Source organism: Mytilus trossulus, chromosome 8, assembly GCF_036588685.1.
Source record: "Mytilus trossulus isolate FHL-02 chromosome 8, PNRI_Mtr1.1.1.hap1, whole genome shotgun sequence".
NCBI classification, from domain to species: domain Eukaryota; kingdom Metazoa; phylum Mollusca; class Bivalvia; order Mytilida; family Mytilidae; genus Mytilus; species Mytilus trossulus.
This window is the reverse complement of record NC_086380.1, coordinates 3,861,952-3,984,989: the sequence shown is the minus strand read 5'-3', so window position 1 is coordinate 3,984,989 and position 123,038 is coordinate 3,861,952. Positions and strand designations below refer to the sequence as shown.

Below are 123,038 nucleotides of genomic sequence, written 5' to 3'. Positions count from 1 at the left end.
GTCACTATTGGTTTTTCTCAAAGATTTTCTTACTAGATCCATTATTGTTGTTCTTTATGTTGTATGCCCAGTTTTATATTACCAAAGAACCCTGTATGGCAGGACTGTTGCAACACAGATAACTAGACACTGTGGAAGGTCCCACCCTAGCCTAGCTATACTGTGTCAACGGTACCTGTGGAAGGTCCCACCCTGACCGCTAGCCAACAGCCTACCAACAGTCGTTCTTGACTTTATGTGCTATTTTCCTGAGCCAAACTCGAGCTAGATTGATATCTGGGTGGATCCCGTCTTTGTAAAGACTGAAGTTGTACTGATCAACTGCCTTCCGGCTTGATTCTTTTTTTGAGGTATTGACAGGGTGAAATAAATCAATTGAGAATCCTGGAGTTCTTGTTTCCAATGTGTTGTTTATATATCTGATGTGATCATTAATCTGAAGGATATGTTTAACAAGAGTGATGTCCTGATCAATAAATTGTTTAATGTCCGGATGTGAACGACGAGAGTTCCATTCATATATTGAGTAGGGTGATATTTCAAAAAAAGTTAATTTACAAGCTGGGTAATTCTTGAGAATTTCCGCAATTTTCTGGAAATTATTTATCACAGATTGAACAATTTCTTCAGGTTCTTGTCTCAGCTTTATATAAGGATGATTGTATTCAGTGAGGTCGCAAGTGCCAACCCAAATATAGAGTGAAATATTGCCTATTAGTGCAATTTCTGTTTCTAAATTATCACGTAACCACTTTAGACCTTGTTTTGAGTTACGGCCAGATTTGTCCCACCATCTGATACTGTTTTCAATGGGTAAACTACACTGTGCTTGTAGATATTTCCCCTTACTATCAGTGAGAACCACTGGGGTGAGTATTTGTTCGCCGTTGGGTGGCTCAAAGCTTTTTTTCAAATATTTAAGAAGCTTTTTATCCGTCATTAGCAATTGATAACACAGGTATAAAAGTATATATATGGAAAACTCAAATGCAGACAGCAAGTTAGGTTTAAGTAAATGTCAAGCGTAAGCGCAAACACACACAGATAAAAGTATATTTGATGATGATGAAACTAAAATGCAGCTATATGCAAATGATAAAATGTTTCTTGATGGAAAGGGTCATACACTGATGCAGGATCACAATTTCCGAAGCTTGAGTATTTCTTCACAATAAAAATTTCTGGATTTAGGAATTTTCTATTAAAATGTCAATTATTATATTTACTTTGGAATAGATTATTTATTAAAATCTAAAAGTAGTGTGTGGACTGCAAAAACTTCTTTTTCAGCCAAGGGCCGCCATGTTTTCTCGCTTTTTGATTTTGGCGGGTCACATGTAAAATGTTTTTCTGTCTAAAATTCGTAGGAATACTTTTTTAAAAGGTAAAATGTATCACGCCAGTGTTATTATGCAATGTTATGATATGTTCCTGATACAAATAAACGCCAACAGTACAAGTAATTCTTCAAATTGAAGCACAATATAAAAAGACGTCCGTCACCATCCACCACCACACTATCCTGTGTTCATCTAAATATTACTCAAATTCGTATTTCTGTCGTATCCTTGCCAAAGATCACCCTAAATTTAGATATCAAGTTTCGCTTTCCGTTTGACGTTTGTGATTTTTGTGAACGAAAATAAGTAGCAAACATTGCAATGACAACATTTTTTACAAAAGTTAAACAGTTTCCCGATGTTCCTGAGGATGAAAAGATAACACTTGATCCCTTCTTAGAGGCAGCTGAGGGTGCCACTACAATTTTTGGTAAATATTCATAAAGTCATGACGTGTCCCATATCTTTTCCAAGCTAGCTAATTTAGGGTTTATTACTATTGAACTTAATCGGACATAATATTTATATTTCTGTAAAAAAGATAAGGAATACAAAAATTAAAGAATTGAAAAAGTCATGATGATCCCTTCTTCTCTGAGCTAGATAATAACATGCGTACATGAATGATCATGAATAATATGAGGCAGGAATTACCTATGAATGGGGACGAAGTCTATGATTTTTTTTTAAATCAACAATGTTAAAAAGAGAAACAGAAATACCTTAACGTTTCCGATTTCGGTTCTGTTGTTAGGGATTTTAGTTGTGACGTTACTTAAGTTATGACGTCATATTCAATTGTTCTATTACTGTGGATTCATTATTATTCGTTGGATACCAATTTTCGCAGATTTCGTGGGCATAGTCAAACGACGAAATTAAATATTCAACGAATGATAATTTTTCCTTAGGTTTGTATGCAGATTTCAGCAAAACCATGAAATTAAATATCCACGAATATGCAAGTTCTTCTCAATCCACGAGAATTGGTACCCACGAAAATAAATGAATCCACAGTATTCAAAAACAGAAGATGTGGTATGCAAATGGTATGCTTGCCAATAAGACAACTCTTAACAAGATACCAAATGACACAAAAATTAACAGCTTTAGGTCACTTATAGGCTTTCAACAATGAACTATAACAATGAGCATAGCTCATGTTCCAAGTTTATTTATAGAATTAATAAGTTAACTGGATTGTATCTTAATTTCTATGCACCTTAAACAACATCTCCTTAAATTGAGGATGTGCTATCTGTGTTTCATGTGTATCCAGAAATGATTAAGATATGGAGACTAACAATTTCATGGTTTTTAAATTCAACTGTGTTAAATGTATTGAAGTGAGTTGTAATACAAGCTCATCATGCTCATTCAGTCCTGTAACATGTAACAAAAGAAGTCTGTTTTTGTTTCAGATTTACTTGGAGTTGCCTTCAAACCTGTAAAAAGTGACATAACAGGCAATATATCAGTAAGTTTGTTGATTTCTGCCAATCTATATGTATAGATATATATATATGTGATATCATTCTGAAGTATGTGTTACTAGCTGACTATGATAGCTGTAGATTAAACTTATGCAGGTGTAATTTCATTAAAAACATGTTAGGGGGGATAAAAACACATCAATATCTGGAATTTTAAAACTTAGCAAGTGCAAGAACCATTAATTGTACTTTTCCTAAATTAAACCCTTTATAGGGAAAATGCAACCAATTTTCATGATAATAACCTATAGTTATGCATACAAAATTCCAATACTTCAGTTTTTCAGAGATTTTCGACCGTCAAATCAAAATTGAAGGTGGCAACTATTCAACTACAGTACTGTTATTCCAATTTTAATGCATTACAAAAAGAAAAAAATCCGATAAAACTTGAAATATGTCTAAATTTGACAAAAAGAAAAAAATCCGTGAAACTTCATGAATGATTTTGGCACAAAGGCGTAATGGCTAAACGTGACGTCATACAAATGAAATCTTACAAACTGGAGTTTATTACATTACCTGTACGCTTCAAATTCAGATAAAATTACAATACAATGGCGAATTCGAGGTAGGTGTTGTTTTCATTACGATTATATAGTAGTAATCGACCATTCGTTGATTCAATCAATTCGAAATGGCCGGTCCCTCCTCAGTTACGCCTGGTCAACTGTGGATTTGACGGCAACTTTTAGCCAATGAAAAAATTTGTTACATCCAAATTGCATTAGAAACATGTATAGCAGTTTGGCAAACACCAATTTTGATCAGTTGAGGAGCTTAATTTTCCTTTTACAACACAACATAACATAATAACATTTAGCTGACTGTACAGAGTTATCTCCCTGTAGTGTTAGGTACCACCTTAAGATTGAGAAAACCCTGAATGGAAGGACTAGGGTGTTAGTACTTAAATGTGTACAGCTAAATTGTAAAGAAAAAGTAATGGTGTTTTATTAATCACACGTACGTCTGCATTAAATAATTATGCATATTTTTTTATCATTCCTGAATTTTTATTTTATCATGTTCTCATTTGCCTGTGCTGGGTCATGGTTAACAGTTATTTTTAGCATGCTATTTCAAATCTTTTTTTGTATAGAAATTAAGGAAAAGACAAGCTGAGGACAAAGACAAATTTCCAACATTAAACGCTATTCTACAAGATGAAAAAGACAACAAAACTTCAAAAGAAGGTCAGATTGGTGCACTGTGGCTTAATAGGTACAGTATATTAAAATCTTTCCTGATGATAGCACTAATGTTTATCTACATTAAACAAAATAACTTCTGTAAGATGAAATCAACTGAGTGCCTTTTTACCACTCATCTAGTTACAATTCTGTGCAAAAGTCTTTTGCATTTTGAACTTTTCCTGAATTTAAAGCATATACACTTATACATTGTGGTTTGTTAAAAATTACTTAAAACAATAGAAATTTAACCAATTGCCATTGTTGTTGTTTTAAATTTTTGTGTGATTTGAACAGTAAAATTATCCACAGTTATGTAGATTCTATAAAGGAAAATTATGAAAGCTTAGAACATATTGAATGGTAAACTTTTGAACCAAGAAATAGCTTAATAAAACATATAAGTACACTTTGATTTTTTTATTTTCGTAGGTTCCAAATTATGTGGATTAAGGAAAAAATATAATTTTCATGTAAATTTGATTTCCTGGTTTACCAAAGTTGTTTATATAAAGGTGGTACCTAACACTACAGGGAGATAATATAATGTAACTCTGTAAAATCAGCTAAATGTTTTAATTACATTGTGCTGTCAAGGGAATATTAAGCTTCTCAATGATCAAAATAAGTGTTTGTCAAACTGCTATATAACCAGTGTAATTTTTCTGATAAAACGGTTGGTTCAAATTTTTTCAAATTTTTATATTTTTGTCAAAGGGTCAAAGTAAATACTTTGTCAAAATTTTAAGAAAATTAAACGAGCCAAATTAATTTTAGTTGAAGTGTTGGGTACCACCTTAAGTTTGTTTCTTTTTTTGCTTAGTAAAGAAAAAAAATTGAAAGTTATTTATATTGTGTTTCAGGGCCTTGTTTTTTATACAACAGCTCCTGGTACATTTGATTGACAGTTTGAGAAAGGAACCAGATGAGACAAAGTTCCGTCCTATTATTTTGAAAGCTTATGAAGAAACACTTAAACCATTCCATGGCATGATTGTAAAAGCAGTCTTTTCTGTAAGTTAATAAAATAAAAATAAGAAGATGTGGTATGATTGCAAATGAGGCAACTCTCCACCAGAGACATCATGATGTATAAATAAACAGATTGTGTAATCATACGTTTTTTTATTGAGTTAAGTCTGCCAATTGATATTTTATCGTGACTTTTTCTATGTTGTGATGTTATGCTATTGTTTCAGAAAAAGGGAGAAGGTTTGGATCCATTAAAACGTTAAATCCCGCTGCAAATGTTTGCACCTGTCCTAAGTCAGGAATCTGATGTACAGTAGTTGTTGTTTGTTTATGTAATATATATGTGTTTCTCATTTCTCGTTTTGTTTATATAGATTAGTTCATTGGTTTTACACTAGTAATTTGGGGGCCCTTTATAGCTTTTTGTTTGGTGTGAGCCAAGGCTCTGTGTTGAAGGCGGTACTTTAACCTATAATGGTTTACTTTTTAAATTGTTATTTGGATGGAGAGTTGTCTCTTTGGCACTCACACCACATCTTCCTATATCTAGATATAGGTAACTATACAACCTTCAACATTGAGTTAAGTCAAAACCGCATAGTAAGCTGTATAAATATATGTTGGACAACTTGTATAGAAAATTAGGAAGTCTCATTATCTTGAGAGGTCTTGGTAAATGGTTTACAACTACTTTGGGTTCATTTTATTATTATGTTGGTATAAGTCTTCATGGATGCAGAAAAAATTGTCAATTTCCTGTTTTACATTATTTGACACAGTGAAAGTAACTAAATTATTTTATTTTGACTAGTATTTAATTACTTGAAATCATCATTAATGGGTATCTCATGAATACCAATGAATCCACAATATACATGAATACATCACTAAATTTTTCATAGTTATGATGACTTTAAGAATCTCTTGTCATGGAACTAATTATTTACAGGAATATTGATTTTTCCTCAATCCACAAAAAAAGTATCAACAAAAACAAAATTGAGCAAATATTAAAGAGAGCAACAACAAAAAATTAAGCACAAAAGAAAACAGTGCTAAAAAAAAATTAAGCAACTAAAAATTGAGCTTGAAAGAAAGCAACCAAAAATTGAGCATGAAAGTAAACAACCAACAATTGAGAATGCAAGAAAGAAAGCAACCAGAATTTGAGCATGAAAGTAAGCCACCAGAAATTGAGCATGAAAGTAAGTAACCAGAAATTGAGCATGAAAGTAAGCCACCAGAAATTGAGCATGAAAGAAAGCAACCAACGATTAAGTATGCATGAAAGAAAGCAACCAGAAATTGAGCATGAAAGTAAGCAACCAAATATTCAGCATGAAAGTAAGAAACCAACAATTAAGTATGCATGAAAAAAAGTAACCAGAAATTGAGCATGAAAGTAAGCAACCAACAATTAAGCATGACAGAAAGCAACCAGAAATTGAGCATGAAAGCAAGCAACCAAAAATTTAGCATGAAAGTAAGCAACCAACAATTAGGTAAGCATGAAAGCAAGCAACCAGAATTTGAGCATGAAAGTAAGTGACCAACAATTGAGCATGCATGAAAGAAAACAACCAAAAATTTAAATATAAAGTTTAAATAGAATGTTATCAATGGTAATATCATTTACATGATTCTTTAATATTTTAGACTGTTTCAAGAGCAGCACCCTACAGACCTGATTTGATGAAATTACTAGCTCTCAATGAAGAAGGGAAAGATGAACAAGTGAGTTGTCTCCCCCTCATCTATATAAAATCTTTAGTTTAAGATTACAGAAGTCTCCCCCTAATCTATATCTGTCTGTTTAATGTATCAAATTACAGTTGTCTAAGTTTTCATGGATTTTTTTAGTACACATGTACCAAAAAGTTAAAATTTCAACTAATTATGAATTATCTATGAAAATACATGCACACTTTGGCAAAACCACAAAATTAAACATACACAATAATGCAAATTTTCCTCAATCCACGAAAATTGATTGATCCTCATTATTTGGAAAGTGTTTTTCTACTAAGTTTAGCTCTTTATCAGATCTGAAGGCAAAATGCATGTAAGACTTTAAAATTTTAGTTTTTATAAGCCTGTAAAAATTTTGACAGTACGTATTATGGTATACAAATGTCCCGTGTCTGTCTGTCCGGCTCAAACATGTCGCACTGTAACTTGAGAATGACTTATCAAAATTTCATGAAACTTTATATAGTTGTTTCTTATGATGGTCAAATGATCTGTATATTTTTTTATGAAAATAAGACTAAAATTTTTTGAGTTACTGCACTTTGTAACTTAAACAGGTTTTTTTTTCACATGTCGCACTGTATCTCAAAAACGATTTTTTATTATTGCTTAAAACTTTACACACTTCTTAGTTATATTAATCTTAAGATTTGTTTACTTTTTGGTAATGATTCAAAATTTAATTTTTAAGTTATCGAATATTTTGTAAAAAAACAAAGATGGGGTGTTTCACATGTCCCGTCGTATCTCAAAAACAATTTATGGTTATTGCTTTAAACTGTCATAGAAACTTTTTGTGATTATTGTATAAAACTTCCACATAAGGCGAAGGGAGTATCATGCACTCATGGCACAGCTGTTAATTAAAAAAATACCTTACATTTATAAATAGTACCAAAGGAACCAGAATTATAATTTAGTAGATTCTTCAATAGAAAATAAATCTTGTATTTTTGTTAATGTTTTAAATATATTGCTGTAGTACATGTAGTACATGTAAATATATACATTATTCTTTTTTTATTTAATGGGATATTTTGAATGTCCTGGCAATTTAGTCTTTTTGTGCTGATGCAGTGTTTGTATAGCACAAGGGGCCTTGTTGGCTGAGCGGTCTAAATAGTCAAACTACTGTATCACTAGCCAGTCACCACTGAGGTTGTGAGTTAGAATTCCACACTTGGCAGGTGCACTCCACTCCAATCTGAATTTACTTGGATTTCCTACCAAAAGTTGGTGGTTCCCTCTAAACAAGAAGTACGCAAAAGTTTAGAAAGTAGCATTAAACACTAATCAATCAATCAGTTATAGAACACTTCAATCAATCAATTATTCTTTGAAGATGACATTAAGCCATTTTTTATCCAATTTCAGGTAATTGCAGATATGGAATCCTACTTAATAAATTTGAAGAAAAATAATGATGCAGTTATTAAAATAATTAAAGATCTTGGACTCTATGCAGATGTAAAAGTGTAGAAGAGACATGGCTTGGTTAGTGGAAGACTCAGTGAATTTTGGACACGACAAGATTTTAAAGATTGTAATTCACCAGTCTGTTAGAACTATCTATGGATGGGAATGGGAAACAGATTTAATAGGGCTATTCTGATTCTAATTCAAAAACAAAATGTATTCAGGGGATTGAAAGGCATTTTTATCAGCATCATTACCCACTCAATTGTAATTGAGAATCATAGTGCAATAAAGTGTGAAAAGTCATGGAGTATTTGTTAATGATAGAAAAATGCTAAACTTCAGGGATGCATTCAACTTCAGGATGTTACTTGGGGGCCACTTCAATACTTAAATGATAGGGGTGACGCTGAGTTTCTGTTAACTCACCCTTTTCATAAAATCTAGATTTTGAAAATGTATACTGGTACCTTTTAATATTGCCTAGGTATAAATGTTACCTTTTCCCGTATTGTTTGGGTTATGTATTAAAAGTGGATACATTTATTGATAAAATCACAGCCAGATTGAAAAACATCAACAAAGATGATAGAAGAAAAAAAGTTTTTTGAACTTTTTTGACCTTTCTGATAGTTTTCTCGACCTTTTCACATATTTTCAAGCTTGAAAAGGTGACCTATTCCAGCGGCACATCCTATCACCTTGTATATAGGAAGTAGACCCCTGAGGGATGTTATCTACCGGTATTTGGGGATAACCAATTTGTATGGATTTCTGTGATTGAAGAAACTGTGAACTAAAATTCTATGTAAATCACTTATTTCAAATAACTATGAAAGGGAAGAAAAGGTTAATTGATCTCAGAAAGTAATTGTTGACCTATGTCACAAATTATTTTTTTCATGTGAAAAGGATTTTTAACTTTCTTGTCTCTATTATATTTATCTTTTTGTAATTTATATTTATATACATATTTAAAAATGTTTTAACCAAATATTTTCCATGAATAATTCATAAAGTTAGATCTATTAGTAAGACCTATTTTGTTTGAAATATGAACGACCAGCACATTCTTGTTTTTTCTTTGTTTGGTCTGACTATATAAGATTGTTATATATAGTCCAGTCAATCTAGCATAAATTTGACCCCAACCCGAAAGTAATTGCAACAGAAGTTTTTTAAGTTTTAATCTTTAGTATTATACCCCAAATATACACAGAAAAAAGTCCCATAAAATCTAACTTCAGGAAGATTAAAAAAAATCACCATTTAAAATTCCTATGGAGATTTGCATTGAAAAGGGAGATAACTCTTGCAAAAAAGGCAGAACTATCAATAAAAATTGATACAAAATTATTACTCTACTGCTTCTATTCATCAGAATGTATTGATTCTTGATACTTTAGCTGTCTTTAGAGTATATCAAACAACTGGAAAGGTGTTTTCTTATCTTTTATCAAGCTATAATCTAGATTTTGTAATTCATTAGTTAACCATTTGTTGAATTTTTCAACATGTTAAGGTAAAGAATCTCAAATTTAGTTAAAATAATTAAGCATATGTTGTTCTTTTTGTGGTTAAAAGTTTCTTTAGATAAGTAAGTTGCTGCAAAAATATAATATACAGATATAAACAATACCAAATTTTCACATTGTTTTTTTCTAAATGGTCACAAACCTTCAAATTTGCAATTTCTTTAATGGAAAATGCACGAAAAAAATAAAACTACCCATAACACTTCCGTTTTGTACATTTCATGAGCAGAAGATTTTATAGTTAAGTCAAATACTTACTCATAACCCCATCAAAGTATCATACTTTACATAAATTTCAAGAAAAACAACCAAAAACTGACCAAAAAAGACTCATTTTTGCAAGAGTTATCTCCCCTTCCAATGTTAATTTCCATAGGAAATTAAAAATGCTGAATTTTTACTTTTCCTCAAGTTAGATTTTATGGGACTTTTTTCTGTGTATATAAAGGGCATAAAGCTATAGATTAGAACTAAAACATTTTCTGTTGCAATTAGTTTGAGGTTAAATCTTAGATTGACTGGACTAATACTGGGGTATGTTTATTCTAGTGCTCCCTAAAAGGTATTCTTATAGATATTCCAAAAAGATTTTTTAAATAGAGCTTAAACAGTTGTATGGGTGATACCATTAACATCAGATAATATATTTTAATAAGATGATAAAAATTGAATTAAAAAGGATATACTGTGCAATATAAAATGTTGTGATATTTTACCTGCATTTAAAGAGCTGTCCCTGCCAAAATAACCAAAATATTAATACTATTGCATAAAGTTTAATTTTCATTTAGAAATTCCACTAACTCATGACTATATGCCAAATGACTCAAGTCAAGCACAATTGCTCTTAGTTTTGATAATAACAGTGATAATTCCAAAGTTATTTTTTACCTCAAGCACTTTGGTTTGTTTCATTTAAATGAAAAACATATCAAATACTCATGAGTTATCAGAATGAAAATTCTGCTTTTCAGGACTTTTGTACATTCCATGGTAATCATGTCCATCTTCTCATTATTTATTTAGATCTGTTAGTGCTTTTAGATCTCACTATTTATAGTCATATTTTATTGTTTAAAATGGCATAATTGTGAAAAGGGATGTTTCAAAATGACATTTAAGGACAAAGACTCAACTTAAAATATATTTAAAAAAATGCTTTTTATTTCTACAAAATAAATGCAAGAGTATAACCACAAATTTGGTAGTTATAGTTGGTGTAATATTTGTTTATTACTGCTTAAATTCTGAAAATCTGTGAACAATTTCAAAATGTGAAAGTTAATGTTACACAGAATAAGTATGACCATTAATCATAATACTGCTGTACTATATTTTGAAAATGCTTTAACATGTTTTTTTTTGAATAATATATTATAGCTCTATAGCTGTTTGGGAGGTAAAAAATGTACAAAAAAAATCATGGTATTTTTTTTTATAGAAATTTCTTTGTGTGGTGTTTATGCATATTATGTATAGACGTGTAAACCTATTGTTTTTTACATACTAAGCTTTATTTTATATCATTTACAACATAATTTATATGATCAGATAATGATATAAGATGTGTATCAGTGGCAGATCCAGACATTTAAAAAAGGGGGGGGGGGTTCCAACTATATGTCCCCATTCAAATGCATTGATTGTCCAAAAAAGGGGGCAGTTCCAACCCCGGAACCCTCCACCTGAATCTGCTTAAGAAATAATTCTTTCATGCCATGCTCTTTGCTCATTTTAACATGGGTAGGCATTATATTTGTTAATATCTTAATACCGAGCGTTAGCGAGGTATTAAATGTTTACAAATAGATAGAATTATTTCGATTCTAATAGGAATATTTTGAACTTTGTTCTTCGAAGCGGACCTATAGTAGACGCTCGAAACGTCGCCATTTTGATTGATGAACAAAAATGTTATAGAAAAATCAACAGTTTATTAATAAAAAAAGAACAGAAAAATTGTAACTTACTTTTAGAATGTTTTTATTTAATTTTCTAGCGAGCAACACCAACAAAAATGTCCATTTGTATCTCTGATGTTGTTTAAAAATTCATCCGACGTTGCAATTTCAATTGTGACGTCAATCACGTGCAGCCCATGTTCTATTCGATTTAGAACATGGCTTTGTACCCAAAGCTAAAGTAGCACGTCATATTAGAATACTGTATATTTGTATAAGGTCTAACAAATATCATGATTTTAATCCTTTAACATTCTCTACCATTCCAATATTGAATATTTTATTAAAAACTGTATGGTTGGATTTTGTATGATATAGCCATAAACAAATATATATATTTTTGTATGTTAATTTCCTGTTTCAGAATCAAATGCATTGTGGGTAATATTTTTTAAAGCATACACTAAATCATTGTGTTTCACCAAGGATTTGTATAGTTCTAACTATACAAATCCTTGGTTTCACTGACAACCTCCTTAACAATAGAAGTATGATTTGATTTTACTTGTGTCTAATCCATTTTGGTTTAATTCAGCAAATACAATATTTTTTAACTAAATTAAACAATAGAAATACAACTATTTATGTGACTTGATTAGTTTCATATTGTGACATGAACAATAGAATAACCCATAGTTCTATAGATTCTGAAACTGGAGAAATGATACATGTAATAATATGTGGGTACTGGGTAGTGGTATAAGGTGTTTTCTTGCACGGGTTTAAAGTTGTTATATTGCTTTTCTGTTATTGTTGAATTTTATTTTTAACCTGTCAAACACAGTATGTATTATGGTATACAAATGTCTGTCAGTTCCTCTGTTTCTCCATATGTCTTTCTGTCAACACTCCCTAAAAATTCTCAGATTTGTTTTAACCATTTTTCATGTAATATTTACACACTATTATTATAAAGGGATGAGTTCTCCCTTTTGATTTTGTTGTTATGGGACCTGAACCAATTGAATTTTTCATATACCACACACTGACTCCAATGTACCTGAATTGATTTCCTCAAAACTTTATTACTGTAGAGATTGATAAAAAGAAGCTCAATTTTATATTTTTAATCTAAAAACAGTAATGGAATTTTCTAAAGTCATATTTGACAAAATATTTATACACCTTTGAGTATCAGATTCTTGTGCATCATTTTCACACAGAGTCATTTTATTTTCTTCTGATTAAATAGCTTCTAAATATCCGATTCTATTTTTGCATTAATTTCCATTTGCACAGGACATAGGTATTGTGTGCTCTTTGGGCTTTGCTTGCTATCTTGCATTATGACTCTTTGAAATGTCTCTCACCAAGACAACTTAAATTTAAATCTTTTTATACCATTTGTTGATTTAACTGTTATTAAGTACTTTGGATGTTGAGGGAGTATGTGTAGCACCACAACAGATGCATTCATGTTGATTTTATTTCATAATCCTATCAATAAAATTGACGGTACTAATTTTCTTGCACCAAGTGATACTATAGCTAAATTTAATAATATGCAATCTGAATAAATTAACTTAGTTATTATTGATGATCTAAATTTTTTCTGATGATGTTACACAAATATAAAAATGTTTGTTTCTTAATATATACAAAACAAGGCAGCTAAAAATAAACCTGCTGGAAATTGTAGGACTGAAATAATTTGATATTTGGATACGTATTTTTTATGCAGAAATGCACTTATACCTAGTAATTGTATTAGAAAACTGTTATTACTTCTGTGGATTTATTTATTTTCGTGGATACCAATTTTCTTGAATAAGGGAAAAGTTGAATTTTCGTGGATATTTGATTCCTTGGTTTTGAAAAAGTCTGTATCAATGACAATAGAAGATTTGAAGGCATAAAACTTTGCTCAGTGCTCAGAGCACAAAAACCATGCTCAAAACTTGAAATCCAGCAATTTGATTGGTTGATTTTCGAGTCTGAGTACATAAATCATGCTCGAAAGTTTTATGACCGTGAGGCCAGTTATTTGTTGAGCTTTTAATTTTAACCAAGGAAATCCACAAAAATTGGTATCCAACAACTGATGAATTCACAGTTTTTTTATTTAAAATTGTTTACACCAGTAGATTAATCATGTTATCATATTAAACTTATTTGTTATCATGTAGAATACACTGCTGTTTCTGTGCCTTGCTTATATTATTGATTTAGTATATGTTAAATAAAAATTCTTACACTGATTCAGTATTTTACTTCTGAACATGCATGAAATAGTTGCTACTGAATGTTAAGCCACCAACAGTCAATCAATCAAACCTACAAGTTATTCAAATTAAATGATATCTATACTATTAAACGAGAAGACCTCATTTTTGGTGTCGCTTCTCTTCTTTCCACAATAAATTAATCAACACGCCTATGTGTCCTATAGGTACAGTGCATAGTCGCATTTGTCATCCATTCATATGATTATTCAGATTGAGTTATTTTGGGAGGAAAACGAGAAAAAAGGCATCCGGATATTGTCACGTCATTGGACGAAATTTTAAGTCCGATTAGACTTCCAGTTTGCGTTTTTCTGTATATTGTATTTTAGGAATTCTATCTGTTATCATTTTCAAGTTTACTATCCACGGCGGTCACATAGTTTATTAAATAGAGAGGGTCTGTATACTATATCAATGACCACCATGGATCGATTAGTAAACTTAAAATTGAAAGTAAATACACTATATTTATATAGTAATGAATGTTCATAATATACAGATAAGCGCTACAATTATTCAAGTGAACTTTTGATACCTTTTCTAAAATTCTCCAGTTATTAAATCTTTTACAAAATTCATTGATTACAAAAAAAGAAGATGTGGTATGATAGCCATGTTGAGACAACTCTCCACAAGAGACCAAAATGACACAGAAATTAACAACTATAGGTCACCGTACGACCTTCAACAAGGAGCAAAGTCCATACCGCATACTTAGCTTTAGGGTGCCACCATTTGATTTTTTTTTAAAAAAAAAACAGGATGAGACACTTGCTAAAAAAAAAAGTCAGAACGACAATTTAGGTAAAAATAGTCAGGATAAACTAATAAAAAAAAGGCAGAGCCGAACAGAGTGAAAAATAAAAAGGCAGGACAGAGATTAGAGCTGAAAAAGCTAGAACAAAATTTTTCATCCTAGCCCCCCCCCCCCTTTCCCCCCTAAAAATCAAACTATAGCTCCCTTAAAAGGCCCCGAACTGACAATTAAGGTAACAAAATCCAAACCAGTAAACTAGCGACCTTATTCATGTACAAAAAATGAACGAAAAACAAATATGTAACACATAAACAAACGACAACCACTGAATTACTGAGGCTCGTTACTTAAATGTTCATAACATACTCAATGTATTATGTTCATATTGAAATTGATAGAAAACCAAAAATTGGGAATTTTGGAAATAAAGGAGGAGGGATATAAAAAAACATTTTCCTGTCCTCAATAACCTATGACTTATGATACTTTTGCTCAAATTCCCCACTAAATGTATAATGTTCATATTGAAATTGATAGAAAACCAAAATTGGGAATTTTGGTAATAAAAAAAAAACACATTCTCCTGTCCCCAATAACCTTTGACTTATGATACTTTTGCTGAAATTATCCAGTCATTCAATATTTTACATAATTCTTCCAACAACACTTTACATAATTTCAATGACGCTCTGAATTCCCGCGATTTCGCGGGTGTGTTCTAGTAAGGAGTAAAATCTGTTGACTCAAGTGAGCCTTTGGGTCTTAAAATTATCCATAAGCATTTTAGTTGAGTTTATACTACAGTGTTAGGGACCTCTGTGACAGAGCGGTCTAAGTAGTCTAAATGTTGTATCACTAGCCAGTCAACACTGAGGTTGTTGAGATACAACCCCACACTTAGCAGGTGTGTTTTGAATCCAATCTTGATTGACTAGGATTGTCAGTTTTTCTACCAAAGGTTTGTGGTTCTCTCCTTGCACTCCAGTTTCCTCTACCAATTAAAGATGACTGCCATGAAACAGCACAATAGAGCTGAAAGTGTTGTTAAACAATATAACTTACAGTATTTATTCAAATTTTCTCTGTATAACTAAATTTGTTCAAAATTATTTTACAGAAGTATATAGCCCCACGAAGGCTAAAACAACTATAAACCAGGTGCTCCCCAGGGTGCAGCTTTATAACACCCCAGTGGTCTAACCCTGTACATTTGGGGCAAATTTTGTCACAATATTCAAGCTTGTTCGTGTCTGAATTTGGATTGAGATCAAATTTTTGACATAATATAGTTTTTTGTCACAAAATTAATGTGGTCTGACAATTCGAAATTTGAAAAATATTTAAAAAAAAAGGAATCCCTTAAAAAATGGTATCCCCCCAACTTTTTGAAACCCCCTTGGAGCAATAACTCTTGAAGTCAGTCCCATGCTTTTAGTAGTTTGTAGTATTGAACCTTGTAGTATAACTTCAGCAAGATCCATACACTTAAACACAAGCTATTGTCATGATTGTTTGGAAATTAAATGCATGCTTCTTTTTGGTCCCTAATTCCTACATATTTTGGGCAATTAACCCAAAACTTAACCCTACCATTCCCTTTGTTATATGGTACGTTGTGGTACAATTTCAGAGAGTTCCATACAATTACTCCCAATATATTGTGTGGAAACTACAAAAGTGCTTGTTTTGGCACCTTTTTGGCCCTTAATTCCTAAACTTTGGCCCTAGAATCCCGAATCAAAACCTTCTGCTTGTGGTTTTAAACATAACAATATAATTTCAGAGCAATTGAAATACTTGTACATTATGCTATTATCCTGACACTAGAAAAATGCTTGTTTTGGGCCCCTAATTTTTAGCTCACCTGGCCCGAAGGGCCAAGTGACCTTTTCTCATCACTTGGCGTCCGTCGTCCGTCGTCCGTCGTCGTCGTCGTTAACTTTTACAAAAATCTTCTTCTCTGAAACTACTGGGCCAAATTAAACCAAACTTGGCTACAATCATCATTGGTGTATCTAGTTTAAAAAATGTGTGGCGTGACCCGCCAAACCAACCAAGGTGGCCGCCATGGCTAAAAATAGATCATAGGGGTAAAATGCAGTTTTTGGCTTGTAACTCAAAAACCAAAGCATTTAGAGCAAATCTGACATGGGGTAATATTGTTTATCAGGTCAAGATCTAACTGCCCTGAAACTTTCAGATGAATTAGACAACCCGTTGTTGGGTTGCTGCCCCTGAATTGGTAATTTTAGGAATTTTTTTCTGTTTTTGGTTATTATCTTGAATATAATTATAGATAGAGATAAACTGTAAACAGCAATAAGGTTCAGCAAAGTAAGATTTACAAATAAGTCAACATGACCAAAATGGTCAATTGACCCCAAGGAGTTATTGTCCTTTATTGTCAATTTTAAACAATTTTCATAAAATTTGTAAATTTTTACTACAGGTAACATTTTCCACAGAAACTACTGGGCCAAGTTCATTATAGATAGTGATAATTGTAAGCAGCAAGAATGTTCAATAAAGTAAGATGTACAACATATAACCATCACCAACACATGATTTTGTCATGAATCCATCTGCTTCCTTTGTTTAATATCCACATAGACCAAGGTGAGCGACACAGGCTCTTTAGAGCCTCTAGTTAAACAGTTGTGACCATCATCCCTAAAATCACTCCCAACCTTCCTTTTGTGGTATTGAACCTTCTGAAAAAATTGACTATTGAACCATGAAAATGAGGTCAAAGTCGGATTAAATCTGTCAGACTGACAATTGTACACCTTACAATATTTCACAACACAACATATATAGTTGTTCTACAGCTTACAGTATTGAGAGAAGGACCTACTCATGCAAGTTTAATATTGACCACTGAGAAGTATACACGTTGCAAGGAATCATATACCAATTATATGTAAATTTATCATATTTCTCATAGCAAGTGAGAACTTCACATGACATAGAAAAAAATGTTACCAAGTAGTTGCTGAACCATGAAAATGATGTCAAGGACAATACAAACATGAATTCTGGAAACCTTCTATCATAGCTTTATACAATTGGTTTATGCCGCCTCCAGATAGTACTCCCCATGTTTAGCCTACTTAAATGTTTGTTGAAGACAAGACACAAACTAACTTGTTTTAAAGTTAAAAAAAAGTATCTTTGTTTTACTAGTGAAGCTCTTAATCATGATAATGACATTGCAAAAGTTATTGAGAGAAAGATTCCAAACTTGAAACAAATGTTAATGCACAGAAAATATTGTTTCAACATATGGATAAAGTTAAAATCAGAAAAACACCACACTAAACATACAACAGCAAATATTTTGTCATCATACAAATTAGGTGAAAGACAAAATATATCTAGATTCTTCCAAAAGAACATATATCAATTTCCTCTTATTATACTAATAGAAAATTCAAATCCTACCGATGATAAAAAGTTTGTTTTTTATCTGGGTCAACTGAAGTCCATGTCATCTATTAATAAGTATTTACTGATTAGGTGAATCAGGATCATATATATATCTATTTTAGATTAGATATTCTTATCACCAGGGGGTGTACCTGGACATTTGATATTGAAGAAGCAACACAAGAGAACTAAAATTTAGTCATAACAACACTTGAAGGTATTTATTTAAGATATATTAAATATTGTATTTAATGACTTGTTAGGTATAAACTGCAAAGAGGTGTATAATGGACCCAATAGATCCAGTACTACATTTAGTTAGCATACCAAGAATAGAGACCCTTCACCACAATGAAATCTATCACACAGTGTAGAATGGTAACAAACTTAACAGATGGTTTGTAACGTTTCAGACAGTATTTAAGATATTTTTGATTCTGTATACTGTTCCAATATGTATTTTGCAGGAATGAATAATTAGTATATAATCTTATCTACTGTGTATTTTAAAATGGAAACTACACCATTGGTTTCTTATTGCTTGGCCGGTTGTCCAGTTATTTAAGAGTGAAGCTGTTTGAAAAAGCCATTAGTGGAACCAAAGAATAAAATGCTTGCCGAGTACAGCCTGTAACCTCAGTAGGTGTAGAGGTCAAACCCTGAACAGTTGGTGCAAGTTTGGACACAATATTCAAGCTTGATACTGATACAAATTTTGACATAATATAGGTTTCTAACACAAAATAAATCTGGTGAAACATCTTAAAATTTTTGAATGGGTTAAAATATTTGTATGTATTTTCAATTGGATTCCTTGCTATTGGGCAATAATGTGCTATTGCACAATACTGTGATATTGTGCAATATTGTGCTCCTGCCCAATGCTGTACTATTGGGCAATACTATGCAATTGAAGATTTCTTTCTATTGTGCATGTCTTGCGATTGGATAGTTTATGCTATTTCATAAAACTATGCAATCGATGATGTCTTCTTATTGGGCAGTATTGTGCTATTGCGCAATACTGTACATTTGGATATTTCTTGCTATTGCAAAATACTGCACAATTAAAGATGTCTTGCTATTGCACAATAATATGCAATTGATGATTTCTTGCTATTATGCAATACTGTACATTTGGATATTTCTTGCTATTGCAAAATACTGCACAATTAAAGATGTCTTGCTATTGCACAATAATATGCAATTGATGATTTCTTGCTATTATGCAATACTGTGCAATTGAAGATTTCTGGATATTGGGCCGTATTGTGCTATTGGGCAATACTGTACATTTGGATATTTTTTGCTATTGCAAAAGACTACGCAATTAAAGATTTCTTGCTATTGTACAATACTGTACTATTGATGATTTCTTGCTATTATGCAATACTGTGCAATTTGAGATTTCTGGATAATGGGCTGTATTGTACTATTGAGCAATACTGTATATTTGGATATTTCTTGCTATTGCAAAATACGGTGCAATTAAAGATTTCTTGCTATTGTACAATACTGTGCAATTGAAAAATTCGTGCTATTGTGCAATACTGTACAAAAGACTCACGAAATACTGTGCTATAGAACAATACTATATGCAATTGAAGATTTCCTGCTATTGCACAATACTTCATATACTAATTTACACATCATGTCATATCAGTATGTTTTGCTTCTATATATAAATCAGAAATAATCGATGTAAAAGAGGAAAATTTTAAGAAAAAAAAAAGAAAAAAAATATGAAATAAAAGTCTCCCCTCCAACAAATATTTGTTCATCCCCCCTTTAAGTAATTGCCCACAATTGTCTGGAAACTATAAAATTGCATGTTTTTTTTCCCTTATTCCTGAACCGTTAGGGCAATAACCCTTAACACCTATATCAGCCTTACCCTTGTGACATGGAACCTTGTGGTACAATTTAAGACAGATCCATATATACACTTGCACACAAGTTATTTCCTGAAAACTAGAAAAATGCTTATTTTGGCCCCTTTTCAGTCCTTTATTTTTATCTGTTTGGACCATTACCCCTAAAATCAATCTCAAACTTTCTTTTGTAGTGTCAAACTTTGTGTTTAAATTACATGGATTTTAATTCACTTAACCTAATGTTATTATCATGAAATCAATTCTGAGTATGCTGAAGCCAATGCCGCGAAAACGAGGACGAAGTGTTACCAATATATGAATGCAAATAATAGGTTAAATGCATGGTAAACAAATACACTATACCGCATCAAAAGACAATCAATAAGCATTCAACATGCCCCTGACCCAAGCCTAATATTCAGTGGTTGTAGTTTGCTGTACATTATATTTCTTTTACCCTCATTGTTTTGTGCATAAATCATATAATTCAGGGCGTTAGTTTTATTCTTTGAATTGTTTCCATTTGTCGTTTCGGAGCCATATATCACCATCCATTTACAATTAACTATTTGGACCTCGACAAGAATACAATATAACTTTTATCTTGGATATTTTTAGAAAATGGCATCCAGTAAACATATTCCATGTGGACCTTGTATAGAAGGAAAAGTGACCACTAAATCTGTCATCTGGTGTTACAACTGTGATGAAGGGTTGTGTTCAACATGTTCTGGTCATCACAAAAGATATAAATTGTCACGAGTTCACAAAACAATTGATATTAAAAGTTATAAACCATCTGTTCGAACTATCAAAACAGAATGTGACAAACATGGTAAACAACTCAACTTGTACTGTCCCAGTCATTTAATGCCTGGCTGTGATGAATGTATTTCTGATAGCCATTCAAAGTGTATGGGAATAAAAAGTTTAGCTAGCGTTGTTGAGAAAACCAAGATTGAAAAATCTAAAGAATTTGTAGAAAAAGAAATTAACTCCATCTTACACCTCTTAGGAAAAATTGTAAATGAAAAATCACAAAACATTAAAGCGGGAGAAGAAGAATATAAAAGCATAAAGGAATTCATTGTGAAACTTCGTAGTGAAATAGATAAACATTTAACCCACCTAGAGAATAAAATATACCAAGAAGCAGAAACCATCTTGAATCAGGAAAAATCAAAAGCCACAGATTTAAGATCTGAAATTGAAGAAAAACAGAAAAACTTAGAAACAATGCAAGACCAGTTACATACAGTCTTACCACGCACTTCAAAACTCCAGTCATTTCTAAGTGTTCATCAGATTGAACAAAAAGTACATCTATGTCAACGATACATAGATGATCTGGAAAGAGACGACAGGGCAAAAGAATTTACCATCAAAATGGAGGAAAACAATGAAGTAAAAAAGTTAATAAAAAAGTTAGGATCCTTAGGAGAATTAACTGTTGTGAAAACAGATATGGATTTGAAGAAAGAAACAAGTGTGAGTAGGGAAGCACAAGTAGAATCACAAGAACAATCAAACATAAACAAGATGACTATGACCATTGACAAAAAGATAGAGATCAACATGGAGAGGGTGAGTGACATGATTTGTCTGATGGATGGAAGACTTATAGTAGTGGAAGGGAATGGGGTCCGCTCGACAGTCCGACGGTTCGATAGTCCGACAGTTCAATAGTCCGACGGTTCGATAGTCCGACAGTTCGATAGTCCGACGGTTCTATAGTCCGACGGTTCGATAGTCCGACATATCACACCGGATATGATATAAATAGGTTACACTACAGACCTGAAAATGGTCCCTTCACTAAACTAAAATTTTTAGGAAATCCATTGAAGAATTAAAAAGTTATTTTAGTTTTAATATATCGACACATATACGGGCCCAGGTCATTTCATGTCCACTTTCAGATCGTTGGTGTATCCCGATATGGACTACATAGCCCCCAAGAAAGACCGTATACTATAAAGATCGACTTGTTTTGGAAGAGAAAGTCGCTGAATTACACCACATTCGCCAATTAGTTGAAGCGTTAAATAAAGAAAGATGCTTATTAAACACAGGGTACATTTTATATTTCAAAAACCTTTACAGCTAGGTATATTGAGGGTGGGTAAGACCTTCATCGGGACCCCGGGATCGGCTGTTTTAAGCTCAGGATTTCGGGATTGACCCTTTCGGGATCCGGGAATTCTTTATTCAAATTTCGGGACCTCGGGATTTCGTGTTTTTAAGTCCGGGATTTCGGGATTTCATTTTTTTAAGCCCGGGATTTCGGGATCAGGACCCATCCTATCCCCCCTCTATATTCGACGTTCCAAATCCTCTAGTCCTATTATATAAACTTTCATAGCTAGGTATATATCGTCTTCATTCGACGTTTTTAATCGGATCTTTTTTACTATCAATTCTGAACCACGAGACTTTTGACTGTTAAAAAAAAATTCCCGATAAAAAACGTCGTATAAAGACGATATAAACCTACAAAGTCTTACATTATAGGACTAAGAATTGTCAGGCGTTAGCCCTATGTGCATTGTGCAATTTTTAAACTATGATAAAAAATTAACTGATAAAGATTAATGGTTGGATTTTAACTTCATATACTTGCTTTAATACATCAAAAATGCGTTGAATATGTTTTTTAAAGATATAACTTGTTTAAAAAAAACGAATATTGATACTTAGATTATCATAAAAGCGATTGTTATTGCAGACACGTGTGCCGCTGATTCCCCCTTTTTTATTTATTTTTTATAAGAAAATATTCTTTCATATTTCAACGTATTTTAAGCTATTCAAGAATTTCTCACTTTGCACGTGTTTAATAACGGTGATGCGCGTCTTCACGTTGATGATGCAAGCACAGGAAGTGTCAAAATATGGCACTGCATTGGCTCCTATTCCTTATATAGAAATGTCAATTTTGTTTTGAAATTGACATCTTTGAGTAAATTGAAAGTTCCCATGAAAAGATGGTATATAAAGGACTCTGCTGCCCTTTACCATTACATCTCTAAAATGGCTGCTAGGGTCATTGCTGGAAATCGCGGAGGAAAAGTGTTAATATACAACGGTTTCAAATACCAGAAAAACCGACAGAGGATTCATGCTATATACTGGCGATGTTGGAGGCAAGAGTGCAGGGCCAATCTTCAAACAAATATATTCAACTTAGATGACCAAGCAGAGAGGCGAAAGATACTAGAGGGACATTCAAACTCATAAGTCAAAAATAAACTGACAACGCCACGGCTACAAAATACAACAACATACAAATAGACAAACAATAGTACACAAAGCACAACATAGAAAACTGAAGACTTGAGAAACACGAACGCCGCCAAAAACTGGAGTGTTTCTATGTGCTCCGGAAGGGTAAGCACCTGCATATACATTAATCAACTTGAACCAAATAGAATGATCATAATCAATACGTCTTGCACAGGTTTATACTTAATTATCATAGCTAAGCTAAATTTGGGTTGTACTAATAAAATTGATTAATAAACAATAAATTTCCATCAAATGTAGGAGCTTTTATAAGCTCCCGCAGGAAGCTATTTTGGTAGAATTGTCGATTTGTGCCATTGTGCTTATAGTAAGATGATTTCTTCAATTAGAAGTAGAAATCTAACTTCCGGTTTTGTGTTAAGATACAGAAGGCTTAAAGTTGTTCGTTCGGACCTTAGTCCGTCTTTTCGTCACTGGGTCCGTTCACAGCTGTAGTTAACTGTCCGATATTTCGTTGAATCATTTTTCATGGAAGATATGGATACACATTTCCAAATAACATTTTTTTTTAAATCTCCGAGTAGTGTGAACACGTGAAAAACAGTCATTTGAGACCGACCTCCGATAGATAAGTAGGATCACTTTTCATTTGGTTTGAACTATTTTCAGCGGACTACTGTTTTTTTGGTTCGTCTCAACAGACGATTCAAATGAACCGAACTTACAGTTCGTCTTCCACTTCCGGTTCGTGTTCCACTTCCGGTTCGACTGCGAAGTCGGTACGAGCCTCATAATGAAAAGCAGTCTTCCAAATCAATTCCTGTCTTGCAACTTTCATCACATATGCACAGTACCCTCATTCCACACGAGACTTCCGATTCAAATATAGAAGCAGAAATACACTGAACTGTCGGACTACCGAACTGTCGGACTATTGAACTGTCGGACCATTGAACCGTCGGACCATCGAGCTGTCGGACCATCGAACAGTCGGACTATTGAGCTGTCGGACTATCACTACGGCCCCGTAGTGGAATGGTTGAACAAAGTTATCCTTCTTGCTCCTGATGGCAAGCTTGAGAAACAGTTATCTATACCTGGTGAAGCCTTCAGTGTCACACAGATAAATCAGAACACTATTGCCATTACTTATCCCTGGGAGAGAGCCATTAAGATTTTCAATATGGAGAATGAAACAGTAACCAAAGTTATCACATTAGAAAAACAATGCCTAGGATTATCATCATCAGATAATTCTCTTGTTGTAGGTTTGAATAGAGATGAAATCCGTATTATAGACTTAGAAGGAAATACACTGAAGTCAATACAGGTTGAGGGTGCATCATACCTGAATTACATTGTTTACTGTAATGAGATAGTAATATATTGTGACTATGTTGGTGGTACAGTATACTGTGTTGATCAATCAGGTAAACAGAATTGGCAATATACACAGGATTTATCAGAACCAATGGGACTTTGTACAGATACTTATGGTAACATTATTGTAGCAGACTGGGGATTTCATAGAATAATAGTAATATCAAAAGATGGAAAGGATAGTAAAGTACTGCTTAGTGATGGACTGGAGAATCCTAGATATATTTGCTTGAAACAAAATGAGTCTTCCGGTTTAATATGTAATGGCTATGGCAAAGACTTGACAAAATTCAATTTATCTTCTGGATAAAATATACACTAAGGAGTCAAATGATATCACCTGACTTTGATACATGTACTACAACTAACAATGTGTTATGTTTATTTATTACATATCATACAGAATCAGTCAACTTAGTTGAGTCTCAGTAATTTTGGAACATATCCTGTGTTAGATCTCTCCATCATGTAATTCATGTTCATAATTTTCTTCATCTTTACTAACATATTGAGGTCCAATTTGATAGCTGGTATGCTCACATTTGCCCCCTGGTTTGAAAACTGACCTGGGTTCAAATTTTAGGGAGTTCAATTTTCTATATGTCACATGATGTTTTCAGTTGTAGTAAGAAAACCAGGATGGATTCAAACAGAAATAGTTTGAAAACATAGAAAACTGTGCACCTTATAATTGCCTTTAGGACTAAATCAGATAATAATACGAATACATACAAATCTGGGCTAAAACACACTAGTACTTCTGGTTCTCAAGGCTTAAACAAGTTTGCACGCCCTGAAATGTTTAATATAAAAATAAGGTCAAATGAAACCTGCCATACAGACATACCTTACAAACATTCCATTTAACAAATGTACTTGACCTATTGCTTAATGTACCAGGAAAAATAACAAAACCAATAAAATAACAGATGCTCTGCAGGGCACAGTTTTATACGACCGCAGAGTTGGAACCCTGAACATTTGAGGCAAGTATGGACACAACATTCAAGCTTGATACAGCTCTGAATTTGGATTGTGATTAAAAAGTTGACACAACATAGGTTTCTGACACAAAATGAATGTGGTCTAAGAACTTGATAACCCGGCCCAAATATTAAAAATCTAAATACCTGGTTAGATTCAGCATATTGACGAACCCTATATATTCAATTTTTGTTGAAATCAAACAAAGTTCTATATTGGACCCCGAATTGGACCAACTTGAAAACTGGGACCATAACCAAAAATCTAAGTACATGTTTAGATTCAGCATATCAAAGAACCCTAAGGATTCATGTTTTGCTAAAATCAAACTAAGTTTAATTTTGGACCTTTGGACCTTAATGTAGACCAATTTGAAAACAGGACCAAAAATTACACGGTAAGATTTGGCATATCAAAGAACCCCAATAATTCATTTTTTTATGAAATCAAACAAAGTTTAATGTTGGACCCTAATTGCCCCTAATTCCTAAACACTTTGGACCGAAACTCCCAAAATCAATCCTTACCTTCCTTTTGTGATCATAAACCTTGTGTTAAAAGTTCATAGATTTCTATTTACTTATACTAAATTATGGTGCAAAAACCGGGAAAAATGCTTATCTGGGCCTCTTTTTGACCCGTTATTCCTAAACTATTGGAACCAAAACTCCCAAAACCAATCCCAACCTTCCTTACGTGTTCATAAACCTTGTGTTTAAATTTCATAGATTTCTATTTACTTATACTAAAGATATGGTGCAAAAACCAGGAAAAATGCTTATTTGGGCCCCTTTTTGACCCGTAATTCCTAAACTATTGTAAACCAAAACTCCCAAAACCAATCCCAACCTTCCTTATCTGTTCATAAACCTTGTGTAAAAATTTCATAGATATCTGTTTACTTAAACTAAAGTTATAGTGCGAGAACCAATGTGTCTTCGGACGACAACAATGCCAACGTCAAACTAATATACCACCGCCAACATTTTTTGTGGTCGTATAAAAAGACCAATATCCAAGGGTCAATCAGAATTCATTAGCTGAAGAGACAGGGACAAAACTGGCAAAACAGAGATAGAAAATACTAAAGGGACAATCAATTTTGATAAGTCTATAAGAGAAAGACAAAACCATAGAAAAAACAAATAAACTGTTGTGACAGAGATATGTCTCACACTTTTGTCATTTTGATTATGTAAATGTGGAAATTAAAATAGCTATACTAAACATTTTACATAAGTTATCCAAAAATTCAAAGTCAATGAACCATGACTGAGGTACATGGCTAAACAATCTCCATGTAAATGAGATGTGTCAGTTTCAATACAACTGCTTACCAATTACCATTGAATTATTATTAGTCGTTCCCTTTAAACAAACCAAAACACAAACATTAACTTGTAAACTATGTAAAAGTTTCAAAGTCAATAAACTATGAATGGTGAGTTGTGAAGTATAATCTCCATACAAATTGATACTTTCAAATGCCAATAAATTTGAATACCTAATCATGTTCACTTAACATAAGCAGTTCATCTTAAACTGATCTTATCACAAACTAGTACATGTAAACTAAGCATAAGTCGATAAATCATGACTGAGAGAGAAGGGCCAAATATTCTACATGGAAATGAGATGTGTTAATGCTTATACAACTGAATACCAATTAATATTGGCCTACCACTAATGGTTCCCCTTCAACTGACCTAATCACAAACTTATACATGTTAACTTAGAATTTTTTTTATAGTCAATAGACCATGACTAAGGGGACGAAATTAAATAATCTCCATGGAAATGAGATACATGTATGTCAATGCTTAGACAACTGCATACCAAATATAATTGACCTAGAGCTAGTTGTCCCCTATCAACTGACCTAATCACAAACTAATACATTGTTGAAGCCCTCCTCGCCAGAAACAGCATACCTCTCTTGCTTTTTGTATGTCAAGCGAGACAAAAATGAAAGGATTAAACAAGTCTACAAAAAAAGTAAAATTCTGGGATTATATCAGTGAATAGTTATCAAAGGTACCAGGATTATAGTTTTATATGCCAGAGGCACGTTTCATCTACATAAGAGTAATTTAGAAGTGCATGCAGATTGTGCTCTATATGAAGCACCTGTCATGTTTTTTCATGGTAAGTACAAATTGGGTGAAAAGTGCTGGCATTATTGTCAATTCTAAAAGATATCTAAAAATGATCAGGCACATTTAAAACAAATCATGGAAAATTTTGTATCATATATTTCTTTTCTAATAACAAATGAATGATATAATATACTTATAATATACGGAATGATCTATTAATAGCACATTTATACGGTATAACAAATAAAAATTTCATAACAAGCTTATCAGCAGTACAAAACCGAAAGCAATCTACAATACAAATACATTGTATTTGAACCTAACTATTGTGGATTCACTTATTTTCATGGATATCAATTTTTGTGGATTGCTGAAAACTTGCATATTCGTGGACATTTGATTTCATGCTTTTGCCAATCTCTGTATACAAAGCCTATTGAAAATATGTTATCCATTGAACATTTGAAATTGTGGTTCAACTGTATCCATAAAACCCTCGAAAATTGGTATCCAATGAATAATAATAAATCCACAGTATAATATTGCACTAATATACAGTGTACATCACAGGAAATCTCATTTATTTTCTTGATTATCAGATTATTTCTCCTAAACAATCCCTAGACAACCATTAGATTGTCCTTTCTCAGTCTACAAGAAAGCAACCACAAGATTGTCCTTTCTCAGGCTATAAGAAAGCAACCATAAGATTCTCCTTTCTCAGTCTATAAGAAAGCAACCATAAGATTGTCCTTTCTCAGGCTATAAGAAAGCAACACTTATATCTACAAGAAAGCAACTGTAATTGGTTATACTTTTACAGATTTAAAAAATCTCAATTTATTTTTTTATCTTTGAAGTCAGTCCCCTTCAAGTTTATACTGTAAATGTGGCAGAATAAATTTTGTAACTAAAAAAAACCAACAAATTTATATTATAAACAAGAATGTGTCCAAAGTACATGGATGCCCCATTTGCAGTATCATTTTCTATGTTCAGTGGACCTTGAAATTGGGGTCAGAACTCTTATTTGGCATTAAAATTAGAAAGATCATATCATAATTAGGAACATGTGTACTAAGTTTCAAGTTGATTGGACTTAAACTTCATCAAAAACTGCCTAGACCAAAAACTTTAACCTGAAGCGGGGCTAAGAACGCACAGACTAAGGAAGTGACGAATGAACAGACAGACAGACAGATGAAAGGACATACAGACGAGATAACATAATGTCCCTCTACTATCGTAGGTGGGGCATAAAAAAACTATGTACGTAGAATATTGTAAAAAATAATTTTGCCACTATAAAATATTCAGTTTATGTATTAGATCACACAAACAACCTTTTATTAAAAAACAAAAATAAGTTTAAGAAAAGTTAAGGTAATAAGGTACAGGTATATGCACCAATAACAGAAAATAAACAAATATAGGAGAAGAAATCAAATAAGAATTGATTATTCCTCTCTTCACTCTCAAATGTCAGTTATCTTAACAAAATGGTAGTGTTAATTATAGGTTTACAGTATTAGTTCAGACATTCTTACAACTCTACATGTTCATCTTATTTAAAACATCAACCACTTTTGTACAATAAAATATGAATCAATTACACCATAATTTGTTCACCCTTTTTTGTAAGAGGTCAAGGCTGTTTAGACATAGAAAATACTTCATGATTTTTTATTTCTGAAACAAATTGAGCTTAAAAAAATATCAATTTTATCTAGCTTTAAATAACTTAGTCCATCTTACATAGTGAACTGGTTCATTTAACATAATTCTGACAAGCATATGATGGTATTATGTACAGGTATAGAAATACACAGAATATTGCACATGTTAAATGCTACACTGACTATCTATGTAAAAAACTATAAAAAAAAACTTTAAAAAAAATTCTAAGCAACAGCTTTTATTCTCTTTTTTCTATGACACTATTTTGGCACATCTCTATAAAGCACATGCATTAATTGAAGCTCATCCAAGCACTAATACAGGATTTATAATTAGTGTGGCAATAGTCGATACAATTTTGACAAAAAATATGTTTATCCCTGATTTTATGATGTATCCTTCACTAGAATCCACTCCTGCCACCAGTTTGTTTAAGGGACAATATTAATCAACATCTGTATGCAAAAAATTATGGTGCATACAAAAAAGATTCAAAGTTATCTGTCAGATTTTTAACTAAATTTACACAAAAACAAAAACAATACAACAAACACATCTAACACAAATGTTAACAAAAACCTCAAAGCCTTCTGAATAAAAACGAGAAAGCTGAATTCTGTAAAATTTTCATACTGTTTGTTCACCATGCTCAATAAATGTTTTGATCAAATGCTGCCCTGTGTTGGTTATTCTCATTATTTATGGTGAAAAATTGATACTTAACCTTTATCGAAAAAGATATTATATCGGGGTTTTTTTATTTGATCTATATTTAAGATTTTTAATCATGTAATCTTTTTTAGTTATGAAATTACCACATACTTTTCCATCTACTTTCTCTTTATATTTCTTAAAACAACTGATGCAGTTCAACATTATCCAGCATTCAAGATCAAAGGTACATCTAGACAACCTATTACTAACTTGCTTTTTCACTCTGTAATCTAAATGCACAAAATATGAACATGTACACATGAAACTGACCATTTCATATCATATCACAAACATTTAAGGTTAACATTGCAATGTAAGGTGGTACAATGAAACAACATTGTTATGACATTAAAATACACCGCCTAAACTTAGCACATCAAAACAAACATCACAAACACGAACAGGTTTTTGTTGATTATATTTCACAATTGGCATGTCTTTAGATGAACACTTGGCACAAAGAAGTCTTCCACAGTGACGACTGAAAGAAAAAAATAAATTCATTAATCAGTGAAATTGAAAAAAATATGCAGTCCATATTTCAAAGCCCTTTTTTCTTTTTTATCCAAATAAATAATGGTTTTTGCTCATTGCCATTGATGAAGGTAACACAGTGGTCTACATTTGCTTACTTGTATGTAATTTGGTCTCTGTTTGAGAGCTGTCTCATTGGCTATCAAACCACATCTTCCTATGTTTATAAACCTATATCATAAGAGGACAACCTACAGGCCACAAGTAACTTCCTTTATTTTCGATTTATGAGCTTGACTGTCCCTCTGGTATCTTTCGTCCCTCCTTTAAATGATAGGTGATTTATGAATCCAGGTTCAAAATGCATAGGTTGGACAAAAAAGAGGATATTCATTATTCTATCATTTTCAATAATAGCCTCATCAGCAAACCATATTAAGTCATGTCTTACCAATGATGTTTTCTTGTTTTGATTCCAAATTTAACACAACATTCTAAACAAATCTCTCCTTCTGACCAAGCTGGTTCTTTAGATAACATATCTATAATAAAAGAAATATTTATATGACAAAATACAGAACATCACAATTGAAATTGTCTGACACCACAAACTAAACTGAATAATGTATGATGACAATAGCTTAAGTGTCACAAAATCTCAAGTGAAATGTCACTAAATCTCATGGCAATTGTCTTGAATCCCAAAAACTATTATGGCAATTGTCTTGAATCCCAAAAACTTAAAAGAGATCCGACATATAGTGAGGACAAAATTTATCAGACTTACTTTGAATAGGACAACTAATCCTAAAAGTTGCACACAAAAAATGACTAGAATTTGTTGATACATTATTTGTATTGTGTATTTCAATATTGTTAAATATAAGACACTGTAACAATTATGACTTGTAGCTGGTATTCAATGATATTACTGTGGAGAAAGCATAACAATATATAGATATAAAGACAAAGGTCATATTTATTAGTTAAACCAGTGTTCTTAATAAAGCTTTAGAAATGCGATGACTGACAATTTGAAACTTCCTAACAACTTTAAATAAACACAGAACTAAAAACATGAATTTAAAAATCTTTTATTCCTGATAAAAAAAAAGGTTAAAAGTCCTATGGAAATAGAAAGGATTTTTTACTTACCTAATAATTTGAAAAGTAATTGTTTGGTAGCAACAGGTGCATTAAATATATTTAATCCCTGTCTGTTCATTGTTCCTAGCTTAGCTCCAGCTCTGACCAATGCTCTACATAAGTTACCATTGCCATTCACATAGGCTAGTAATAAACCTGAAATAAAAATTGAACATAATGTACACACTTGTAAGATCCCACATCATTCTGTATATGCCCATTTCTGATTTTTTTTTCATGTATGGTCTTTTATAGCTTGCAACACAGTAAGTGTTTTTTTTCTTCATGTTGAAAGCTATATGGTTCCTATAATTCCATACACTCACATCTTTTGAGCTTGGATAGTTGTCTCTTTGGCATTCATAATACTTTTCCTCATTTTTGAGAGCTTGTCATTAGCTTTATGGCAACATGGTGATCATTCAGATTATTTGGGTGACCTATATATATATATAAATTGTGTTGTTAGGCGTCTACTCTTCCTCCAGTTTTGCCTTACCTGTATTTGCCTCACTGTCAACAGCATCTATTGGGTAATCAGGCATACTCTCTTTAAACAATTCAAAGATGGCTGCTGCATTATCTCTCCCATACTGACATAGTACATGGATAGGCATCTGTCCTCTGTGGCAAAAAGTTATATAAGTATCAAAAATATGTCCATGTTGTTTTTTTTCTGATTAGATCAATTCTCATTCAATTTTTGTAACAATTTAAAAAAAAAATCATTATATGAAAAATACAGTTGAAAAACTAATGTCATGTCTTCCTGTACAACAGGGAATTTTTGTGGAGGGTTTTATTCTAGCTCCTTTGGCAATTAATATAAAATAGCAAATAGGTACGTTCCAGTAAATTGTCAAAAAGAAAAACATGAAAATAAAACTTAGCTTACAAGTTTTGTCCAAGATATTTTAAAATTCAAATTCTCGAAAAATTAAACATGGTGTAGTATTTTACAGAGTATAAGATATAGCCTTTTCAATAGTCGTCTGGCGCGAAAAGGACGATAACTCAATTTTAGAATTTAATATTTTTGGAAACAGTCAATTTCCGGAATTCCATGCTTGATCATCACGATTTTTTCTTGGGCCGTTGACGGCATAACTATTGCTGTATTCTTTGACAATAAGGTATATTTAACAAGGCAGAATTATCAATGTATTATCGTGGTAAAAATATATGTTAGAAATGTTAGATACCTGAATTATTTGTAATTTTGGCAAGGACAGTTCATCACGTCCTCTGAAAACATGATTTTGTAAAATATCACTTATCGGCATCTCCGGGCGGCAAACCAGATTATTTCCTGATGATCTTTACTACAGCATTCTGATTGTTATTAATTGCTACATATTACCGTGTTTTGTAAATCGATGTTTGTTTACATTATCAACAAATGTGAGTAACGTTCTAGGTCGAGTTGTCGTTCGTAGTGATATAGTTTGTTCCAAACCATTGTTTGTTTCTGGGTACATGACACTATTCAGTACATATTTGTTAAATTGAATAGATATTATTGTTTTTAATTCATTTTTTAAAGAGACTTATTTATGTTCTAAAATTCAATTTTTGCATCGTTGCTTATTATTTATAACCCTTGTTGAAAGACTTCATCATTTTATATAAGTTGTTTGGAAATGTAGTTGATTGAAATCCGACCTTGCAAGGGCTGTATAGCCAGTCAAGGTCGTTAAAAACTTCCATTTGTTATTGATTGAAAGCAGTCAATGGCGCTAATTTGCCTAAGCTAAAACTGTATATGGTTGTTGGCAACATCCAATGATTGAAATGTTTGTGGCCTGACGTTCACCATGGGAAGCTCATATTGGAGTCATTCAAATATCTCTGTTTTAACAACATTTTTCTCGCGATTAAAATCACCCTGCACAATGGCGCGCACCCATTAACAACCCGTCATTCATCAAATTATATTATACAACCTGATTTGTCTACTATATGCAAAAATTACGAGTCAGGTTCTTTTGCTTTAATGTGAATGGCCATTTTTTTTCACACATCTCGTTTTTTAACTCCCATGCGTATTTGCTATTATCAACTATATGGCATCAAAATCAAATCAAGATTATTTGTTTGATGATTTTTAATTGAGTAACAATACTTTAATAAAGGAAAAGGATAATACTTTCAATTTCGGGGTCTCACAAAGACTTTTTCACCTTCTTTTTAATTTTACATCAAAAACCTAAATTTAGATGAAAAGGCTATAAGATACATACTTAGCATTAACAGCTTCAGCATTTATTTGTGATTCTGTTAACAACACTCTAGTAGCTTGTAGATGGCCTTGTTGAACAGCTATGTGCAATGCTGAAAATTTAAATCATTTACTGAGTCAAAAATAATTTCAACATAAGTACAAACAAGAATGTGTCCAAAGAACACTGATGTCCCACTCGCACTATCATTTTCTTTGTTCAGTGGACTGTGAAATTGGGGTCAAAACTCTTATTTGGCATTAAATTTAGGAAGCTCATATAATAGGGAACATGTGAACTAAGTTACAAGTTGATTGGACTTCAACTTCACCAAAAGCTACCCTGACCAAAAACTTTAACCTGAAGCAGCACAGAGTAAACGGACGGAAGGACAAACAGACACACTGACCAGAAAACATAATGCCCCTCTACTATCATACTGTTATAGGACTATAAAGTATTTCTTTTTTTCATTGGCTAAAAGCATAGGTTTGTATAAGATTTGAAACAGCTAACCTGTACCATGATATAGATTTTCCTAGATGCAATGTCAATGACATAGGTAAATGACTTCATGCAAATGTTTTGATTTTATAATTTTTTTTTCTGTGTTTTCCTTTAAGTTGGCCTCCATGAATATTTTTTCTTTGAGGTTGATAAATTATTGTATCAACCTCATCTAAAGTCAATAGTTGTTTATTATTGTACTTACCATTGTTATTGTTCTCATCTAAGGCATCAAACTCTATCCTGTTGTCTAACAATACAGAACATATACTGGCGTGGTTATCTGCTGCTGCTAAGTGCAGGCAGGTCATTTTTTGTTTGTTTTTGGCATTGACATCTGCTCCTGCTAACAACTGTAATAATCAAATAGTATTACATGAAATATTATGACATGACAATTTCATAAAGGCTGGTTATCAGAAAAGTGCCAATACAAGAAGAAGTCCAGCCTTGTTGTCAATTGTTTGTGTGTTACAGATTTGTTTTTCATTCATTTTTTACATAAATAAGGCCGTTTGTTTTCTCGTTTGAATTGTTTTACATTGTCTTATTTAGGCCTTTTATATCTGACTATGCGGTATGGGCTTTGCTCATTGTTGAAGGCCGTACGGTGACCTATAGATGTTAATGTTTGTGTCATTTTGGTCTTTTGTGGATAGTTGTCTCATTGGCAATCACACCACATCTTCTTTTTTATATATTGTATTTAGGATGTGTCAAAAAGGTTTGTTTTGAGTCATGATCTAGAAATACTCCGACTCTATATCAGTGGATTCATTTCATTCAATGAATTATATTGTGGTATTTGATTTATTGATTTTGTCAAAGTCTGCATTCAAGTTATACAATTTTTTTTATTAGTTAAATATTTTAATTGGTGGTTTTCCATTACCTACTATGAAAGTCGGTAACCCAACATATAATTGTGAACAACAAGTAGTCAAACTTCAATATAACATGTATGACACTTACCAAATTCCTGACAATAATCTCAGATCCATGCATGACAGCTAGATGTAATGGCATTAGTTGTTTCGAGTCTTGTACAGGAGAATTAACATTAACATTTATACTGATGAGAAACAACACACTTTCTATGTCAGTCTTCTGTATGGCTATGTGAAGGAAGTTTCTACCTCGGTTATCAACCTATAAAAAATATAATAGAGATTCTATTACTTAATCAAGTTAGATATGATATGTCTCCAATCTAGACTGATGAATTTCGCTTGTAAAGCATATAATGAAAAAAATAACTTTACAAAGAAAAGAATTGAAACTCACAACCTCAGCGTTGAGAAGCTTGTGATACAGTTGATGAACAACTAGCTTGGAACACTCCGCCGCCAAAGACCTCTCAAACACCAGAAGTAAAATCTATATATTTCTTCAATGAATTTCAAATGGAAGCCAGCAATTTGATATGTTTCAATATGTAAGAAAGTGCTTTCCTATATAGATGAGACCGTTGGTTTTCCCGTTTGAATGGTTTCACACTAGTAATTTTTGGGTCCTTTATAGCTTGCTGTTCCGTGTAAGCCGAGCCTCCTTGTTGAAGACTGTACTTTGATGCATAATAGTCAACTTTTATAAATTGTGAACTGGATGGAGAGCTGTCTCATTGGCACTATTACCACATCTTCTTATATCAACTTATTTAAACTATATAATAAATATAGATTCTTACATTGATACCAGTGGATTATCAGATTTATCCAATCGAGATAGTTAAATCATCAATTATAAAGTTCAAGCCCCCTCGGCGAAGACTTTAAAATTTATAATTTAACTATTGAGATTGGATAAATCCAATAATCCATGAGTAACTATGTAAGAATCGGTTTCTCAAATAATTAAAAAATACATTTTATTTTTTTGTTGACCGAAAATCCCCTTCAAGTGCCTTTCACATTGCACTAAGTTGTCAATTTCATTAACACCTGTTAGCATATTTTGATTCATCCAGTTAGCTATAAAGGTCATGACCCTTAAAATCATCCAATGATCTTTTGAGATCACCAGCAACCACACGTTGATTAAATTTTAAAATTATACAATGGGTTCGGAAAGGGATAAATTTCCATAAAATTAGAGAAATAAATTTATTACAATGGTTGCAATGAGTTACTGTGAAAGTACTTTAATTCGTGGGTATCAATTTTCGTGGTTTGAGCAATATTTACATGTTTGTGGGTTTTTTAATTTTTCTAAAAAAAATATTTAAAAAATAGGAGCCTTTAGAAACGAAAGTTACAAATAGTCTGGATTGTAAATGTAAATCGTAGTGATAACACTAATTATCCCATTTTAAAGTGATTTTAAAGACCTTCAAAGGTGTTAATTAGGCCATAAACATGTCAAAAGAAAACAGTAACATAAACAAATGCTATAAATGTATCTTGAATTGTCAAATAATTCTTATCAAAATCTAGACCAGCATGAAATAACTATTTCTTATATCTACGAGAACTATGGGGATATAAAATGAACACTTTATCATACTGGCATATCAATACCGGAAATCTGACTTTCATCGATCAAAAACAAAAGTTGTACATTTTAGGTTATTAAAGATAAAATGGGTATAATCCTGCATGCGGTTGTAATTCTCTGACTGCTATTGAAGTATTCTCAGATTTGGCGCTCTTCAATATGTTCTCATAGACTAGATCATATCAGTAGTAAAACCTTCCGATGGGGATCTTTCCATGTCTTGATGTGGACAATGGTTGTTATATTTCGTTGGACACTTAAATTCGTGGATAAAGTGATCCACGAAAACCATGAAAATTGGTACCCCACGAATTAAAGCACTTTCACAGTACATTAATTTCCAGTTAAATAAAAACTGATAATTTCACATGTGAAATAAACTTGGTTATTTCACTCTCTGATTTTATCAACAATAGATTTGTTAAGACGTTGATAACAGCTGATCAAAACAAATTGTGAATGCGTAGAAAAAAGATATAGTTCCTTACATGTTTTGCATTAATTTCTTTAAAAAAAGCCATTTGCCAATGTAATATAAAGAATAACTAATTACAGAATTCAAATATCAAATTATATTCAACTGGTGACCATTAATTCATGCGCTATGCGCATTCCTGAATTAATGCGTTGTTCGGTCACTCATTGGATATTTTTCTCTATTTGAATTCTTTGATAAGTTATTCTATAAATACCTGTTCAGCTGCAGTTGGTTCTCTATTTAATATGGCCTGTGCTGCTTTGTTATTTTTAGTTGTCATGGCAGCAGCAAACGGAGTGAATCCATTTTTGTCACGTACAGTCAGATCTAATGAAGGGTGGGCTAAAAGAAGGGAGATAATCACAGTATGCTGATTTTCTATGGCAACATGAACTGGGCGCTTGGAATCGGCATCCTGTAAAACATTCATTACATATCATTTTACTTCAATAAATCTTTATATAATGCCATTATTAATTTCAAGAAAACAACATTTCCAATATATAAAGAAGTAGGTTTAGTAAGACCCCTTTTTGGCCTAAAAAAATATAGCAGTTTTAGAAAATTGTGAAATTGTAATCTTTTAGCTATTTATTAGAAAGTAGAATACTTCTGTTACATAAATATAGGCTGTTTTTGACAATACAATGCACATATATTGGGTACTAGCATCATTAAGTCATGCTAAATAACTGAAATCTTAACAATTTTAGATGGTTTTTGTCCTAAATGAAAGTGGTAGCATTCGTGTTCATTCATAATATTGAAACATAAGTTGTATTTAATTAATACATAACATATATAAAGGTTGAAGATGAACACAGATACATTTGTTAAGTTTGTGTAATGTTCATCCAGTTCCATTTTTCATATTAAAAAAAAAATTGCATGAAGTTCTCAATTTTGTAATTGATGAAGTGCACTCATCAAGTCTTCATATATTTATATGATCTTTAATAATTCATAATTTTGTGTTGAAACATAACTGTCTCTTAGAAGCAATAATGTGAATTCTGAAATTATTGTGTGCATTCATTATTGCGATTTTGAACATTTTAGACTTAAATGCAAATTTTTGTTTTGCGATATTAGAAGAATCCTGTGTTATTCAAATAAAAATATCATAATGTGAGTTTAAATTATTGCTATTATAACTTGCAAATATAAAAAAAAAAATCAATAATTTCTGAATTTTCAGTAATAAATAAATAAATTAATAGATTAAACCTATTTTACCTTGACATTAACTTCAGCATCATGCTCTATCAAACACTGTACAACAGTCTCTAGTCCCCAACAACAGGCCAGGTGTAAAGGGGAAGATAACTCTCTGAAAGAAAATAGGAGGAATGTGAACATCATGGGAAGTACATCACTTAACATAAGGTATTTAACAAACTGATTAAGGAATTCATTTAATGACATAAACTTTAGAAGCTTGTGCTGACACAAATTTTTATATTTTCTCTGGTTAACAGTATATGTCAATATCAAATCATGCCTTAATTTTCAATAGATGCAAATTCTTTAGCATCACTGATAATCTGTAAGCATAAACTATGAAGATGAAGAACAGCAATTATAGCATATTAGGGTTATATCTTGTACATCATGTAAATATGATTCCTCATTTACATCTCCACCATTCTCTCTTATACCAATTTTAAAAGCTTTTTATAAAGGCTAAAATTTAGGCAAACAACTTACTTAGCGTCTTCTTCCCCTTCACCATTTGGTCCTGGTTTTCGTGGACTATTCTTATCACAACCACTGTAAAAGCAAAACAAAACCATTGTCATTAATTATGAAATCTTGAAAGTTAAGAACTAACATGTTTTATCTGTATTTAATACTTTGACGTAAAAAAGCACACACACAAACAGAAAATAAAATTTAGGAGAATCAAAATACTACAAGATCATCATAAAGGCTTTTTCATAACTTTATGGGGGTTTGTACAACACTATTCTCTTTACCCATCCACCACTAATATTTGTTTCATTCGTAAATGAATGGTATTTGGTTCTCACTGTATTTTCCACAGATGAAATATCATGTGGTGGTTAAACCTGATATTCCCCCCTTAGATACCGCTAATGATGAAATGTATAAATGGTGTTTAGAGTAGAGTTCTTCATTTATATATAAAAAAAAAATCTACAAACCTTTTGATGAGAAAACAGGCTACGGATTCATTATTCTCATCTAATGCTCTGTGTAATAATGTTTGTCTACAACCACCAGGTCCTGCTGACCACAGGTCAAGGTCACATCCATGTTTTACCTAGGATGAGATTAAATAACTTCTGACTTAAAAAATAACATGTTCAACTAATCCAGATAGTATGGACAGTACTTCAGAGAACACTATTAAATACAATGCACACCAAAAATACATTTCAGATAATAGTCTGAGCAGGTTTATAATCACTAGTTATTTTTCCACTGGAAAAAAATAAATGGTCAGCATGATTCCAACAATTTTTTACCCATCAAACTTTTTTCAATATTAACTTACAAGTATCTGTGCTATATCATGTTGTCCTGAATCCAAGGCATTCCATAGTGGGCAGTTATCTTCCTTGTCAGGTAGATTCATATTAGCTCCCCTTTTACACAGAATATCAACCACGACAGGTAGATGGCGCTTTATAGCATGTTGTAAGGGAATCTCACCATCTGGTGTGCTGAAAAAAGATTGAAAATTATTCTGTTTTATGTATTCTTAAGCGCTTTACTCCCTTTCATTTCATTTCGAAGCTATGCACATTTTAAGAGGGAAGCATTCTAACTCCATATTGAAGTTGCATCAATTTCAAGTCTTCAAAGGAAGCTATTTAAATGGTGTAATTTCCAAACCTAACAACTTTTATTTTTGAAGTCAATAACATCTATTTAGGGGTTTGTTAACATGTAGAAAGCACAGCAATGAAACTATACGAAGCATTAAATATAACATGCCCAAGTTGTCCAGCATAGCAAAATGGTTGCCAACTTTAGCAAGGATTTTACTGTCAGTCAGTAGTAATCCAGGAATGACAATATCATCATACCCAAATCAACATTTGGGTAATGTGATTTGCAAGTTAGCAAAATCTTACTGCAAAATTATTTTTAAAATCAAAAGTTGTTTTTCTATGAAATTTTCTTAATTTGAATGAAATCTAACTTCAACGAAAATGAAACAGCTATATAGACAAGTTAACTGACTGCTTTATACAGGAATTCTCTTAAAGCTACATCTAATGCTCACTACTTACACTACACCAAGGTCTGCCTGGTGTTCTATTAAGAACAGAGCACTGGCTGTATCCTGTTTCTCTATAGCTTGGTGTAATAATGTCAATCCATCGGAATTCTTCTCATTGATGTTGGCTCCTGCTCCTAACAATCTAGCTGCCTCAGAATGAAGGTTGCTCCATAGAGCCAGACCTAATACTGTCTGACCATCGGAATCTTTAAGATTGAAGTTGGGTAGTATCTTAATCCCATCCTCACTGTGTGCTGCTTTAACTATAATAAGTAACAAAAAGTTTATGTTGTTTATGAAAAATCTGATGAAATATATTTCATTAAAGTTTCTGTCAAATAACATACCATAAAATTGGCTGAAACTAGGTCTTCCAAAACTGTTGTAGTGTACAGTTTTGTCCTTTGAAATACATTTTTAGACTTGATGTACAAAGTCTGAACAGGACATATAACGTGGGCTGGCCATCTTACTGTAATCTAAGACAAAATTGGATATATGTTATCTTTTTGACCTGACCTTTTGCTTTAAACAGCCAACTTTTTTCAGTCAATAAAGTGACATGTTTATGACAAATTTCTTGAAGCAATGATGAGGAAAAGCACAATCATATATGCATGAAATAATTTCTGAATTTACAGAACTTAAAGTTCTGAAAACTGAAGATATATAACACTTACCTTTATGCTGTAGAAATATCTCTACGATATCACTATGTCTATGGACTAGAGCTAGATGGAGAGGTGTCTGTTGAGAAACAGGAGGCTGTTCTCCATCAAATGTTAATTGTTCTGTGGCTGAGTGGGATGGTTTTAATGTTTGAGAATTTGGGTTAGCTCCCTTGTCTAATAATATTTCTGTCAGTTTTAAGAGTCCCTTTTCACATGCTAAATGAAGGGCTGTCTCTCCCTGTAACAAAGAAATATGACATACAGCCTTTTAGTTTTTAAACTTTAAAAAGTTCAAAAATCAAATGATAGCATTTTATAAATAGGACAAATGAATGTTAAGGGGTATTCCATAAATGTATACATGGGACCCCGGAATGGCACTATGAAATCCAACCTATGGGTTGATGTCAAATTGACTAAATATAAAAAAAAAAAAATTTGCATCTATTGTTGGTTTCCCCATTCTAAGATAAATGATTGAAATATCCTTCCTAATTTGATATATTGTTTTAAATACAGTTCAATAAAGATAAAATACTTATCTTGCTCATTACTTTTATCATAACTAAATTCATGATTAATTAATCTAAAAGTTCATATTGTCTTTTATAAAAGGTCATCGTTGTACCTTATTGTTTGTGAGATTCAATTTTGCACCATTCTTAGCCAGAAATATTCCAGCTCTCTCATTTCCACATCTAGTGGCTAAATGCAACAAAACATCACCTGTAATTAGGAAATTAAAATATTTAATCACAAATAGTTTTTTAGCTTAATTATTTTCAAAATGAAATTTCTAAATATTCTATGGTTTAATATAATCTTAAAATGTATGTATCAATGTTAATATATGACACTGCATTGTAAGACAAACTTGAAATGCATATACAAATGTTAATAATTTTAAATCATCTGTATTCAGCGATAGTTTTGAAAATTAAAATCAAATTAAAATTAAATTAAAATACTGTTTTGGCTTTTAGTGAATTGCTTGTGTTCACAGATAAGAGAAACATAAATATAAGACATTATGAAGCTTTTGTTATCATTATTGATGAATTGTTGTTTCCCAAATGTCAAATGACAAATAGTTCATAGTTATTTCCATCAATAACTCATAATAAAGAGTAAAGTTCACTCAGACATGCTGTGGTCTGCTCTATGGTCGAGTTGTTGTCGCTTTGACAGTACACACATTCCCAATTTCCTTTCTCAATTTTTTTAAATCATGCTTTTTGACAAATAACTTAATCAAATGTAATCCAGATTTTATAAAAGCCATCGATCTTTCTGTTAATTAGTTTGAATGCAAGTCCAAAATCTACACATAAAAAGACATCTAAGGGAATGTGATGGTGTCCTTCTGACCAACATTTATTACAAGAATTGTTTTCAAATTGGATATTTTTACAAAACTTTCATTAGGCGGTGATGTGTTTAAAAAGAGGTGCAAATATAAAGTTAAATGTACAAACATCCCAATACAGTACATGTACAAGTAAAGCAATTAGGACCTCAAAATCATGTTTTGGAAGCAGTAATTATTCAAAACTGACCGATTACAGGAAATAATAAATTGTGAGAGGTTTTAGAGAATGAGAAATTATTACCTCAAATTTATGTTTTGGTAACAGTAATTATTTCTAAACTGACCTGTTTCAGAGAAGGAGAAATTATGACCTCCAATTTATGTTTTGGAAGCAGTAATTATTTCTAAACTGACCAACTTCAGAGAAGGAGAAATTGGTAGCACTAATTATTTCCAAACTGACCAATTACAGGAAAGGAGAAATTATGACCTCAAATTTATGTTTTGGTAGCAGTAATTGTTTCTTAACTGCTTAATTTCAGAGAAGGAGAAATTATGACCTCAAATTCATGTTTTGGTAGCAGTAATTGTTTCTAAACTGACCGATTTCAGAGAAGGAGAAATTATGACCTCCAAATTATATTTTGGTAGCAGTTATTTTTTCTAAACTGACCGATTTCAGAGAAGGAGAAATTATGACCTCAAATTCATGTTTTGGTAGCAGTAATTGTTTCTAAACTGACAGATTTCAGAGAAGGAGAAATTATGACCTCCAAATTATGTTTCAGTAGCAGTAATTATTTCTAAACTGACCGGTTTCAGAGAAGGAGAAATTATGACCTCAAATTTATGTTTTGGTAGCAGTAATTGTTTCTAAACTGACCGATTTCAGAGAAAGAGAAATTATGACCTCCAAATTATGTTTTGGTAGCAGTAATTATTTCTAAACTGACCGGTTTCAGAGAAAGAGAAATTATGACCTCAAAATGATGTTTTGGTAGCAGTAATTATTTCTAAACTGACCGGTTTCAGGCTCCACAGCATCAGCAGAACTTCCTTTCCTTAACAACTGAGCTGCTATACTACTCTCTCCGTATACTTCCTCAACATCACCTTCTTTTTCTGCTACCTACAAACAGAAACACATCAATAGGAGATCATTATCAAATGTCTGCAAATATTTGATATATCAATACAAAGAATTCCGACAGTGAACCTATTTATATTAGCATGCAATTTATTTTCACAACTTTTGCAAGCAATGAATAATACCAATTAAAATCAGTTGTGAATAAGTGAAACTTGTTTCTTCTCTTATAGGAATACATTTAACAAAGGTTAAAATACACTATGCATATCAATGCAAATAGGCTGAAAAATGCTGAGGGCTAAATATAGAAAAAAGTATCAGCTGAAATGAATTATCTCCCATGTAGCCAGGAGTATTTTATTATCTCCCTTGTTTTCAGGAGTAATTTATGGACAGGTATATCATGTTAATGAGTGGTATTTCCAAAAAATACCAGTCGAGAGAATAGTGAAAAATACACTGTCTATCAACCAATCAAAATCCAGTATTTTTAATAAATAAGGTGTAATTATAGCCAAAATTGTATGTTTTCTTCCGTAGCACTAAGAAAAAGTGACTTGTTATGATTGTCTCTTTCAAATTAAATATTGCTTTATTTCCCCTTGTAAGTACATTTTGAGAGAAACTTGTTTTTCAAGGATTTCGTGTAAATTATCCCTACTCACAAAATCAAAGTTCTCATACTTTGCCAACCCTGGAAAAATCCTCAGTATACATGTATGTGACCAGATAAATTTATGAGGTACATATCATTTTCCTTCTCGAAAAGGAAAAAAAAAGATTGATAATATTTAAAATATATAGTAATATATAAGTGACATCCATTATTCCCTTGTCAATGCTTTCACCAATGTTTATATATATTTTCCATATAAGCTTTATGTACTTGGTAATATTCTATCATGCATAATCATGCATCTACACGGAGATGATATTTGTCATGCAGCAAGTGTGTACTATTTAATTTAATATCTATATTTGAATGTTTTTGCTCTTTTGGGAGACTTTGGTGAAATCGGTAGATTTTTAATAGTTTTAATCTGTATATCCATATTTTCAGTAAATCTTTTAATCAAATGTTTTATAGAATTTATGGTTGATTTAACCAAAGGATCTATCTTATGTGATGTGGCCAAGTTTCTCATATAAAACATCAATGCATTTGAAAATATAAGAATAACTAATTTTAACTTTGAATATGATTGACAAAATGGTTTATAGAGGATTTTTTTTTATACTAAACAGAGAGAGAAATAGTAAGATGACAGACACTAATAGACTAAAAGGTCTCTTTGAGAACGTTCTAAAAAAATTTAACAATTCAATGCCTTTTTTAAAAAATATCTATTTTGTTATTATAACATTAAAAGGATTAAATATATATTGATTCTATTTCTATATATTAATTTAGAAATAGATATAGCCCACTAACCTATCCAGCTAATTTTGTGAGTTTTCTACATAAGAATTAGTAGTGTGTTCACTCCTCTACACTCAATGTGCAAATAAGGCACATCACAGAGTTTATATAAGGATGGGAAATATGCTTCATAAAACCCAAATAATTCCTAAATATTTTGTACATAAAAAGCTTAGGTGTAACTTTTGATAAATTACTGCTTGATTTGACAATGTTGTCAGATGTAACATGTATACACTGTAAATATTTGTGGTAAAGTTTGTAAAATCTCTAAACAGTTTAAAAGCAAACCAAAAATTAAAAGCTTAAATCGCATTCAAAAATTCAAAAGATGAGCAAAATAATATCAAGCATATTTAACATACCATATCAAAAGGAAAAAAATATATATATTTGAGATCATATCATTACCATTTGTGAGCGATTTAACTGAACACTGTCCTGTGAAAATAATTACTTAATATTTCAATAAAAAACTAAATAAACTACAAAATTCCAATCATTCTACATCACCTGTTTAAGTAATAAAAATAAGGAATAAAACTATTTGTGCTATTACAATCTTATATTACAGTAGTCCTCTCTAATAAGATCATCTAATCAGCAGAAAGAACTATGGCGTGTAATAAAGGTGACCTCTGATTGGAGATCAAAGAAGAAAGAAAATGCTGTTTTATTGACAGCATAGAAGGTCTTATAAACTAGAGGCTCCAAAGAGCCTGTGTCGCTCACCTTGGTCTATGTGAATATTAAACAAAGGAAGCAGATGGATTCATGACAAAATTGTGTTTTGGTGATGGTGATGTGTTTGTAAATCTTACTTTACTAGTCTTGCTGCTTACATTTATCTCTATCTATAATGAACTTGGCCCAGTAGTTTCAGTGGAAAATGTTAATAAAAATTTACAAATTTTATGAAAATTGTTAAAAATTGACTATAAAGGACAATAACTCCTTAGGGGGTCAATTGACAATTTCGGTTATGTTGACTTATTTGTAAATCTTACTTTGCTGAACATAATTGCTGTTTACAGTTTATCTCTATCTATAATAAAATTTAAGATAATAACCAAAAACAGCAAAATTTCCTTAAAATTACCGATTCAGGGGCAGCAACCCAACAATGGGTTGTCAGATTCATCTGAAAATTATAAGGCAGATAGATCTTGATCTGATTAATAATTTTACCCCGTGTTGGATTTGCTCTAAATGCTTTGGTTTTTGAGTTATAAGCCAAAAACTGCATTTTACCCCTATGTTCTATTTTTAGCCGTGGCGGCCATCTTGGTTGGTTGACCGGGTCACGCCACACATTTTTTCAACTAGATACCCCAATGATGATTGTGGCCAAGTTTGGTTCAATTTGGCCCAGTAGTTTCAGAGGAGAAGATTTTTGGAAAAGATAACTAAGATTTACGAAAAATGGTTAAAAATTGACTATAAAGGGCAATAACTCCTAAACGGGTCAACTGACCATTTCGGTCATGTTGACTTATTTGTAAATCCTACTTTACTAAACATTATTGCTGTTTACAGTTTATCTCTATCTATAATAATATTCAAGATAATAACCAAAAACTGCAAAATTTCCACAAAATTACCAATTCAGGGGCAGCAACCCAACAACGGGTTGACTGATTCATCTGAAAATTTCAGGGCAGATAGATCTTGACCTGATAAACATTTTTACCCAATGTCAGATTTCCTCTAAATGCTTTGGTTTTTGAGTTATAAGCCAAAAACTGCAGTTTACCCCTATGTTCTATTTTTAGCCGTGGCGGCCATCTTGGTTGGTTGACCGGGTCACGCCACACATTTTTTAAACTAGATACCCCAATGATGATTGTGGCCAAGTTTGGTTCTATTTGGCCCAGCAGTTTCAGAGGAGAAGATTTTTGTAAAAGACAACTAAGATTTACGAAAAATGGTTAAAAATTGACTATAAAGGGCAATAACTCCTAAACGGGTCAACTGACCATTTTGGTCATGTTGACTTATTTGTAAATCCTACTTTACTAAACATTATTGCTGTTTACAGTTTATCTCTATCTATAATAATATTCAAGATAATAACCAAAAACTGCAAAATTTCCACAAAATTACCAATTCAGGGGCAGCAACCCAACAACGGGTTGACCGATTCATCTGAAAATTTCAGGGCAGATAGATCTTGACCTGATAAACATTTTTACCCCATGTCAGATTTCCTCTAAATCCTTTGGTTTTTGAGTTATAAGCCAAAAACTGCATTTTACCCCTATGTTCTATTTTTAGCCGTGGCGGCCATCTTGGTTGGTTGACCGGGTCACGCCACACATTTTTTAAACTAGATACCCCAATGATGATTGTGGCCAAGTTTGGTTCAATTTAGCCCAGTAGTTTCAGAGGAGAAGATTTTTGTAAAAGTTAACAACGACGACGGACGACGGACGACGGACGACAGACGACGGACGACGGACGACGGACGCCGGACGCAAAGTGATGGGAAAAGCTCACTTGGCCCTTCGGGCCAGGTGAGCTAAAAAGGAATTACTGTATATATAAAGCATCCAATTCAAAATACAAAAATTTTGACAACAAATAAATACTTTATAACTGCACATACTCTCTTCTACAAAATAAAACAAATCTGACCGTCAGTTCTACAACTTCAATTCACTTGCATTGTATTTCTACAAATTTTTTAAAAAGTATACTATTTTAACTTTTTGAAACACAAGATATCATATCTCGACATTAAATATAGGTTTACGAGTCTTCCTTTATCCTAAAATTACATACTATTTGTGTAAAAAAATAATCTGTAAAGTGTGTATCAAATGAACAACTACTGTGGATTTATTATTATTCTTCCGATACAAATTTTGTGGATTTCTTGGTTTAATTCCCAGGGTGGTAAAGATGTGCAAAAGAATGAATGTGTTAGGAATTTATGCAAACTTTGGCACAACCAAGAAATAGAATATCCAAAAAAATGCAAGCTTTCCTCAATCCACAAAAATTGTTACCCTTGAAAATAAATAAATCCAAAGTAAACATAAATTGTAATGAAACTTTTGATTTCATAAATGAAAATTCTGCCAACCTGTTGTATAGCTAGCCATAGAGCTGTATGTCCCTCGAGGTTCTTCAGTTCCAGGTTGGTTTTACTACTGTTTAATAAGACCTGCATCACTGCCTCATTCTTACAGAACACAGAACAATGTAATGGAGTACTGAAAATACAAATGATAGAGTGATGTGGAGTACATCAATGATAGAGTAATGTGGAGTACATCAATGATAATGATGATAGAGTAATGTGGAGTACATCAATGATAATGATGATAGATGACTGTTTAGCGTCCAGTGGCAAATTAATTGCATATTCAGGGTGAGAACATGTAAAATAATACATATATTAACCCTGCTTTGCACAAGATGGACAAGCTGAGCCGGATCTTTGTATGTGCTAGTTCATAAGATAACAGTCCACAGAAAGACATGTCATCCTACCATGACACATTATTCTAACTCTCAGTCTTTTCTCTTAATTTCCTGATCTTATATAATTAGCGTAGCAGCAATTAATACCCTGTTCTGATTTGACCAATCTGTATTTGGAACCTCAAGGTTTTGATTGGGTTTGTGTTGGTCAATCTTTGGTTTTGTATAAAATGGAGAATGGAAATGGGGAATGTGTTAAAGAGACAACAACCCGACCATAGAAAAAACAACAGCAGAAGGTCACCAACAGGTCAATGTAGCGAGAAATTCCCATACCCAAAGGTGTCCTTCAGCTGGCCCCTAAACAAATATATACTAGTTCAGTGGTAATGAACGCCATACTAATTTCCAAATTGTACACATGAAACTAAAATTAAAATAATACAAGACTAACAAAGGTCAGAGGCTCCTGACTTGGGACAGGCGCAAAAATGCAGCAGGGTTAAACATTTTTATGAGATCTCAACCCTCCCCTATACCTTAAGCCAATGTAGAAAAGTAGAAAAAATGTTGTTTTGTATACTATTGTTAGTCTGTTTGTTTTGGTTTTTTTTCTTTTTTAGCTATGGTGTTGTCAGTTTATTTTCAACTTATGAGTTTGAATGCCTCTGTAGTATCCTTCACCTCTCTTTTTGTATGACCCTTTTTTATACTCCATACCTGCCAGCAGTATCCTGTTGGTTGGGATCACTACCATGCTCTAACAGTTTCTGTGCTATCCTTGCCATCCCTTTTATGACATCTGGACTTGATACATCAGGGTTAAATGATGCTACCATGTGTAGGGGTGTTTCTTTGTCTAAATGTGTTGTCATGTTAACATCAGCTTTGTTTGTGATCAAAAACTCTGCAGAAAACTCATCTCCTGAAGTGAAGAGAATAAAAATCTTTGTTTTGATTGGATATAAAAATATCATTGAAACTATGTATATTCTTTTACTACCAAGTACATGCTATTCTGACAGGTAACTACCTTCCTTTCATAAACTTTGTATGAATGAAATGCTCATAACAGCAGACCATTTGTTTCAATCTTTTAATTTCTTTTTTATAACTTACATAAATAGGATAAATATAAATAACACAATTTATCCTATGGAACTTTAATTAGGAACAACCACTGTTGTATGCTGCTGTGCAAATTTCGGGGTATAGAAAACGTCCCTTCATTTTCCTCTTGCAATAAAATTTTATAACCATTAGAAGTATATCAGGTTTTTTTCATGTACTGCATGTATTTTTAAAACAAACAAGTCATACCTCTTTTAATTGCTTTGTGTAAGAGACATTTTCCAGAGTTATCTCTCCTGTTTACATCAACTCTGTGTTTAATCAGTGTATGTGCAATGCTTTCTTGTCTAGAATGTAGGGCAAGGTCAAGAGGAAGGTCACCTTTACCATCAACCTCGTTCAACTTATTTGATAACTAAAAAAAAATACAATTAAATGTATTGGCACATCTATAAATATTAACTTAATTACTATGTATGATGGGTAAGGATGTGCTCTTAAGAAAATTTCAACTCTTCATTTGCTGACTGAGATTATCAATTTTATAGCCTATGAATGGTTTTATAAACTCATCTTTTGAATGCATCACAACCATCAGTAAAATTTAATCTTCTTCACCATTTAAAACAGCCAGGTAATTACATAATCACTGATTTCACCTTTGTTATTTCTATATGATCATTTTCCATCTCGTACTAGAGTAATATTGGTTTTTATCAGCAGAAAGAAAATGCAAGATGTTTGTCATTAGCCTACATCAGTGACATGCGGTATGGGCTTTGCTCATTGTTGAAGGCCATACGGTGACCTATAGTTGTTAATGTTTGTGTCATTTTGGTCTTTTGTGGATAGTTGTCTCATTGGCAATCATACCACATCTTCTTTTTTATATTGCTTATGAAAATAGTGACAAAACAATGAGTCCATTGCACACAATACCTCACTTGCACTAGTTCATTGCCATGTTCAGTGAACTATGAAATCTAGGTCACAACCCTAATTTGGCATACAGTTGAACATTTTAAAAAGATTCACATCTTATGATCATGCATGCTAATACTCAGGTAGATTTGACCTTACCAATAACTTTTTACAAAAACTTAATGCCCCCTACTATTGAAGGTAGACCACAATTAAACATAAAACTTCAATTCATTGTCAATGTACAACAAAGTTTACCTGAGAGTCAAATTCCATGAGATATAAGAAAACAACATCTTCCCTCTTGGCTCTTATCGCAGTGTGTAGAGGAAATTCTGTCTTAGCCTTAAACATACTGTACAGTAAAGGTGCTGGCATCGTCTCAAAATCATCACTCGTAAAATCATTCTGAAAACATATGTCACCTTAATAAGTCATTTGATTAACTGCTAATTACAGGTAAGAATATAGTACAAATACTATCAATAATTTATTTCCTACGCTATGGGTATTAGCAATATAGGTAAAAGGTAATATTCAGCACTGCTCCTGTGATAACTGTTTTTTTGGACAGCAACATTTTTTTATGATAAAAACACCATATTAACCTATGGAAAACATCCTTTTCAGGTTATGCTGCACTTGCCCCTTTCTAAATTGTGTAAATTACACTGCTAAATAAAAATTACATAATTGTTTCTTATGATTAGGGCATTATGGTGATATTAGATTGTTAAACTAATACAATCAGATCTATGCTTCGTAAAAAGATCTTCTTTCAAAATAGTTGCTTAGAATTAGGTCAACCTTCCATTAGATAATTAGCATCCAAAATATTATACCTACCCAATGATAAGATTTCAGTTCAAAACAACATACTGTGAAAGTACTTTAATTCGTTGGTATCAATGTTCATGGTTTGAGCAATATTTATTTGTTCGTGGGTTTTTAAATTCATGGATTTTAGTTTTCCAAAAAAAGAAAAAGGAAAATTTAAGCCTTTAGATAGGAAGGTTACAAATGGTCTGGATTGAAGGAAATTGCAAAGTAAACATTGACCGATGTAAATCGTAGTGACAACACTGATTAACCCAAGCTGAGACTACCAAGATAAAGTGATCAACAGATTAAGAACCATCAAAGGTGTAAATTAGGCCATAAATATGTCACCTTAAGAAATCAGTATCATAAATGTACGTATCTTTAATTGTCAAATAATTCTTATAAAAATGAAGCACAGCATGAAATTATTATTTCCCATATGTACGAGAACTATATATGAGGATATAAAATGAACACTTTATCATACTAGCGTATTAATACCGGAAATATGACTTTCATCGAATACACATATTTTGATGAGAATTAAGAGATCAAAAGTTGTACAGTTTAGGTTATTAAAGATTAACTGGGTATACTCTTGCATGCAGTTGTACTGCTGTGACTGTTATTAAAGTATTCTCAGATTCGAGGTTATTCAATATATTCTCTAGATCATATCAGTTTTCAAACCTTCATGGGGATCTTTCCATGTCTTGATTTGGACAATGGTTGTCTTATTTCATTGGACACTTAAATTCATGGATAAAGTCATCCACGAAAACCATGAAAATTGGTACCCCACGAATAAAAGTACTTTCACAGTATATAATCAGAACTATGCTCCATAAAAAAGATTTTCTTTCAAAATGGTCGCTTAGAATTAGGTCAACCTTCCAATAGATAATTAGCATCCAACTAATCATACCTACCCAGTGGTTAGATATCAGTTCAGAACAATGTTGCTTCAGTAGTTCAGCAGATATTTCTTCGGCTGTCTGATAAAATCTGATACAATTCTTCATATTAACAAAGGACATCAAGCCATTCTCACATCTATAGAAATAAAATGAATATACAGTGTAACCTGTCTAATCCAACACCTGAATATTAGAACATCCTGCTTTGACTGACACATTATACTGGTCCCAAAATATGCCTATCCTTGCATCGGAGTATTCCTACACCCTGCTTAATCCGACCTTTATTTTCTGCCCCCTCCCCCTGTGTGTCAGATTACACAGGTTACACTGTATATATCTTAAATAAGAGTGCACATACTGTAATGTCTCGTCTGCTTTACTGACCATTGATTTTATGTTGTAAGTGACTTGGGATTAAGGTTTTACTATATCATATATATCTTTAAATTTATAAATATCCATGACAATGAGGTCAAGGTCAGAAAAATCCTGTCAGACAGACACGTGTACAGCATACAATTATTCTAGATCTATAGACTAAACAAAGTTGATCTATTACTTCTGGTAATTGAACAACAGACCAAAAAACAAGAACTTAACAATGACTAAAGAATCATGAAAATGAGGACAAGGTGGTATGAAACCTGCTAAACAGACATTTTTACCTTACAATCAATTTCATTCACCCTCTATAACGAATTTATTGCATGTGTTACTTTTTGTGCTGCAATTTGTAGACAAATAAACAATAAAACACAACAACATTAATAGATGACGTCACCAATAACAATAGACGTGACTTCATGTACCCACTTTTTACTAACACCCTACGGATTCATAGGGGGTCATCATGTGACATCATTTAACCAATCACAATGTGATAATTAACCTGCGGTACATCTATGTGTTTTGGTTTGTAATTCTGTCGTTTAATATGAGAAGGAAATAACTGTCAACAACTGCAGTTATGTCCTGGTTAGGCAGCAACCAGTTGATTTTCTGAGGGGGGGGAGGGCTATGTTTTTTTTTTTGGAAAAAAAAGTTTGTTTTCTGTTTTTGGAAAAAAAATAATTTGACCCTGATAAAAAAAAAATGTTTGTTTCAGCTGCCACTATATGTAATGCTAAAATGGAAAGAAGAAAAATGTGTTTGACTTGTCCCCCCAAAAAAAGATTGTCTTTCGCCAAAGGCGAAAAAAAGAGTATGTCCAGAAAAAAAATCCATAGCCTCCCCCAGAAAATCAAATGGTTGCTGCCTTATTAATAAAAAGTTACATTATGCACTATATCTACTATATTCCATCAAGTCTGTATATAGCTTTTGAAAATTTTCTGATTTTAAATATGTTGTCAATTTTTTTCTTCATAAAAAATTACAAGCAGCTGTATCAAATTTTACAACACTTTCATTTTTGGTTATTTTTTGTTTGGAGAATTTTTATTTTTTAAATTCTATTATAAAATGAAATGGTACTGATTTCATGAAATAGTATTCAAAAATTTGTTTCAATAATGATTTCAAAAGAAACATGCATTTGAATATGTTTTATCCCACTTAAATTAAAAGTGTTTGCACATTTTTTCCTGTTACTGAGATTAAGGTAACAAGCTGTCTTGTTTAAAATATTGCCTGTGAATGTAATCCTATCATATTACATTTTAATAAATGTCATTTTAACATGATACTTGTAATATCTGGCATGATATTGATATAAAAGAATAACAGCAGCACCAGACTGGTATTCAGCATTTTTTACTATCATAACTACAACAAACATTTAAGATGAGCATGAAGTGTGTATGCAATATTCTCATGCTTATCGCTATGATGATAATCAGCAATGTACAAGCCTCTTGCAAAAAGGGTAAGTTTATTAACATTATGCACTTTTAACATTCTTTGAATGTCACACATATTTTTTCTTCCATGTCAATTACCAAACAATTCACTATTAAGTGACAAGATTCTTGTGCCTCCAAATTGTATTGTCTTATAACACTATAATAACAAGAATTATCAAAAATATTGGAAAGTAAAACAGACAACATCAACCAAAATCACCCAACTGTAGTCCATCTGACTAAATAATTCATTTGAGTGTACCAGTTTTAAATATTTTTTTTACAAAGAAATATCAAGGGTCTGATGAAATTTCATCATATCTTATATGTACAGCAAGTGATGTCCCTAATCTAATAAAATTGTGCAATGGCTTGCAAATTTACTAAAATTGTAAATCACTTACAAGTTCACTTAAATTGAGTAAGATTTAAAATTTTATTTAAATAGTGCAAGGCTAACAAATTCACTAAAATTGTGGAAGACTTTTAAAAACCTTTATTTTTACAGAAAGTAGACTATCAGAAGATTTAATGGATATGATGTGCAAAATCAGAAAACCAAGAATTGATAATGGTGAGTTGAAGTAATTATGTTTACTTCTAATGAACCAGATTTATATATAATATTAAGTAAATAAAATTAATGTGTGTTGCATTCAATTTCTGTCTCCATTTAGAGGAGAACATTGAGTCTCATAAGCATATTCAAAGATCAACTATTACAAATACAATAAACCTGAACTATTAAAGGGGTTTAGATGTTTTGTTGTATAAGAATACTCAAGAAACAAAACTTTGTAGCTCCTATAAACTATATTTGCAACTACTGTTGCTTACAACCATTTAATTTTAGACAGATAGTTAATTGTCAATCATACCATATGTGATAATTCTTATATTATAATTATTTTTTGTTTCTATTACAACATTTCACTAGAACTAATTTTTCAACTCAACCTATTTTCTTACTTCAAAATTTCCTTTATTTTTAGAACCCCATGCTGGCAAGCGTGATGCATTTACGGTATCACTTACTAAAGGTACAAACTTAGCAGCAAATGAAGTGATCAAATTTGACAAGGTTTGGTTAAATACAGGAAAAATTTATGATTCTTCAACTGGTGTATTTACTGTGAAAAAGACTGGTTTATATCTTGTATCAGGTTCAGTAATGTCCTTCAGAGGAAAACAACTGCATTGCCATCTATGGAAGAATAATGAAAGCACTGTTGGAACATATGGACATAACTACTCCCAAGGTTCTTTGAATGCTGTGATGGAACTAAAGAGGGGAGATAAGTTAACAATCCGTCATGATGGTCATGCTGGTACTGAGGGATTGTATGGTATGCACTGGTCTATGTTTTCTGCTTACATTATTTCTGAATAAAGTATACTCAATTATATCAGATTTAGTTCTATAAGCCCTTATAATAGGTTTTGTTTGAAGTCTCATATTTCATCAAAGATTGTCAATATCTACTTTACTGAAGAGTTTTTTCCACTGCATTTGATAATTTGGTGTTTATATAATTAGAGCTTGTAAGCTATTAAAAGCCTTTCATAACTTCTTGATATGAATTTTGTGTAAAATCTTTTATTTGTGCATGGTTGTCCTGCAACTGTTTTGATCAAACTCACACCAATTAATTATCGTGGAACATAAATTTATCACAATAAAGCTATATATTAAAATAAAATTGTGGACACAGAGATATGTTTCTTTTTTGTAATTTTGGATTTATAGATAATGGCTATAATGCAAATGTTGACTTTTTCTACAAAGGTATAGAACCAATAATGTTGGCCCAGTCAGAAAGAACATACAAGAAAGTTGTATATATTTTAAACAAAATAGTTCCTACACATAGCTTAATATTTGTCAATAGGTAAAATCATTGGGAAGTTTAGGTATCAAATGAAAAGTTTTAGGACTTGGTTGGAAGATTCTTTTGAATAATAAAAATATATATATATAATTATAGTAGGAGGATATTTACTCTGTTGTTCAGATCAGAAGTACCTGTTTTTGAAGTATCTTACTTCCAGTAAACAGTACGCTCATTCATGTTTATGCAATTAAAGTGTACTGAATTTTTCAGCAAAAGTCAGGATAAGATATAGTTTTGACATGAAATGACTGCCAGTTTATTTGAATGCATGACAAAGTAGCCATTAATGTTTGAAATTGCAAAATTTATCACAGAAAGAAATGGGGCTATGAATTAGTACGTAGTTAAGGCTAACATTTAAAATGTCAGTGAACCATGGAATTGGGAAACGCCAATGCATATATTGAACTGATTACAAAATACCACTGATTAATAATAAGTGGTTCCCTTTTAATCTAACCTAACTTAAAACTGATTGTTCACAAACTTTACCTGTTATCTATGCGTAACATTCAAAATCAATAGATGATGACAGAGAAAGTGGAGCAAAATAATATATGGAAATGACATGAACCATTTTTTATAAAACTGCTTTCCAAATATCATTTACCTATACTTCTAGAGGTTTCCTGTAAAATAACTTTATCAGAAATCTATATTTAATGTATTGTTGACACTGCTGCCCGAAACAGCTAACAATATTTATCACTATAAAGTACCTTTCTTGTAGCACCTTAAGTTTAAACCTGGTGGCCACTCTGAGTAACTCTAACAGGAAGACATCATCTGTTTTTATATCTATTTCATCTGTGTATACCCACTTCATCAATGCATTGGCTACCTCATACTTTATATCTGAAATGTTTTTAGAAGTACTGTAAGTCTCAACTATCAGAGTTTAACAAAAAGTATATTCTTGTTATTGAAAGACTAAATAACTAAAAAAAAATACTTTTCATGTTGAATGGTTACAAGAAAAGCTGGTTTATTTTTACAAAAAAGAAATATATATAAAGTGCAATATATTAAATCACTACCCTGCATTCTATTAAAGTTTAATATGACTTTTCTAAAATTCTGTGATATTTTCTAATCATGCTAATTGTCAATTATAGTAATTTTGACATTCATAAATTAGGATTTTTCTGCAGCAGTTATATTTTTATTTTAAATGCAAATTTCCAACATGCAAAAAAGCATTAATCAAAAAGATAAATGCAAGATTTGCCAAACCAAAATACTGGTAATTCAAAAATTAATTCTACTTGTAACACACAATTCCTTAAGCAGGAATCTTAGAATAATACTTTGCCTCCTTACCAGTTAAATCCAGTTCTTTGACAGAAGATAGATCAGGCAGACCCCAGTAGTCACTTCTAGCAGCTAGGACAAACCTGTGACCATATATCTGTTGTGAACCTTGCAAGTGAATGGTTATGTCACTGTAAAAGAAATATAGACTTTGGTCAGTCTGTACTAAAATCTTTTTTGAATGCAAGTATGAAGATTAATATTCAATATTTTTATTAAGTGTTTAAACAAACTTTAGCAAAAAATTACTAGTCCGAATAAATTTTTAAGCAGAAAATTAGTGGTTTATTGTGCATACTATTTGAATTCTGTGAATTAAACTTGCCATTACAAATATAACAGACAAAAAATGGACCAGTGGTTGTCATTGATGTGGTCTGTCATATTTTTTTTAGTTTAAATTTTCATTATCTTAAATCAGGCTGTTGGTTTTCTTTTTCTTATCCACATACAGACTTCATTACATACAGATATATAGCTTGTCAATTGTTTACATGCATTTAAAAAAATGTATACTCCTATACTACCCACTAGTCTTGTCCAGTCCCTATGTTTCTAATAGACTTGCACTAAGTAATCTCTTATAGAAAGATTAAGGAAGATGTGGTGTTAGTGCCAATGAGACAACTCTCCATCCAAATAACAATTTAAAAAAGTAAACCATTATAGGTCAATGTACGGCCTTCAACACGGAGCCTTGGTTCACACTGAACAACAAGATATAGAACAGTTATACTTACTGTTATGTTCAAACTTTTTATTTCATATTAATGCCTCATACTCTTATTTTGCAAACATAGCACGGACAGAAGTGTAAATAATACTGGCAGTTACACAATTAGTTATAATAAGGATAAATATGTACTACCAGTAATTCTTTTATCAATACATTTTATGGTAAAATTCTAAATTAATTCTTTATACAATTTGAAACTGTAAGCATTTTGGTTAGGAATATCAATAACAAACATTGTGTTGTCATGATTGCATACCTGTAGAGTTCTTTATTGAACAGTTCAGCAACTGTTTTTAATAATCTAGCTACAAAATTGTCATCTGATCCTGACTGACCAGAACTAGCAACAGCAATCTGGTATTTCTTCTCTACCTGAGCCAATCGATTTTGTAGCTTAACATATTCCTCTCGAAGTAAACTCAGATGATTCTGTAGTTTTACTACCTCTCCTACAAATAAACAAAAAAATTAACATTATAAATATACACATCATGATATGTAACAGTTCCAGACCAGAAATCATTTTAGTTGTTTCTCACATTAATTTCAATCAAATCTTGGTAACAGTACCTACATGTGCATGTTATAAAATATAGCATTGAATATGTGACCATGAAACTGGCAACAATCCAAATCCAGGATGTTCATGTAAGTTAAAAAACTAGAGGCTCTAAAGAGCCTGTGTCGCTCACCTTGGTATATGTGAATAATAAACAAAGGAAGCAGATTGAAAATTGACTACAAAGGTCAATAATTCCTACAGGGGTCAATTGACCATTTCGGTCATGTTGACTTATTTGTAGATCTTACTTTGCTGAACATTATTGCTGTTTACAGTTTACCTATATCTATAATAATATTCAATATAATAACCAAAATCAGCAAAATTTCCTTAAAATTACCAATTCAGGGGCAGCAACCCAAAAACAGGTTGTCCAATTCATCTGAAAATTTCAGGGCAGATAGATCTTCACCTGATAAACAATTTTACAACCTGTCAGATTTGCTCTAAATGCTTTGGTTTTTGAGTTATAAGCCAAAAACTGCATTTTACCCCTATGTTGTGTTTTTAGACATGGTAGCCATCTTGGTTGGTGTGCGGGGTCACCGGACACAATTTTTAAACTAGATACCCCAATGATGATTGTGGCAAAGTTTCAAATAATTTGGCCCAGCAGTTTCAGAGGAGAAGATTTTTCTAAAAGATTACTAAGATTTACGAAAAATGGTTAAAAATTGACTATAAAGGGCAATAACTCCTAAAGTGGTTTACTGACCATTTTGGTCATGTTGACTTATTTGTAGATCTTACTTTGCTGAACATTATTGCTGTTTACAGTTTATCTCTTTCTAAAATAATATTCAAGATAATAACCAAAAACAACAGAATTTCCTTAAAATTACCAATCCAGGGGCAGCAACCTAACAACGGAATGTCAGATTCATCTGAAAATTTCAGGGCAGATAGATCTTAACCTGATTAACAATATTACCCTGTCATATTTGCTCTAAATGCTTTGGTTTTTGAGTTATAAGCCAAAAACTGCATTTTACCCCTATGTTCTATTTATAGCCATGGCGGCCATCTTGGTTAGTTGGCGGGGTCACCGGACACAACTTTTAAACTAGATACCCCAATGCTGACTGTGGCCAAGTTTGGTTAAATTTGGCCTAGTAGTTTCAGAGGAGAAGATTTTTGTAAAAGTTAACGCTGGACGCAGGACGACGACGGACATCGGACGCCGAACGCCGGACGCCAAGTGATGAGAAAAGCTCACTTGGCCCTTTGGGCCAGGTGAGCTAAAAACTAGAGGCTCTAAAGAGCCTGTGTCGCTCACCTTGGTATATGTGAATTAAACAAAGGAAGCAGGCAGTTTATGATAAAATTGTGTTTTAATAGGTGATTGTGATGTGTTTGTACATCTTACTTTACTGAACATTCTTGCTGCTTAAAATTATCCCTATCTATAATGAACTTGTCCGTGTAGTTTCAGTGGAAAATGTTTGTAAAAATTTACAAATTTTAAGAAAATTGTTAAAAATTGATTATAAAGGACAATAACTTCATAGGGAGTCAATTGACCATTTTGGCCATTTTGACCTATTTTTGAGTCTTAAATTGATGTACATTATTGCTGTTTACAGTTCATCTCTATCTATAATAATATTCAAAATAATAACCAAAAACAGCAAATTTCCTTAAAATTACTAATTTAGGGGCAGCAACCTAACAACGAGTTGTCAGATTCATCTGAAAATTGCAGGGCAGATAGATCTTGACCAGTTAAACAATTTTACCCCTTGAGAGATTTGCTCTTCATGCTTTGGTTTTTAAGTTAAAAGCCAAAAACTGCATTTTACTCCTATAATCTATTTTTAGCTGTAGCGGCCATCTTGGTAGGTTTGCCTGGTCACAAAACACAATTTTTAAACTAGATACCCCAATGATGATTGTGGCCAAGTTTGGATTAATTTGGCCCGGTAGTTTCAGAGGAGAAGATTTTTGTAAAAGATCATGGATATTTACGAAAAATGGTTAAAAATTGACTATAAAGGGCAATAACTCCTAAAGGGGTCAACTGACTATTTTGGTCATGTTGACTTATTTGTAAATCTTACTTTGCTGAACATTATTGCTGTTTACAGTTTATCTCTATCCATAATAATATTTAAGATAATATCCAAAAACAGCAAAATTTCCTTAAAATTACCAATTCAGGGGCAGCAACCCAACAACTGGTTGTCCCATTCATCTTTAAATTTCAGGGCAGATAGATCTTGACCTGATTAACAATTTATCCCCATGTCAGATTTGCTCTAAATGCTTTTGTTTTTGAGTTATAAGCCAAAAACTGCATTTTACTCCTATGTTCTATTTTTAGCCATGGCGGCCATGTTTTTTGATGAAATGGGAATTAAAACACAAACTTTATTCCAGATACCCTAGGAATCAATCAGATGAAGTTTGGATTGAATTGGTTCAGTAGTTTCAGAGGAGAAGATTTTGTGGTAAAAGATCATGGAGATTTACGAAAAATTGTTAAAAATTGACTATAAAGGGCAATAACTCCTGAAGGGGTCAACTGACCATTTTGGTCATGTTGACTTATTTGTAAATCTTACTTTGCTGAACATTATTGCTGTTTACAGTTTATCTCCATCTATAATAATATTCAAGATAATAACCAAAAACAGTAAAATTTCCTTAAAATTACCAATTTAGGGGCAGCAACCCAACAATGTGTTGTCTGATTCATCTGAAAATTTCAGGGCAGATAGATCTTGACCAGTTAATCAATTTTACCCCTTGAGAGATTTGCTCTTCATGCTTTGGTTTTTTAGTTAAAAGCCAAGAACTGCATTTTACCCCTATGTTCTATTTTTAGCCGTAGCGGCCATCTTGGTAGGTTTGCCCGGTCACAAAACACAATTTTTAAACTAGATACCCCAATGATGATTGTGGCCAAGTTTGGATTAATTTGGCCCGGTAGTTTCAGAGGAGAAGATTTTTGTAAAAGATCATGAATATTTACGAAAAATGGTTAAAAATTGACTATAAAGGGCAATAACTCCTAAAGGGGTCAACTGACTATTTTGGTCATGTTGACTTATTTGTAAATCTTACTTTGCTGAACATTATTGCTGTTTACAGTTTATCTCTATCCATAATAATATTCAAGATAATATCCAAAAACAGCAAAATTTCCTTAAAATTACCAATTCAGGGGCAGCAACCCAACAACTGGTTGTCCCATTCATATTTAAATTTCAGGGCAGATAGATCTTGAATTAATTAACAATTTAACCCCATGTCAGATTTGCTCTAAATGCTTTGGTTTTTGAGTTATAAGCCAAAAACTGCATTTTACTCCTATGTTCTATTTTTAGCCATGGCGGCCATGTTTTTTGATGAAATGGGAATTAAAACACAAACTTTATTCCAGATACCCTAGGAATCAATCAGATGAAGTTTGGATTGAATTGGTTCAGTAGTTTCAGAGGAGAAGATTTTGGAAAAAGATCATGGAGATTTACGAAAAATTGTTAAAAATTGACTATAAAGGGCAATAACTCCTGAAGGGGTCAACTGACCATTTTGGTCATGTTGACTTATTTGTAAATCTTACTTTGCTGAACATTATTGCTGTTTACAGTTTATCTCCATCTATAATTATATTCAAGATAATAACCAAAAACAGTAAAATTTCCTTAAAATTACCAATTTAGGGGCAGCAACCCAACAATGTGTTGTCTGATTCATCTGAAAATCTGATAGATCTTGACCTGAAAAACAATTTTACCCCCATGTCAGATTTGCTCTAAATGCTTTGGTTTTTGAGTTATAAGCCAAAAACTGTATTTTACCCCTATGTTCTAATTTTAGCCTAGGCGGCCATCTTGGTTGGTTGGCCTGGTAAAAAAACACAAACTTTAACTTAGATACATCAATGATGATTGTGGCCAAGTTTGGTTTAATTTGGCCCAGTAGTTTCAGAGGAGAAGATTTTTGTAAAAGTTAACGACGACGAACGACAGATGACGACGGACGCCAAGTGATGGGAAAAGCTCACTTGGCCTTTTAGGCCAGGTGAGCTAAAAAACAGTGCTCAAACTTTTAAATAACAATTTGAAGTCAAATGGGTTATTGTAAAAATCACTACATCCTTATTTTTAAACTAAACATGCTAAAGGGACAAAACTTGTTTTTATTGTTAGATACATGTAACACAATATTGAAAGAAAGTGTATATTGTCAAGACTAATCGCAGGCTCAACAAAAACAAGGAAAAAGAATAATTAAAATACTCCTCTCAATACTGTTTTTTTATTGTAAGAAGCTTCTGTCCAAGTTTAGTAAAATTCAAGGATAATTTATGAATCTAATAACTGTTTTTAAAAATTTTAACTGCAGACAGTATGTAACTGGAAGAAAAACTAGGTCAATTTATGAATAAAATATGTAAAGACAAGAACAAAATATGAACAACAATACTAGATACTACATGTACATGTAGCTTTTGATCCTAAACAACCTTCTGTCCAAGTTTGGTACAAATCCAGGATAGTTTTAGAAAGTTATTAAAATTTTTAAAACTTTAGCCAGAGTGAATGTAATGTTTCCTGGTAGAAAAAAACTAAGTTCATTTATAAGTAAAATATCGGAAAAATGGTCTCTTGGGGAGTTGTCTCATTGGCAATCATACCACATCTTCTTTTTTAAACTATATAGCATATTTTTTTTTTTTCAAAGATCAGCTGTTTAGCATTTAAGCCTATTGAGTAGTCAATTACAAGACTACCTTTGTCTTAATTTGTGAAGATGGGGTTTTTTTTAGTTTTTTTTAGTTTTTTTTTTTTTATACTTTTCATGACAAAATGTATACCGTATATATATCTTAGAATTGGTAAAACATGATTCATAAACTCATGGTCAGTATTACAACGAGATTAACTGTTATTATCTATGATTATCTTTTTATCAGATCGTCAATAATTATCACATGTAATCAAAGTGTTAAACATAATTGATAGATCTAACTAAGTGAAGGTTTTTGTATATGGATTATAAACCTTTTTCATAATTCATAAATCAATATTAAACATGTTGGATTTTTGAGCTACAGACATGACAGAGTCATTTTATGTGAAACCAGCTAAATAGTAAATGTTGTCAGAGTACATGTTTTGACTAGAGGGCACAATCTGAAGATGTAGTATGCAGTACACTCTGTTTAACTTATGTCTCATCCACATATAGTGATGTATAACCGTGGTCTCCGACCTGTAGCCGTAGGTGAAATTTCAAATTATATGGGAGTGGAAATTTTGTTGTAATTTTTCAATGCATTGTACGTAAGCAATACAAAGTGCTCATTGTGGGAATTAAAATTGTAATCTATCGCAGCTAACATGATTGAGAAATTCAATTTTCTAAGAAACGGTAAACTTTGCATTAATTAAGATACTTTTGATTAAAAATAAAATTTATGCACCTTCTGCCATTTTGTCCAAAAGATCATGTGACCTAAGCACGCCTCTTATATTTTCCATATCTTCGGAGAAAAGCTCCAAATGTTTCGAATGCTAAGAGGTAAATCTAAAATAAGTCATTATATTTCCGACCCAAATATTTTTATTGTGAAGTTTTTTTGTTTTTTTTCATAATAAATTATTAATTAAAAAAATAAAATAATAACCAAGGGAAGGAAGATTTTATATTTTCAACCGTATTTGGAACAACTTTTTGGAATTTTGAATCCTCAATGCTCTTCAAGTCAACTTTGTACTTGTTTGGCTTTATAAATATTTTGATATGAGAGTCACTGATGAGTCTTATGTAGACGAAACGCGCGTCTGACGTACTAAATTATAATCCTGGTACCTTTGATAACTATTTTATAAAAACATCTAAAACTACATATAGTCACGTTGCGCACGATATTGGTGTCACTTTGGAAATATGGGTTAGATGGCGGGTTATTCAAATTCAAGCTCCGTTATCCTATACAATTAATAGCCATGTTATGCATATCATTCGAAAGGAAATAAACCATAGAAATCAATAACATAGATGAATTTGTGCTTTGTCCATTTTTAAATGAAAAAAATGCGTATTTCGATGCCTATAACGTCATTTTAAGGTTGTCCCGCTGTTACAATTTTGTTTTGTGTGCGCCTGTCTTTGAATTCCCAGTGCGGATTCATTAGTAAGTAGAATGGTTTAAAATTTTACAAATTTATTGTAAACAATTAAAGTTAAATGATGTAATAGACGTTTTTTAACTATGAGAGTAGGAAGATCGTCAGAAAAGTTTAAACAAAAAAGGGTGAAAATGTCCCAATTTGCTGCTCAACCCGTAAAAAAACTTTCTGTCTTCAATTTCATAACATATAACATACGAAAATGGATTTTAATAATATAAGAAAAATTATACATGTTCCGAAGAAGCTATCTGAAGTCATCATTATGTAACTGCGGTCTTATTTTAAAAACATCGTCATTTTTCCCGTGTCCAATTAAAGGTCCCGGAGGACAAAATAACACAAAGAATAATTCAGAGGCTTTTTATCAAACGAAATTCTACTATATCCCAATTTTTTATCACCTGTTAACTGATATTTATGGAAGATACATTTAATTTCCTTTAAAATGATATGATATGTACTTTTGTTTGAGTTGCAGGTAGAAAATCCCCCCGTAAGCATAATTTGACGTCCGCGTTATAATAACGTTAAACTGGTATACGACTTTTCTTGCATATTTGGCATAACATAATTTCAGAAAATGGTCTGATCTATATAAAATAAAGTTCTCGTTTAATATGCATTAAAATGTAGATCTGCATTGTATTAAGGATATAAGATGTCGAAATATTTAACTGGGATGCTCCATAAAGACAAGGCCCCGGACCTATAACAAAGAGAAAACTTACTAATGACCACACCCCCACTTTATAAAAGCAAGATACATTGAAAAAGGGAATGCAACCAAAAGTGAGATCTTCTTTTAGATATCCTCCTCAGCCAGATAGTATCTGTAATTCCTAGCGTTGCTATTAAAAAAATCGAAGCTATACACATGAATGAAAATTCTCACAACAAATCTCATGAGAAAAAGTACTCCTTAGTCGTGAACATTTCAGTAAAACGTGCAATCGTTTTTTGTTGTTGCATCGACTCATTTAACAAAAAGTTTTAGAGAGAAATACTCGTATGCCATAAAATTTCAGTATAGCTAAAGATAATTTTTATTAATCTACTGTTAGTACATCTACCTAGCAATGTGTATGAAAAATAGGGTTATTACATGTAGAAGTAGTGTGACAGAATGTTTATTTTCTCGAATCTCCAACAGAAATGCCTTGTAAATAGGCATGTATGAAAGTTAAAACTGTTCTTTTACAATAATTTCAGAAAGAACAAGAGAGAGAGAGAGAGAGAGAGAGAGAGTAGTTGTCCGACATATATGATGGATGGCACACAAACATGTAGCAGCTAGCTCTAAGGTGTTAATTTACAGACACTCCAAACTCTTTCGAGAAAGAAAAAATAACAAATCAATCTGTTGTGTGCAAATGTCTTTTGTTGTTGTGTAAAGTAGATCTTTTTTATCTTCACAAAACGCCACAAAACATAACATGAATATTGATTCTTACATCGCGATGACCGTGAGGGGATTAATTCCGATGTATTGTATAGAGATTTGACTTTCGGTTTTGACTGGTAACCGATCGTATAAATACGCGGATATCATCGAGTGCAAAATAACCTATCTTATCGCTTCTTATAAATTCATTTCTTTAATGAATACTCATTAGAACGGAAATGAAAAATACAAACATATTGTGTCGTTAGAAATATTTAAATGCATTAAAATCTATGCACACGTACATAAGAAATGAGTTAACGCATGCGGAAGAATATCACAAGAAAGTTTTGTGGGAAATTATGAATGTCTACTCAAATCCAATCTATTGGAAAAATCGAACTGTTATTGAAGAGTGTCCACCATCCATGCACGTGTAATGCACTTTTATTAGAATCGTAGAATAGAGTGATATACAATTGGATGAAAATTATACATACATGTAACTGCTACATACAAATATTAATATAATATATAACAACACATCATAGTATACTGATTTGTATCACCACAATATAATAGATATTAAAGCAGTGAGATTGAATTCCCTGTCATTTATTCATCATCTACGCACGAACTTTTCTCAGAAAAAAATATATCTCTGTACATAAATCTCAGTTTCAGTCATAGAAATGTGATTTTTTTCTGAGACAAGTGCTTGTGACCATCCACAAGAACTTGCGGTCATCCGATGTTCAGTACTTCAGTACGTTGATTATACTTGTAAAACAATGTCGTAAACTCGAAACCAAAAATGTAAACTCGAAACCAAAAAGATTGAAACCGAAAACATAAAAATAATCAGTTTGGAAACTTTTTTTTTTAAAGTCAAAGAAAATTTAGCGTAACCCGATATACTCTGTTATATGTTGAAAATGAAAGTGCTGAACCAAAAATGACCAATAGTATATAAAAAGTGCATGGAATCTGTTCCTGGTCCATAGTTGTTCGCTTGAGAAAAAAACAGTTATCCATGTGAACATGCACATATAGGAATTACTTAAAAATACACATCTAGTAAATGAAAATAATTGTATCATTCAAAATCGGATTTCGACCTGCTGGTAATCTGTGAGGTAGGTATTGGTCTGTGTAAGAATTTTCTATACTTTGCCAAATTCTACAATTTCAAAATTGATAAAAAAAAAATATTGATCGCCGACCCTTTTTTGAAGCTTGAATTTGTGAAAAAATATCAGATGAAAGGATAGCTCGTAAAATTTGTTTCCGAAAGCAAAAACACAACAATACGGAATCACCGTTCTCATAATAAAGTAAGAAGATGCGACCGTATGATTGCCAACGAGACAAACTTCAATTAAAGACCAATTAATAATTTCTATAGGTTACTCTATTGCAATCAACAATGAGCAAAACCCGTACCGTATAGTCAGCTATAAAAGACCCTTAAATGACAAATGTAAAACAATTCAAACGTGAAAAACTAACGGCTGATTTATGTACAAAATGTGTAAATTCCTACATAACATGAATTTTCTTAATCATTTGGTAAACCAATCCTGATTTAAAAATTGTAATCAATGAAAACATTAAATATTTTCTTTTTAAAAAATAGTTTAGACCCCGACCATCTTTAAATCATTGAAGTTGGCAACGGCAGCATAAGAGCACGTATTTTTTTTTGAAATTTGAGTTAGTTTTCTCGTATTTATTGTTTTACGTTGTCATTTCGGGGCCTTTTATAGCAGACTATGTGGTATGGGGTTTGCTTTTGAAGGCCGTACAGTGACCTATAGTTGTGAATTTCTGTGTCATTTTGGTCTCTTGGAGAGAGTTGTCTCATTGGCAATCATACCACATCTTCTTTTTAGCTCACCTTGTCCGCTTTTATCATCACTTGGCGTCCGGCGTCCGTCGTCCGGCGTCGTTAACTTCTACAAAAATCTTCTCCTCTGAAACTACTTGGCCAAATAAAATCAAACTTGGCCACAATCATCATTGGGGTATCTAGTTTAAAAATTATGTCCGATGACCCGGTCATCCAACCAAGATGGCCGCCATGGCTAAAATTAGAACATAGGGGTAAAACGCAGTTTTTGGCTTATAACTCAAAAACCAAAGCATTTAGAGCAAATCTGAAATGGGGTAAAATTGTTTATCAGGTGAAGATGTATGTGCCTTGAAATTTTCAGATAAATCAGACAACCCGTTGTTTGGTTGCTGCCCCTGAATTGGTAATTTTAAGGAAATTTTGCTGTTTTTTTGTTATTATCTTGAATGTTATTATAGATAGAGATAAACTGTAAACAGCAATAATGTTAACCAAAGTAAGATCTACAAATAAGTCAACATGATCGAAATGGTCAGTTGATCCCTTTAGGAGTTATTGCCCTTTATAGTCAATTTTTAACCATTTTTCGTAAATCTTAGTAATCTTTTACAAAAATCTTCTCCTCTGAAACTACCGGGCCAAATACCAAACTTGGCCACAATCATCATTAGGGTATTTAGTTTAAAATTTGTGTGGCCTGACCCGGCCAATCAATCAAGATGGCCGCCACAGCTAAAAATAGAAGATATGGATAAAATGCAGTTTTTGGCTTATAACTCAAAAACAAAAGCTTTAAGGTGGTACCTAACACTACAGGGAGATAACTCTGTAAAATCAGCTAAACGTTTTAATTACGTTGTGTTGTAATGGAAATACTAAGCTTCTCAGTGATCAAAATTGGTGTTTGTCAAACTGCTATATAACCAGTGTAATTTTTCTGATAAAACGGTTGGTTCAAATTTTGTCAAATTTTTATATTTTTGTCAAAGGGTCAAAGTAAATACTTTGTCAAAATTTAAAGAAAATTAAACGAGCCAAATTAATTTTAGTTGAAGTGTTGGGTACCACCTTAAGAGCAAATCTGACGGAAAAAAAAATTGATTATCAGGTTAAGATCTATCTGTCCTGAAATTTTCAAATGAATCGTACAACCTGTTGTTGGGTTGCTGCCCCTGAATTGGTAATTTTAAGGAAATTTTGCTGTTTTTGATTATTATCTTGAATATTATTATAGATAGAGATATACTGTAAACAGCAATAATGTTTAGCAAAGTAAGATCTACAAATAAGTCAAATGACCGAAATAGTCAGTTGATCCCTTTAGGAGTTATTGCCCTTTATAGTCAATTTTTAACAATTTTTCGTAAATCATAGTTATCTTTTACAAAAATCTTCTCCTCTGAAACTACAGGGCCAAATTAAACCAAACTTAGCCACAATCATCATTGGGGTAACTTGCTTCAAAAATGTGTGGATTGACCCCGTCAACCAACCAAGATGGCCACCACAGCTAAAAATAGAACATAGGGATAAAATGCAGTTTTTGGCTTATAACTCAAAAACCAAAGCATTAAGAGCAAATCTGACATGAAGTCAAATTGATTATCAGGTCAAGATCTGTCTGCCCTGAAATTTTCAGATGAATCGTACAACCTGTTGTTGGGTTGCTGCCCCTGAATTGGTAATTTTAAAGAAATTTGCTGTTTTTTTGTTATGATCTTGAATATTATTACTATACTATATATAAAAATATTAATTTTCGCGAACCATTTAGGTCACGGAAATTCCAAATATGGCATCAGTAAGGAGAGTTGTGCAAATAATGTGAATACACAGAACCCCCATCCAAATTATCTTTAGCTAAAAGTAATCATCATTTTCTATTTTATATGTACTAACAACATTCCATTTTTCTATAATTTCGATTGAAATATTCCAAAATCTGAGTTAAAATCGATCGAATGCCCCAAATAAACATTGTCTGATTGGCTGAAGTACTGTGGCGTCGATGATTAGCATAATAAGCCTCGATGTAAAGCACACGCTTCACATGAATAAGGAGAATTTTACAAATAATGTGAGTACACAGATCCTCCATCCTATTTATATTTTGCTGGAAATGTTGCAGTGTTCATCATTTCTGTTTTGATTCTGCTCACAACATTCCATTTTTTCTATAATTCCGATTTAAATATGTGGAACCCGCAATAAAAAAAGATGGCCTCAATGATCTTATAGCAACGCAAAAAATTCCGTTACCTGCGTGAGTTTTACGATGTTACATTAGCCTGGGATCCGGCCCAATCTAGCTGCGCGCCGCAAGGTCAAGATTAGCCAGGATCCCAGTCTAAATTATAAATGTTACATAACTTTATATATTTCTTCTTTTTTTTGGGCTGATAAATTCATATTCTCATTTGAATAGATTTTTCAAATGAAACAGCCATTATGTGAAGAAGTCACACTATTACATGGTCATATATATGTAACCTCTGCTAGGTATAAAAGTTCGCCTTTTTTATTTTATTTTATTCATTTTTATTTTTAGTTTTCACATTTGAATCATACTTTTGATCTTGAATTAACCCAGGATATCAGGTTATTCAACCCAAATCAGTTTAATAGTTATTCAGTTAAAAGAGGATACATAGAAAAGAAATTATCTGTCATTATATCATAGACTATTTGTATTTAGAAAACCATTGTAAAAACTATCCTCTAAATAAATCTACTTATTTCAAATATTTACATTTCTGAATATTTTCCTTGTTATAGATAGAGATAAATTGTAAAAAGCAATAAATGTCCGCAAAGTAAGATCTACAAATAAGTCAACATGACTGAAATGGTCAGTTGCCCCCTTTAGGAGTTATTGCCCTTTATAGTCAATTTTTAACCATTTTTCGTAAATCTTAGTAATCTTTGACAAAAATCTTCTCCTCTGAAACTACTGGGCCAAGTTCATTATAGATATAGATAATTGTAAGCAGCAAGAATGTTCAGTAAAGTAAGATGTACAAACACATAACCATCACCAAAACACAATTTTGTCATGAATCCATCTGCGTCCTTTGTTTAATATTCACATATACCAAGGTGAGCGACACAGTCTCTTTAGAGCCTCTAGTTATATATAATATTTCAATCATTTAACAAGACTGTCACATCAAATTGTTATTTTGTGTTATTGTTGCATCTATAATTCTTCGCAAAAATTAAAAATTGTTCATGTATTTAAAATTTTGTTCAAATTCAAAGGAATTTTGTATTTGCACCGTCTTAAAAAAATAAAACCATATAAGGAAGCAACTTAGAAGATCTCTGTACTTTGAGCGGCATTTCACATGAGTAGAATATAAGGTCAACGTTTGAAACTTTCCATAGAACAACGTCAAAATCGTCGTTTAATTTGGAACGTCGTGTAACGCTAAGTGGCACCAATACCGTGCGTAACGTCTAAGTGATTTTCGGTACGCTGAAACATTGGAGATACATTTGAACATGGAGCACTGTCAACATAAATACCCGTTTTGATGATGAATTTTCAGAGAGACGTGTTACTCAATGTGAAAGTTATGAAATCATTAATATTTCGTCCTGAAATGGTAAGGCATTATATTCCAACTGAAACAATGAATCTTCTGCTAGAAAGTGTCCAATAGTTTAGCTGCATAAAATCACATGAACGTGCAACCACCGATATTAGAGAAAACATGAGCAAGGTTAAGTACGAAAAATTGTAGTCGAAGGTATAGATACGATTTATCTTGGTGTCTTCAATTGTTTACTTTTTTTGTTTGTTAAAATAGTATTATTTATGTTCATTAGAAATGTTGTTTTGACGGACCTTTTTAGAGTCCCTTATGATTATTTCCATCAGTTCGTAGACTGCCAACAAAATCGACTGCAATATGGTATATGCCCTCTTTAGTTGTTGGATATCATTTGTTGGCTGATAATATATCTTTTTGGTTTATGCTTTCAGCTTTGTGAAAGTTTCTACACGAGTAATGTGACCATAGGACTTGCATTTAAAAAAACCTAACTATGTAGCAATATAAAGGGACATGAGATGAGGAACAGAATCAAACGAATTAACGTCCTGGAATGTCCGAGGCCTTTTCAGTTCTGCTGAAAAATGTTGATCTACAATATAATTTTAGTTTAAGTAGTTAATTAAACGGATACTCGGGTGATTCTCACTATTTGTTCTTCCAAGTATTTTTGTCGTATTACTTTTTCGTTAATTGTTTGTTTTTGTATATCAAACTGCGGGATTCTCTTTTGAGATTTTCCCATATTTTGTCATGCTTTTGTAGCTGGTATAGGTTTTGCTCATTGTTGAAGGTCGATGACCTCCTCGTTCTCTGGTCACCAGGAATTAGTTGTCTCATTCTTTTTATGTGTTATTTTTAATCAATAATGAACAGCTAGCAGTTTAAATCATTGGTATCAGTGTCTAAAGCTTCTTTTTTTTCAGAATGAGTTGGTTTTGGAGTGTATGATGTGTTCGGTCCTTTTCGATGATTATTTTAATGTTATTTTCTAAAATAACACGTGGCAAATAGAACATTAAATTTGAAGATGAGAACTTATTTACAATGACAGTACAATGTCAGTAGGTGCTTGGAAAAGTAAAATAACCAAAAAAAATCGAATTCATAGGAAAATTCTAAGCGGAAAGCCCTCTAAGCCAAAATCAAAAGCTCAAACGCATCAAACGAATGGATAACAAGAGAAACATATTCCTATATTGGTACAGACACTTTCTTTAATCTTAGTCAGGATTAAACCTGGTTTTATAGCTAGCAAACCTCTCACTTGTATGTTAGGCACACAAAATTCCATTATATTGACAACGATGCCTGATGTCACGTGTGAACAAAACAGACAGACATAATAGATTGAAATGCAAAATAAGATAGAACATCAGTCAACATTGTGTTTAAATTGGAGCATCGACTAAGATGGAAAGCGAAAAAAATTTGGGCTACCTCAAGCAATTGATTCAGGGCATGTTTGATAGCGACTATTGAAATGCCATGAGGGGAATGTCACGCTTTTGTGATGTGAGATATACAGGGTAAAAAAGGGGGGGGGGGGGCTGTAGAATACATGGATTAGAAGTGGGAAGTGCCTTCAAGTGGGAGAAATTCAAATAGCGGGATTTGTTCGTGTCCCCTCCCTCTGGTATATTTTTTACGATAACACATCAACGGTGTATAACTAAACTTCCTTGAATTATTAAAAAAAAATAAGCTCCATTCTAAAATGTTTTAATCGCAGTGGATCACAAGTGTAAAAGTCGTGTTTGTTTTGGGTATCCAGGCTTTAATCTATAAAGCTGTACATCATAACATTATAAAAGCCATGAAAATGCAAAACTGTTCATTAGAAAATCATTTTGTCCACATATTTCATTTCAGTCCGAAGACACTCAATGATAATCGACAATATGTCATATATATAACTTGTCACAAGCACTAAAACACAGCATAGGAACTTGTTTCGTCAATGTCACCAAAACCGATTGCTTTCATGAACTTGGTTCATCGTCTGAAGAATCGGGCGGACCTGGACTGAATCTAACTGATTTAATCAGCGTTTCTTTCACGTTATTTATAGGGAGACTACATAGTATTTTTCCATCAACGATTTGTGTGACGTTCTCTGATCCCTCGATCACATTATCGAGTTCATCTCCATCCAAGTCGACTTCACGCAATTTCCTCTGAACTTTCCTAATATTCTTCTTTTCTGCCCATGTTAATGGCTTTGTTCCTCGAGATCCTTGGTACGAATCTTCATATACAATAGGTAGACTAAGGGAATGTGAACTATCGAATTCCTTCGGTAGATCTTTAGCGTTTGGGTCTTTTGCTTCGACAAGGAGTTCTGGAAACTGTTCTTGGTATTTGTCCAAATGTTCGTTAGAATGATCAATTTTAAGAGCATCAAGTTCAACGAAAACGCCAGAATTTGAGTCTAGATTGGAATCTTTTATATTAACTGGACTAAGCTTTTTAAGTGAACTTGCTTTAATATCTTTCCCAGAGCAATCTTGCTTTTGACAGTCATGTTTGCTCTCTTGTTGTTTTTCAGGGCTACCCATCTGCTTCAGTGTTTCTATTATGTCTTGTTCGTCTGAAGAGACGTTCCTAGAAACTGTGTTTTCTACATCGTTAGATAACGAACAAATATAGTTAAGTGTCATATTTGCTACCATCTTTGAAGTGCATGTCAAACTTTCGGAAATTTGGTGGACAGCCTCCGCTTCGCAATTGGCTTTTTCAGCCAACGACGTACAATACCTTGCTCGAAGTTCAGCATCATTGGCTTGAATGCGTGCATAATGTGCTAACGAGGTTATGTTCAAAACCTCATCAAAGAGCACTTTCACGTAATCGTCTGTATTATTCGCGTTGCCAGATTTCGCCATGACTGTCAAACGTTTTGTTTACATCACCATTGTTTATTACAAGCGTCAATATGACGTTACATTATTTGTGACGTCACTGGATGAGTTTGAATTTACAGGTGCTTGCTCAACTTCCGAAGCAAGGTTGGCGTCTCTCCGGACATTTGATTACCCAGTTTATGAGCAATTATTATACAAAAAGTAGATTGATAATGGTGTACTGTATATGTTGGTTTTCTAACAACTGTTCTTTTCCCTTAGCCTCTCGACACACGAACTACATGTGTGGGAACTGATGTTTGGATCTTTACATGTTGTGGGGAAACTAGCTGTGAAAATGGTGCCTATATGATGGTACATGGCATTGTTGCCGATATAGAGGAAGGCCGGAATCGACTGACACTTAGAATATCAAGAAACTCGCTATTTATATTATAGCTGCTTGGTCAGTTTATATACTAAATTTTGAATGTTCTAGTAACCCTAATTTGACTGTAACAAACAAAATAATTTATGAGTTATCGACAAAATGTATAACAAAGTTGCTGACGTAGGTTAATTGGCTGTTGTCCGAACTTTTAAGATGTTTTATTAAACATTGCTAGATATATTAATCAAAGGTCGCTTTGGCCACAGGTAAAGTGTACAGATACGTTTAATATACACATTGACAAAAGTATTGCAACACCAAATTGAAATTGAAATTAAAAAAACACTCTTTATTTTTTTGGTGATATAATTTGTTAAAATAGAACTAGTATAACATTATTTAAATATCACCTGAGTTTAATCAATAAATGTCGACTCGATAAGTTCTTATCTGCACATGCAGCTACTGTACCCGTAAACAGCAAAACAGTTGTTTTCAACATTTTAAATAACTAAGTTTATAAAGTTATTGACATCTTGAAATGGGTCCTCCACAACTCTTAACTGCAGCAAGATGGCAGATGATCAGCATGAGAAAATCAGGTATGTCACTGTTACAACTGCACGTATTTTTGGTCATCACCATTCCACTATAGGTCGTTTTGAGAAAAAAAAATCAGACAATAAACGATGTTAAAGACCTTCAAAGATCAAGAAGACCCCCCATATCATCTGCTTGGGAAAATGAAGCATAAAGAAGGTTCGTCAGAAGGAAACCCATTACACATAATGCAATTCTAGAAAGAGAACGGCGGGCATTCAGGAGCCTTTCAACAAGAACTGTTCGAGATCGACTTATCGCGACTGGTTATCGTGCGATAAGACCATTTCGGGGACTTTTGCTTACGAACAGACACACTGTTGCCCGTATCCAATGTAGTGCAGAGCTCGCCAAACTTGAAAACTAGCATAGTGGAGAAAGATCCATTGTTCCAATGGAATTCTGTTCATCTTCTTTGGTCCGATCGTAGCCCGGATTTGAACCATATCGAGCATATATGTGACACTATTGGGCGTAAAGTGCTCGGGAGAACATCCCAGTTCAATCACGTCATGAAATAATCAATGCCCTTCATCAGAAATGGTTGCTGCTACCTTAGCAACAAATTAGTCAATTTAAGGCAGGAGACGTTATTTAAAGGCGGTTATTCGTTTGAATGGAGACTGCGCTCAAAGCGCTGATTCTTTGGCGTATAACGATCAACCATGATTTGAACAATCATCTTAAGATTAATTTTGAAATTTCTGACATTGTTAAGTTCGACTACAATAAAAGTTGTACAATGCATTTTTTGGTACAAAAAACACTTCATTTTGTTATTAAACTTGTGGTTAGACAAATAATTTGTTTTCATACTTTTTTGTTCGTGTAATAGCCAATGTTATCATAAACTATGTTTCAATATTATTTTATAAATATTTTATCATATTCCATCCAAAATAAGAGACTGATTTTTCAAGTTTTAAAAAATCAAGGTGTTGCAATACTTTTTTCCATGTGTATAGTTTACGAGAGTACTTATTTGAAATAGGACGCTTTGATATTATTAAATGTATAGAACAGTTGAACAACAATTCAATATAAAATAGTTTACAGAGTAGATCTTATATACATTAGCTAATAAACTATATGAAATAAAATAAACTGCATTTTTCTATAACAATACTTCCGTCCTTGTTTTGATCTTGCTTGGAAGTTGGTGCTTGCCAGATAAAGGTTAATTGGGAAATATTAGTTTCATGTCACTTTTTTGAATGTCGAATATATCAATGGGGTGCGATTTTTATGATATAATATATGACTTATATATCAAGGAGTAGTAATTTACATGCCTTTCCCCCTAAAATCCTGAAACTTTTTTAAAAATCAAGAATTGTTGTACATATTTAGAGCATAATATTTATGTAAAGAAGAATTTCATAATGATTTTACAAAATTCCTCTTATGTTTTTATCTATTTGAATATGGGGCTCTCTAGAGACTGAGCCGCTCATCTGATTTGTTTGCTTAATTATTTCATCAATACTGCTTTCAATATATATTAATCATAATATATATGAGAACATAACCCGTGTCATGCCAACAACTGGGTGTTTCGTTCCGATGCAAAGACCCTATAAGTGAATCAAAAATATGCAATCTTTAATGACAAAATGATAAAATTTAGTAAATGTTTTGTCTAGTTTGTGATATCGAAAACCCTGGTGTAATAATTTTTCAGTAATACATAAATTTCTCTCGTTAAAATAAAACATTGTTACACACACGAGCCAATCGTACAAGTTGAGATATATAAACACCATAAGATGGTGACAAGGGAACGTCATCATCTAAAGATGGATAATTAACGATAGGAAATGAAAAATAATCTCTTGTATCATAAATTTTAGTATTCAGCTTTCCGTTAGTGATATAGATATCAAGATCGAGGAAAGGGCAGTGGTCATTGTTAATATTAGCTTTATTTAAATTAAGTTCAACAGGATAAATTTCTCTAATATACATACTAAAGTCGTCATTATTAAGAGCCAAAATATCATCCAAATATCTAAAAGTATTATTAAAGTTTATCAGATGTTGTTTTGATGGGCCTTTGCTTATTTTGGTCATAAATTGTAACTCATAGCAATACAAAAACAGGTCCGCAATAAGTGGTGCACAGTTTGTCCCCATTGGAATTCCGATAACCTGACGATATACGGATTCCCCAAAGCGAACAAAAATGTTATCAGTAAAAATCTAAGGGCATATATAGTATCAAAGCGTGTTCAATTGACGTAGTTTTTTTTTGTTTATTGCTACTAAAAAATTACCCAAAAGAGTTTGAACATATATATTCACATTCTGACTTCTTAAATGCCCATTGTTTGTGATTTTTTTCTTCATGAGAATGTGAGGCAATGTGGTATACAGGGAAGAAAAATCAAAACTTTGAATAGATTCAAAATCACCAATATAAGCATGCATCTTATCAAGTACTTCCAACGAGTTAAAGTTAATATAGTTAAAGTTTATAAGATATATCATCATATAGTTTATAAGATATATCATCATATAGTTTATAAGATATATCATCATATAGTTTATAAGATATATCATCATATAGTTTATAAGATATATCAGCATATAGTTTATAAGATATATCATCATATAGTTTATAAGATATCTTAATTATAAACTTAAGAAGATATACTAAATGCATTAATTTTTGAGAAATGAGTCAAAAACTACATTTTACCCTATGTTCTATTTTAAGCCATGGTGGCAATGTTTTCTAAGGAAACGGAAAATAAAACTCAAAATGGCTATGGATATTTTTTGAAGAAAAAAAAAGTTTGTTTCCAGTTTTTGGAGAAAAAAATCATTTGTGTTTGACCCTGAGAAAAAAAATTGTTTGTTTCACCCTCAGCTGCCACTATATGTAATGTTAACATTTAAAGAAAAATATTATTTTCGACTAGTCGCAAAAAAAATATATTGTTCTTCGTCGAAGGCGGGAAAAAAAGTTTGTCGAGAAAAAAAATCCATAGCCCCCCCCCCCCCAGAAAATCAAATGGTTGCTGCCTAAATGCTTTAGTTTTTCAGATATAAGCCAAAAACTGGATTTATGTTCTATTTATCGCAATGGCAGCCATGTTTGATGATAGATCAAAACTGTGAATACAATTTATAAACAATACCTTGAGTAAAGTTCAGTTAAAGTTTGAATGTATTTGGCCCAGTAGTTTCAAAGGAGATGATTCTTGTAACAGTTTACACCGACGACGGACGACAAACAACGACAGAAGATGGACGACAAAAAACGACAGAAGACGGACGACGAAGGACATAAGTTTACACGGCCCCAATCAGCTAATAAAAAAGTTACCGAAGAGCAGATAACAGAATAAGATCTTCAACTCAGCGAGAAAATCCCAAACCCGGAGCGGGCCGAAGCTAGACCCTAGATAAAAATGTGTTTTATTTTAGTGAAAATGAACGTCATACTCAACTCCAAAAAATATAAATGAACTGAAAAAAAACCAAAGAAACGACAATATTCAAGTCTACGGAAGCGTATTAGGGACATAGAAAACATAAAATTGGCAGTGAACTTTTTTTTCAAAGTCGAAATTTTGACATTTCAAATCTCGAAATTTCGACTTTAGTTCGAAATTTTAACTTTGTTTATCTTGAAATTTTGACATTCTAAAATCTTGAAATTTCGACTTTTTTGAAACTCGAAATTTGGACTTTTTCTAAAATCGAAATTTCGAATTTATCTAAACTCGAAATTTCGACTTTTTCTAAACTCAAAATTTCGACCTATTTTAAACTCAAAATTTCGACTTCTTTTAAACTCAAAATTTCGACCTTTTTCTTAACTGGAAATTTCGACTTTTTCTAAACTCGAAATTTTGACTTTTTCTAAACTCGAAATTTCGACTTTTTTTAATCTTATAATTTCGACTTTTCCTCAGTAATATACGTTTGCGATTACCACATTCACAGTCATAATCAGCAAGGCGGAGAGCCATATACATCATAAACTTCATAAGCATATTTTAATAAACTAAACCATTTTAAAGAGGTTATTTTAGATTGAAAATTATGTTCTTGCTGAAGAATAAATAAAAAAATGTTTCACGTTCAAATACATATTTCAAGTCTGGACTTCTGATATGTGTATCAAGACAACCCCACTATTCCGACACACCTATATTACGACATACTTTTATTTAACAGTCTAATGTATAAAGACAAGGTTTAATAGTTGTGTTATAAGAAGGCAAACTTCCAAAACTAGAAAACTGAGCAGCTCATTGGTCGTCCTGAATATGCATGGCATTTTTGGCTACTTGATTTACCATTTTTTAAACAAGGCAAAGTCAGTGACTTGCTATTGGGATACCAAACAGGCCTTTGAAACTGTGATGCTAAATGTCCTTAGATCTGACGATCCTATGCCAGTGTCGTGGAAACTAAGACATGGAATAGGGTGGAGGGGGGATTATGTCAACATGCATGCTCTTTACGAATGATTTCTTCACAATATTAAATGCTAATCCTTATCTTAATTTAAGAACAAAACCAATTTCTGAATATAAATTGCCAAAATGTGTGGATGACGCTTTAATAATTTGCATCCATGTCTACTCCTTCTAAAATTGTAATAACTGTGTTTGAATACTAACATTAAAGTTTTAAAAGTACTAAGAAAGAGTCAAAATTTCGAGATTTCAACAGTCGAAATTTTGAGTTAACAAAAAGTCGAAATTTTGAGTTTAAAATAAGTTTGAAATTTCGAATTTTAAATAAGTCGAAATTTTGAGTTTAAATAAGTTGAAATTTTGAGTTTAAAATAAGTTGAAATTTCGAGTTTTAAATTAGTCGAAATTTCGAGTTTTAAATAAGTCGAAATTTCGAGTTTAAAACAAGTTGAAATTTCGAGTTTTAAATAAGTCGAAATTTCGAGTTTAAAGCGGAAATTTCGACTTTTTTTTAAGTCGAAATTTCGATATTTTAGAAAGTCAAAACTTCAAGTTTAGGTCAAAATTTCGGGATTTGAAAAGTCAAAATTTCAAGTTAAAAGTCAAAATTTCGAGATTTGAGAAGTCAAAATTTCGACTTTGAAAAAAGAAGGTCACTGACAATTTTATTTTTTCTATGTCCCTAATACGCTTCCGTACAAGTCCTTTAATTTGCAATTCACAAACTTTGAATATAGCATAGGGCCCTTTAATTTGAAAAATAAAAATATTGTATTGTATTGTATTGTATACCGTTGTGACTGATTTCTAAATTAAATGCTTCCGAGATCTCATACTACACATGTATATATATAATATGGAAAAATACATAATTTACTCAGTAATAAGGTATCCAGAAAATGTAGACCTTTGGTCACCAAAAATCTTTTCCTTACTTGAAGAGCCATGTTTAACATAGACCGTGTCATTCATCATCAATAACATCACAACATTTAAAGTCCCAGTCGATAAATCATTACCGAAAGCCAGGACCATTTTCTCATTATCCTTCCACAGATCGCAGTGTAAGAAGCTCCCAGAATGAGACATAACCGTTGTTGAAATAGAGTAGAGTCCCGTTTTAGGAGCAGTAAAAACTCCTGTGTCCCGACTGTAGACTCCACCCATGTTTAACCATACTTTGTCAAATATCACAACTTCATTATTAGCAAGATTCTTGTGGTATGTAAGCGATGCTGTAAAAGCTGGCCTTTCCTTTTCTCTTTCAGGTTCTGAAATAGCTATAGTAATTCAATTTTAAACAGAAACATAAAAAGAAACCTAAACATACCATAATGACCGTCTATAACTGCTTTGCTCATTGTTGAAGGCCGTACTATGACTGACTGACAGTGGTTAATTTCTATGTCATTTGTTCTCTTGTGGACAGTTGTGTCATTAGCCATCATACCACATCTTTCTTTTTCATATATTTAGTAGCTTGTGCAAATATCATTAAATAAAGGATAATTTGTTTATGACAAAATAATAGATCAGTAAGCACCAAGAATCAAAGCTTAAAGGAAGGTCCCTACTTGTACCATGCAGATGAGTCAAACTCCTAAATTATTAAAATAATTATTAAATTATTAAAATAAAAATACACTTTTAAAGATAATAGATTTTATGTCTAGCCAGCAATTAAGCGTCGGAAGACATTTGAGCGTATTGATATGACATTTTAGCGAGAGAGAAAAAAAAAGACGTTTGAGCGCCAAAGTAGAACCCATTTGAGCGCCAGAATTGTTACCCATTTTAGCGAAAATTAAAATTGTCAAAGCCCATTTTAGCGAAATATTTTTAACCCTTTTTAGTAAATAAATGATATATGATAAATTTTAAAAAGTTTTATAGATTCAAGACATGTCCATTAAAATACAGCATTAGTAGACTCAAGACAGCACAACACAAAAAAATATAAAACTTTTCAATTAAAACACAGCACTTAAAGTCTAAAAGGTTAAATCAAATGTTAAAATATAAAAAAGAAGATGTGGTATGATTGCCAATGAGACAACTACCCACAAAAGACCAAAATGACACAAACATTAACAACTATGTGTCACCGTACGGCCTTCAGCAATGAGTAAAGCCCATACCGCATAGTCAGCTATAAAAGGCCCCGATAAGACAATGTAAAACAATTCAAACGAGAAACTAACGGCGGCTTATTTATGTAAAAAGAATGAACGAAAAACAAATATGTAACATATAAACAAACGACAACCACTGAATTACAGGCTCCTGACTTGGGACAGGCACATACATAAATAATGTGACGGGGTTAAACATGTTGGCGGGATCCCAACCCTCCCTCTTACCTGGGACAGTGGTATAACAGTATAACATAAGAACGAACTATAAAAATCAGTTGAAAAAAGGCATAACTCATCAGATAGACAAAAAATACAAGTGGACGTGGCCGGGTAGTCTGCTCAGAGCTCTAGCCTGGAATTTATCCGCTAGAGAACGTATGTAATTAGCTCTAGATATACCCCTTGTACAATACTGTTCATAGAGTTGCATTAAGAACTGCTCTTTCTCTTTCTCTTTTTTCGATTGTGGTGCACATTCCTCTATAAATACTTTGCTATCCTATATCGGAATCCATCAGATTTTTTTTTCTTTTGTTCGTTTCAACAACTTGTATTTTCAGATGAAAATATTTTCAATCAGGAAAATTTTCGCTAAAATGAGCTTTCAGGTGAGCGAGTTTATCCGGCGCTTAAATGGGCTCTAATGTTGGCGCTCAAAATTCAAATGTCCCCTAGTAGTTTTATTTTTTTTCGCTCATATGTCCTGCGCCCCAATTAAGGGACGTGGCCAGAGAATATCAATTCTTCTCATTATCAGTGCTGGCTTCACAGTGTCCAAATTCATGTTTAAGATTTGAATTAAAATTATTTATTTTACCGGTTCAGAATTATTATTACATTGTGATTGGATATTTTCTGATTGATTTTTTCTGTTTTAAAAGCTTAATATATACTTCCTACATACCGTATCCAATGTCGTCAATGACAGCCTGTTTTATCCGAGGAATCATCTCGTTCATGGTATCTTCTACTGTCTTCTGTATAGCGATCTTCAAAACCTCGTTAAGTTTCGTTGTATCGAACAGAGCAACTAAAGGCATATTTAGATTGTCCAGAAGTGGTATCTCGGCAGAAGAGTTGTCACTATTTTGTCCTTTCCCGTATTTCATAATTGTTATAACAAAAATCAGATACAAAATCCTTCTTAATACCATTGTAACAAGTTTACAAATTGTTTTCTTTGCAGACTTTTCCTTTGCCAACCTGTCAGAACTAGTGCATCGTATATTTCAAAGACATATGGTATTTATATCGCGGCATCGCTCACTTTTTTTTACACCGAGAAAAAAAAACTAGTCAAAGAAATATTGCGCAACAGAAAGGCCGACAATCGTAATCAATGTTGGCGTTTTTATCAGATAATAGAACTGTTCTCCGCTTGTTCTCGTTGGAATGATATTGTCTTTCTATGTGAGAATAATGAGAATAGTTATGTCAAATATTATTTATGATATAGCAATATCAGCCACCTTAAATACTCACCGAGACCTACAAAATCTCAGAGAAAGACCACTGATCCTTTCGACATCAGTCTTGTTATATGACATGCTGAGTTAACAGAGGATAAGTTTGGTCCATTTTTTAGAAAACAAATTGTTCAGTGATAAATTGGTATCGTCCCAAGAAATACGGCCAGTTTCGTTTAAGGATCGCTACAAAACCGTAACATGGGGTTCATGAAAGAGTTGAACGGAAAAACTGAGGGGACCCAGTGTTTTCATTAAGAACCGGCCGCCGGCCATTTTGAACTGTTCAAATCAATTTCTGGCCGGTTCAGTTGTCCTTAACAAAAAAAAAAAAAGTCCGATTTTTTTTATCAGATCTTTTTATATTAAAATCATGACAACGGAGTTCGAAGATTTGTGTTTATATTTTAAACCGACATGCGGTTGCAACGACGATTTTCATTGGCTGTTATTTCAGACTTCCTGTTTGACACACGTGCTTATCGTTGTTATGATTGAATGAATAGTAATGTACACAGATTCCACTGTACCCTCGCAGCTCTCATGGGGTGTTCCGTAAACGGAGGGATCTACGTACATACATACATAGTTTTACTGTTTAGGTGATCTACAACAGACCCCGTCGATCTGCCGGCAACTACAAAGCATCCGAAAAGGGGGCAGGGTACATCGATGAAAAATTGCTTTGGCAGAACTTCTGGTCCCGTTCCAAATCATAGATATATTTCTGGTGATAATACTTTCAGTTGTGAGGTATGTAACCCTTTTAAAAGCTATCAAACGAAATTTAGAAGAAGTGGAAGCTCATGTTTTCTTATAAATGAGCCTGGCCAGCACTTCTTCTTTTTCTTTCTTAACACATCTTTTCATACCACCGGGATAATGGGAAGGGGGATATTTAAAACTGCTGCGTGCAGGGGAAGTGCTGTCCAAATTTTGTTGGGGGTCCCCAAAGGTAGGACAAGTATCTGGTTTTAAATGTAAATAGCACAATAATTTTCTTATTGTCCCATGTCCCTATTTAAATAAAATTAACCTCTTTTCAGGTTCAGAGTTTTTGCTACTACATGTAACCTTTTATCAACAATTATTATATAGCCAGAAATAAATTATGATGCTCAATGTAGTATTTTTTATTCTGAGGATGATCAGATTTTGAGGACGATTGTTGCTGGTGAACTCTATTTTGGCATGAATAACAAGTTTTTATACATAAGTGTCATTGAATTGTATCCATCAATCATTCTAATAATTAATCTCTTAGTGAAGTGATATAAATGAAAATATTTCAATATTATACTTTCTGACTTAGTGATGTTAGATATTTAAATTCAATTTTTTTACTTAGAAAAACTTTAGGTTGCCTACATTAACAGTGGTACTGTAAAAGTGACATTTTTAGAACAATTATAATTTTCTGCCATGCCCAGAATTCAGGATTTTGTGTCTATTTTTTTTTTTAATCTTTGATGGTGGGGAAAGTGGTAGAAATGACATTTTCAGAACTATAGTTTTATGCCAGGTATGCAGGTTTTTAAGCCTTTTTGTTAAAATTTTGAGGTGGGCTAGTGGTAAAAGTGACATTTTCAGAACTATAATTTAATGCCCAGAATGCGCCAGAATGCAGGATTTTGCGTCTAATTTTAAAAAAATCGTGGGGGGGCAAGCCCCCCCAAACCCCCCCTTTTAGGTTTGGGCCTGCTTAAATCTCTAATTGGCCCCTTCAAACAAAATGAAGTGAAACCCCTGGGACCGATATTGGACATACTAGATCACCGGGTAAACGATCAACAGTAGGGACATACAGACTCTCGTTACGGTTCCAAAGGTTGCAAAAATTAGGAATAGAATTTTGAGATATTTTATTTTTTTCCATTAGGACCCCGAAAAGGGGGGCGTGATTCACATGCACTCAACAAATATTATCCTTTCCACATGCAGTATTTTACATGACATTCATGGATTTACGGAACCACTGATGCATGCATAACTGTAGCAGCCCCCTGGCTTCTCAGGCAGTCATTGCAGAGGGTCGCACATCCTAATGAAAATTTCTTGATCCGCCACGACATAGCTCCAAATTTGCTGTCTACCTTACTACCGAGTAAATAGAGAAATAAGGCATTTGGCTCATTGTCCTTAGTTATACTAGTATTATATGGTTATGTTAATCTGCAAACGTCAAGCTATCAAAACAGTTGTACTTTCATGTTATTAGGTTATGAGATTTTTTTTTGTAAATTCAATCTTCCTTTGTGTTACTAAAGTTAGACATTGTAAATTTTGACGTGTTACATAGACGACGAGTGTTTGCTCAATCATGTGTTTTGATAAGAAGCTGTTTCAAAATATTAATAGACTCGCAGTTTAATAAATAAATAAATTTATTAACCATATCTAACAATGTCTGAGGAGTGAACATTTTTAGTTTTTATACACCCGTCAAAACTTTGATGGGACGTATTATGGTATACAAATGTCCGGTGTCCGTCCGTCAGTCTGTCTGTCCGGCGTAAACATATCGCACCGTAACTTGAGAACGACTTATCCAAATTTCATGAAATTTAATATAGTTGTTTCTCATGATGGTCAAATGATCTGTATACTTATTGGTGAAAATAAACAAAACAATTTATGATTATTGCTTAAAACTTTACACACTTCTTTGTTATATCAATCTAAAGATCTGTATACTTTTTGGTGATGATTCAAAAAAATGTTTTTGAGTTATTGAGTATTTTGTTAAACAGGGGAGGGTGGTTTTTTTTACATGTCACGCCGTATCTCAAAAACAATTTATGATTATTGCTTAAAACTTTACACACTTCTTTGTTATATTAATCAAGGATTTGTATACGTTTTGGTTTTGATTCAAGATTATATCTTAGTGATATCTAGTTTTTTGTAAAAAAAAAAAATAAGGTGGGGGTTTCACATGTCCCGCCATGTCTCAAAAACAATATATGGTTATTGCTTAAAACTTTCTCAGAAACTATGCATGAAAATTCCACACAAGACGTCGGGCGTATTATGCGCTCATGGCGCAGCTGTTCATTTCAATATCAGATCAAACAAATCTCTATCCTATGAGTATGCCGAGCACATTTAAAAAAATGAAGATCATCTTCCAAATCATTTAATTTAGTACAAATTCTTGGATTAATAATTATTTTTTTTAATTTTCAATATATATATGCTCTGTATTTTCCTTGGCTATATGTTTATGTTATAAGTCTTACACATCATCCCAAGATTTAACTTAGGTTACTGTGAAACAGATCCAAACAACTAAAATTACATTTTCGGAATTTGTATTTAGTATTTCTACAATCAAGGATTACACAAATCCTTGCTAAAATTGATAAAGTTACAAGATAATTGTAGATAGGTGTAGGCAGAGACATAATATGTCTCTAATGTGAGCAGAGACTTTCCAGTATAGTATAGAATAGAAAGTCACTGGTGTAAGACGCTGCTTTATACCAAATAAAAGATTATATTTTTTATTTTACCCAGGGACTTTCTGTAAATCCCTGTTATAAATATTGAAGTTCAATACTGAATCACTGAGAACAAAACTTTTATAGCTTGCTATGCGGTATGGGCTTTGCTCATTGTTGAAGGCTGTACGGTGACCTATATATAGTTGTTAATGTCTCTGCCGGTCATTTTGGTCTTTTGTATAATTTTTTTTTATATTACTTATCAAAATGATTTTTTAATTGAACTATACGTGTCATATGTGCATGTTTTGTATCACTTGTAAATACCCCATTAGGGTTGAAGGCATATATAAATGAACACAATACATCATACAAAAATAACAACAAAAGAACAAACATTATATACATATAAGTATCTATCATGCAGTTTATAAATTGGGGCCGGACCGACGGTACCCAGATCGATCTGGGACGGGTCGACTCCGGTCGGATCCACATGAAAGCAGTTTAAGTCAGACTCGTGCAGAGCTATAAAATTTTATCACTTTTGATTGGCTGAATGAGACACACCTCCACAGGAATTTAAAAAAGTCCATACATCTGTATCTTTATTTTTTTCTTCGATTTGACGTCCAGTGGAGAGAAAAGCAACGAGACACTTCTCTAACTTAAAATACGGACATACAAATACAAACAGTAGGCGTAATTATTATTAACAAAAATAATAAGTATTGTTTTATGCTAATCTAAATTCTTGCCCACGTGCTGAGTTCGTGACCTTGACCCACGACTCATTCATCACAACAACACAACAAAACGGTGTGATAACATGGCAAATGTTTTAAAACTTATCCGGAAGAGAAATTTACTTTTGATCAGCCATTCGAGAAAGCATCCATTATATTCTGTACAAACATTTCCTAAATCTACATTAGGAGCTGAAATCAAGGATGCCGAAAGTTTATCTAAGCTGAACGACAATGAGGAAAAACAACACAAACTTGATCTGACGTTTGGAAATGCCGAAGAGGCTTTTCGCAGCAAAAAGACATCAGAACTTGTTCGGGCACTATTTGTATTCAATCTGTGTTCGGTTGAATTTTTGGTAAAAAACAATACCGAGGTAAGAGCACTGTATTAATTGTCAGTATACACACTTGCATGTTTATGTAATCCTGAATGCTGAAGCAGTGAAGGAGAAAAGGCATGACCCTCAATAAACCATGACCCTCAATAAACCTCCAACATGCAAACTACTACTAAAACTTCCAACATTTGTTTATGAAATAATTCATTTGGCTAAGATTTTTCATGCATGGGTTAGACCTATCTGCTCATTATTCACAACAATCAAGCAAGATGTTAAATATCTGCACAAAGGGGCTAAGGAGGGTGGGGGTGTTCTGTCTTTTTGTGGGAAACTTTTGGTTGATTATATACATGTAGTGAATTACTGAAGGGCATGCCACTAAGCCAGTCTAAGGTAAAGAGTGTCCCCTTTTTACAAAAAGTTCAAGACCCACCACTGAATTCAAGCCCTATAAAATATTTCTATTCCAATAGAACAAAGACAGCAATTCAAAGCCCCATCAATGAAGGTTATTTTATTAACAATTAACCCTAAAACATAGGACATGTGGTATGAATGTCAATGAGACAACCATGACAACTCTCCTCAACTGTCAAGAGACCTAACTGTTACAGAAATTAACAACTCTAGGTGACTGTACAGCTTCAACAATGAGCAAAGCCCATAATACATAGTCAGCTTTAAAACGCCCGAAAGTTCATCATCTCAATAATACCTAAGCTTCAATTCTCATTTAAAAAGTTCCTTCTTTTTAATTGTTTACATGACAATCATCTTTGGACTACTGTACGTGCATGTAAATTCAGAAATTATAACCTGCATTTATTATTTAAATGCAATTTTAATTTTTATGATTTTGAGAAAAATCCTGTATAATTCATATAAAATATTCAAAAATGTGAGTGTAAATTATTGAGGAGGTTACAACTCTGTGACATTTTTTGCAATATAAATAAAAATGTAGCAATAATTTCTGAATTTACAGTATTTTATTTAAATCCTTCTATTAACAACATGATAATTCTTGCCTAACCAAACTTATCTTTAAAACAACATAACATAATACATACATTTTTACTTAATTCTCAAAGGAAATGACAGCATTAACTAAAGGTCATAATTCAGCTTATTAATTAATATTTAACCTATTATTCAAGACAAAATCTTGAATGAAAACTGAGTGAATTACATCAAAAATATAAATCCTTAATTTTAGATATAAAACCAGTATTTGACAAGATTTTGAAATAAAATAAAACCTGTCACAAATAATTCTAATTATTAATTTTTAAAAAAAATCACAGAATTTTAAACAATAAAAATAATTGGAATATCTAAATTATCTTTAACATTAAACATAAAAATAATATCAATTTGTCAAAGGGAAATAATTATCATAAAATATTACAAGTAAAAAGTCATTTATGTCTTAATATAAATGAGGTAATTTGGATAAGTATGATAATGGTTTTAAAGTTAGTATTGGATTATTCACATTGTCTTATGCAAGATATTAAATATTTTTTTATAGTTAAGCTCTAGGATGTTCAAACAAGGAATCTTAATTATAAACTTTTAATAGTGGACAATCTAATTATAGAGTAAAAAACTTATTATAATTTTACAAACTTAGCATATATATACCTATACATGTAAGACAGAGGATTAACCCTATATCCTTGATATGTCCATCTGTCTAGACTCATGCACATGCATGTGTTTTTGCTTTGACAAAGGCATGAAGCTATTAGCTACATTCCGTATTCAAGCCATTTTGAAATTATTGCTTATCATGTAGCTATTACATGTAGGTCAGAGACCGCAATTGTGGTCTCTTGATTTTCATTGTTCAGGAATATAGTCCCTAGTGTTGACAGTGGGTTACTTGCAATGTTTTATACCCCTTCCAAATTTCTTTCCATGTTATATACCCCTTCCAAATTTAGTTCTCCATGTTTTATGCCTCAAATTGCAAGTTGGGGGATGAAATTACACTGTAATTCGAGTACGATGCATTTCCGTCAAAAACTCTGGTATTAGTGAACGTCATTTGTACGTTTGGGGGCGTTGTCACTTCCATTCCAATGTTGAGCGAGTGGTTGGAAAACAATAAATCTATATTGTACGAATTACACAAAAATGTATATGGCAAATTGAATTCTCAAAATTGACAATCAGCACTGCTGTCATTAAGGAATTGTCATTTAAAGTAACTTACTACAGAACAACCATAATGTTTCTTGTTTATCCTGCACAATGACGATCACTAAGACCCTTGATGAACGTATATAGTGCAGGGATACAGTTGGGCACCATTATCTGGTGAATGACGTCATACAGGGGCGCATAATTGGTTTTTTTTCGGTGACGGATAAACTCGAAAGTTGTCTATTGAGAATATGGCATGAAAATGCCATAAAAAACTTAGTGTGATTAGAAATTTATCCATAATGTATTTTCAATTACAGATTTTGAAATGGAGTCGGAGGTTGCTAGGAAAGACTTTATTTACAACACTAATGAAAGGAACATTTTATGGCCATTTTGTGGCAGGAGAAGATCAGATTGCCATTAGGCCTCTTGTTTCAAGAAATCAACAGTTTGGTGTGAAGTCTATACTTGATTACAGTGTAGAGGAAGATCTTTCATCAAAACAGGCCAAAGAGGCAGAGGCAAAGTAGGTTAATAGATATGTTTCATAATTTTGGGAAAGGATTGCATGAAATACACCCCATACCATACGGTACTGACTTGATATTGAAATCTTCTCCGATTTACCACTACCTTTGATAGTTTAATTAAAATAGTGCATTGAGGTGATCATTTTTAAGATCCTATCCAGTCAAACCAAGCATTTTTTAATGATAAATTATAATAAGGAGTTTATTAGTATATGATGTATTCTTGAATTACTGTACTTTCCATGTTAAAGTAAAACATGGAATATAAATCTGTTATTAAAATGGAATTAACTACAATGTAAAATCATGAACAAAGTAAGATAACTCAAATATGTCAGGTATGGAGGTCAAACTGTTGTTGTACAAGGGCCAAATTATACCCTCTACTTGGATATACATTGTAAGTGCACAGTATAGAACCACATCAAATATATTTACAAGACAAACAAGAAAAAATCCAGATAAAAGCATAGGCGAAGATAAAACTGACAGATTTTTTTTTTTGCAAAGGCATACACCATGATGCTGATTTACCAACTTAAAATCTTCAACAACCACAAAGATTGAAAAAGAACTTTCAGTCAACTCTTTCTCAGAATTCCAACCAATATATGGACACCTTCAAATTCAACTTCCAACCAAACACAATTTCAAATTGAAACCTTCTACCTCTGGATAACATCATCAATTGTTCACAAATTGTCAAGGGATCCCTTGAAGTCACAAGTTAGTTATTATTCTAGACACACACACTGTAGTGTTTCCAAGCATGTGACATCACATTTAATCAAGTTCAAGGATCATGAAAGTATTTTATCAGTATTGTATGCTTGTGTAAGAACTTGTTTAAATTCTGGCACAAGATGTTGTATTCATGTAATCATGATACCAAAATGGTTTCCCACACTTTTTACAAATGCTATATATACATTCCTATCCTTTCCCAAGGCAAGATATAAAGATGTGAGTATTTGTGGGAATTACCTTTATTCAAATGCTGTCTTAATTGGTAGCAGTTACATGTGTAATTTCACTTTTGTTACATACACTGTAATTGAATTAAAATACTAATTCTAATGCAACAACGTTTGTAACGTTCATTTTGATTGGATAACGTCACTTTCTTACATGGCATCAATTGACAATTGATGCTATGGGACCTACGCGCAAGCGCAGACGTCATATGACAGATTTAAAATACATGTTTTAACGTTGTTTTCTGTCAGTTTCATTAGAATGGAGATAACAATATTGTATTTTAAGCTCCGACGGCATCAATTGGGGATTTGATGGTCGCAAATACCCGTTTACTGTCTCCCCTAACGCGTCGCCAGTAAACTTAATTTGCGACCATCAAATCCCCAATTGATGCCGTCGGAGCTTAAAATACAATACAGTTATCTCCTAAGTGACTTAATTAACATTGCCATACCTTACTTCATGTATTTACCCAGTAATACCAATAGTGACCTCTACATGTGTAATAATTTAAAAATTTATCTTGGACTTTATTCTCATAAAACTACCGTACATGTCAAAGTTACAGAGAAAATTAATATTTACAATATATCTATGTACAAACGTGCACATGTGTAAACAAACTAACTTAACTTGGACTAATACTCTGAAGGGACATTTTAAGTAAGTACATCTACTGGTATTCAGCAATAATAAAAAAAATTTCAGTGTCCCAGAGTTACTAATTTGAACATATTACTTTTGATATACAGTATTTTGTAAATGATTTGTGAAAGAAGAATTATCAACAATTAATAACATGTATTGTTATGCCGCTGAATTACCAATGAGGACAGGAAGTGTTTCCCTTGACTGTCCTTCCATGTGTTCAATTTTTGTGTACGCATTCAAATGTAAGTTTGACTCATGCAAAAATCAGTGTACTTCCTAAAATTGATATATCTAAAGAAATTGCATCAATACTGAGAAATATTTCCTCTATTTGGCAATCCAAATAAACTATAATAGCAGGAAAAACACAGCAAATGTTGTAAATGAGATCAGAAAAAAGGTCTGACTGGCAACATAATTCCATGTGTTCGTAGATAGTATATGTTTTTGTGTCCTGTTAAATTGTTCCTTTTAAAAGTTTTGGATTCTCATAAATTCTATGTATACCTTTTGGACTAGTTTGAATCTCAGTCTATTTCTGTAATTTATTCTTACATACTTTTGATTTTTTAACCCTGTATGCGTACATTGCCTATGTAAATTTTAAAATTGTTTGTATGCACATTGAACGACAAATTTATGTGACGTATATAATTTTTCTGACGTCAGACACTCAAATCAATCCATGTGTTCGTAGATGTTTTTGTGTCCTGTTAAATTGTTCCTTTTAAAATTGTTATACGATGATGACTGATGTACCCATATTTTGACTATTTTATTAATTGTGACTGTTTATTTAACGCATCATGTAAATGTAGGGGAATTTGATGAGACTGTTATTAAAGTGAGAGGGTTAGCGCTATAGAACCAGGTTTAATCCACCATTTTCTACATTTGAAAATGCCTGTACCAAGTCAGGAATATGACAGTTCTTGTCCATTTGTTTTTGATGCGTTTTGTTTTTTGATTTTGCCGTGTGATTATGGACTTTCCAAATTGATTTTCCTCTGAGTTTAGTATTTTTGTGATTTTACTTTTTGCTGGATCGCAGCACTATCAGTGCTTTGATTGCATATTTTTCATAAATAACACAGTTTTAATATAGTGAATAAAATCCTAAAAAAATGTCTAGCTAGATTGTAGCTACAAATTGGCTGGATTACAGCATTAACGGTGCTTTGATTACTTATTTGTCATGAATAACATAGTTTTAATTTTGTGTAACGATGATATGAAATGCACCAGTGCTCAAGGAATAGTGCATGAATATTATATAAGATATAGTTCATTTAGTACATGTACATAAAATCCTCAATTTAATGCTTGATAGACTCATATTTTCACAGTCAGTGATTGTTCATTCACAAATGACATTTGCAAAATTCAACTTTGTAGTTTCTATACCGGCCTTTTTTTTTCCAAAGTTTTTGTACCTTTGTCAGACCTCCATAACAGAAATTTGGCAATGGTCATATTTGTTATATATCTAGGCTTAAACAACATGAAATTTTCAGTCAATGATTGTTCATTCAGAAGTTTGTAATTTTTTTTATTTAAAATGTTTATTTTGGTGGTATAATATTAAATTTGATGAACTGACTACTAAATAAGTATGACATTGTAATGGGTAGAAATAGACTGCATTTTTCGTGATAATTTATAAATTAAAAAATCCAAAATCATTCTCAAAATTTAACTTTGTAGTTTCTTTACCAGGTTTTTTTTTCAAAGTTTTTGTACCTTTGTCAGACCTCCATAACAGAAATTTGGCAATGGTCCTATTTGTTATATATCTAGGCTTAAACAACATGAAATTTTCTATATAAGTTAAAAATTTATAAATATAAATATAATAACACATAGCTGAGAGGGTGATAAAGGCTTAGAAATGTCTTTGAAACTTGTGAATATCCAAGAATAACCCTTTTTGACGATTCCAATCTCGAAGGCAGTCTCAGTTAAGATCTACCTGTTTCTCTTTATCATAAGAACAACAATTTTTGTATAGTTGCTTGTGCAATGTCTTTTCATTTTCAGAGCAATAGCAGTTTTCTAGAATGCATGGCCAACATTAAGTTGGTTAATTGAATAGCTTACACCAAATAAATAATAAAATTGAGAATGGGAATGGAGAATGTGTCAAAGAGACAATTACCCGACCATACAAAAAAACAACAACAGCAGAAGGTCACCAACAGGTCTTCAATGTAGCGAGAAATTCCTTCACCCGGAGCCGTCCTTCAGCTGACCCCTAAACAAATATATACTAGTTCAGTGATAATGAACGCCATAACAATTTCCAAATTGTACACAAGAAACTAAAATTAAAATGATACAAGACTAACAAAGAACAGAGGCTCCTGACTTGGGACAGGCACAAAATGCGGCGGAATTAAACATGTTTGTGAGATCTCAACCCTCCGCTATACCTCTAGCCATAGCCTATTTTGATTTTACTTTCTCTTTTCAGGGGTTGTGTTCCAGAAAATCAGCCACCTCTAGAAGAATTGGGTAAGTTTGAAATTGTTCAAACGAAAATTAAAAAGGATACAGATAGAGTATGCAATACAAAAAGTTTAGACAAAAATACTGGCAGATAAACATGTATTAAATACAGATCAAAGCCACCAATAAGATCATTTATTTTATTAAAAAGATTTGTTTATGTACCCTTAATTACTTGCCATATGTAAAAATACACTACAATTTTATTTTTACATTTATTTAATTTATGTGTTTTGGTCAGAGACATATAAATACAGAGATTGGCAACTTATCGTTATGGCTATTAACCAGCGGTCAACTTCACGCGTGTGCACGAGATTTCTCGAGAGTAGAAAATTCGCCAACTATCCGCCATATTGATTATTTACAAACAGCTTTAACGTACAGAAAACAACCAAATTATAATAAAATACAATCTATATCAACACAATTCAGTTAAGAATAACTTTAAATTTATATAGAGGCATAGTTTATCTGTAATTTTAAGCTTTCTTTAGTAATATTTAATAAAATTATAGGCAAATTTATATCCCGATTCAAGAAGCCCAAATTTTAGATTCAGTACTCGATAAGGCTCCCGACTTTTGGAACAAAAATAAATAAAACTAAGCAATATTTCGAGGTTGTGCTTGTTTAAACAATGACATATAAGGTTTATAAAATGGTTTCTTCTATTATATTTGGACAAGGATAATCCTGAATAAAAAGAGCGTTGGATAACAAAACTACTTGAATGGTCTAAAATGGCTTCTCGAGGTCGCTATTTAGCACAATTTCGTCCTACAGAATTCTCATTCTGAATGAAATGTCACCTTAAAACATTGTTTATATATATAGCATTCTTGATATCTTACATTGTGACAAATACATTATGTCTATTCAAAATATATAAATCATGGTTCTTTTACTCCTGTCCCTTTTTATTCACCTTTGATTTTACACATCTGCTATTTCTTAAAAGATCCCGGATTTATATCAGGTATGCTAAATTACTAAACACATGCTAATGTTCTTGTTGTTAAGCTCAACTGATTCAGATTTTAATGTTGGTAATTAAAAATCTTGATCATGGCAATAAAACTGTTTATAATTTGACACCTGCATGTATTAATAATTAAGTAAACATCCTGTAAGGTACATGAAGTAAAGATCAAACATGTTTGGTTATAAGTCACTATAGCTGTATGATTCTTCCACTTGTAATTAAACCCTTGGACATGCAGAAATGTCACCTGTTGTTAACAAATTGATGAAGTCTTTCTAGATTAATTATTAACATCATAAACAAGGTAGTGTGAACCCCTGGTGTTAAAACTTGAAAATTTTTATCACAGTGTAAAGTAGCCCAACATATCTTGTCAAGTTGTTATGCATTATAAATGTATATTTATTTATTTTTTTGAAGAAGGAAATATCTTTTTGCAATTGCAGAAACATATATGCACCACGAAGCCATTTAAATTAAGTACCATTTAGCCACTTTGACATTTTTTTTTCATAACAACTATTCAATCTTGGCGGAATTGATGATTCTTAAAGTTTTTCTTAGGGAAGTATTACAAAATTAACATAGCATGCATGGACAGGACCTTTAATACTTTTAAAGGACATGTACTTTTGCATATTCTTTTTTTTTTAACAAATCGGTCCTTGGCAAAAGGATGAAGAAAAAAAAAACATTTTCGCCTAAATTACCTTCCAATTGTTTTCCATGTTGGCTTGAAGTGTGTCCATGGAACCCAGAGATAGATTTCAGAATCTTATCACAGTCAGGACATTTGTAATCATCAGTAGCAGTATAATCTGCACTTAAGCTCTTGTCAATTTCCTTGACCTTTTTTTTTTTGGGGGGGGGGGGGTTGCACACCTGTCGCTTGAACAAAGTCGTCGTCACTATAATCTACAATTGGGTCAGTGTCTTTGTCTTCCCCTAACAATATATCTAAATCTAAATCGTCGTCCCATGATAAAAAATCTGTCTTGGAGATCGCGAATTTCATATCACAACAACCACCAAGTATCAATTTTAATATAGATATTTATATTGAGATGAAAGTTAATTTTAAAAGGGAAAATTTCGCTTGCTGACATCTTCGACATTACAGTTATTTCCTGTAAAGGTAATAATTTTCCACATACACACCTAATCAAGGGACCCCCTAATTAACAGACCGATTAATGCTACATGTTAACAGAGTCATTATTATTCAACTGCGAATTTGTTTACAATACAAGATTTTAATTCTGAAAGTCTTTGTCCTGGTCCTTTATACAAAGAAAAACAACAGGGTGTTCCGAGTGATTATTATCGGTTGTCTAGACTACCGCTAATCTCGTTATCATATGATTAGAGGATGCTGGGTACGAGTTTACACGCGTGAAGTCAGCGAGATTTCCAAGTCGCTAATCTCTTTAGTATACATGTCTCTGGTTTTGGTATATATATTGAGAAATACTGTGGATTCATTTATTTTCCTGGATTTTTTTTGAATGAGAGAAAACTGATGCATATTCCTGTATATTTGATTTCATGGTTTTATAATAACTACAGTCAACATTTAAGCCTGTAAAAAAACGTTATTCATTAAACACCTGTACACACAAAATCCACAAAGATTGGTATCCAACAAATAATGAATCCACAGTATAGGCTGTAACTAGGCAATTTGTGTATTTACTATTATACATTGTATTGCACAGTTAAAACATATATATTGTATAAGAATTCCTGACATTCAAGGAAAAGCTGAAAAATGTAAGTAATAATGATAACTCTATATATATATGGATTCATTAACATTCTTTGGGTACTAATTTTCTTGGAATTCGTGGGTACATGGGGAATATAGGTTTATATAGTATAAACTATTTGTGTCTAAATAGCTCAGATTAAGTAGGTGTTATATAACTTACTTGCTCGAATGTGTACATGTTATGTTTCATTTTCAGTTATTGTGCTTAATAACTTTTTTATGCTAAAAAATAGGGAGGGGAATTTTCCATCCCCACCCCTAAATTCAAAGTAATCTCCTACATTATTGCATCTTAATTTATTTTAAAATATTTAAAAGTATTAACGGGGTAGACCTTGGTTGAGGGAGACAACTCTTTAAGTCAGTTATGCATTTGTAAAAGTCAAGTTTCATCAATGTATTTTAAGCATTTACCTGGAACAGATTGGAAATAATTCATGTAACCTTGAAGCTTAGAATATATTTCTGAAAATGGTTGACACAAACGTACTGATGATTTTAAGAGTTATTTCCCTTAACCAAGGTCTACCTCCTTAAATGAAGTAGAAAAAAATAAATTTAAAACAAAGTCTTTAAGTCCCACGATTGCTTTTCCAATCAGATATCATCATGTCATTGTAGATTTATGACTGACCTAACCTAATAACTTGACTTTGTCGACAAGTTGGTCACTGATTTAAAAGTGAAGATCTGCAAAGATTTATAACTGATAAAAAATATCAATTCTGAATTTTCATCAAGCACAGAACATAAAAATCATTCATTATCACAATACATTATATATATATATATATAGATTGTTTGTCCATCTTCCTGACTTCCATATCCATGTACATGTTTTACAGAAAAATACCTATAAAAATTGTTTTTCAAAGGTCATAAAAAGGAGCATCCACAACGTAAGTCTGAGGCACCTGCAATTCATCATAATAAATATTTTCTCTATCTTCCTAATATACCCAACATGAAGTAATTCTATCACATATTGTCATACTGCTATCACTTGGTGTTGATAACAGGAACATATTTCTATGATATATCACCAAAATATGCTCTATACTGTAACTAACAGCAGACTTTTTACATTTTGTGTGACCTAAAATACAGAAGTTGTGACCTTTGAAATTAATTCTAACAATAAAACTTTTCATGGTGTTATTTTTTTTATATATAATTATGGTAATTTATATTATATTTAAGACAATTCAGTCAAATATTGTCTATCCTGCTACTTTAATCATAGTAACATGATAGAAGTTTCAGTCAATTATTGTCTATTCTGTAACTTTCACCATAGTAACAGGATAGCAGTAACCATAGTAACAGGATAGCAGTAACTGTAGTAACAGGATAGAAGTTTCAGTCAATTATTGTCTATTCTGTAACTTTCACCATAGTAACAGGATAGCAGTAACTGTAGTAACAGGATAGAAGTTTCAGTCAATTATTGTCTATTCTGTAACTTTCACCATAGTAACAGGATAGCAGTAACCATAGTAACAGGATAGCAGTAACCATAGTAACAGGATAGCAGTAACTGTAGTAACAGGATAGAAGTTTCAGTCAATTTTTGTCTATTCTGTAACTTTCACCATAGTAACAGGATAGCAGTAACCATAGTAACAGGATAGCAGTAACCATAGTAACAGGATAGAAGTTTCAGTCAAATATTGTCTATCCTACCACTTTCACCATAGTTACAGGATAGTAAAATTTCTATATCCCTAAATACTGTTGTGAAATAACCATCATTCCCATTTTGTGCAGTGATAATGGTTTTCTTCCGTGGTTTTGGTTTCCAACATGTAACTGCACTTTTTATTACTACATTTGTATTATATTACTTTCATAAATAGATTAGTCGGTAACAACTAAGACCTGATTGAAGGGTGCACACTTATATTTTTTTTAACTCTATTTCTTAATTTATCTATTTTTCTGCACTGGAATTTTAGAAACATGCCGAGTAGGCAATTTTTTGGGAGCTTAGCAGCTTTGTGCTTATAAAAAAAAAAGTTAAAATTTTTTACCAATTCTAAATTTACTTCCTCTGTTCTTTCAAATGACTCTTTATTTAGCCATATATATTCCTAATAAAATGAAGCGTAAGTATTTTATCATTTTGCACTATGATGACTTGACTGCATTTTTTCCACAGCCGTTGGTCAATATTTCTGACCAGTTGAACAGTAATACCAACAAAGATTTTAGATCATGCTTATTTATGGTGTATAGTAACATATATCTTACAAATTTGCAATTACAGTGACTTACAACAGCATTGTTCTTTAAAAATAAATATTTGGGAATAGTTGCACCGAAAAGTCTAATTTTATTCTATAGCAACCAAAATTTGTAGAACAAACACAAATTCTATCACATTATCTACAACTGACATTTTCAGAAAATTTATCTCTTGATCTCTCTCGAAAGAGCAAGTTTGAAGAATTCCAGCTCTTTGGGAATTTTAATTTTCGGTTCAGCTTTTCCCCATTTTGTTTTAACTTAACTGAAATTAAAGTGAATGCTGATTTAACAAACATTTTCAGATTTATATAAATTGCTGAACATTTAACTGTATATTTTCAGACCCAGAACAACAGAGATTTGCTGCACATGAAGAGTTTTTAGATAGACGTGAGAATGTCGTCAGTGCCAGGACCTATTTCTATGACGATGAGGCCAAGTGTGATGAGAACATGAACATATTCCTTCAATGTGTTGATGCTGTATCAGGTAATTGTTAAGTTTATAGAGGTGTTTTGGGCATTGACCATGTTAGGTAACATAAGTTATGCCTTGTAGTTGGGCTTTGTTATTACTTTTTATATAAATATTTTCATGCCCTTCCTAGCTATATATATAGGGGCATTATGGTTTTCAGTCAGTCCTGCTTCTGGTAAAAGTTTTTAGTCCAGGTAGTCTTTGATGAAGTTGAAGTTGAAGTCATATCAACTTGATACTTAGTACACATGTTCCATATGATAAAATCTTTTTTGGATGCTGTTTTTGTTGCTGTGTTAAAGACCCATTGGTGGACTTCAACTGTTATCTGCTCTTTGGTTGGGTTGAAATGTTCCCAATTTTCATCTTAGTTTTACTACTCATTAACAATCTCTTGAAAGAAATTTGTAAAGGTTTGCTATATAATCAAGAAAAATTAATATTATCTGCCTGTCCTAGGAATGTGAAAGTTTACAGATGTAGTAGATAGTTTCACCTTTGTATTATTGCCTATGTCTTCTTTGTATTATTAGATATTATTATTTTTTACATTGCTTTTAACTGAAGTTTCCACTTAACCTTAGTTACTGCAATCAATAAGATTAATGGAAATAGAGAAAAGATGTTCAGACATTGATTCAAAAAAGGTTTTTATTGACATTGATTTTGTGTCCATCATAGGATACGCCAGTACAATTGATTATCATTATGATCAGTACACTATTAGTACAATTGCATGCCAAAGTCTTGCTAATATTTTATAAGGAGATATTTTTTCAGCTAGACATTTTCTATTTCTTTCAAGCTATGATCAAACAAGCATCATTTCTTAATCTGATATAGATGAGCAATTCTTCAAGACAAGTTTTGTAGTTCTGTATTATAAAAGAGAATAATTTAAAGTGTAACAACAGCCTGTGTTGCTTTTGCTAGATATAAAATTGTTTCATTTGGATCTTAAAAAAACAAGATGTAGTATGATTGTCAATGATACAACTCTCCACAAGAGACCAAATGACACAGAAATGAACTGCTACAGATCACTGTACAACCTTCAACAATGAACAAACCCATGCTGCATAGTCAGCTATAAAAGGCTCAGAAATGACAAATGTAAAACAATTCAAACGATAAAATTAATAGCCTCATTTATGTACCAAAAAAATGAACGAAATACAAGTTTGGGGTCAAGATAGTTTTTGATGAAGTTAATAAGTCCAATAAACTTGAAACGTAGTACACATGTTCCCTAGGATATGATCTTTCTAATTTTAATGCCATATTACAGTTTTCACCCAAATTTCATGGTCCACTGAACATGGAAAATGAGACTGTGAGTGGGACATCAATGCACTTTGGACGCATCCTTTTTACCTCATTGGTCAATTTTTCAATATATATATAGATTGGAAATATTTATTGTTTAATCATATTTCATGTAGATCGGAAGTTTTAATAAATATGTTTTTTGAAAGATCTTGCATTTCTTTTTTTTCTTAAAAAAGGTCTATTTGACTGTTCAATTGGGACTTCCATCTAAGGTACCATATCACCAAAATAATATTACAGTCAAAATGTCCTAATTTAGGGCATTTGTTTATAGTAAAAATTAACAAGTCTCATTTGAGGGGTAAAAGGACCATTTTGGTTTGGATTCCAGATTGAGCCATTAGATTAAGGGGAATTCATGATCAGCCTGTTAATTAAATCATCAGGAATTTGGGATTTAATTATATTGTGAAGCAGGAATGGACACATTATGTTCACAGGAATTCTAGATTTGGTATTTAATTTCTCAGGTATTTGGAATGAGACCCCTCCCCTTTTCCCCTCTTAGTTGTAAAATATTGTAAAGGAATAAGCTACAGCCAATTAATCTGGTGTTCAAAATTAGGTAAAATAAAAGTACTTGTTGAATAGTTTAAATGTTGGTGACATACATTTTGCCCTGTGTACATTACATTTGATAAACAAAATTGAATGTATTATTTATTCTAATGCAATTTGGATGTAACAATTTTTTTCATTGGCTAAAAGTTGCTGTCAAATCCACAGTTAACCAGGCGTAACTAAGGAGAGACCCGCCATTTTGAATTGATGAATCAACAAATGTTCGATTACTACTATTTAATCGAAAATAAGACAACACCTACCTCAAATTCGCCTTTTTAATGTAATATTATCTGAATTTGAAGCGTACAGGTAACGTAATAACCTCCAGTTTGTAAGTTTTCATTTGTATGACGTCGTATTTAGCCATAACGGCTTTGTACCAAAATCATTCATATAGTTTCACAGATTTTTTTTTATTTGAAAAATTTAGACATTTTTTCAAGTTTTATCGTATTTTTCCTTTTTGTAATGCATTAGAATTGGAATAACAGTACTGTAGTTGAAGAGTTGCCACCATCAATTTTGATTTGACAGTCGCAATTTTCTGTTTTAATGTCTCTGCTATGCGTTTCCAGTAAAACTGCATTTGCGACCGTCAAATCTTCAATTGACAGTCAGGCAACTACAGTACTGTTATTCCTTAATTTGAATAAAAGTGCATGTATTGTTTTGAAAAAAATAGACACTGACAAAAATGAAATATGATACTGCTACAACTTTAAAAGATAAAGTCTTGCATGTTTTATATATACACATTATAAAAAATTAGGTATGTTAATATTTTAATAAATAGACTTGTGTTTTTCAGGTTCAACTAAAAGTACGGGATTTGTTGCCATCAAACTTACCGCCTTGGGAAGACCACAATTCTTGGTAAACTTATTTTATTGTCATGGATCATACATAAGCAATATTGTTTATGAAATGATCCAAACTTTATATGTGACACCTTTCAGAAATCAAAATTACAATACATAACTTTTTTTTCACATCTTCACAAAGAATAGAAAATACTCTTATGAAATAAAGGATGTACTAAGGTTAATTTACGTTAATAAAACAAAGCAATTTTGATAAATCTACATTAAAAGTACACAAAGGAAAAGGAAGCTAAGAGATTGCAACCAATGCACAGTGTGATATTTCATGTCAGTATATTATGTTATAAATTAATAGATTAAATGTTATTTCTACAGCTTCAGTTATCAGAATTATTGGTTATAACTAGAAAACTTTTTGAGAAGTTCGCTGGAGAAGGAGATATACTTTTAAAGAAGTTCCGTCAGGAAGAGTTCCAGAAAACATTAGATGTGATGGGTGTACCAATATCTAGGGACCAGACAAAAAGATGGTTCTCTATACTAGATATATCCCAAGACGGGTAAGTCAGGGGCTCTAGGAGGGGATGAATTTGGGAAAAAATAAAACATTTTTTCTAGGATATTGAAAAAATTATCATTAATTCCTGAGACCTGATAGGGTGAATCCCAAGTTTCTTCATAAATAAAAGCTTAATTCTGATATCTTGGAAAGGTCGTTTGCCCCTCTTTTGGGACAAACAATGTTTAAAATTCAATTTCAGAATTTTCAAAAAAAACTTCAAAACAGTCCTGAATAACAGTGGTTTTTATAATTTTGATTTCTGTTGACAAATATTTCAGGTAGAATTGGAACTTTATGATTTTGACTTTTTACCCAATTCGTCCAATAGTTATAAATTAACATGTTGCATAAACTATTCTTGTGATTATCTATAAATGGAAGAAAATTTTAGTAAATGGTTTATTTTAAAGTTATATTAAATTTTTTCGCACCTTTTCCATAATTTATTGTCCTAGGTGTAATTTATATAAAACTCTATTTTTCAGTGAAGTAGACTTATGGGACTGGGATAATCTGCTAGAAGAAAACCTACAATTGTGTAAATTACTGATCGTCCCTAATAAAGAGGTAAATTACCTAACAATTTTGTAAATTACTGATCGTCCCTTATAAAGAGGTTAGTTACCTGACAATTGTGATAATTACTGATCTTCCCTAATAAAGAGGTTAGTCACCTATTATTGTTACTGATGCAGATCACTTCCGACAGAATCTAAAGGACGTATCTTTCTGTTGATAATGGCTAGAAGAGGAAGAATGAATATTAAATTTGAAATTATCCAACTCACCTTTAATAAGAATAGTTCCAGAGATGTATTTGCATATCAACAGGAATTTATTATTAAATTTAATTGCATGGAGTTATGCCCCTTTAAACTTTTAAATTTTTGATTTTTTTTTCATATTTATCCACAAAAAACGATATTACAAAACTAAATGAAACAAAACTTAATTATTTCAGACAGGAATACCAGAACAAATGATGGAAGGTTTAACAGAAGAAGAAGATGAACAGTTGAAAAACATGTTGAAAAGATTAAATACTATAGTGGAGGTAACTCAGACATGTATAGTTATATTGTTCTTACTGTTTCAATCAATTCAATTCATTACCAATATGTAAACAAAATTTGAGATGTGGTATGATTGCAACTATACACAAGAGTTCAATGAAGTAGTTGTAAGCATATGCATTAGTTCTGGATATGATAAGTAGTTTTTGTAAAACCAAAATGTCTGTTGGACATTTTGAGCAATCTTAAGGTCACATTGATGATCATTTATTTGTGGGAACCCTTCTTTTTGTTTGCCACCATGTTTGCCCACTTACGTGCTCCATTCATTCAGGATAATAGAGAGGAAGATATGTTGTGTGTTTAAAAATATGAAGATGTGGTATGATTGCTAATGTATCAGCTCTCTTTCAGAGAACAAATGACATAGAAGGTAAGCAACTACAAGTCACTGTACATCCTTCAAAGATGAGCAAAACTCATACACAAAGCAAGCTATAAAAGGCCAAAAATAACAAATGTAAAACAATTGAAACGAGAATTTTGTAGACTTATATTTGTATCAAACAAAACAATATGATATACAGCAATAATTGACAACCACTAAATTACAGCCTCCTTACTAGTGACAGGCACATACAGAATGTAGTGGGGTTTTACATGGGCAACGAATGCTTGGCCATATAGGCATTTTATTTAAATAAGTCTACAGTTCTAAGATACATGTAGGAATTGTCTTGTGAATTTATTGAATTGTAAAATTTATGACTCACATTTTGTTTACAGTATGCAAAAGAAAAAGATGTAAGAGTTATGGTTGATGCTGAACAAACCTATTTCCAGCCAGCTATAAGTCGTATAGTTATAGAAATGATGAGAAAATTTAACAAGGATAAAGCTATAGTCTTCAATACATATCAGACCTATTTAAAGGTATTATTGTATGCTCTTACCATTAAGATACTAGGGAAAACCATGTAAATCAGCCTGGTCTTTGGTTCTTTTAAAATCAAACGGTTAACCTTTTTTCGTGTGTCTGAACTTATTCATGAATTTTTTGGTTCTCAAGTGCATGATAATGCTTTACCAATTGACAAATGGATTTCTTTACAAATGAACTGTTTCTCATAATAATACTTTTATTGTTGTTCAATTGTTTGAGAGACTATTTTCTATCTGACCGTTTAGAATTTAATCATATATTTGATTAAAAAAAGGAGGTACAATTGCAAGCATGACAGTTGCAAACATTCAACTTTTAAAGGATGAATTAAATTGGGGCTTGATCATAATAGTCTCCTGTTAGGTGTTATTCAAATAAATGACAATGGAAAACTAGAAGTTAAAAAAAATACATTCAGTAGAGAAAAGCTGACTTTCCAGCGCTCCCATGCTTTGATTTAAGTATATCTCTATTGAATTTAATGTAATAACACTGTCTTGATCTTGATTGTATATGATGTCCTGACATTGGACATTAATACATTATAAATTATAAATGTATTAATGTTCAATGTCAGGACATCATATAATTATGTGTGTGTGAAGGTTAATAACTGACAACTTGGAACCAATTAAAATTTCTGTGAATAGCTTAGCTGGTTCTTTTATGAATTGCTTCTTTGTAATGATACCCAGAGGATGTATGTTCCAATCTTTAATCAAGTTTCGGGACAGAAGTTGAAAACTTAAAAGTATAAGTCTTGTGTATTGTAAAGTTTTCTGACTAAGTTTTATTTCTTAGTCCAGAAGACAGGCAGTAATGTAGCATTTTATCAAATTGCTTTCTTTTAATTTGGTTGAAATCTTTCTGTTATTTCCTATATCAAATACAAAATTAAGAATTGAAATAGGGAATAAGTCAAAGAGACAACAACCCAACCAAAGGGCAAATAACAGCTGAAGGCCACCAATTGGTCTTCAATACAACCAGAAGATCTGGCACCCAGTGGTGGGTGGGCCTTTACTGGTCCCTAAATAAAAATGGTAGCTTATGGAAATATGTAGCATCTTCATATAATATTTTCCTTTTACTTTATAGGCTTCATTGACCAATTTAAAAGTAGATTTAGATTTATCAAGGAGAGAAAATTTTCAATTTGGAGCCAAACTGGTTAGAGGAGCGTATATGGAACAGGTACAGTCTACAATCTTGTTTCTATACTCAAATTTAATAGGGAAAAATACAAGGGAAAAATTAATACAAGTAACTTTTAAATGAATGAGTACCATAGTGGAATAGAATAAATCCATAAAAGAAGATTTATAATTTAAATTTTATTTTTTGTTATTTTTCATAGTTTATTATATTAATTGATTGGTGGTTAATGCTACTTTCAGCCTTGTTAAAACAATGGTAGACATTTATCTCTTACAACCAATTTGTTGACATATTAACATATTTTGATAGGAGAGAGAAAGAGCTGCCTCTGTTGGTTATGAAGATCCTATAAATGCTGATTACAATGCTACAACAGATATGTATCATGCCTGTCTAGAGGAAGTCTTCTATCAGATAAATCAAAGACCGTTGGGACAAATAGCTGTAATGGTGGCCAGTCATAATGAAGATACGGTTAGATTTGCTGTAGAAGGGTATGTATATATAGGCCATTTTGTGATCTAAAACTTTAACCTTTGAACCACTGAAATCAAATGTGTAGGTATTCATTCTTCCAATCTAGGGTAAAAATCTCTCTCTTATCATGTAAATAATAAAAATGACAAAATATAAAGATTTATAAGATTGCTAACCAGTCCACTCTCCAAAAGAGACCAAATGACTTAGAAATTAACAACTAAAGGTGACTGTGCAGCCTTTAACAATGAGCAAAATCCATACCTATTCAGTTGATCGATTTAACACTACTTTCATCTGTATTTGCTATTTCATGGCCGTCAGGTTTATTGATGGATACCCTAAGAGAACTACTGACCTTTGTTAGGAGAACTGACAATTCTTGTCAATGAAACTTGAAGTACAAAACATCTGCCTTGTTTGTGTTCTAACTCACAACCTCAGTGTTTACAGGCTAGTAATACAAAAAAGTAATTAAAAAAATACCGAACTCTAAGGAAAATTCAAAATGGAAAGTAGTATAAACTCTTAGACCACTCTGCCACCGAGGCTACTCTCATTCCAATGATGTTTGTGTTCTGATTTGTTTTTTCTAATGTATGATATTTGTTTTGTAGAATGGATAGACATGATATTAAGAAATCTGATCGACTAATCTGTTTTGGGCAGCTGTTGGGCATGTGTGATCAAATCAGCTTTCCACTCGGTTAGTATTTTATATGATTCATAGTTTTAACAGTACATGTTATGTGTTAACATGGTATTAGGTAAATATCATTGATAGGGGGATACCCTGAATTTAATATTAAACGAAATACAAATTCTTAGTAAGTAGATGACGACCATGATATAAGGCACCTTTGAAATTGAAAATGCTTGAACCATGAAAATTGATTGCAACTAAAGTAATTAATCCAAAACTGATAGTTACTGTGGATGAATCTTTTTTTTTCATAGATATTAATTTTTGTTGATGGATGAAAAATAGTATTTTCATGGTTATTTGATTTCAAGGTTTTGCCAAAGTCTGCAAACAAGCCAATAGATAAAATTTGCACTTTATTCAAATTATATATTCAAGGTTAACCTATACCGATGAACAATTGGTATCCTTCAAAAACTAATATAAATGTTAAACTGTTGATTCAGCATTATTCTCTGGATTTTAATTTTGGTCTAGTACACCTGAACCACGAAATTGATTGTGCTACAAATAAAAAAAAAGTCTTTTTACCATGTTTTACCATCAATCTAGAACAACAATTTACTTTTTAATGGTGTAACATGTATAAATTGAGATTGGAGGTATATGTCAATGAGATATCAACCCAACATTAGATAAAACAATTGATTTGGAGGTCAATATATAGTAGTTGGAGGTCAATATATAGTAGTTGGAGGTCAATATATAGTAGTTGGAGGTCAATCTATAGTTTTGTACAACAGAGAATACATCCCTTTAAAGTGTATATAGGAAAAGGTAAAAAAAATCCATTTGTTAGATTTACCTAGCACATCAATATACAAATGTACCAAGTATACCAAATAGTGGCAACATAATATTTTTTCCATGATAAAATATTGCAAATTTCACACATGTATTTGTTCATTAAGAAAAAAGAGTTGACTAAAAGACAAGTTTAGCAGCACTTCATATTTTAAAAAAAAAAAAACTTGTCCACTGCCATAATATTCCTTCTTCAAGATTGACCATATGATGTTGAAATACTTCAAGCAGCAAAACAATTTGAAGATGTGAGAATAACATCAGAAAAACAGTAATTTTATGGCACTCAATAAACATCTCCAGATTGCAGTAATTTTCATTTCCTTTCTCTTTCTTTATCTTTTGCTAAATGAGCTAAAAGCATTTGCTATAAGTAATATATCATGTAAACATTCTATTTTTGTTATGGATAGGTCAAGCAGGCTATTCTGTGTACAAATATGTCCCCTATGGTCCTGTAGAAGAAGTCCTGCCATATTTGTCTCGCAGAGCAATGGAAAATAAAGGAATTCTTAAAAAAGTCCAGAAAGAAAAATCTCTATTGTGGAAAGAACTAAAAAGAAGAGTAAAAGCAGGTCAATTGAGATACAACCCATTAGAGAACTCTACTGTTGGATGAACGAATATTAGGAATTTGGAACTCATTAAACCGAATTGATTTCTACGGAGCATATATATACTGTGTATTACAGATATTTTAATGTACTATTTATTTGCACAACCAAACTGATGACCTATCAAAATTTGTATTAACAATTTACATAACTTAATTTTAATACTGCAGATTCATTTATTTTCGTGGGTACCTATTTTCATGGATTCAGAAAAACTTACATGTATGTGGATACTTGATTTCAGGGTTTTGCTGAAGTCTGCATACAAATGCAAGCTTATAGAAAGTATGTTATTCTTTGACATTTAATTTCATCTAAGGTTCACCTGTACCAATGAAATCCATGAAAATTGGTATCCAACAAAATAGAAATTAATCGGCAGTAAGCAGCTAACAAGTCAAAACTGAATCTCGTAGAATACTCAGATGATAATGTTGTAAAAATGTCTGTGATATTTTTATTTTTTATCTGTTTAACTGTTTATGTAGAGTGTTTATTTTTGTACACTCAATGAAAACCTTAAAATGTGGATTATCCAAAAACAAAAGAACCACCTTTTGCAAGTAATCTCTATAACCAGGTTTAAGAGTAGACAGGCTTCATTGATTTGGATTTTTTGTTTCTAAGGAAATGAAAATCAATTCACTGATTGTTAAATACTGGTGTCTTATTTTTTTGTAACATGTAGTTTAAAATAAAATATGAAGCTTTAATAAGACATCATATATGCATTTAAGTTCATTGTAAGATTTATTTATTGTGTAAACATTTATAACAGTAAATTCTGTAGTCAGAATATTGTAAATGTTTTTATCCATCAACTATGAAAATGTTTTTTCAACAATTCTAGTACCTAGTGCCTGCCAAAAAGATGTCTTTGGTCATTTATAAACAAACACTCTTATTTAAGACTGTTTTCCCTGTTTAAACCATGTAAATATTTTATAATCCCCACATAGGTGCATTATGTTTTATCAGTTTGTGCGTTCATTCTTCTATTTATCCCTCTTCTGGTTAAAGTTTTTAGTCAAGATAGTTTTTGATGAAGTTGAAGTCCAATCAACTTAAAAACTTAGTACACATGTTTCCTAGATATGATCTTTCTGATTTTAATGCAAAATTCTTACCTGCCAACTTTTCAAAATGCCCATGGGGGTTTTGCGTGCAAGATGGCTGTCATAGTCCTAAAAAACCTTCAAGGGGGTCTTTAAATACATTTTAATGTTGTTTTTTGGCCGCTTCATACTTTTATTAGCCTTAAGTCTCTAAATGTAATTGTTTTGTTTAAAATTGTGGACAAAATTGCTGTTTCAAAATTTCCATTTGGGAGCCTCCATGGGGGAAAATTCCCCGCAAATAGTGACAGTTGGCAGGTATGAAAATTAGAGTTTTCACAGTCCACTGAACATGGAAAATGATAGTGCGAGTGAGGCATCTGTGTACCATATGCATGGACACGTTATTGATTTAATATAATGTGATTTACCGATTTACAAGCTTGAAGTTAGCAGAAAGATATTATTTTTAGGCTCTATTTGTACGGGCATGTAATTCATTTTCTCAAATAACTTCAATTTTATCTTAAAGTATCTGCAGGGTAAAGATATATCTTGCCAGGAATGTATGCTGTAGATTATATTAGTCCTTAACATTTGTCTGTTGTCATTTTAGGGTAATTAAAGATGGGATCTTTGATTTGAGTCTTTGCCCCAATTTTGTGTAAAGCGAAAAAGACCATTTCAAGAATACTCATTCATTTACACATTTGTTTCTGTTTACAAATTTGTTTCTGTTTCCACATTGTATATTATAGCATATTAAATTTCATATTTTATCTACTATAAATTCAGAAATTATTGCATGTATTTATTATGACAATTTTTTAAGAAAAGACCAAAAATTTTGATTATTGTTTGTGATCTCATGAAAATCTGCTTACAGATAAATGCATCAGATATCAGAATACTAGTTCTCATTTTTGGGATAATCACTGAGTCACTTTATTTGGACTAATAAAAACCTCACAATAATTTCTGAATTTGCAATATTTTATGTTTTTGTAAAGTAAGAGTTATTTCCCTTTTTGCAAGTGTAACTTGAATTTGTTATATATCAAATAAACAGTAATTTTTTAAAGGAAATGACTCAAATTTGAATCGTCATTGATGCTTGAAAAGTTTTAATTTTGTATAGTTCACAAGATTAATTCTACATGCAAATACTTCTACTCCCTTAAAAAGAAGAAATCTTATATCAAGAACATTTTGAATCTCAAGTGTTTCCCTTAACTCTGATAATTTGCAATCTTCAAAGCTTTCAATACACATTTTACAAATATTATGAAATTTCTCTTCTATGCCCCTGGTGAAACACCTAATTATTTGTAATTTTCTTTTATCCTTTTACATTGAATCTCAAAACCAAGCTCATAGATATTTCCTAGTTTTGCACATTTTATTTATTTATTAAATATCCAAGATACTGCTGTAGTCATATGAAAATTACCAATCTATAACAATTCTGTATTTTCAACAGCTGTAGTGACCATCAGTAATATCAGTTGTGTATTTTTTTCTTTGTGGTGACCATCTATAACATTTATTTTGTATTTTTACTTTGTAATTTAAATGTTTATTTATGAATCTCATTATCTGAAACTGTTTTACATCTTCTGTTAGTATTGATTAAAATACATGTATTAATTTGTAAGGCTTCATTGTTATTATTGTGTTGAAATGACTGTCACAGAATGCAAAACTTAAGTATGATAATGCATTAGCCACATCTTGAACTATTTACTGTAAATTCTGAAATTATTGTGTGCATTTACTGAGATTTTGAAGAAGGAGCAATGTTCGGGAGTTCAAATACAGCTATGCAATTTAATGAAAAGCTACATACAGGTACATATACATGTATTCGATAACAGAATAAGACTTTCTGTTATTGCATTGGTCAATTAGTCACTATAGTCTTTCAAAAATGGCTAAAATATGTTGCCATGCAAATTTAAAATTTGCAGATCTTTTTCAAATTTATCTGAAAGTCTAATATGGTGAACAAGGTCTAACACCAGAAACATGACATTGACCTCTTTTATATAGTCATTTCACTTTTAAATGGAGTTTCTTGAGGACCAAGTTATTTGAACTTTCAGAGTTCCTTTATTTAACACATACTATGACTGCTAAAATGTAACAATATATCTTTCTTCTTGACAATTAAGACAAATTAGATTTGAAAAATTGGTAGCTGTGACCTCCATTTTACATTCCTTATTTATAATTCTTTACAAGTCCTTCTGTGTTCATTTGATGTTTCAGAATTCTTTGTTCATAATATTTATACAATGAGATGGAATGTTTTACATTTTCTGTTTTATTATTTTTTAAGTGGTTTTATTTATTAATGCAGATGTTCTTTTTGCAAGCATACCCATGGCTTTTAGCTGATCTGTCCTTTGGTTAGATATATGCTATTTATTTATTCTAATTAAAAGATTTTTTTTACAATTATGACACATCAGAATCAAAGAGAATGTAACACATTTAAAGTAGCACATGTTCATTTTCCACCTTATTATGTAGTCAACAAAGGAGAAATTATGATAAGGCTTGAAATTAGATCAACCATTCAAGTGTTACAAAAATATCAAGCTCAAGTCTATTTAATTTTGATATTTATAAATACCAATTGAGTTAAAATGGTGTCTATCATACCTCCTCCTTTGTTTTGATTATAGATATGTTTTATAAGATGATTTGCATCTTAATGAATGTTTCTTTACATTTCACAGATTTTTAAACTTAGTTTTGTAATAGATACAGTTTATAAAATTGTTATGTTTGTTAATAAAAGCTTACAGACATATTTGTCATTTTATTTCACCTTGTTCATAAAGGATCTTTTATCAACTATTTTCAATGATTGTGATTTCACTTTTTTTAAATTTTTCTCTTGTAATCTGCAGCATACAAAGCCAGAAATGTCTTGTTGTATTTTGTTTCAAGTTTTTTCCTAATATCTTGAATTTTGAACTAGTAAATTTATAACTACTTGTAAAATAATCACCAATAATGATTTTTAATCTACATTTTCTAAGCATGCAAGACCCAAAAATGGGACGAAGATACCAGAGGGAGGGTCAAACTCATAGATAAAAAATAACCTAACAACGCCATGGCTAAAAATAAAAAGACAAACAGACAAACAGTGGTACAGAAGACACAAAGGAAAAAAGACTAAGCAACACGATTCCCACCAAAAACTAGGGGTGATCTAATGTACTCCAGAAGGGTAAGCATATCCTGCTCAACATGTGGCACCCGTCGTGTTGCTTATGTTATATCAAATCCGGTCTTATTTGGTAGGTCACATCCATAAAAAGTGAATGGTTTTTGTAGTTACGTCATAAGGAACATATCTGATATCATCTGTGAAACGGTTGCCCAAATGCATTCTGAAGTAAACTTGTCCAGTTCGCCATCTAAAAAAGCCTTTGATAAAGAAAAAATAGAAAATTGTACTCAAAATTTAGATTTCAATTGACCAGTTTGCAAAAGATTTGGTAGAGACAGTTCTATGATGGTCAGCTTTTAAAATGCCATCTTAAAAAATTTAAGTAGCATACAATATGAACACGCCTAAGGCACATTAATTGGAAACACAACTTTAAAATTTTGATGGATTCAGTCGAGGATTATGCCAGGCAATGGGCTAAGCGCGAGAAGGAAGACGTAGACACTCTATCCGAATGGATTAAGGCAGTGAGGTCGTTAATACAAATCAGAATTAAGAAACTGAATGGGTCCATCAATGCCAATGCTACGTCAATCTTCAAAGATCCAAATGTTGCTAAACACCTATCTGACCTCCATGATATATGTTGTTGTCCCCGCAGACAAAGCCCCAAATAACATCGTTTTTATCTGTAAAAGTCATTACATTAATTGCTTGATAAACGAATTAGGTATAGACAATTCACTTGGAAACCCAACATATACCCTCACGACACTTACCAAAGAGGAAATCCTGGATAATCATAGGTCTGTTCTTTGTTCCTTTGGTATTTCAACCAAAGATGAAGAACTGGATCTTCCATCACTGTATTGGATACCTAAACTACATAAGTGTCCTTACAAACAACGGTATATTGCTGGGTCTTCCAAGTGCTCCACGAAACCCCTTTCTAAATTATTAACATCCATTTTATCAGCAATCAAAGACGGGCTTCAAAGTTATTGTGAAACTGCCTATTCTAGAGGTGGCGTGAATCAGATGTGGATACTTAAAAATTCCAAAGATCTTTTAGAGTACATACAATCTAACTCTCTTTCATCTTGTAACAGTATTAAAACATTTGACTTTTCTACTCTTTACACAAGTATTCCACATTCCAAACTAAAAGACAAATTAAAAGAGTTGGTATTACTTTGCTTCATAAAAAAGAATGGCCAACGTAGATACAAGTATCTTGTCTTAGGGAGGGATAAATCATACTTTGTAAAGAATCATTCTGATTCAAACAAAAAATTCTCTGAAACCAATATTATCAAGATGCTTGATTTCTTGATTGACAACATATTTGTTACGTTCGGAGGACGTGTTTTTCAACAGACTGTCGGCATCCCAATGGAAACAAACTGTGCCCCTCTACTTGCTGACTTGTTTCTTTATTATTATGAGGCTGACTTCATGCAGGAATTTCTTAGGAAGAAAGATAAGAAGTTAGTAATATCCTTTAACTCTACTTTCCGCTATATAGATGACGTTTTTTCACTCAACAATTCAAAATTTGGTGACTATGTGGATCGCATCTATCCCATCGAATTGGAGATAAAGGATACTACAGATACAGTTAAGTCGGCTTCATATCTTGACTTACATCTAGAAATTGACAATGAGGGTCGGTTGAAGACAAAACTTTACGACAAAAGAGATGATTTCAGCTTTCCAATTGTGAACTTTCCATTTCTAAGTAGCAACATTCCAGCAGCACCTGCATACGGGGTATATATCTCCCAATTGATACGATATTCCCGTGCTTGCATTTCCTATCATGATTTTCTTGATAGAGGGTTACTGCTCACAAGGAAGCTATTAAACCAAGAGTTCAAAATGGTGAAGTTGAAATCATCCCTTCGATGCCACTGCTGGTGGACGTTTCGTCCCCGAGGGTATCACCAGCCCAGTAGTCAGCACTTCGGTGTTGACATGAATATCAATTTTGTGGTCATTTTTATAAATTTTCTGTGTACAAAACTTTGAATTTTTCGAAAAACTAAGGATTTTCTTACCCCAGGAGTAGATTACCTTAGCCGTATTTGGCACAACTTTTTGGAATTTTTGGTCCTCAATGCTCTTCAACTTTGTATTTGTTTGGCTTTTTTAACTATTTTGATCTGAGCGTCACTGATGAGTCTTATGTAGACGAAACGCGCGTCTGGCGTATAAAATTATAATCCTGGTATTTTTGATAACTATTTACACCACTGGGTCGATTCCACTGCTGGTGGACGTTTCGTCCCCGAGGGTATCACCAGCCCAGTAGTCAGCACTTCGGTGTTGACATGAATATCAATTTTGTGGTCATTTTTATAAATTTTCTGTATACAAAACTTTGAATTTTTCGAAAAACTAAGGATTTTCTTACCCCAGGAGTAGATTACCTTAGCCGTATTTGGCACAACTTTTTGGAATTTTTGGTCCTCAATGCTCTTCAACTTTGTATTTGTTTGGCTTTTTTAACTATTTTGATCTGAGCGTCACTGATGAGTCTTATGTAGACGAAACGCGCGTCTGGCGTATAAAATTATAATCCTGGTATTTTTGATAACTATTTACGGACGCCATCACGAGTTGGTTGACCGTTATGGAATAACCGTTTCACAAATGATATCGGATATGTTCCTTACGTCGTAACTTCAATCCCCTTCCCTTTCATGAATTTGACCTACCGAATTAGACTATTTACCGGATTTGTAATCACATAAGCAACACGACGGGTGCCGCATGTGGAGCAGGATCTGCATACCCTTCCGGAGCACATGAGATCACCCCTAGTTTTTGGTGGGGTTCGTGTTGTTTATTCTTTAGTTTTCTATGTTGTGTCATGTGTACTATTGTTTTTCTGTTTGTCTTTTTCATTTTTAGCCATGGCGTTGTCAGTTTGTTTAAGATTTACGAGTTTGACTGTCCCTTTGGTATCTTTCGTCCCTCTTTTAAGTAGAAACAGAACATACACTATAGGTTAGTCTCTAAAACAACAGATTAATGTTTCACCAAATTAAATTGCACCTACATGTATATTCCCCTGGATGACACAAGTGGAGCAGGAATGTTACTTTTTCATGAGCAAAAATTCATCCTTCTTTTGGTTGGGTTCCTGTTGCTCAATGTTTAGTATTCTGTGTAGTGTATATTGGACAATTATTTCATTTTTTGCATAGAGTTTTGTGTTGCTACTCCTTTTTACTGGTGAAATTTGTTACTACTTTTTACTTGTGATATTTGTTACTCCTTCCTTTCTTTCTTTTTATGTTGTTTTTAAAAAGACTTGACTGTTAGTGTTGCTCCCCAATTTTTGCTACCATTCAAAATTCTGACCGAATTGCAATTTGTTTTATCAAACCAAACTGTTCACTGGTTAGAATTTTGATGTTGTTGTGAAAATTCAGTCTGTATAGATATTTTATAGTCATCGTCATGCTAGAGATGAACTGTTACAATTTTGAATTGCTATAAAAAAATGTGCAAACTAAGCTTTCATAAAGTTTTTTTTCTCGAAAAGTCTTCTGTATTCATAAGAATCAGACATCATTTGAATTAAAACATGATATACTCAGTAAGACATCTATTCAAATTTCTGACCAGTTGGCTAGTTAGGTTTTAAAAAAACAAATTGCAATTTGGTCAGAATTTTGAATAAATTGCAATAGGTGACGAGCAACACTAACAGTCAAGTCACAGTAACACTTTGGCATCTAAACAGGTTATATTAATAAATTTAATGTTTGAGTTACAACTTAATTCTCTTTCACAGCTAATTTTGTAATCCAACTCTTTCTTTTATACTACTTCGTTGCATCTTAATTGAAATGTTAAAATAAATGCCTTTTATATACTTGATGTATTTTCAAAAACTAATTTAATTTTTTAATTGGAATATTGTAAATAACTTTTCTTCTCGATATCGGATCCAGAAATATGAGTTTGGCATAGCGCATAAGAGTACGGTTCAAGTTATTTTTGTCGAGCCTTCGACTTTAGTCAAAAAAGCGAGACTAAGCGATTCTACATTCCGTCGTCGTCGGTGTCGTCGTCGGCGGCGGCGTCCACAAATATTCACTCTGTGGTTAAAGTTTTTGAAAATTTAATAACTTTCTTAAGCTATACTGGATTTCTACCAAACTTGGACAGAAGCTTGTTTATGAACATAAGATAGTATCCAGAAGTAAATTTTGTAAAAATAAAATTCTATTTTTTCTGTATTTTATTTATAAATGGACTTAGTTTTTCTGCGGGGAAACATTACATTCACTCTGTGGTTAAAGTTTTTTTTTAAATTTGAATATCTTTCTTAAACTATAATGGATTTCTACCAAACTTGGACAGAAGCTTGTTTATGATCATAAGATAGTATCTAGAAGTAAAGTTTGCAAAAATAAAATTCCATTTTTTCTTTTTTTTTACTTATAAATGGACTTAGTTTTTCTTTGAGGAAACATTACATTCACTCTGTGGTTAAAGTTTTTAAAATTTTAATAACTTTCTTAAACTATTCTGGGTTTGTACCAAACTTGGACAGAAGCTTGTTTTTGATCATAAGATAGTATCCAGAAGTAAATTTTGTAAAACAATAAATTCACTTTTTTCGTATTATACTTTTAAATGGACTTAGGTTTTCTACCAGGAAACAACACATTCACTCTGTGGTTAAATTTTTAAAATAACTTTCTTATACTATTTTAAATTTGTACCAAATTTGGACAGAATCTTGTTTATGATCAAAAGCTAGTATCTAGAAAGGAAATATTGTTAATATTTGGTACCTGTGTATCTGTATTTTACTTTTAAATGGACTTTTAACTACCAGTTAACTTTACATACAGTCTGCAGTTAAAGTTTTTAAAACATTTATTCGATTCATAAACTATCCTGAATGTTTTACCAAACTTGGACAGAAGCTTCTTACAATCAAAAGATAGTATGAAGAGGAATAATTTTTGTTGAGCCTGGGAGTTACAGCTAAAGTAGGCGAGACACTGGGTTCCGCGGAACCCTTACAAATTTTTAATTTTAAAAGTGTTTTTCTCTTCTTTTTTTTTTTTTTTTTTTTACATCTCCTTGATATTGTTTAATTATATAAATTTCATATCAGAGAGTGTTCAGTTGAAAGGTTGAATGGGAATAAAAACAAAAAGGAAGAACTTAATTATCACCCATTGATCATAGATCAACAGATAAATATCCACTTATAAATGTTGCACATTTCCTTAAAAAGTGTACAAAACATGTTTGAGATAACATGGCCATCCCCAGGAAATATGATACAAATAAGTTTTCTGGGAAAAGTGTACAATCTATTTGGTGTATACTTTTCATATATCCAGCAGGAATTCAAAAACTCAATATTAGTTTAACCCTATCAAACACAGGACTTATTACCAAGTGTTAAAAACAAGCTTTACCAGACAATATATATCTGGATTCTACACAAATGACATTCTGTTCTGTTCAAAATGGCTCTATCCAAGCCACAATTAGGAATACAATCCCCAATTCAGTGTCAATTATGTGAACGGGATCCTAAAATTTCGTCGAAATGCTTAGAATGTGACTTGCTAATGTGTAATGCATGTAAGAACAATATTCATCCTAAAATCAAAACTGCCGGGGAACACAATATTGTAGCGATAAAGGATATTGGGCGTTCCTCTAGCAATGTTCCGTCAATGATTGATATGACTCTTGTCAAAATGCATATATATAAAACCAAGTTAGAAGAGGTCGATATACTAGCAATTTCCTCAGATGGTTCATTGTGGATAAGTGATGGACATGGCAAAAAGAGAATAAGATTATTTTCCTCCCACACTGGATTGCAAAAGGTTAAATGGGAAGAAAATAAGATGAAGGTGATGTCTAGTTTTAACACAGTCATCCATGACTTTGCTGTTACCCCTGGGGATGATTTGATAATGGTCACTGATGGATCAAAACTGATTCAGATCAAGAGTGGAACAAAGAAAATGGTAGAAACTGATAATAACGTGGAGCCTTACGAGCCTGTGTCCATTCACGTTACCAAAAAATATATGGTGATAGTAGGAGTTACATTGGGTACAGAAAAAGGTAAGGTGATAGTTATGGACCAAAAGGGAAATCGTGAGAAAGTTTATGGGGAAGATCATTCTAAAAGGATTTCAATAATTTACCCAAACAAAATAACTGCAACAAGTAATGATAACATTTTTGTTATTGATGATGTTAAAGATGAAACAAAAGAAATAAAGCGAGTGGTAGTACTGGCAAATGAGGACATAATTAATACTTATTGTGGACATTCAGTCACCAACCCTGAAGATAGTCTATTTAACCCATATGATTTTACAACAACACCTTCTGACTATGTCATAGTTTTGGATTCAGAAGATACTCTTCATGTATTAAATTCCTCAGGACAGCTGATGACCTACATCAACACTACGGACAAAGGAATATCACTTCCATGTTCAATGGGACTTGCAATGGAAGATCAATCGTGTATGCTGTATGTAGGAACTTTGGAAGATGAAAGTAAAGATGCCAAAATATATAAATTTAAGTTGATAGGTTTTTGATTAACACTTCCGGAGCACCTGAGATCACCCCTAGTTTTTGGTGGGGTTCGTGTTGTTTATTCTTTAGTTTTCTATGTTGTGTCATGTGTACTAATGTTTTTCTGTTTGTCTTTTTCATTTTTAGCCATGGCGTTGTCAGTTTGTTTTAGATTTATGAGTTTGACTGTCCCTTTGGTATCTTTCGTCCCTCTTTTAGACTTATTGTTGTTCTTATGTCCATGCATTGTTAAAACATTATCTAATCAATCTTCAGCAAGTTTCGCTTAGTTTTATTGAAAGTCATACGAGAGTGCTAAACCCTACCCTAACCTAGGACAATGGTCTTAAAGACCAAACTGTAACGCATGGCTGTCAGAAAGACAGCAAACGGATTTTTTTCTGCAGAAGTCAAACCCTGCTAGAATAGTTGAGCAAGTTTATACAAAATATTTATGCTAAAACAGCTCTGAATTGTGATTGAATATTTGATATAGCATGGTTCTGTGACACAAAATAAATGTGGTCAAAGAACTGAAAAATTTGAAATTTATTATTTCCCTATTATGGTAAATGTCCAGTATATATATATATATACAACTCGTCTAAACATCAACCCAACAATGTTAGATCTGTAAATTTGCTTTCGCAAATTTTTGGTTCTTCCCTCGCCGGGATTCGAACCCATGCTACTGTGATATCGTGACACCAAATCGCCTGCACTGAAGCCGTCCCGCTAGACCACACGACCACCTTGGCTCTCAAAAAAAGAGCTTTCGCTGTCCATGTGTTACCTATACACGTAAGTTTTAATCTAGCGGAGTACTACAGTACATGATATATAAGGCATGAAGATGTTATTGTTACAGATCAGCTGAATTCTCTTTAGTAAAGGATCCTACAAATTAATGTAAGATACAGTCACAGAAAAAAAATATATTCATAAGTACGTCTGAGTCAGTGACAACCCTACAACAGATGTATCCATCGGATCGCCATCAATGATGGTGATACATGGCTGTGTACATAATGTATATACAACTCGTCTAAACATCAACCCAACAATGTTAGATCTGTAAATTTGCTTTCGCAAATTTTTGGTTCTTCCCTCGCCGGGATTCGAACCCATGCTACTGTGATATCGTGACACCAAATTGCCTGCACTGCAGCCGTCCCGCTAGACCACACGACCACCTGGGCTCTCGAAAGCTCTTTTTTCGGCAAAATTAGCTAAGAGCTTTGCGCTTAGTCCATCAGTTATACAAGTATTAAACAGGTTATTTAGTTCACTATTTGCCATCAATTGTTTTAGATAACAGGTAACACTGAAATATCAAATTAAGCAAAAGACAGTAATTGCTATGAACTGAGATTTATAACAGTATGGGAACACTTCTGCTATTTAAGAGATACTTTTGAACCCCTATAGGAATTTATTCAACCTGTCGCTTACTCTCATTGCCAAAACGTACATAAATTGTGTCAAGCCAAATATTGAGCAAAGTCTTGTTAATAATTTACATATATAAGACAAGTGTGGAATTTCTGTTGTCAGACAATCAAGCATAAGATAAGCATAAGGTTGATAAATATGACAAAAAAGTATTAGAACTTTGTAGAAGTTTAGAACAATTGTTTGTTAATGGTAGAGTGGGTAATGACAGGGATATTGGGCTTACGACTTGTAATAATTCTGTTATTGGTTATTCCATTGTATCACCAAATTTATATAGATCGATTGTTGATTTCAATGTATTGATATTTGATCCAACTCTTAGTGATATTCATATACCTATTTGTTTGCATTTGTGTACAAAGTTAACTTGTGTTGGTGATGTAAATATGAATAACTCTAATGTTTATTATAATGATATGAACAATACAAATGACTCTAACATTGTAATCATATGCATGGTGAATCAGAGTCTATTGTAAAACTAATATGGGCCAGAGACAGAGCACCAGTTTTCACGGATAACCTAGACTAGACGATACCAGTATAGATATCATGAACTTTTGAATAGATTAGAGGATATTGAACCTCAAAATACTGATAATGTAACTGTCAATAATGTTGTAGATGATTGTATTATTATTAAGAGTAAAGCGACAGAACAAGCCAATATGATTGTTAAAATCAATGATAAATTTAATTTTTTTTAAATTATGAATGTTATGTAAATCGTTAAAAGGATCGCAGGTCTAAAAAGTATTTATATAGAGTACGTCCAACAAATAATTATGTATGTAAAAGTAGAGAGTATAAGAAAAACTTTGAAAAACTTGTTAGAAAAGTAAAAATGTATCTCAGACAAAAGGTTTTTCTTGATTTATTTTATAACCATTTGAAAAATTTGAAAAATGTATAAAAATGACATTGATGTTGTGTTATCAGAGAATATTAGTGATAGCAATACTGTAATTAATCAGTCTATTTGTGAACAGGAAATTGTAAATGCAATTAAGTCTTTGAAAAATAGCAACGCATGTAGCAATGACATGATACTTACTGAATTTGTGGAACATGCGGCTTGTAAACTTATGCTTGGTTTTTTTTTTTTTTAATATTTAATATTGTATTTGAAATTGGTATTATACCAGACTCATGTTTAAAGGGTTTTATCTGTCCTATTTTTAAACGAAAGGTGAACCTGCAAATGCAGACAACTATAGAGGTATAACAATATTGAGTTGATATGGATTTTTTTTTACATGTATTTTGAATTATAGATTGTTCAATTATTTGGAAAGTTTAGTATTATTATGTGAAGAACAGGCAGGGCTCAGAAAGAGGTATGGCACTGTTGATAGTATCTTTAATTTGATATGTCTAATTGATTTGTATTTATTTATACGGAATTTTTTTATTGCGCCTTTATTTATGAGTTTGACTGTCCCTTTGGTATCTTTCGTCCCTCTTTTATTGATTTTCGTAAGGCTGTTGACTCTGTAAACAGAATATTATTATGGCAAAAATTGTTACACAAAAGTATAGATTGTACATTACTGATTATAATAC

The 123,038-nt window shown here is 32.2% G+C and overlaps 6 protein-coding genes across 7 annotated transcripts; 4 read left to right on the top strand and 2 right to left on the bottom strand.

Moving 5' to 3' along the window:
- The first annotated feature begins 1,612 nt into the window (after window positions 1-1,612).
- Window positions 1,613-8,728, top strand: LOC134681590 (glycolipid transfer protein-like). Its single transcript, XM_063541239.1, has 6 exons — window positions 1,613-1,770; window positions 2,762-2,817; window positions 3,936-4,057; window positions 4,890-5,040; window positions 6,655-6,732; window positions 8,122-8,728. The coding sequence occupies exons 1-6, from the start codon at window positions 1,662-1,664 to the stop codon at window positions 8,224-8,226; spliced, it is 621 nt and encodes a 206-aa protein (XP_063397309.1). The 5' UTR covers window positions 1,613-1,661; the 3' UTR covers window positions 8,227-8,728.
- Window positions 8,729-20,562: 11,834 nt separating this feature from the next.
- Window positions 20,563-24,874, top strand: LOC134681528 (uncharacterized). The gene is made up of 2 exons (XM_063541169.1): window positions 20,563-21,525; window positions 24,074-24,874. The coding sequence occupies exons 1-2, from the start codon at window positions 20,563-20,565 to the stop codon at window positions 24,872-24,874; spliced, it is 1,764 nt and encodes a 587-aa protein (XP_063397239.1).
- Window positions 24,875-27,784: 2,910 nt separating this feature from the next.
- LOC134728142 (rabankyrin-5-like) lies at window positions 27,785-64,106 on the bottom strand. The gene is made up of 25 exons (XM_063592610.1): window positions 64,026-64,106; window positions 58,289-58,481; window positions 57,306-57,427; window positions 56,705-56,840; window positions 52,262-52,385; window positions 50,769-50,918; window positions 49,839-50,004; window positions 49,239-49,443; window positions 48,178-48,307; window positions 43,606-43,711; window positions 41,902-41,999; window positions 41,283-41,511; window positions 40,613-40,865; window positions 39,871-40,039; window positions 39,518-39,636; window positions 39,060-39,122; window positions 38,589-38,682; window positions 37,567-37,767; window positions 35,354-35,530; window positions 34,587-34,734; window positions 33,896-33,986; window positions 32,155-32,279; window positions 31,665-31,811; window positions 30,961-31,051; window positions 27,785-30,516 (listed from the first exon to the last, which is right to left on the bottom strand). Exons 1-25 carry the CDS (start codon window positions 64,081-64,083, stop codon window positions 30,384-30,386), a joined length of 3,528 nt encoding a protein of 1,175 aa, XP_063448680.1. The 5' UTR covers window positions 64,084-64,106; the 3' UTR covers window positions 27,785-30,383.
- Window positions 54,018-55,499, top strand: LOC134681589 (complement C1q-like protein 3). Its single transcript, XM_063541238.1, has 3 exons — window positions 54,018-54,116; window positions 54,602-54,667; window positions 55,086-55,499. Exons 1-3 carry the CDS (start codon window positions 54,035-54,037, stop codon window positions 55,481-55,483), a joined length of 546 nt encoding a protein of 181 aa, XP_063397308.1. The 5' UTR covers window positions 54,018-54,034; the 3' UTR covers window positions 55,484-55,499.
- A 16,429-nt stretch (window positions 64,107-80,535) lies between the features above and the next one.
- On the bottom strand, window positions 80,536-83,223 carry LOC134681588 (heavy metal-binding protein HIP-like). The gene is made up of 2 exons (XM_063541237.1): window positions 82,828-83,223; window positions 80,536-81,059 (listed from the first exon to the last, which is right to left on the bottom strand). Exons 1-2 carry the CDS (start codon window positions 83,075-83,077, stop codon window positions 80,662-80,664), a joined length of 648 nt encoding a protein of 215 aa, XP_063397307.1. The 5' UTR covers window positions 83,078-83,223; the 3' UTR covers window positions 80,536-80,661.
- A 4,353-nt stretch (window positions 83,224-87,576) lies between these two features.
- LOC134728141 (proline dehydrogenase 1, mitochondrial-like) lies at window positions 87,577-112,858 on the top strand. 2 transcript variants are annotated; one of them, XM_063592608.1, is made up of 14 exons: window positions 87,577-87,955; window positions 90,391-90,599; window positions 94,703-94,743; window positions 98,366-98,389; window positions 100,080-100,226; window positions 102,916-102,980; window positions 103,304-103,488; window positions 103,976-104,057; window positions 104,452-104,544; window positions 105,290-105,436; window positions 106,545-106,640; window positions 106,914-107,098; window positions 107,699-107,787; window positions 109,002-112,858. In XM_063592608.1, the coding sequence occupies exons 1-14, from the start codon at window positions 87,662-87,664 to the stop codon at window positions 109,205-109,207; spliced, it is 1,863 nt and encodes a 620-aa protein (XP_063448678.1). In that variant the 5' UTR covers window positions 87,577-87,661; the 3' UTR covers window positions 109,208-112,858. The 2 variants fall into 2 exon arrangements, with proteins under 2 accessions (XP_063448678.1, XP_063448679.1); XM_063592609.1 differs by lacking the exon at window positions 98,366-98,389 and having other exon boundaries at window positions 87,579-87,955.
- The last annotated feature ends 10,180 nt before the right edge of the window (window positions 112,859-123,038 follow it).

Excerpts from the sequence above, each read along its gene's own strand:
- LOC134681590 (XM_063541239.1), top strand. The coding sequence starts at position 1,662 with ATGACAACATTTTTTACAAAAGTTAAACAGTTTCCCGATGTTCCTGAG. Across the intron at positions 1,771-2,761 it reads GGGTGCCACTACAATTTTTG|ATTTACTTGGAGTTGCCTTC; the intron begins GTAAATATTCAT and ends TTTTTGTTTCAG. Across the intron at positions 5,041-6,654 it reads TTGTAAAAGCAGTCTTTTCT|ACTGTTTCAAGAGCAGCACC; the intron begins GTAAGTTAATAA and ends TTAATATTTTAG.
- LOC134681528 (XM_063541169.1), top strand. The coding sequence starts at position 20,563 with ATGGCATCCAGTAAACATATTCCATGTGGACCTTGTATAGAAGGAAAA. Across the intron at positions 21,526-24,073 it reads TAGAGATCAACATGGAGAGG|AAGCAGAAATACACTGAACT; the intron begins GTGAGTGACATG and ends ATTCAAATATAG.
- LOC134681589 (XM_063541238.1), top strand. The coding sequence starts at position 54,035 with ATGAGCATGAAGTGTGTATGCAATATTCTCATGCTTATCGCTATGATG. Across the intron at positions 54,117-54,601 it reads ACAAGCCTCTTGCAAAAAGG|AAAGTAGACTATCAGAAGAT; the intron begins GTAAGTTTATTA and ends TTATTTTTACAG. Across the intron at positions 54,668-55,085 it reads AAAACCAAGAATTGATAATG|AACCCCATGCTGGCAAGCGT; the intron begins GTGAGTTGAAGT and ends CTTTATTTTTAG.
- LOC134728142 (XM_063592610.1), bottom strand. The coding sequence starts at position 64,083 with ATGGAAAATATAAGAGGCGTGCTTAGGTCACATGATCTTTTGGACAAA. Across the intron at positions 50,005-50,768 it reads TCATGGAATTTGACTCTCAG|TTATCAAATAAGTTGAACGA; the intron begins GTAAACTTTGTT and ends ATTTTTTTTTAG. Across the intron at positions 41,512-41,901 it reads TGAATCTCACAAACAATAAG|GGAGAGACAGCCCTTCATTT; the intron begins GTACAACGATGA and ends TCTTTGTTACAG.
- LOC134681588 (XM_063541237.1), bottom strand. The coding sequence starts at position 83,077 with ATGGTATTAAGAAGGATTTTGTATCTGATTTTTGTTATAACAATTATG. Across the intron at positions 81,060-82,827 it reads CATTGACGACATTGGATACG|AACCTGAAAGAGAAAAGGAA; the intron begins GTATGTAGGAAG and ends TAGCTATTTCAG.
- LOC134728141 (XM_063592608.1), top strand. The coding sequence starts at position 87,662 with ATGGCAAATGTTTTAAAACTTATCCGGAAGAGAAATTTACTTTTGATC. Across the intron at positions 102,981-103,303 it reads TGGGAAGACCACAATTCTTG|CTTCAGTTATCAGAATTATT; the intron begins GTAAACTTATTT and ends TTATTTCTACAG. Across the intron at positions 103,489-103,975 it reads CTAGATATATCCCAAGACGG|TGAAGTAGACTTATGGGACT; the intron begins GTAAGTCAGGGG and ends TCTATTTTTCAG.